This window comes from Urocampus carinirostris, chromosome 1 (assembly GCF_059441175.1).
Source record: "Urocampus carinirostris isolate Australia breed hairy pipefish chromosome 1, RoL_Ucar_1.0, whole genome shotgun sequence".
Lineage (NCBI taxonomy): Eukaryota > Metazoa > Chordata > Actinopteri > Syngnathiformes > Syngnathidae > Urocampus > Urocampus carinirostris.
This window is the reverse complement of record NC_142349.1, coordinates 54699917-54801449: the sequence shown is the minus strand read 5'-3', so window position 1 is coordinate 54801449 and position 101533 is coordinate 54699917. Positions and strand designations below refer to the sequence as shown.

General features: G+C 39.0%; 1 protein-coding gene and 1 pseudogene across 1 annotated transcript; both read left to right on the top strand.

Annotated features, from left to right (window-relative positions):
* Positions 1-27849: 27849 nt before the first annotated feature.
* Positions 27850-27990, top strand: LOC148376276 (U2 spliceosomal RNA; annotated as a pseudogene).
* Positions 27991-48162: 20172 nt separating this feature from the next.
* eif2b3 (eukaryotic translation initiation factor 2B, subunit 3 gamma) lies at positions 48163-101291 on the top strand. The gene is made up of 12 exons (XM_088356257.1): positions 48163-48461; positions 51055-51220; positions 55149-55306; positions 62025-62184; positions 62259-62370; positions 74546-74635; positions 79002-79138; positions 79736-79926; positions 81213-81278; positions 81424-81572; positions 92607-92710; positions 101157-101291. Exons 2-12 carry the CDS (start codon positions 51073-51075, stop codon positions 101207-101209), a joined length of 1368 nt encoding a protein of 455 aa, XP_088212383.1. The 5' UTR covers positions 48163-48461; positions 51055-51072; the 3' UTR covers positions 101210-101291.
* Positions 101292-101533: the final 242 nt, after the last annotated feature.

Here is a 101533-nt window from a genome sequence, read left to right as displayed (position 1 = left end):
CCCTATATGCTTGGCTTGCGTTTATGGGTGTTTACTTTTTAATTTGTGGGTTTTAATCTCAAGTGTTGCAACAGTGAACCTAAATTGTTTAATGAGCTTCCATATAAAGGAATTTCTACTGACGCACAGCCAAAACGGGGTATGTTTGTGTGACACATTGACTGTAAACTGTAGTGAAAAATGTGCCCTCTGTATCCCTGACCGTACCTTTCATTCTAGTCGTGTAGTTGGCTATGTCAGCTATGTGTGCACTAGACACGTTCCCGCGCTCATCAAAATTGAAATGCGATATATCAATTCTGCTGGTTTATGAAGTTATCTCCGAGCCATATTTACCTTTGAAAAGAGCCATATCTGGCTCGCGACATAGGTTCTGACACCTGCTGTAAGCTGTAATCAGCAATATATAAAAAAAATATATATATTTGCATTACAGCAGGACTGTCAAAGTCAAACGGATGAAGGGCCGGATAAAAGAATCAGCTACAAGCCTAGGGCCTAATTGATCGAATGTCAAAAAATATCAAATGTCGCATAACCTAGTTGAACTTACTGAAACACTAGCAAGAATATTTCAATATGATCAAATAAATAAGGCCAAATTTTCTTCAGGCTTTGTCAGTGATCCTTCTTTTTCAACAGGCACAAAAGACAAATTTCATTGATATACTGTAATATAAATCCCAATTACATGAAAATATAGTAAAATAAGCCAGTGTTATTCAGGTACTGTCAGTAGGCTATATTTCATCTTTTAGTATAATTGGCCTAAAATCACTTCAAAGAAAAAGTATTATTTTCTATCATTAACTCAAGTACCATAGATTGAAGTGCAAGGAGATGTAAGGTACAATGAAAACAAATACACAATGATTCCTGGTGTATGATGTGGTAATTAATCAAAATTATCTCTGGGGCAGAGGAAAACCTTCTTGGGGGTCAGATGTGGCCCGCGGAACTCAACTTTGACATATGTGCACATTATTTAATAGTCCTGACCCAAAATGGTCATGGAATACTGTTTTACCCCAAACTCACGTTAATTTAGGGCTTTTCTTTGAGTGAACACTTTCTAAAAATAGTATTCATAGGAAACTAAAATTATTGATGCTTTTTTTCAATTCCAACTGATTACAATGACAGCATTTCTTACTTGCTGTACTGTGTTTCAAAACAGAAGGCAGAAGAGTCGACGTTATTGAAGGATAAATGGACTGCTTTCTTCAGTCCTCTGTGAACGTCTCTGAGTGCTCGCAAACTTGCAGGAATTTAAATATTTTACGAGGAGAAAATCTGAAGCTAGCATGAGACTGGAGCTGTGTTGTCAAAAGGATCATTTTAAATTTAAGAATGCACTATTACTTTGCCGTTTCGCGGTCCGAATTTCGTGTTTTTTTTTTCTTCTATTAATTGTATCCATGGATCAACATGCACCTCGCAGAATTACTGCGTCACTTTATACCAGGGTTGGGTAGGGTTACTTTAACTGGATTACTTTCAATCATTTTTGGATTACTCCAATACCAAAGATGCAAATAAAAGACAAAAGAAACTGAACTGTCTTCTGTTTCCTAGACGCTGATTTGGAACAAGCCAAATGAATCGTTTACGTTTGTGACAAACGAATAACCCTTTATAGATTCAGTTTGGGAGGAATTCGATCAGGCAGGCAAACATGGAGGACGTAATTACACAAATAAATGTATTGTCTGCATTTATAATTTGACATTGAATTCGATTTTATCCATGTCACTCACCAAAAGTTCATTTCCCCTTGGCTCAAAAGTGGGTTCAGTTGCCTCCTTTCTGTTTACAAGCTGTACTTGTACAAGGCTTTCCGGAAGCATGGATTTACATCATATATGGATGGATTCAACTGTGACATTTTTTATGCATGGATGGAAATAACTGTCAAAGAGGTCTAACTTCTGTCCACAACCTCAAGTCATTTAAACTTCAAACTCCATAATTAGAAAAATATTTACTCTGGTTTTGGCTGTTGAAAATTCAAAATAGGTGAATATTTACAGTTGAACGGCTGAAGAAAAACCTTGTTTTTGGTGTCGAAGACGATACTAGTTTCTGACGTAAAAGAGAATACTGTACTTCGAAAGCTAAAATACATTTTTTTTATCAAGAAAAAAAAAATGTAGATACATGTTTTTCAGCAACATCAACTAGATTTCATATATTAATGCACTTATATTGTTGTAGTAAAAGAACTAGGCGCATGGTATTTAGTTTGGTGAAGAAGTTACCAAACAATAAAGTTGACGTGTGTTGGAATAATTTAGCAACAGAACAAGACTGAAAGGAGACAAAACAGACAAAGGTTGAGGGATCGCGAGGGCCGCCACCTGGACCCACAAAATCTCTGAAAACTTTATGAATATGTAAATAAGGTATAATATCCGAATCGGCGCCTGCTCTGGCGCGTGTGCTTTTGTATACATTAATGCAAATCTGCTTGTCTTTTTTAGGTTCCGAGAAACGAATGTCTGACCCTGAGATCCCCCCGACAAAGCCTCGCTCGTTTCACCTCCCCCCGTTTCTTGGACAGCTGTCAACCTGGACACTGAAAACCCCATCTGTCCCCTTCCTTCAAAGGTCAGGCCTTGGTTCTCGTGTGTGCATGTGTTTCTTTTCATATGGATAACCTCTGTTGTTTTCCTCTCGCGCTCTCCGGGAACGCTTGTGAGAGTTACGGTTACTATGCACTAGCAGGACCTGCTCATTTGTTTGTGTGCTGGGTAGTTGTTGTTTTTCTTCTGTGGGCCCAAGCAAGGCTTTGATGGAACTGAAATGGGAGGTTGCATGATTTGACTTTAATCACTTTTATTCGATCACTTACATTTCAAAACATAGTAAAGCATGTGAGGTGGTAGTCATAATGTAAAATTGCTCTATGGCGGGAGATAGAAATCTATGCTAATTAGCCATCATCGTGTTCCCAACCCTCAGTACTCCAGATAAAAACATTAAAATAACAGAATTGTGAGGACTAATTGTGTAAAATATTCATGTATATAATTGAATTATTAATATTAACAAGATGGCAGCGCCCTGTTCGGCTGCGGCTCGCTACAGTTTTTTACACTTCGGTCATAAAACCCAGTCTTCGACTCAGTTTTGATGGCGAACAAAGTCAACTCAAACCGCAGATTAATATACGATCGCAGTTTTTTTCTGGATATGCGATCATCCAGAAATCAAGCACTGGGTGCTACGACCACTCGGGAGTGTTTACTTGGCCTCGGACTGCTACGTCAACAAGACCCACGGCCTACAAAGCAGCAAAGCGGAATGGCAAGAGAGCGGTGTGACCGGAAGAGGAAGTGAGGTTGTTGGGCCTGGCTAACCGCTAGGCTAAAGGCTAAACCCTTCAAAACGCCTCTCCCATCCATTTTCCTCTCCAACGTTCGCTCTCTGGACAATAAACTGGACCATTTACAACTGGAACTAACATCGAACCGCGAGATGACGAACTGCTGTGCTATAATTCTGACGAAGACATGGTTAAACTTATCTATCCCGGCTGACGCTCAAGGAAACTGTGCGGGTCAGATGTATCGAAATTTTGTTCTGTATACACGTGTACACGAATGACAATAAAGTATATCTGAATCTGAATCAGAATAACATTATAAAAGGAAAAAATACATTTTCTTTCACCCTTAGTATTATGTGATTTAAGCTTGGTACATAGGAGTTTGTGGGTGGATGCAGAGGGAGGAGGAGAACGTGTATTTAAATAAAAATGTCCACTTGCAAGGCTTTTCATGCTCTTAGAAGACTTAGATACTTGTTTCCCAGAGTTCTAAGAGTGACCTGTGTAAACTTAGAAGTTTACAGGCTTGAGGCGTCGTTGCTGTCATGCACTTTCCAGACAAATTTCAACATGTTACCTAGTGTTCTCTTTTATTGATGTTTACTATGTTTGTGTACTGTGACCCAATGCTAAACCTATTCTACCCTGGTCATCCTGGAAGGGGGATTACCACTTGTGAGGCCCCTTCTCATGGTTTCTCTTTTCCTCACGCTGATGTTTTGAGTTTTTCATTGCCCGCATGTTGGTTTAAGATCAGGCGAGGGTGTCATTGTAATCCTGTGCAGTCCATTGAGACATTTTTGTGTTTAAGGGCTATACAAATAAATGTGACTTGACTTTATTGCTTTTTTTCTTAATAATATTCTCGATTAAAAATTGGTTACTGCCATATTCCTTACTAAGGCTAACAATGCCTGGCCTTCTTCATATTTTTTGCATTGTTATTATCTTCTTGCGTTTCCCTTAATCATCTTTGCAAGTCATGCAACCCATAGCTAAAAAATATAAATATTTTAGTGGGAGTAAAGCTAATAGATAAACATCTTCATGAAGCTGTGACACAAACCAATGGCAGATAAGCATCTTATTTGAAATCGACTAATAGCAGACAGGCATTTTAGAGAGCAATGAGGCAGATAACTCGCACTTTTATGCACAAACTCTAGATTTTTTTTAGGAATGCAAAATAATCTGTTGTATATTGTATAAGGTGGGAAAAGGATGTAAAGAGTGGCTGAAAAAACATCTTATTCAACACTGGAACTAGGGACGCTGTAACCTTGAGGTATGCTGTACTAGTAACTCTCTACAGAGGATAAAGAATATATGCCCTGGGATTGTTATACTGTCTACTTGTATTGCAAAATTAATTGATTATTATAGATCTCTTTAAAAAGACATTTACTTTAGATTTTTGGCTGACAAAAATACAAATAAATCAGTGAACATGTACGGTCAAAAGGCTAAACTATGAGTAATTTAGAATCCAAAAGGTATGCAGTTATTGATTATTTATGAATAATTGTTGAATAATTTGATAAGAACTAAGGTACCAGCCAGCAGAACACGGAGAGAAAGCCTTGACCTAGAAAACCATGTCATTAAACTGAGCCACGATTGCCTTGTTTTTGGCGCATATTGCCTTCCAGAATTATCATCCACTCGATTATGGATAGTGAAAAAAAACCTTGCATTACACCTTTTTGTTGCTGAATTATGTAGTACTTTGAAATGAGGTTTTCTATTTGCTTGTGAGCCTCCATTCCTCCTGTTTAAACCATTTATGACGTTGAAACCATTTACATAACAACAAAGCCTCTCTATGGCTTTCTTTGTTTTCGATTAACTGCTTTATTGGATTTACCACATTTGGTGTCTGACATAATACATGCTATGTGTTTTTATTGGGATCTTAATTATTCTAGAGTGCACTATAGTGCGCTTCAAGTTCTTTTACACCTTGATAGGGGCGATATGACAATATTGGATCGTGAAGGTGTCACGAAGCCGATCGGGAGTGTCTTGAAACGGGTCGGGAAGCAGGAAGTTGGAACTTATTTGCGTAGACGATCTGTCACTTTAATTGAGAAAGAAAAGTTGTCCGACACACAAACGGACCAAAACCAAAACAAAGCAGGCTCAAACGCAGGCAAAACTACAGACTAGGCATTTAACGGGATTAAACAGAACTTGCAGGAATCTCTCAGAACGTTACACCGAAGTGCAACAAAGTCCAACAAGCACAACAAGAATAAACAGGTATCAAACAGGCATGAACAGGTTTTCAACAAGGGTAAACAACGATCTGGCCAAAGGCAGTTCCAAAAGGCACGTTTAAGTACCCATAGGAGTAATCAGGAAATCAGGGCTTCATGACTTATTTTTTTCTGTTTCTGTTTCTTTCTCTTAATTTTCTGTCTGTGTTTCTCTCTTTTTCCTGCTTTCTCTCTCTCTCTCTCTCTCTCTCTCTCTCTCTCTCTCTCTCTCTCTCTCTCTCTCTCTCTCTCTCTCTCTCTCTCTCTCTCTTTCCTTTCTCTTTTTTCCTGTCATTCTCATTTTCGCTTCTGTTTAGCTCTCTCACTCTTTCCTTCTCTCTTTTTCTCGACCCAATACAAGTTCTGAATAAATGTTTATTTTAAATAAACAGTGAAGTAAATAAGAATTTGAACACCCTGCTATTTTGCTACTTGTCCCACTTAGAAATCATGTAGGGGTCTGAAATTGTCAGGACTGGTACAAGCAGTGCACCCAAATGCGTAACGTTTCACACAATGCTTTAATGAAGTATCGGGGAAGTCAGGGAGGAAAAAGCAACTGTGATCTGGTACTCGCAGGGCAGGAGGAGCAGGAAGCCCTCGCGAACAAAGCGAGATCGGAGGCAAGTCGGGCAGCCGGGACAGGAGAACGGAGCGTGGTCGGAGATCGGAAGCAAGTCGGGCAACTGGGACGGGAGACGGAGCATGGTCGGAACAAGTCAGGGATAGGAGACGGAGCGTGGTCGGAGATCAGAACAAGTCGGGCGGACGGGAGACTGAGCGTGGTCGGAGATTGGATCAAGTCGGTTAGCCGGGACGGGAGACGAAGTGTGGATCGGAGATTGGAACAAGTCAGATAATCGGAGACGATCAGGAAGCCAGGGACAGGGGATCGATACAGGATACAAGACAGCTGGGGAACAGAATGGGAGCCGGAGTCAAAAATGATTGCCGTGCAAGTTACTAGCCTGTATTTAGCGCATATTGACGCTAGTGCGGAGCTGTTCACAAGAATACCACCTCTTTGGTGGCTAGCATCACTTTAGTTGTTAGCATCATTCTAGCAGTTTGCGATAAATTATTGAGCAGTTAATGCTAATTTCGTGTATGCTGTGCAGATCCTCCACAAAAAAAGCTAATAATACTGCGAGAGATAAGCCCAAACCCATTTAATGATTGACATTTTATGCCCAAATTTCAGGTTCAAGCCCACGATCTTATCACTAGTCGATGTCATATAAGATCCTAGTCTGTTATAGGTTTGCGTCACAGCTTAATGAAGTGTCCGAACTCCCTCTCATTCAGTATTTTGTTTCACAAATTTGAAATTGTTAATCCATGGCTCCCAAGACTTTCAGCAATGCTAAAGGGAGAAGAAAGATGATAACAATGGAAATGAAGATTGTGATTGTCAAAAAAGGAAGATGAAGGAAGAAAGAAGATGCGATTAAACCAATCACGTCTTCTAAGGGCATGGTAATCCTCTCAAGTTTTCAAATATTTTTAAAATGTAAGATTTGACGTCTCGTTCCCCCTATGTATCCACCCACTGACTCCATCGTACCAGCTTAAGCCACATCACTCCAAAGGTAAATAAAATTATAATGATTTTACCTAAGGTACCGGGGGGTTCGAAAAACATCAGCTAAACACCATTGGTTTCTATGGCCCACCGTAAGACAATTTCACCTTTTTCACGGGACCGGACCGAATCGGAGGCAGGAGCCAGGAAGCAAATAAAAGTTGTCCAACACTCAGGGACAAAACAAAACAAAAACAGGCTTACAGGCAAACAGGAACTCAGACTAGGAATACTCACAAAACAGGCTTTTACTCAGAACGGGCAAACACAGGTTTCCTCAAGTCAAACAGAACAGATTAATGCAGAACAGAAAACGCAATGAACCAGCAACCGGCAATCCCCAAAACCCGCCTTTAAAAAGCACACACGCAAATTAGAAGATCTGCTACAGCCGGTGCCCAGGGGGCGGGGCCAGCCGGTCGCCACGGCGACCATGCTGGACATGACAACCTTATGGATTCATGTCGTATCTCGGGGGTTTACTGTAGTACTGCAACCAACTAGGGATTAGTGAACGAAAACAAGGAAACGTGCCGTTATTACACAAAGTAATGAGAACAAGATGTAATTCAACGTTGCACCAAAAACATACCTGACTTTTAACGATACACTAGCAAACCCCCCCATTTCCTCCAAAAACGAACAAGGCTCCTTTAGTCAGTCCAATAATACATCACAACCGCACCTCAGTCTTGAAAGGAGCCCCCCACAGAAACAGCACATGCACACATGCAATTTATTTACAGGAAGTGGCTTTGTGGAGGGATGCTCTATAATTAAAGACGGAGGGAACGCAGGAGTTGGCGAATGAAGAAAGAGGCTTTTGAGAAGTGATGTGGGTGGTTTGCAAAAATGCTGTCGGAACTTTATTGCAACGCAGTGTGCGAGGGAGAATTCGAGAGAGCGTGTGTGGTTTTGTACCGAGTGGCTTCACCTCATCCGTCTGCATCATTCTTTCATTAGATTATTACAACGTCGGATAAAGCGACCCTGTGTTCCTCGCTTTGATTGTCTTTTCTGGGCTGGAGGGGGCAATCGTGTACACCTACTTTGTTTTCGTTTAGTAACGCTAGGAAAATTACCCGACATGGCACTGCGGAGGTCGGATGACGAATACGTTTGTGCCAATGACATGTTTCCTCTGAAGTCAATACATTAAATGAAACAAAGGCTACTTTGATTTTGTAATTTATTTTGTTGACTGAGGTGGGACGGCAGCAGAGTGGTTAGCGCATCTGCGGCACAGTTCTGAGATCATGGGATCAAATTCAGTGACCAGGCTTCCTGTGTGGAGTTTGCATGTTCTCCCCATGCTTGGGTCAGTTTCCTCCAGGCGTTCCGGTTTCCTCCCACATGGCAGATTAATTAGCCGGTTAAATGAGTGAGTTGTCTGTCCCTTGTGTGCCCTGTGATTGGCTGGCAACCAGTTAAAGGTGTCCCCTGCCCACTGCCTGAAGATAGGTGGCATGGGCTCCAGCACCCCTGTGACCCTACTGAGGATGCAGATAATGGATATGTCAGGACCAGAACGGGAAAAAGGACCCAATTGCGTTACGTTTCTTACAAGTTTTATTGAAGGAAAGTGGAAGGGCTGCGCCCACAATCCAGTGTTCGCTGGAGGCGGGAAGCAAATCGCTCTCGTACTCGGATTGTGATCCGAACACAGAAGTGGATCTTCCGTAGTGAGCGATGGCGGTGTCAGGGACGGAAAAAACGATCGATTGTCGGGACAGGAGAGCAAAAACGCGGTCAGGGACAGAAACGGGTCGTAAGCCAGAACGGGAGAGCAGACGTGGTCGGGGACAAAAGAGGTAGTAAACCGGGACTAGGAGAGCAGACGTGGTCAGGATCAAAACAGGTCGTAGCCGGAGATTGACAGGAGCAAAAATGGGACAAGCGGGAGTCAGAGTCAAAAAAAGGCTTGCCTAGTATACACAGAGATTTGCAGACAGACTGACCAAAGGAGAGTGACAGGACTGGGTTTAAACAGCAGGGAAGCCAATCTGTCAATGAGCCACAGCTGGCGCCACACGGGCGGGACCAATTGGGCGCCATGGCAACCGTGACAGGATCGATGGATTTTGTCGATTGTAATTTTCTTTTTATACAAATCCTAACACCGTGATCACCAACGTTGTGTGATGTTCTAGGATGATAAATAATTGATATGATCAGTGTCTTTTAATACAGTACATGATCAATTTTTCCTCATTTTTTTAAAATGAGCCCATCATTTATATAGGTAAATCACTCAGTGCCCTGAGACAAGGTAGATGATTTAGTGGTCGATTGAGGCTATTTTAAGCCCATTTTCAATAATTACAACCTGGCACTAAAATAAGAACAACATGATACATTTTTATTTTAGAAACGCACACAAAACTGTTAGCCCTTCACGCTAATCAGTAACAAAAAATTAGCTCTCAGTTTCAGAATATTGGTGACTGAAGAAGAAAGCTCCTTTCTTCCCCTGCATCTTTTATATCATAGTTTTAGGACGATGGTTTGTCAAAATAAAGGCTGAAGAGATGACCAGTTTATTTTAGGTTTTTACAGAAATAAACCTAGTATGAAGGACTGTAGAAATTCTCCAGTGCTAAGTCAAAACGACTGACAATTACTTTTATACTGGAATTGCGGTACGTGAGTCAAAAACAAAAACCTAAATTTTGATGAAAACGAAACAAAGAACAGTGGTGATTGAAATTTCTGTCTACAACACATATGAAATAATGGAGAAGCGAATTAATAATGTCTGAATGAATGAAGAAAAGTTTCACGTTCATGCACTTTGGTTCCAGTGTCCTTGTAGGCCACCCTCTTACTCTCTCCTTGTCTTTCTCTCTTTCTCACTCTCTCTTTCTGTCCCTCTTTCTCCCCTCTAAAGGATGTCTCTCGACCTTGCCATATTTGGTCACTCACCTCCTGGTTCAATTTTCCTCTTCACAGCTGCGGTCGCTTGATTACCCTTTAATTATGACTCTCCCTCTTCACTATTCAAATACTCTGTTCCCTTGGCTCTGTGCTAGTTCGTTGTCTACCTTGTCATGTCCTTAGCCTTTCTGTTACAACTCTGTTGTACAGAACCCTTGCCTGCCTTCTGAATCATGAGCACTGTCGCCTTTGCTGATTGAGTTACCGGACCATCAACCTCTCACTTGCATCTAGGACCACGATTGTTGGCACGCCTCCTGACTTCCTGTGTACTGTACTCTGTCTAAAAAATTTCTTCTGTTACTGAAGTAATCTGTGTTTTTGCGCTTTGCTTCTGCACCACCTCTAGTGGGTCCTTGATGAGAATTTAAGTAATCAGTGTAAGGTTTCTTGAGGGATGCCAGAATTTAATTGGTCCCTGCAAGGGTTTCAAATTCATATTATAAGAAAATATTATGATGTTTGAATGTATATGGATAGGCCAAAAGATAACCGGGATGAGCTCCGGCACCCCTACGGCCCTACTGAGGATAAGCAGCGCAGAAAATGGATGGTTGGATGTATATAGTATATATGTGAAGTTAAAACAAATAACCATAAGATATCTCATTATATAAAAGATGGCAAACGCCATGGTGTGCTTTCTTGCGACCTTTTTTTTGTCCTCTCAGTCGCCTTTGTTTGATTGGTTGATTGTTTAATATGCATGTGTTTGCTGAGAAGAGGAGGAAGTGGTTGGGGCAGATTGAGGAAGAATTTGTCAAATATCGAAACCCTGAATCACGGAACAGAGCAGTTCACAAGAACAAGAGTGGCCACCAGATGCCTCAACGATAAGACTTGGAGACTATGACATGGATGGGCTCAGCTATGTGAGGTAAATTGCCCGTAAATGCTAAGAGCACCACCGGTACAAGCTAACTTCACCAAAAATCGGGCTTACATAGTTGTAAAATGGCAGCCAAACATGACAAATTCTTAAAAGTGTAATAAAATTACAAATTTCTAAACTCAAAATAAGTTTTGGGGGATAATAAGCAGAATAACCTGGTGTTGCCGGGCATTCTACTTGGCGCTCTTTCTAATTTCTCTCTCTCCTCTTTGCATCTTTTCCTCTCTCTCTCTGTCTCTCTCTCTCTCTTTGTCTCTCTCTCTCTGTCTCTCTCTCTGTGTCTCTCTCTTTCTCTCTCTCTCTTTCTCACTCTCTCTTTCTCCCTCTCTGTCTCCTTTGTCTCTTCCTCTCTATCTCTTTTGCTCTCACTTTCTTTTTCCCTCTCTACTTCTTTTGCTCTCTCTCCCTCTGTCTCCCTCTGTATCTCTTTTTCTCTCCACTATTTCTCTTTCTCTCTCTCGGTTTCTCTCTCTCTCTCTCTCTCTCTTTTGCTCTCTACATCTCCCCTCTCTCGCTCTCTCTCTCTCTCTTTTATTCTGTTTCTCTCTGTCTTTCTATGTCTCTTTCTCTTTTTCTCTCTATCTTTCCTGCTACACACACACAAACAAATCTGGATACATGAAGTTGTTTATTCATGTTTTACTTGTGTTTTACTTATTATTTGAATCAATCGTTTTTTCTTTGAACTAATTATATTATTTATACACTGCTGGGGGCTGTTATATGTCTGAAAAACAAAGCAGCCTTGAATAACTCTGAAATGAAACAATAGCACACTTGGCAACAAATCGATTACCGAAGGACAGCAAGTAGGATAGTACATTGTATTATCTGCTGGAAAAATCTTGACGCAAGAAGGAGATATTCTGTGAAAGAAAACTAAAAAAGGATGCGGAGTGTGACCACACACGTCACAGACATGAGCTTCTTGACCTTTAAACATCCTGCTTCCTCTGCCACAAATTTGAGCAAATTATATCATTACTTGAGAGGAATACGAGAATCGTTCAAGCTTTTTTTCCTAGATGATTTGAGCATATTGTAAAAAATGATAGTGAGGTCCAAGCCAAATTGAAATTGCATCTGGAGTGAGAAAAAGGTCAAAAGATAGCCAACAAAAGAGGAGAAAAGATTAAAAAAAATGATGTACTGTGCATAAGTCTGACTAATGAGTGTTGGAACAGTATGCAAGATGGAAAGTGCTTCATGTTTCATAACTCTCTGGAGGCTATTTGAGGAAAGTGGAACGGAGCTCACAAACATAAAAGCCGTTATATCATATCTTCAGATGGAAGACAATTGCTTGCTGTCGTTGAATACACCTTGACAAAAAATGGGGAACATGATATGTTTTAGCTTTTCTTCTAATGCAAATACGAACAACTTTGTGCATTTTCCATTGAAGTATGCATGTGCAGTAAACCCCCAGGTTACACTGTCCCTAGCTTACAACACAATGCGGAATAAAAAGTTTTTTTCAGCCCCTTGTTACGGCGAATACGAAAAATTATTTCACCTGACTAAAATCTTACAAAATCCAAATTTTGTGCTGCTCATGAGTATGAAGAGTTGTGTCTCTAAGATGCCTGTCTACTTTTGGTCGGTGTTATATAAGATGCTGGTCTGGTCATTAAGACGCTAATATGCCAGATTTTGGATGAACTCCCTCCCATAATGCCCCATTACTCTCTCTTTGTTAATGTCAGAATATTGTGTAACAAACTTAAATTTGTTTAGCAATGAGTAGAAAGATTTGAAGTGGTGCTAAAGGGAAACGTAAAACCATGATACCCATGGAAATGAAGCTTCGGACAAAGATCTAGGAAGAAGGCACACAAAGTTTCGCAAATAGTGGGCGTGCCCCGCTCCCTCTCTCATAAGTTTTACCTCAGGGATTTTTTGGGGTCCAAGAATAAGGTGCAATTGTGGCCTCACTGCATTAGGGGGCAGTAGCACTCTCATTGGCAGTGCAAACTCATGGTGAAGAAATTGTGTATACGCTCAGCGCTCTGCATAGAGTAGGAAGTGTTGACACGAAATGAAGCCGGCCCTCAAATTAAACTATAAAAACATAATTGAACCGGGATGAGAACTGAAACGGGCATACAGCCTCTCCCTATAGCCAAAATGATTAAATGTGACGAAGCTAGGCAATGGACAAGAAAGAGATTGGTGTGCTTCGGCAGCGGACAGCATGGAGCCAAATAAATTAAACCGCCACTTTAAGACATTACACCCCAATCACGCGGATAAGCCGGATTAGTTTGTGTTGTTTTTTCAGTGTGCTGAACAACTGCTAAGATATGGCACAAGCGTTAGGGATGTGTTATCACCTGAGAGTTGCAGTTTCATCCGTCAAACAAATATATTGTTAACATTTTCAAATATTCTTCTCTTGAGATACATTTTGGTGACCAGTTTGAATTATTTATTGATTTTATCCAAATTCCTTTTTCAGTACCATTATAGTTTGACATTTTCTGTCAAAAATGTTTAAGATTTGTATTTTATTTTCTGTTGCAGTTAAATAAAGCTACTTATAGTTGTAAAAGGATTCATATTACTTTATTATTTATTCTCTTGTACCAGCAATGTCCAAAGTCTGGTTCGGGGGCCAGTTACGGCCCAAATTTTTACTGGCCCCTGGCCTCTGTCATAAATTTAATAATATGTAGCATATGTTAACAGAGGATGGCAATAGCTCTTTGGCCACCATGCCCTTGCTTTCTGTGAGAATTTTAGCCCACTCCAATTATGACATGGCGACTGGAAAAAAAAATAGGAAAGTTAACTGTGAGGGTTGCCACTTCCAGGACAAATCGAAATATAAAGAAAAACTGCCAGAAAAAACATGCTAACTACAAAAAGCAAACTGGAAACAAACACTGTGAAAAGGTGAAGCAACTGGAAGCTGTTTTAACGGCACAGCAGTGCTTTTTCACGAAACCTTGCGAGTCAAATGACAATGCTACAAAGGTGAGCTACGGGGTTGTGACTCTGATCGCCAAGCAATGAAAATCTTTCATTGAGAGTGAATTTATTTAAGACTGTTCAAAGAATGCCAAGCTGAACAGTCAGTCCTCATATAGTTTCAGTTTACTAAAACTGTCCCGCTTTCTGAAAGGTTTGCACACTCCTGTCTTATACGGTAATAAAGATGGTGTTATGCAGAGAGGTACTTAAAACAATTAAAAATTACACTATTTTAAGTTGATGGGAGCTTGCAGTTGGCTTGGAAGGGGGCTATACGTTTTATTCCTCCTAGTGGGGGTATGAGAGAAAATAAGTGAGAAGCACTGCTCTAGGGAATATGTCCATAACCAATCAACAACCTGGACAATTAATAAGAAACAGCAACAAGTTTTCTACAGGCATGAAATTCCTCAAAAGTGGAAGTTTTAAAATGAGTTGAAATGAGTAATTTTAAATGCCGTCTCCTCCCGATCTGCATCCATCCTCTAACTCCACTGTACCAGCTAAAGGTAACACCAAAGGTAAATATTTGATTTTTCTTTATATTTTTGCTATTTAATCATTAACACTTATATTGCATTACAAATATGTTACCAATCTTTAATATGTAAGTACCATTTTAATATTTTTACCTGGCGTACAGGGTATTTAGCTCATTATAATAAGTTTCTATTCCCAGCCATGTGACAATTTCACTTTATTATCCCATCCTCAGAATGGAATAATGTATTATCTCTGAGTTCTACTGTATTTGGAGACGCAGAAATCACGTAAACATGTTCAATATTTGTGCGTAGACATGTGTTTTGAAACAGAACCTAAAGCAAAATCTAATGTTTAAAAGAGGCACTCAAAACAAAGTGTTTTTGGGCAAAGGCAGATGATGCCGCTCCCAGATTTGTACAAAAGACCCCTCTACAGCATGGTATGTTCTTCCGAGGTATATAATTTAGTTACACTATGTGCCTCGCTACATTTAGACCACACGGCTCGAACATCAGCCCTCGTAAAAACAGCAGAACGAATGTATTCAGAAGGAGAAAACGACAGCAGATGGTCAATTGTTAGGACCACTTTTGGACTGACACACTTCTAACGCACTGGCCGTCCCTCCCCCGGAGTGGGGGTAAAAGCCCCCTAATGCTATTGTCTGACAAAATGACAGTGTGCTGTGTTATATAATCACAGTTTAAAGAAAAGAGCAGTGCACATAAAGAGGATACAGGGTAAGATAAGCATGAGAGCATCGTAACTTTTTGGACTTAATGCGCTCAAAAAATTAAATAAGACAAGCTTATTTAATCAAGCCATGGATTAGGGAACAGTTGAACAGTATTTTTACTGTTAATCCGTTCCATAACCACCTGCATTAAGTCAATTTCCACGAAGTAAGCACTATATGTATACTGTATATACACAACAAATCTGTTTACTTTCGTATCATTATGATTACAATTTTGTCTGCCTTTTGTGTTAAATACATTTGCGCCGTGTAGCAGTTTTTGCTAGTGTGCTAATGATGCTTTTGGGATGCCTGTGAGTTCTTTTATGAAAGGGAGTGACAGTAAAACTACGTGTTAGCTTCTCAGATTGCTCCACTTGAATCTCTCCAATTAAAAGAAAACGGCCGTTGCAGAATTTACTTTCACGTTGTCCTTAGGTCCAGAGGAAACACAGGTTATTTGTACCAGCACCTCAAAAATGATCACGGCATGTAAAAAGGATTACAAGTAAAAGACGACGAAGCCGCATCTATCTACAAAAGGACTGAGAGGTAAACAAACCTCTATCAAAGCAGCATTTGCAACTTTCAGGCCGTATGAAAAAAGTTCGCAAAGACACAAAGAAATAGCTAAAAATGTCTGATAATGCCCAAACCCAAAACTGCATTATCGATTATTACTTTTTATTTATGCAAGTTAATAAGTGAAATGTTATAATGTCATGATTACCGATTGAGAGCACCTACAACTGCTCAATTGGCGCCAACAGCCTGGACAGCTGATTGGCTGATGCTCTCTTTTCAAACCCCCGGCTTACAAGAGCTGTCAGAGCCATCAGATCGTTATGCGAACTGTTGCCTTCAGCTCAGTAAGCCTTTTCGTCCGACTCCGTTCCTGCCCTGCTTTTTTCTGCCTGATCTTTTTTGCCAACCTGTTTCCGGACATGACGTTCTGCCTGCCTGTTACCTGACCTGTTTCGCCCCGTTACCTGCCTGCCTCGTGCTACCGACCCCGCTTACGAACTCGACACTGCCTTTGATCTCCAGTCCCGGCCAACGACTTCCTATTCCCACCTGTCTCCGATCCTCCTCACCAGACATGGAAGTGCCACTTCCGCACCGCTTGCTCCTTTTGTCCGTCAGCCATCGGATCAAGGAAGCTAGCCTTACTCTCGCTCTTTATCAATTAGAAATAACTGAGAAAACGAGCGCTATTGGGTCCAGTGTCCTTTTCTGGTCCGTGACAATAATAAGAGTAATAAATAGTTGTAGCACCAGTGTTGATAATTAAGCAGGAATTAATACACTGGGGAGCCAAGGGGCAGCCTGCAAAAGTTTGGGAAGCATTGCTCTAACTGTTAACTACAATCATAGGCATCATAGGCGCGGCCGCAAGCGGCAGGCTTTCCAACAGCCTTTCCAGCAGTTCCGTGTTATTTCGCTCTTTTTGTGATTTATTGTTTTAAGTGTCTGCTTCTATCTTCGGTGTTTTTCGTCCCGTTTGACAGCTACACTCTGGATTACTTTCTATCCTATAGTTTTGGGTTTTAATGCACAAAAATGCGTTTATTCGAGGAATCAACTCTTTGCCATGAAGAATTCTTGTGCCGGCGTGATGAGGGGGCCCTTTCGTGGATGCAGAGCTAAGGCTAAGCGGCTAGCGGCGTTATAAGCCTTTGGTACCGTCCGTAATCATGGTAAATGTGAACTCTCTACCAAATAAAACCGACGAACTGGCTGTGCTGGCGAAAAACATCGAAGCTTACAGTGCAGTTTTCTGTGTTTTACGGAAATGTGGCTCACGTCTAGCATCCCGGACGCTAACGTGGAGATACCCGGAGAGACAAAAGCCTGCGGGAAGTGAAGAGGAGGTGGACTCGCTATCTACGTGAACACGAGGTGGTGTAACCCTGAGCACATAGATTTCCATCTGCTGCAGGGACGTCGAACTTTTAGCTGTAAAACTACAACACAGCACCCCGAGGCCATCCTGTTAATCTGTTAATGAACAACAAAAGGATACTGCTAGAAGTGTGAATTTCCCTACGGGGATGTATAAAGTATCTATCTATCTATCTATCTATCTATCTATCTATCTATCTATCTATCTATCTATCTATCTATCTATCTATCTATCTATCTATCTATCTATCTATCTATCTATCTATCTATCTATCTATCTATCTATCTATCTATCTATCTATCTATCTATCTATCTATCTATCTATCTATCTATCTATCTATCTATCTATCTATCTACAAATGCAGCATAATGATCACAACATGCCTTAATGCTGAGAGGTACTTGCAGTGAAAATAAATGAATGCTCTAGATTAAAAGATATCACTTGGAAATCTACACGAAACACTTCGTAAAAAGGAAGCCACAGCACTGTTTTTTTTTACCCAATGTCACTCATAAAAGTCAAACACATGTTGTTGGTTTTTATCTTAAGTGTCACTGAGCAGCTGCCTCTGCTTCCTGTAGAGGAAGAGATTTGCACACGACCTGTGTGACACTCAATAACAGGCCAGAAAACAACCCAAGATTATTGTTTGGATAAGATTTGTTAGAATAGCTGAAATGAACAAAATAAATACACAGGTATAACCTCAATAGAGTGGTACTTTGATCCAAAAGTGACACAACTTACGAGTTCTCTGAGTAAAGGAGCTGTCTCTCGTTTTATTTTGCCTTTAATTGCAGAGTAACAAACACTAACATACTTCATAAGAAGTAACACTTTGGCTCAGAATAAACAGTTATACACAATACTTAAAACAATCTGATAAGGGCTCGTTTCAAGTTACCACTCACAGCTCATTTATTGTAAAAATAAAATGAATCTATAAACTACTGAGATGTTATCGATAGTGATGCCAGTTACCGATGCCAGAATTATATAAAATGACCTTCCCACTGCACGGCGGATGGGTGGTTAGTATGCAGCCCCAAGATGCAGAGGTTCAGGGTTCAAGTACAGCTACCGCAACCTCTCCGTGTGGAGTTTACATGTTCTCTCCGTGCCTGCATGGGTTTTTTCGGGCACTCCGGTTTCCTCCAACATTACAAAAACATGCATGTCAAGTTAATTGGCCGGTCAAAATTGTCCCTCGGGGTGTGAATGAGCGAGTGAGTTGTCTGTCTCTGTGTGCCCTGTGACTGGCTGGCAACCTGTTCAGGGTGTCCCCTGCCCACTGCCTGAAGATAGCTGGGATGGGCGCCAGCACCCCCGCGACCCTACTGAGGATAAGCAGTGCAGATAACGGATGGATGGATGGATTTTTGGAATGAATTATAGACAATTTCTAATTACATTAATTTGGTTTCTAATTTGTAACTGGCCACTCGTAGCCGATACTGAAATAAAGTACAATACCTCAAAAACGTGTTTGTATTGATAGCAAAACATACCGGTGCTCATCCACGGTTAACGAATTACAATGCATACATAAAATGCAAAATTTTAAGAAACAGACGGACTAATAAAACTACTGTTGACGTTCCAGTACTAAATCATTGGAGAATTATAGTAAAGTGTTAATGATATACGTGAAGATACAGTGATTCTCTAGAACATAGATTCTTTATCCTACCCTAAATATAACCACCTACACATAAGTTGACACTGTTTCAGAATCAACCTACCCAGGATCAATTACTTCTGTTCTTTATAACATTGTTAATTGCTATTTTCTGAAAATAAATTGTCTTGTCAAATGCAAATGTCATTGTTTTTTTTAACGACAGACCAATTCTCTAACATTTATGTCAGTATGGGAACCCTCGCCCACCGCATAACCAAAATAGAATGCTGCACGAATACAATGATGACGCGGGATGGAAATAGATTAAAGAGGTGAAAGACACAAATTCAACACACAAGAAAGACACAGCAATCCACAATACAAAGAACTGGAGGCGGCAGCGGTTAAATGACATAGAAAAGACTCAGATTAGAAATATATTGAATACAGTAGACGCCCAGGTTACAATGTTTTTACTTTACGGTGTGGATTAAGTTTTCTCGGCCCCTCGCTAAGACATTTGACCTACCATATGACATTGACAACACATTATTTCGCATGCTCAAAAACTGTGTTTGTGTCTATGATGTCTCTTAAGATGCCTGCTTGCTATTGGTTATTGCTGCATGAAATGCTTGTGTGCTATTGGTTTGTGTCACAGCATCATAAAAATGCTGTTATGCTATTGGCTGAACTGCCTCCCACAATGCTTTTCTTCATTTTTGTACAGTTCAGAATCCCGTGCAAAAAAATTTGAATTTGTTTGGCTAAAGGTTCCAAGACTTGCAGCGATGCTAAAGGGAGAAGCAAAAACTTGATAATGTAAACAAAGCTTGCGATTATTGAGAAATGCAAAGAAGGATTGCGGTACGGCGGCTGATTGGTTGGTGCGTCTGCGGCACAGTGGTCACGGGATCAGATCCAGCTAGCAGCCTTCCTGTGCGGAGTTTGCATGTTCTCCCCGTGCTTGTATGGGTTCACTCCGGCTCTCCGGTTTCCTCCCACATTCCAAAAACATGCATGTCAGGTTAAGTGGCCGGTCTAAATTGTCCCTAGGTGTGAGTAAGTGGGTGAGTTGTCTGTCCCAGTGTGCCCTGCGACTGCCTGGCAACCAGTTCAGGGCAACCCCTGCTCACTGCCTGAAGATAGGTGATGAAGATGATGGATGGACAAAGAAGGCATTGTTAAACTTATTGAAAAATACAGCTAAAACCAATGGACGATTGAGACTACTTTATGAACGAGTGGTGGAAGTTTTAAAATCAGTTTAATTTGAATATGCCCTTAGCTCCCCCTCTGCATCTACCTGCTAACACTATTGTACCAGCTCAAGTCATGTTTCATCAAAAATAAATCAAATTGATTTGTCCTTTATATGCACACTATATCATCTGATATTGTAATTTAAATTATATAGGGGGGCAGCAGTAGCTCAGGAGGTAGAGCGATCGTTTTAGGATTAAGGGATCCCAGTTCGAATCCCGGCTTGTCCATGTTACATGCCGAAGTGTCCTTGGGTAAGACACTGAACCCCCAATACCCCCAATAAGCAGGTTAGCGCCTTACATGGCTGCACAGATCACGGCCGCTATTGGGAAATGTGAAGCACAATGTAAAGCGCTTTGGGAAGTCATTGACTTGAAAAGCGCTGTATAAATGCAGATCATTTCATTTCATTTTATTTCATTTCATATATGTATACGTAACATGTGTAGACATTCTTTACTATGGGTACCTGGGCTTTAGAACGCATTTGGTACTTTCCCTAAGTTTCTTTCCACTGTCATACAACAATTTCACTTTGCATACCCCTACCTCAGAACGTATTCATGTCGTTTCCTGGGGTTTACTGAACACAACACTCAGTAGAGAGTTCATATTCAGTTGATCTTTGCTTGTTAAGTACTTTGACTTCATATTGTTAGTCGCCCTTCAGTATTGCTGACAATAAAGATAATCATAACATAATCATAACATTTTGGATCAGTAGAAAAGACTAAATGGAGAGAAAAAGGAAGCCTTTAGAGTCAGATTTATTTTTCCGCTCTATGACTAAGAAGACTTCATGGTACCATGGCTTTTCTCTTTAACTGAATTATGCAGCCATCTAGTGTAGAGTATCCGGTAGAACATTTGACAAAACATTTTTCAAGGCCATATCAAGAAAAAAAAACAGGAAACGGTTGCTCAGTAGGTCTGCTATCATAAAAGTGATTCAAAGATGACTATATATTTGGCTTCCAAATCTGTAACAAGTAAAAAAAAAAAAAAGACTACCGCTGCGGCCCACTGAGCTAAAAAGGGCCTAAGGAGGGAATCTGACAGTCAAATTTATGACTTTATGCAAGGACAGGGTCAAAGATAGAATCTCTTGCGGACACGATAAGACCCTGGTTCTTTTATTTTTCTAGGTCATCTTTTTATCTTGATTCTTCTATTTTTCTATTTTTTCCCCCGCATTTAGGCCAAAGTCCAAGTCGATGTTCCTCACGTCATGTGGAACATTCCCCTAAGTATAGCTCAGTATGTGACTCATGAGGGTTCCCCAACAGATTGAAAAGTTCATTCTCGTATGCTGTTGTTTCAATAAAGTGAAATACTTGTGTTCACGTTTACTTTCAGTGCAGCCGTTCAAATGCAAGATTGCGGCCGAGGTTAGGTTTCCGGTCGGTGGTGGCCTGAAGGGTCTTGGCAAATTTCAACTGTGACCAAACGGCATAATTTTTAAATTTTTTGGGGTTTTAAGGGAAAAACTTTACTACAAATGTAGCGCTTACCAAATTGTTAACCAAACTTTATTCTCCTAACAATGCATGCTCGTTTCTTAATGGGAACATATTGACAAGAGACAGGCATTTTCACACGGGGGCAGATTTATTTTCTTAAAGTATTTAGCTAAGTGAATTCCATCGAATTTTGCCGATTTATTGTCGAATTAGTCTAATTAGTCTTCGTCGAGCCTCCCATCTCTCGTATCTGCTCCCATCTCTTTTCTGCCGTCTCTCTTTTTCCGTCTTCCGTCTTCCGTCTTTTTGACACGTCGGGGCATCGGCGGGCCAGGAATTCCCCACCTCGTCTGACCGGTGGGTCACAAAGGCTTGGTCCTTCCATACTTAACATATTGTGATGAATTGTAGGGAAACACCTATCAAATTAAGTAAAACCGTTAGTTACAGTCTGCGGCTGCATCGACTTGCTACAACGGGTCAGATGTATCGACATTTCGTTCTGTGTACATTGTTACAAAGAATGACAATACAAAGGAAATTATTATTATTATTATTATAAAAACGAGCACTGCCAATATTTCCCAAGGTATTTGGATCATACACATAAGCTGTTTCTGCAGGTTAAGTTGTTCAAATTTCAAGACCTAGTCAAACATAATACACCTATAATGTTATTTAAAACTTTTAACAAAATGTTGACAATAGATATACAGAAAATGTTTGAGATTTAAGAAGGGGCTGATCGTTTGAGAAGGTATGGATAATTTAAGATCCTTAGAATTCGGACAACACGCAAAGGTTTTTGTGTGTCTGTATGTGATGTAAAACTCTAACGGTCTGTGTTCAAAGCTAAAACAATGCAAGAATATTCACTGGTTATAATGACTTTACAAACAGTTGGTATGGTCACAGTACTCACTGCAAGGGTCTTAGGGTCTTAGTGTGTTCTGTAATGTATGTCTCTTAACAGTGTCATCCCTCCCGCAATTATTTAATTTTGACCTTTCTTTTTTCATAAATAATGGTCTCAAAACATGGTGCAAGCAGAGTTCTTCCATAAAAATGACACAAAATACTGCAAACGAGAATACTGACGTATATACCTTCATTGCCGACAGCACTGGGCAGTCTGCATAGCTCTGCCCACCCTACGTACTTGGCTTGCGTTTCTGGGTGTTTACTTTTTCATTTTGGAGGTCTTCATTGACTTGAAAAGCGCCATATAAATGCAGACTATTTACCATTTGTGGGTTTTAATCTTTAGTGTCTCAACAGTGAACCTAAATTGTTTTTAATAAGCTTCCATATAAAGGATTCCTGACTGACGCACAGCCAAAACAGGGTATGTTAGTATGACACATTGACTGTAAACTGTAGTGAAAATGTGCCCTCCATATACCAGACCAAACCTTTCATTCTTGTAGTGTAGCTGGCTATGTCAGCTATGTGTGTGTGTGTTATATATATATATATATATATATATATATATATATATATATATATATATATATATATATATATATATATATATATATGTACATACATAATGTTTGTGTGTGTGTAATGTAGTTATTGTATATTATATATTGTACTGTATATTGTACTGTATATTGTACTGTATATACGCATACCTGTCAACCTGTACGTTTTTACCATACAAAGTACGTTTATTATTATTATGCATTTTAAGACGTGCACGACGTACAAGAAAATCTGTACGGAAAAACGCAAATTTGTCAATTATGGGTACCATCCGGTATACACCGACTATCACAAAACGGAAAATCAATCAAGTCAATTGAGTTCGCCGCGGTAGCCTCTATCTCGGTATCGTTTTTTTTTTTTGTTGCAAACGAAGCGAGCATTTGATGCTACTGTGTGCATGCGTCTGCCACTGTAGTGCCTATTTTCGACTCCCCTGCACCCCCTCCCCTCGCACGAACGCGCATTCTGCTGCGCGTCCGACATTAGCGATCGTATTCTATATAATAAGCTTATTATTATTATTACTATTATTATCATTATCATTATTATTGCCGATCACTTCACAAGGGTTATGAAAAAAATGTTTCCCAGTCACAAGGCTGCAAAAGTTTTTATTTTCTGTTTTTGGTAAATAGTTTGTTTTAATTTTAAAATACAAGCATCAATGGTTGGTACAGTATTGTGATTTGGTTTCCAAAATAGAAATGCCAACTCATTTTTTCCTCCCAAAAAATATCTTTATTTACAAATTAAAATTTAAAGTGTTATTAATGGATATTTTAGTTATGCTGATAACAATTGTTCCTGATTTTTTATTTAAAAAAAATAAATATTATTAATAATATGTACAGAATGATATAACAAAACACATGTACAATATAACATGTTAAACTACATAAATAAACACGTTGGGAAAAAATATGGTGTAAGATTATTTTGTATTTTGTAAGGGAAAATACGACAGTTTGTAAGGGCATAAGCCGTGGAGGTTGACAGATATGTATACGCTACATTATACTATATAACATTATTGGTCTGTTACCCGTAATAACACAGGTATGACTGTTTTCTTCTGTTACAAAAAATATTGTTTGCTATATGTATTTTCCCTGTGAGCTGTAAAAATTTGTTTCGCACATGCTGGGAATATCAGTTCAACAAAAGTGGCAGAGAATCTCATTTAAAATGCTTTAATGTTTGTATTTGAGAGAACATTTTCTTTGTCCCACTCCCTTTTAGGCATTCTGTTATGACTTAAGTTATATTTACATGTGTGCACAAAGAATACAACTGTCTAAAATGAATGAATAAATGAATGAATATAAGTGCAACTTTCTTGACCTACGAGTATTAAAACATGCACTTTACATATAGTGCATGTATTTTTTCTTATTTTTAAAATCAATATCCAATTTGATAGCATTTAACATCTGTGATGACCGATAAATAACTTCCAAAAGGACCCGAGCCTCCGGTAAAGTACTGTGTGCAATTATCTGCTGCTGCCCTCTCGTGGACAGAATACTTATAAACAGATTGAGCAGAAAATTACATGAGAGCGGAATAACTTAATGTCACTCTTGCCTTGGCTAAGAAATCCCTCATTCTTATCAAGTGACATTATCTTACCTGATAAATCAAAGTATTTACGAGCAGAATAAGCAGAACAATGTGAATTAGAGGTGAAAGAAAAAGTCTTCTGGCATTTATCATTTTTCTGTATGATAAAAATAAGAAAAGAAAAGAAATGTTAGGAAGAAGTTTGTCTCAAAATGGACTTAAAGACAAATCCAAGGACAAAGAGAGAATGTTTTGTTCAACAATGTCATGCTCTGTCCTTTCTGTATTGTTGTTTTCTGTGTTATGGTGCTACCGGTGGAATATCTTGTTTCAGTTGAGTTTGAGTTAACTAGTATAAACATATAATAGGTCGTTTTTCTCTCATGATTTTGTTGAGTTAAGAGTTACTGTTCCAACAATACTTTCATAAGTTTGCATTTCTAAATTGTTGTCTTTCTTTGATCAAGACTTTTTCAGGTACAGCTAGTTAGTGCCCCAACATATTCTGCTTAGTCTTTCTTGTTTTTTGTTAAGTTAAATTTAGTGTTGCAATATGTCTTCCTTTTGTGTTTTTGTCCGGTTATAGTTAGTCAGTTAGTCTTATCGCATGTCCTGTGAACATTTTCTGTTTTGTCTTATTTCCATGTTTTGCTCTGTAAAATAGAGTATCACCATATCCTGGGGTGTTTCCTCTCATGTTTTGTTCAATTAGAGTTAGTTAGTGTTCTAACATCTCATAAGTTGTCTTTCTTTTATGTTTCTGTTAGAGTTATTTTTTCTACACATTTGTGTCTTTTTTCGTGGTTTTGTTCAGTTGGAGTAAGTTATTGGTCCAACATATTCTGGGTTGTCTTTTTGAATGTTTCTGTTCATTTAAAGTGAGTACTGTTCGGCTAAAGTGTCCCGACATGTTCTGCAGTGTCTTTCTTTCTTGTTTATTTGCATAGTTATTAGTGTTGTAACATATTCCTGGTGGCCTTTTTTCATGTTTTTCTTATTAAGAGTTTGTGTTGCAACATATCCTGCATTGTGTTTGTATACTTGGGTTCAGTTACAGCTGGTTAATGTGTCTTGGTTTAATTTGGTAAATTCAGGGTAATCTGATCGAACTTTCTTGTCTTAGTTAACAGCCTCGCTGCAGTATTTTGTACCAGCTGAAGGCTCTTGATTTTGGACTTCAAGAGACCGGACAGTAGTGCATTAGAGTCATCTAGATGGGAGGTAACCAACGCATGAATTATAATCTCCACATCCGACTGAGACAGCATAGGGCGAATTTTAGATATAATTGAAACCATCCAATGCTGTACCGCTTCTCCTCACAAGCCCATCCCCAGCCACCAATGGGCAGTGAGTACAGTACACCCTCAACTGGTTGCCAGCCAGTCGCAGGGCACACCATCTATCCATTCATCCATTATCTGGGCTGCTTATCCTCAGTAGGGTCGCGGGGTTGGTGGAGCCCATTTCAGCTATCTTCAGGCAATGGGGAGGGGACACCCTGAACCGGTTGCCAGCCAGTCGCAGGGCACACAGAGACAGACAACCAATTCGTTCATTCACACCTAGGGACAATTTGGTCCATGCAATTAACCTGACATGCATGTTTTGGGAATGTGGGAGGAAACCGGAGTGCCCGAAAAAACGCACGCAGGCACGGGAGAACATACAAACACCCCACAGGAAAGCTGGTAGCTGGATTTGAACCCATGACCTCAGAACTTTTCCGCACATGCGCTAACCACTGTGTTGCCGTGCCGCCTAGGGCACACCATTCACACGCTCATTCATACATAAGGACAATTTGGAGTCAACAATGAACTTGCCATGCATGTTTTTGGAATTCGGTAGGAAACCAGAGTGCCCGAATCCAGGACCTCAGAACTGTGGGGCAGACGCACTAACCACTCATCCGCTATACCGCTTGTAAATAAAACTTTTGCTAAAAACATTTCTCTGGCCACACTGAATTTGACAAACAACTGGGCCTAAAACATAATCCTCTATCACAGGAGGGCTGATGGGGGGGTTGGCTGGGAGGGCACTGCCCCCTGAAAGCTAAATTGATACATCTTGTAGCCATAATGCCACGACTCTTCATTGTGCCGGCGAGCAATGAGAAGAAAAAGCTGGAAGGAACGAAAAAGCGCTTTCCTTCCACTTGGCAGCCACAAACGAGCGCCAGACTGATATGAGGCGGTTTGTTTTGACGCTCAACAGCCTCCCCCCTCTCCTTCAACTTCTTTCTCCTTTCTCCCCCCTCCCTGGGAAAAGGGCGACAACAAATTAGCCTTTTTTTTTCTGTCCGGGACCCGGGGAGGAGGACACTTGGACAGCCCTCTGAGTGTCCGCCTGGAGTTCCCATGCACCCCCTTGCCCCCTTCCCCTTTCACAACGCGAGGAAGCCGTCATTGTGCCAGCACCTGTCTCTCAGGAAATTGGTAAAAGTGATGGCTTTGTTAGGCATTGCTGTGGCAACCAGGCGAGAGAGAGAGAGAGAGAGAGAGAGAGAGATAGGCAAAAAAAAAGAAAGTTGGGGGCTGCTAGCAAGAATTGGGGAGAGATTGAAATGGGGAGGGTTAGGGAAAGTTGTTGAGGGGTATAAGGGGGTCGACAATAAAGCAGCAGTTGCTTTTGGCTGGGACTGAGTTTGTGGTGGTGACTTGCTGTGCGTGCGTGTGTACGCGTCAGGAGGCTGCATTGAATGCATTCATTCCGATCCATAATAAGGCCGTGTCCACACAAACAAAGGTATTAGTCAAAGAGGGACGTTTTTCTTTCATAATTTGTCCTCGTGGAAGCGTTCTTAGTTAGAGTATGTCTGTATGGGGTTGGAAATTGGGTTTTTATCTATATTTATTCAAAATATTTATGGATCTCTGTATTTTCTTAACTGTGAATTGATGCCTGGATGCTCTAAACCAAGTTTCAATGTCAATACATTTTTCTGAACTTCACTGTACACCCCCACATTTCTTCAGAGATTCAATTACAGTGGAACCTCTGTTCTCGACCATAATCCGCTCCAGAACCCTGTTCGAAAACCGATTTGGTCGATCACCAAAAATCGTTTTTCCCATTAAAAGTAATTTAAAATCGTTTTAATCCGTTCCAACACCCTGAACGCTTACCATGAACGTAAACATGAAGCTAACCCAGGCTAATCGTACGTTTGCGTTAGCGTAATCTTCCGTACGAAAGATTACACTAACATGAACGTGTAAAAATTAAAAAAAGGATTATGAATAGGATTTCTTACCTTTGTGGTGGACGGTGGGTAGAGAAAAATCATCAAAAGTTTTTCAACCTCTTCCAAAACTTGCGGCAGTTGCTTGCTTATAGCGCTAACTTCCTTAGCCGCATCACTCGATTTCACAGCCTCCTTATTCTTTACTATTCACTATCTTTGATTTTTGCATTTCGGAGATGGAATATGAGCTTGCTCTGTCCACTCCACGCATCGGCCCGGTATTGCAGAACCTCCGGGAACGGTGCATTCGCAATGATCGCAGCAAGGCTTTAGGGCTAGGACCTTAGCTTGGCCTTTTGGCTGAGAGTAAGTGTCCCGGCTCCTAGGCTTTGTAGCGTATTATGAACTGACCGATAACGGATAATGGATAATGAATAACGAAGATAGATCAATAACCCTTAAAAACCCCAACCCCCCCCCTGATAGTAGATTTAGCCATGTTGTATTCACTTGCAAGATCGGAAGTTCGTACACCTCACCACCCGTACATATTTAGTTATTATGTCTTTCTTAAAGGCAATAGTTGGACGAAAAACTTGTTTTTTTTTCACCTGTCCTGCTTGCACCGACCTTCTTCGGAGGCATAATTAGGGGCTAAAACACCCGTACGCCGCTCAGCATCGCACCCTAGAGTACCGGCGTTCAAACTCCGATTTTTTGACCGAACAGCGAAGCAAGAATTTCTCGAAATTTTTGGTCGAACTGAGAGGCGTTCGAAAACCGAGGTTCCACTGTATAATGTTTAGCAGAACAACACAGAAAAAACATAGCTTTGACACAATGAAGAGAAGTACAGCTTATATAGCAGTGTTAAATTAGTTTTGCCATCAAAAAACAAAAACAAAATATCGCTATAATAGCTAAAACCCTGGAACAAAAGTAAATAGGGAGCACGTATGTTCAATTTGTAGTACAGCGCTCACACTCTTTTACTCTGGTCACTGAAACTCCCAATATGGCAAACCATGGCAAGGAACGGTCTCGGACATAAAAAAAAAGAATTGTGGCTGGCTAAAGCTACAAGAAGGTTGCCAACACTCAAAGGTTGAGCTGCAGTAAAGTGGCAAAGATGCTCCAGCATTTAAAAATAAATAAATTTGTCATTGTTGCTATGGCGCCCAATTGGCCGCTCCAGTGTGTGTCACGGTTGCCATGGTGCCCAATTGGCCCCGCCCGTGTGGTGGCAGCTGCGGCCCGTAGAGAGATTGGCTTTCTGTCTATATTAAGCTCAGCGCTCTCTTGCCTCCGTTGTCAGCCCGTCAGACGAACTTCTGCCCCACAAGACATGGGTTCTGACTCGTCCCATTTTCCTGTTGGGATTTCCAGTCAGGTATTGTTCCCCTTTATTTTTGTCCTGTTTAATTTCAGTTTCCAGTTTTGTTTACATCTGTTTTTGTCCTGTTTGTTATTTACTCCTGTTTTTGTTCCCGTCTATTTTCTCCTGTTTATTTTTGATATCCTGATCCGTTATCTATCTTGTTTGTCCCGTCCTGTCCGGTATCGACCCCATCAATTGGAATCGATCTCGTCGGTCTCTGGCTTCCTGTCTTTCCACGCCAGACCGGCTGCCTAACGTGTATGACTCCCCATTTCCTGTAAAATAAAGGCTTGTGTGACAACGTCACGCGATTGGGTGCTGATCCTGTTCTGGTTCTTTACAAAATTAGGATGCACTCACAACAGGGCTCGTCCAAAGAACCTGAGTGAATCTGCACGCTGTCACATTCAAATACTGTCTAAGATAGATAAGCGCAGGTTGGCTGTAACAATAGAGTACGTAATAAAATGACCTAGACTTTGGCGATTCATTTAATCATGGGTTAAATTTTCAAAACGGATTTGAGTTCAAGCTTTGAAGCTTCTTCAACTTGCTTTTGTCATTGTTGAGTTACAACAAAATGTAATTTCTAACTGCCATAAGAAATCATTGACATGATCAGTGTCTTAAAATACATAATCCATCCATCCATTATCTAAATCTCTTATCCTCATTAGGGTCACAGAGGTGCTTGAGCCCATCCCTAGCTATCTTTGGAAGTGGGCAGGGGACACCCTGAAGTTCCATCCAGTTGCAGGGCACACAGAGACAGACAACTCACTCCGTCATTCACACTTAGGGACAATTTGGACTGACCAATTAACCTGACATGCATGTTTTTGGAATGTGGGTGAAAACCGGAGTGCCTGGAGGGAACCCACACAAGCACAGTGAGAACATGCAAACTCCACACAGGCAGGCTAGTCACTGGATTTGAACCCATGACCTCAGAACATAACTGCGGACGCGCTAACCACTCAGTCGCCGTGCCGTCCAAGATACATAATCAATTATTCCATAGTAATTATTTTTTTAATTAGCATATCACTCATATATGTGAATCTCTCGGTGCCCTTACACAAGACAGATGACCTAGTGGTTGAGTGAATAGTTTTGATTTTTTACTTCTTAGAATTACAACCTGGTAATGATATAATAATAACATAGTAATTACAATAATAGTATGCTTAGTTGTTCAGATCAAACTGGTAGGTGTTTGCACAAATAGCTAACAAAATAGTAGCCCTCAGCTTCAAAAAATGTCGGTGACCTTGGCTCTGAGATAGAATTTAAATTCATCCTCGAATCCAGTGCTAATATAAAATACAGAACAGTATCTAGTATTGGCCATTACCTTGTATATCCATGAGACGGCGCTCTTTCCCTGGTACTTCTGCCTGAAATCCATTTTGCAGACCCCAGTTAAAGATAAAAAAAAATCCCGAACAAAGGGCATAAACGTCAGTCATCATTCTGGGCTATTTGGTCTAATTTAGGCCAAATTATAGGTGGCACATAACCAACTACCCTTTTTATGAATACAATTCTACTTGGGAATATTCCTAAATTATAGCTGTGCCGCTTTATGTCTCTTTGCACAGGATGTAAAAACGTCTTTTCATCTTCCCCTTTGTGATTTCTTCCACCAGGGAGGTTTGTGGCTATGTTTGAAGATGTGATTGATGGCAAGTCTGCTACAGAGCCACAAAACATTGATGTAATTATTTTTTAGATGAAAGTATCAGGGGAACCCAACGTGTTTAAATGTCGAAACAAAGAAAGCATTGCTACTTTTCTGTCTATCATGAAGTGAAGATAGGACCATGATACCATTTGTATAAATGTTTAAATTTGATCTTAAAAAAATGTAAAGAACTGAAATTGGGGGCAAAAAATATCTTTTGGGGTTTGGGCCACTTGAATACATTAATTAATGGCTATTCAGCAGGGGAAAATGCACAGTATTTTAATTCACATAGTACACTGCATAATATATAAACTTCATTGACACCATATACTATACTACTTTACTATACTACTTGTGTAAATGTGTTCTGTCAGGACCAGAACGGAAACAGGACCCAATTGCGTTTACCACAAGTTTTATCGAAGGAAAGAGGTAGGGCTGTGGCCACGATCCAGTGTTCTCTGGACGCGGGAAGCAAGTCGCTCTCGTACTCGGATTGTGATCCGAACACGGAAGTGGGTCTTACATTGCAATGTCATGGACGGAAAAACGGGTTGGTAGCCGGGACTGAGAGAGCAAGGCTTGGTCGGGGTCGGAAACGAGTCGTAAGCCAGAACGGGAGAGTAGACGTAGTCGGGGGAAAAAAAGGTCGTATGCCGGGACGGGAGAGCAGATGTGGTCAGGAGCAAAACAGGTCATGGCTGGAGACAGACAGGGGCAAAAACGGGACAGGTGGGAGTCAGAGTCGAAAAAGGCTTGCCTCGTATTCACTAAGGTTCGCAGACGGACTGACAACAGGGGACAGACAGGACTGGGTTTAAGTCGGGACAGGGAGCCAATCAGAACCCGTGGCGGTTGGCTCTAAATGAGCGGACACAGGTGAGTCACATCAGTAATCATGACAGTGTTCTTCACTTTATTGTTTTGTATCGTGTTTCATTGTATAATAATTATAGAAAATTAAAGTTTACCACTTTATTTCATGTTCTATACTTTCTGTCTTGTCATATTCTTTGTTTTGGTGCTTTCAGTGGGATTTTGTTGTGGTAAATTTGGTATATTATGGTTTCACTTATATCTTTATGGTTTGATCAAAGTGTGGGCTAAGGTCTTGCGTTGTCCTTCTTTCATGATAGAGTTCGAGATATTCCTCCGACATATTTTGTGCTGTTTTACTTTCATGTTTTGGTTCGGTTAGAGCTAGTTGGTGTCGGGACACGATGAAGTTGTTGACCATGTAGTATGTTGCCTGCACCCACTTTATGTTTTGTCCAGTTAGAACTAATTGCTATGCCAAATATCCCTTCTGCTACTCTTATATAGATAATCACAATACAGTCTATTATGATAAGGAACACATGTGCTTGGAACCTTATAACAAGTCATCTGATTGACTATTCGTATGTTGCGAGAGGGAACTTATTATCGGCTCTTTTTTTCTATTCACCCAATAACTGTGACATCATATTTGTCTGTTATTGGTGTGATAAAATCGCAATGATAATTTTGTCCATCCTTAATATTTTTTGTTTGAATTTTGTTATGTTTCATTCTGTGAATTTATTTTCTCCTTCTATTTTTCTCCCTTAGGTTTTTTTATCCATCCATCCATTATCTGCACCGCTTATCCTCAGTAGGGTCGCGAGGGTGCTGGAGCCCATCCCAGCTGTCTTCGGGCAGTGGGCAGGGGACACCCTGAACTGGTTACCAGCCAATCGCAGGGCACACGGGGACAGACAATTCGCTCGCTCATTCACACTTCAGGACAATTTGGACCGGCCAATGAACCTGACATGCATGTTTTTGGAATATGGAGGAAACCGGAGAGTCTGTAGGAAACCCACGCAAGCATGGGGAGAACATGCAAACTCCACACAGGAGGTTCGATCTCATGACCTCAGAACTGTGCCGCACACGCGCTACCCACTGCTCCGCCGTGCTGCCCTAGGTTTTTTTTAATGGGTTTTAACTTTTATCTGTTCAATTAAAGAAAACGAAAAAAGCACACACCCAAGATCTTTACATTTTCATGATTTTACCTTTTACCATTGGCAAGTGCAATTTGTGTTTAAATAATGTTACTTTCAGACTCATGTAGGTTTTAGATCAGGGTGCTGGTGTAATACTAGTCTGTAGTCTGTAATCGTCGGTAGTATGTGCAACCCCTTGAGACTTCTTGTGATTAAGGGCTATACAATTAAACATGACTTGACTTGTTGCCTCACTTTTATGTTTTGTTCAGTTAGAGCAAAAGGTATTCAAACACAGATTGTCATTTTTTGTTCAGTTGTGGATGGTTTGTGTTCCATCATATCCTGTGTCGTCTTATTTCATGTTTTGTTCATGTAGCTCTAGTTCGTGTTTTCTAATTACGTAGCAGGGATGTGTAGTCGAGCCTGTCTTAGAGAAGCGTTGATGTCTTCGAATTCAGAAGATCTTGGTAAACTTCGTGGTCGTTTCTATACACTTTCCATTACTGATTCGGTGAATAAATCTATCTTTCAAATTGTATTTTGTGTCTCCAATTATGAGATCCCCTTCTCCAGCTAGCTGGAACCTTTCACATTTCGTGATTGCAACATCCATTGCAGCCTGGTCATCCTGGAAGGGGGAATACATCATGTGCAGTCCCATCTCAAGGTTTTTTCATTTTCCTCATGTTGGGGTTTTTGAGTTTTTCCTTGCCCTCGTGTAGGTTTTAGATCAGGGGATGATGTCATAGTAGTCTGTGGTTTGCAATAATCTGTGGTCTGTGCAGCCCTTTGAGACTCCTTGTGATTAAGGGCTATACTAATAAACATGACTTGACTTGACGTGAGTTATTTTTGGAAGGCAACCCCACCAAAAAAACAAACCAAAGAAAAAAAAGGAGTTACTGTACTTTATTTTGTGAGAGTCTGAAAAGTGAATATTAGGCTGTATTTTTACACCCTGCCTTGGATGGCTCCTCCACAATGATTTGTCCTATGACCAAAGATCATCAGCGGTCTCATCAAAATTCATACAATAGATAAAAAAATCAAAGCGTAAGCTTATCCAGACCATGAAGGCGTGCGTACATTCAATCTGCTTATTCTCTCATGCGGCGCAGTGCCTGCCTTTCGTCCTCAAACGGCAGATAAAATTTGATGAGCGGCAGTGAAAATAATTGGCAATGTATTGCACCGCTTCAACTGCATCCCAACACGTGTCCGTCCTTTTGTGATCAAATTGCCTCATGGGAAGGAAAGTGAATACCAGGAAGTTACAAAGACTTCTAAAAGTGTCCTTACAGAATTGATTTATCTCTTTTGCTACCTTTCCTGAAAGCAAATACTTTCACAGTACAATAGACCATTGGGATATGGCGAACCTGCTTTACGACATCTTCACTTTACGGTATGATAAGATGTTTTTTTCTGCCCCTCTTTACGGCATTTTCTCCACTACACAACACCAACAACAAATTATTTTTGCATGCCCAAATACAAAACTAGAATTTGGCCGTGTTTGCGCATGTACAGTGCATCCGGAAAGTATTCACATCGCTTCACTTTTTCCACATTTTGTTATGTTACAGCCTCATTCCAAATTGTATTAATTTAATCTCTTATGGCAAAATTCTACACAAAATACTCCATCATGACAATGTGAAAAAGTTTTTTTTTTTACTTTTTTTGAATTTATTAAAAATAGAAAACTAAGAAATCACATTTACATAAGTATTCACAGCCTTTGCCATGAAGCTCAAAATTGAGCTCAGGTGCATCTTTTTCCCACTGATCATCCTTGAGATCTTTCTACAGCTTAATTGGAGTCCACCTGCAGTAAATTCAGTTGATTGGACATGATTTGGAAAGGCACACACCTGTCTATATAAGGTCCCACATTTGAGTGTGCATGTCAGAGCACAAACACCAAGCATGAAGTCAAAAGAACTGTCTGTAGACCTGCGAGACAGGATTGTCTTGAGGCACAAATCTGGGGAAGGATACAGAAAAATGTCTGCTGCTTTGAAGGTCCCAATGAGCACAATGGCCTCCATCATTCGTAAATGAAAGACATTTTGAACCACCAGGACTCTTCCTAGAGCTGGCCGGCCTTCTAAACTGAGCGATCGGGGAAGAAGGGCCTTAGTCAGGGAGGTGACCAAGAACCCGATGGTCACTCTGTCAGAGCTCCAGCGTTCCTCTGTGGAGAGAGGAGAGCCTTCCAGAAGGGCAACCATGTCTGCAGCAATCCACCAATCAGGCCTGAATGGTAGAGTGGCCAGACGAAAGCCACTCCTTAGTAAAAGGAACATGGAAGCCCGTCTGGAATTTGCCACAAAGCACCTGAATGACTCTCAGACCATGAGAAACAAAATTCTCTGGTCTGATGAGACAAAGATTGAACTCTTTGGTGTGAATGCCAGGCGCCGTGTTTAGAGGAAACTAGGCACCGCTCATCACCAAGCCAATTCCATCCCTACAGTGAAGCATGGTGGTGGCAGCATCATGCTGTGGGGATGTTTTTCAGCAGCAGGAACTGGCAGACTAGTCAGGATAGGAGGAAAAATGAATGCAGCAATATATAGAGATATCCTGGATGAAAACCTGCTCCAGAGCGCTCTTGACATCAGGCTGGGGCGAAGGTTCATTTTTCAGCAGGACAACGACCCAAAGCACACAGCCAAGATCTCAAAATATTGGCTTCAGAACCACTCCGTGAATGTCCTAGAGTGGCCCAGCCAGAGTCCAGACTTGAATCCGATCGAACATCTCTGGAAAGATCTGAAAATGGCTGTGCACAAACGTCTCCCATCCAACCTGATTGAGCTTGAGACTTATTGCAAAGAAGAATGGGCAAAACTGCCTAAAGATAGGTGTGCTAAACTTGTGGGATCATATTCAAAAAGACTTGAGGCTGTATTTGCTGCCAAAGGTGGATCAACAAAGTATTAAGCAAAGGCTATGAATACTTATGTAAATGTGATTTCTTAGTTTTCTATTTTTTATAAATTCAAAAAAAGTAAAATAAAACCTTTTTCACCTTGTCATAATGGAGTATTTTTTGTAGAATTTTGAGATAAGAGATTAAATTAATACAATTTGGAATGAGGCTGTAACATAACAAAATGTGGAAAAAGTGAAGCGCTGTGAATACATGGCCAGAACCATTCGATGATCAGGAATATTATTAAAAAATAAGGAGGCGATAAAAGCAAATACATATTCTAAGGGTATGACAAACCTCGCAAGTGGAAAGTTTAAAATCTGTTTCATTTTTAATCCCTCGCTTACCCTCCATCCCCCTGCATCCACCCACCACTCCACTGTGCCAGATCAAGTCACATCATACAAAAAGTCAATAACATTTGATTTTTTTCCTTACATGTACATTTATTTATAATATTATTGTATACCGTTTTGATATGTTCACGTTTTTATCCGGAGTACTGGGAGTTTGAAATGTAATAGATGATTACCATGGGTTTCTATCCCCAAATATACTCCAATTTACCTTTGCGATTCCCACCTCTGAACGTTTTAAATGTTATATTCCGGGGTTCAAATACAAAACTTCACACTCTATTGTATACAATTATCTAGTTTAAGCAGATCTTGCCTCAACATTTATGGATTTTAGTCGCAAGTTTCCGGCTTTGGCTGTTTTCGGCAAATGTTTTTGCAATATTTGAATTAAGCAAACAGAATTTGTTGGAAAAGTGGAAACAGATGGAAAAAACACATGAGACCATATGTGTGAAAATTGTCAAATAAAAATGAGACTCAACCATTAATGATGCTACCGCCAAAGTGCTGTCTTTAAAGTTGGTGTTGATTTATATCATCTGCAACCCTCCTACCTAATGACCTAATGACGGGTTCTGTTCAAATACATGAAAATGAGTATGCTACCTTCTCCAACAATAATACTGGATTAAGGAGCTGGGAGTACATGAATAATCTTGTTTTAAATGTCCCTTTGTATAAAAAAAACTATATACATTGGCTCACACCCATGACTTCAAATTTAAAGCACACAAGTCTGAATGTTTCTTCCAGACAGAGGGAGTAAAGGACATTAGAAAAATGGCTTGTTATTTTTATCATTTTTTACAGTTTTCAACGTTTCAGCCATGTCTGCATTTAAGAAAATATACAGTAGATCCCCAGGATATGACAACGATCCGTTCTGAGGTAGGGATCGCAGAGTGAAATTTCTTTATAGGTAAAAACATGAAAATAAGAGAAAAGTATAGCGTAAGTACGACTTAAGTGTAATAAACGTGGATAAGACTACATCCCCTTTTCTGGCCAGCTGGAGTTGTTTTTGGAAGGTGAAAATTACGAGAAATAGAAAATTTTGTATATCCAAGGTGTGAGCTGGTCAAGTGCAGTGGCGGGTGGATGCAGAAGGACGAGGATATGGCGAAGCGGATAAAAAAATTAAACTGATTATAAAACTTCTTCTTGAGAGAATTTTCATGCACTTAGCCAGGGTCACGCCTCATGTGCCCTCTTCGAGTTTCTTGATCATCGCGAGCTTCGTTTTCATAGTTATCATGTTTTCACTTCTCCCCTTCGCATCACTGCGAATCTTGGTACACGTAGCTAATAAACACAGTACAAAAAAATGCGATATTGTATTGCCACCTTGCAAAGTCTTTACGAAACTGACGAGAGTCTGAACTAAATGAAGAGAAAGGCATTGTAGCAGGGAGTTTGGGCAAAAGCATGCCATGACACAAACAAATAGCATAACAGAATTTTATAAGACCTCAAGCAATAGCAGACAGGCATCATATGAACACTCCAAAGTTTTAATTTCATAGGTTTTTGGGCATGCAAAATAAGTTGTCGATGTCATAAAGTGGGAAAAATGCTGCAAATTGGGGCCCAGACAACCTTTAAGTGAAAATGTCGTAAGGCCAGGGTACCATATCCCGGGGGTCTACTATACTACATTTATGTGATTCTTTACCAATTCTTAAAAGGCTGATTATAAGTACTTTTATTCAAGTTTTTTCTTTCAGTGATTATGTTCGATTCCATCAAAGTATTTTTTTTTTCCATTTCAAATTGTACTTTGAGTCATATCAATAAACAAGTAACTGTTCAACTCTAGGGCACACGTGTAGACAAATACCTCAACCTCAAACCTCACACATAAGTGCAGACAGGACCACACGCGAGCCACCTCACACACTAAATGTTTTGCAATGCAATAAACATTTATTTAGGTTGAGGGGAAGATTTTTTTTCTGCATGTGGTTTGCCCGCTCAGGTGTGTACACGAACACTGTATACACGACAGAAAGGGATGGAAAGTTTATTCTACGTGTGTCATCAGTGGGCAGCTTGGGGGCATATGTGCACTAAACTATTTTGGGGGGGAGGCAGTTTTCTTTTCTGGGATGTTGCAACAAACGTCACTTCACAAAATTAACAAATCAGCAAAAGATAAAAAGGGATGACAGGTTTTCCATAAAACCTGGGAAAAATATATATTTTAAAATGTGATGTTTTGAATTGAAACGAGATGTGATACAACCAAACAGCTACAAGGGCCCGACTACACCCAGTGAGAGCCCATGCTAAGCCCAGCAACATTTTTTTCCCACTCATCATTCTCCCTACTCTCTAGCAACAATAAAATCAATAAAACTTGGGACACAAAGGCATTTTTACATGCAAAATCGGATCGCACATGATACAACCGAACGAGCGAGCCGCGAGGGCCCGTCGAGACCCCGTGAGAGCCTTTGCCGTGACCCTCGATGGTTTCTTTCATGGTTTCTTTTCTCCCTTTATCCTCCTATGAGAGTATGAGTATGGATGTTAAGAGGGGACTCTGTGAGAGTGTGATTGTGCCGACTGTGTTGTATAGTGCAGAGACTTTGAGCCTGAACACAGATTTGAGAAGGAAATTAAATGTTTTTGAGATGAAGTGTTAGATTGAGAAATTAAATTGTGAGAGACAGAACTGGAGTAGTCGTGGAACTGAGCAAGCGTGTGGATAAGAGAGTACTCAGTTGGTTTGGACACATGGAGAGGATGGATGAGGGGCGAATACTGAAGAGGATCTACAGAGCAGAAGTAAACGCAAGGAGACCAAGAGGAAGGCCGCGATTGACGTGGATGGACGGTGTCATGAGTGCACTGCAGGAAAGAGGTCTAAATGTAGTGGAAGCTAGAGCTCTTGTTTGTGATAGGAATGAGTGGAGAGGTGTTGTAAAAGGATAGTGGGATGTTTGGACGGGTTCTGAGGGATGGGCAGGGCACCTGTATGATGCGGCAGGGGTAAGCCAGTGAAAGTTGTCGGGCCCTGCTGTTGAACAGATGAACAGAAGAGTGTGTTGTGTCACCCTGACCCGAGTGACATGGCCGCTTTCTGGTGTCCCGTTTCATCTGGAGGGACGAAAGCATGACCAACTTAGGTGCCGAGGTGCCTAACTTGTTTGGGTGTTTGGGCATTTGGGTTGGCCATGGTCCAAAAACTTTTTTGTGTGTTTTTTTGCTACCTTTTCCCTTTTTTATTTTCTTTGTTTTTGTATGTGTTTGTCTTGCTGTCGGTCACCTCGCTCGAGGGATATGACCTGGGTAGATAGATAGACAGAATTAATACAGTCCATAAAACTCAAGACAATTTTCAGACCTAAATTCATAAAATGAGATCTAATGTAATACAACCTAATGAGGTAGCCACAAGGGCCTGACGAGACCCGGCAAAAGTCCGTGCCCTGCCCTCCAACATTTTTTTTCTCTTCTCTTCTTTACTGATAAGTCTCAGGGTTAGGAGACACAAAATAACATTGATGGATTTTGAACCTTCAGATTCAGATTCAGATTTACTTTATTGTCATTCGTGTACACGTGTATACAGAACGAAATGTCGATACATCTGACCCGCACAGGTTCTTTGAACGTCAGCCGGGATAGATAAGATTAACCATGTCTTCGTCAGAATTTTAGCGCAGCAGTTCGTCATCTCGCGGTTCGATGCCACTTCCAGTTGTTAAATGGTCCAGTTTATTGTCCAGAGAGCGAACGTTGGAGAGCAAAATGGATGTTAGAGGGGTTAGCCTTTAGCCTAGCTGTTAGCCCGGCCCGCTTAAGCCAAACCGCAGATATTCCAACCTGTTCTACGTGCGATCCCCCTGAGCTCTTCATTTCCAAAGGCAGATCTGCCGTAAAGGGTGTGGAAATAAAAAATCAGTAATATGCTTGGCCGATAGTGACAAAAGTGTAAACAATGCATAACAGTCAAAACAACAAACAGTGAGGTGTAATAGTCAAAACAATAGACTGGCATCCTATGCAATCTTCTTTGCAGGTGTCCAATATCAAAAACAGAATCAACTTATTACTTACTCTCCAGCAACAATACAGTCCTTTAAACCTAGAAACAGATTGGATTTTCACTTGAAAATTTTTGAAATGAGAAGACGTGATAGAACCAAACAAGCGAGCCATGGCAAGACCCAGTCAGAGCTTATACACAGGTCTTCCTTTGTTTTTTTTTGTTTTTTTTATTCCTCTCATCCTTCTTTTTCTTACTCTCTGGCAACAATACAGTCAATAAAACCTGGGACAAATTAGAATTTTCACATGATGAGTTTTGAAATAAGATTGGACGTGATACAACAAGATAAGTGAGCTACAAGAACCCAACAAGACCCCTTAAAGCCTTTGCCCAGCCACCCTATTGTTGTTTTTTCCCCTCTTTACTCTCTTGCAAAAATAAAGTCTACAAAACCTGGGAAACATAAGCATTACCAGGTGTACATTTACGAAATGGGATCGGACATGAAAAAACAAGACCCAGTAAGAGTCCATGTCCAGAACCCTTTATGTGACAAAGGTTCAACCAATTGATGAGTTAGGAATTTGATTTGTTCCAAAGAAAACATGCAAACGCTAAACTGATATGTTCTAACACAGACTCAAACTAAGAAGTCCAAATTTTAAGGCCAAAGCCTCAACCATTATTGGTCTTTTTTTAACATGTGTCTGTGCCACATTTAACAGTACTATTGCAAGTCTTCTGTAAAACGTCTTAGTCGTAAGGATAGTAAAGGTGTCAAAGTTGATTAAAGACTCCAAAGCAATACTTCCAACTGTCTGTTTTGGAAATACATAAATAAAGGTACTCACAGTTTGATTGTGCCAGGGCAGCAGCCAGAATTTTCCCTCTTCACGACGTGTGCTTGAAATTCCCGGGTTCTGACACAGGCCGGGTTTGGAACTCGTTCCTGCATGTAAAGAGAAATAACCAATTAAAAAAAAAATACGGATGCACGATAACTGTTTTTTCCAACCCATACAATTACCTGCCTCTGTTTACCGATACCTGATACCTTTTAAATGCATGCTATATTTTTAGGGATAGCAGAATGCAATTTCTTAATAGATAAAAACATTAAAATAACAGAAAAGTATAAAGTAAGTACAACTTAGGTGTAATACATCCCCTTTTCTGGCCAGCTGGAGTTGTTTTTGGAAGGTAACCTCCCGAAAAAATACGAGAAAAGTCAAATCGTATTTATCTGATGTGTGAGCTGGTCAAGTGGAGTAGCGGGTGGATAGAGATGGCAAAGCAGAGAGAATGGATATTTAGAAAAAAAATTACCCGAAAACACACGAAACACAAATTATTTCATGTGTGTCTTTACGTTAGCTTAAAAATACAACATGATAAACATTACTTTTGTTGATAATAACTATAATGACTATAATAACAAGTTATGGTTATGAGCACAATAAAACGGACATTATAGATATTGCTGAAGGTATATGATAATGAATGAGTGTGTTCATGATGTGAAAATATGTCACTCCTAAACAATATACCGTGGCTAAAAATATAGATATCACTCTCTCTTATCAAACCGCATTGTATTTGTTGTACCTATTAGGAGCTATAGCAAATCAAAATATTCTCTTGCAACATCAGGCAAATGTAATATTTGGAAAATTACAACAAAAGAGAATTCTCATAGTGGCGCACTTGAACGATATTTCTGGCAGCTAAGATTTGCTAAAGGAGTACAACACATTAAAATATGTACACTGCACTTTATCTAGATGTCTAGTGGAGAAAAGTAACACTCAGGCTTCTGTCAATCTTAATCAAAAAGTGTAGGACAGTTTTCAATCTTAAATTGCAATTCATGGAAAAAACACACACGGGGCCGGACTGCGACAAAAACAGAAAAAAAACTTTCTTGACAAAACAAAACCCAATGTCCCGGCTTTGGTTCAGAAACCCATCGAATCACAACAGCCTAAGCTATGAGACTGATTACGTCCAAATTTTCCGGTGCCTTACGTACATTATGAAGAGGTAGAGAGGACACACGACCAAGTTCAACTACCACTACTGTATAAAAATCAAATTGTTTTTGAACTAGGAACACAAACGCTTGGGATATTTCTCACAAGTAATGGCGGCTGATTGGTTATTATTGTCGGGACCAGAACGGAGACAGGACCCACTTGCGTTACGTTTCTCTCGGTTTCATTGGAAGAAAGGAAAGGGTAGCACCCACGATCCAGTGATCGCTGGACGCAGAAAGCAGGTCGCTCTGAACGTGGAAGTGGTACTTCTGTGACGAGCGATGGCGGTAACGGAAAAAACGGGTCATTAGCCAGGACAGGAGAGCAGAAAACATGGTCGGAATCGGAAACGAGTCGAAAGCCAGGAGAGGAGAGTAGACGTGGTCAGGATCAAAAAACGGGTCGAAGCCGGGGAACAGACAGGAGCAAAAACAGGTGGGAGTCAGTGTCAAAAAAGCTTGCCTAGAGTACACCGAGGTTCGCAGACAGACTGACAACAGGTGACAGATAGACGTGGGTTAAAATAGTGACAGGGAGCCAATCAGAGTCCGAGGCAGTTGGCACCAAAGGAGCGGGCACAGGTGCATCACATCGGTAATCATGATAATTTTGGCAAGGGACTAATTATAGCAGAACTGATGTTCTGACTGATTTTTGAGGTTTCTCTTCTCCAATACAGATGACTCCAATCACCTTAATGGTAAGAAGCTTGCTAACGAGCTGACAAATTGTATCGCTTGTAGTGGAGCAGACAAAACTCCAAAATCGTGCGACCCTCGAGGACCGGAGTGCCCAGGTCGGAATTTTCAGCTCTTTTTTTTTCTATCGGGCGATAATCATCGTATTTAGCTGTTAAATAACCAATTACCATCAGCCTGATAATTATAGTCCATCCCTAAAATAGACCATTTCAAGATCTGGTATTGACGACTACGTAGTCAGTCACGCCATCATATTGAACTTGTTTTTTTTAGTGACGATGAACATTTTGTAGGCGTTTTTGAAGAAGTGCCTTTGATCACAGCCCCTTTGACCTCCTTCAACAAAACGACTTTTATTGTACTCAAAAGACCGCCTGTGCAACACTGGAGTTTGTTAAACCAGCGAGAATGAGGCATTAAAGACGCGTCATTTCAAATGAACAGACCTCACGGAAGGAATGTCGTTTTACACTAAATAAACGCGCGTTAGTGCTTTTGGCTCCATAGCGTGGCGAGACATCTTTATCTTAAGATTTTATGTGCCGCTGTTGATCTCTGACATTGAATTTGAGACGGGCCTTTTTTGGTTTCCACGGCAGCGGTGTGGGGCCACATGTACCCGGGCGGACCACGACATAGGGAATATGTACGAAACACAAATGTGTGAGACCACATTTGGACGTGTCGGTGATGTTAAACCTTGCACACAAACACGCACACACTAGTCACGCTGTTGCCTCCGCACAGCAACCCGTCAGGGTGGTCCGTGCTGAAAATGTTTATGATCGTTCATGAGCTCATCCAACTGGCTTGTTTTGGTGAATTGAGAATGATTTACAGGAAGCTGGAGCAGAGGAGGAGCCCCGAGGAAAAGCTTAAACCACCATTTCAAGTCATTCTGAGTACAGGCGTGCACACTTGTCTCTGTGCCGCCCCCCACACGCCCCGTTTTTCATTGCAATGTGTTTTTGTATTTGTCTGGTGCTTGGAAAGCAGTCCGAAACGGACAAATTAGCTGCACTCTGACCGCATGCACATTTCCCTTACCGTGGAAAGAGGAAATCTTCATCATGATGTCAATCATGTCGCTTTGCACTTCCAGTAGATGAGTGTTGAAAGCAGAAGATGTAAATTACATTTACCGTATGTTTTATAGCAGACGACGCCAGTTTCCCCAATCCTGGTCCTTGAGGGCTGGATTGCTGGAGGTATTAGGACCAATGTTCCCTCTAATTTTCAACGGGTCTGAGTGTTCACACAAAGTCGGTGGGCAACGCTTGAAACAACAGTGAGCAACCATAATCTCAAGTGTGGCAAGTTACATTTTTCCGAGTTTCCAGCAATGCAAAATTATTTTTCTCTTTTGAATGAATTGACTCATGTACGATTGCAGAGGTTGTACGGCCTACAAACGTCGTTTGTTCTTACAATTCTTCCACAAGATATCCATTTCTTTTTTGTTACCCCTGATATATTTTGTCACATAATATTAACATTTTGGGGGGCTTATTTAGTCGGTTGCAAGATTCCAAACTGTACTTAGTCACATATTTTAGTGGAAGTACAATGTTGGCAACACGATTCTTTTGATACAATTGGAAATTATTTGAATGCATCACAAACTTTTTCTTCTTTTTTTCTACTTTTTTTAAATTCCTTTAAAAAAAAAGTCTCATTGTGTTTATTTTTTCCAAGCTGTTACTTTTTTCTTTTTGTTCTCCATTTACCTTTTTCCTACGTTTCTTTTTTTAATTTTTTTCTGGCTTTTTTTCTAAATTTTTCCTTCTTTTTTCTCTTCCTTTTGTTTCTTTTTTCCCAGCTTTTCACTACTTTTTCATTTTGGTATTTTTTTCTTTTTTGTTCTATTCCCCCCTTCTTTTAAGTCATTTTTTGCATAGTTTTACATAATATTTGGTAATGTTTTGGATTAAAGAAGCAAAAAACAACCTGAAGAGCCGTTTAGGACCCGAAAGAGCCGGTTCCTTTTAGTGAGCCGAGCCGAAGAAGCCGGTTCTCGACAAACTCTACTAACTTTACTTTTCAACTTTGCTCGACATTGACTTCAAAATACCGCATTTAGGACACAATGTCAGGGGAACCCATTTATTTTTACCTTCATGCACTGTAACTTTGACTTAAGTCGCTTCTTAATTAGTAATTTTGAGCCCTCATTTTTGTGTGCTGGCTAGATTTTCTTGTGCGCTGAGAATGTGCGAGCAGTGCGCAATTGCGCAAGTGCGCAGCTTAGAGGGAACACTGATTAGGACTACACCATCTATCCATCCATCTATCCATTATCCACACCGCTTATACTCAGTATAATACTAGAGCCCATCCTAGGTATATTTGGGCAGAGGGGACACCCTGAACCAGTTGCCAAGGCACACAGAGACAGAAGTCACTCGCTCGTTCACATCTAGGGACAATTTGAACCAGCCAATTAACCTGACATGCATGTTTTTAGAATGTGGGAGGAAACCGGAGTGCTGGAGGAAACCCCTGCAAGCACTGTGAGAACATGCAAACTCCGCACAGGAAGGCTAGATTTGAACCTCAGAACTGTGCTGTCTTGCAGGACTACACCAATATAACACAAAAAAATCGATACATAGATTGCAGAAGGTTGTGATGAGGTCACGACTAAAGTGAGGCGAGCCGTTGGAAGATGGCCTTCACTCGTGGGGCGAGATTGTGCTCATTGCGGCTGCTGTCAAAACTTTACTCTGACAAGCTTTTATTAACAAGACATTTTCTAAAAATTTAGTTACCCTTTACATGTCTTTTGTTAGCCACTTTTGTTAGCCACTACCGAGACTTTGGCTGACGTTAAAGTGCTAACACTACAGAGCTAAACAAAAATTGAGCCGTTTTAACTCGTAAAAATATACTTTGTGTGTGACATTCAACTCATTCTTTACGGAGGACAGCTGGCAGAAGACAATGTGGAAGTGGAATTTTATTTGCGATTTTTATTATTTTACTATGGCAAAAACACGAATGTAACTTATTAGTTGCATTAGATTTGATCGCGCTGACAACCTACCATCATCATTGTCATCATTAGATCCCTCTTTCTCAAATTTGCTTGTGACTTTTCACTTTCTTGTCCAATAAAAGCTAAAACGCCCCTGAAAAATGAGCCGAAAGCCATATCATAATTTAATTTGTTAGAATTATAACAGCTCCAATATTCACAATTTTGAAACATCTCCTTTAAAGGCCACTGTAAAATGGAGCCCATCTTAGCTATCTTGAGGCAGTCGGCAGGGAACATCTTGAAATGGTTGCCAGCCAGTCGCAGACAAATATATTATATAAGGTGAAAAAAAAAACATGGTAATTGGTGCTTACAACTACTCAATTGTGACAATAGATTATATTTGAATCTCAGTCTAAACGAGCCAAGGAGTGTCACAATTAATCGAATGATTTTGAATCACGATGCGTTGTGGGAATGTTACTATTAAAACTAGTGTAACTGATACACAACAGTTTTTATTTATTTGTTGTCATTATTTTAATGAATAGTATCAGTAGTTGAGATAAAATTCTCATGACTGCCCTCATAATTTTATTTATGACTTCTGGCCTTGGTGAGAGTCGAGTTTTTATGCGTAGGCCTAACTCATTCCTCCCTTTCGTTCTCTCGGTCAGTCAAGCTCATCTCCTGGCCAGGAAAAAAAAAAGAAAAACACAAACGAAATACACATTCCTCGAGGTCAATTTTCTGCTACGTCTTTTTCAGTTCTGCGAAATGAGAGTTGTTAAACTTAAGTCGAGGAAAAGTTGTTGGGTGGCTACGGGGCAGCCAATCTGTTCCCACTGCCGTGAATAAAAAATGGGGAAAGGATGTAAAAGTAAACATTCCATCAGATTGAAGTAACCAAAGTCATTAAAACGCATACAGAGTAAATAACAACAAACGCTTTATTCGAAATTACTTTATAACATTTCCGTACACACCAGGGGCGTTACGAGGGGGGCAAGTGTGTGTGTGTGTGTGTGTGTGTGTGTGTGTGTGTGTGTGTGTGTGTGTGTGTGTGTGTGCGTAGGGTCACACTCTGCCCACCCAAAGAAAACTGGGTGTAGTGATGGAGCAGTCTGAAAAATGCACACAAAAAAGAAGAAAAAGAAATAACAAAGGAAAAAGGAGGGAAAAAAGAAGATAAAATAATGAAGCAAGAAAAAAGAAGGAAAAAGCTGACTGAAAATAAGAAAAAGCTGAAAAAGCAAGAACATATGAAATGAAATGAAATGATCTGCATTTATATAGCGCTTTTCAAGTCAATGAAGACTTCCCAAAGCACTTTACAATGTGCTTCACATTTACCCATTCACACGCACACCCACACACCGATAGCGGCCGTGCAGCCATGCAAGGCTGCCAACCTGCTTATTGAAGGCATTAGGTGTTCAGTGTCTTACCCAACCTTACTTCGACATGTAAGAAGGAGGAGCTGGGATTCGAACTGCGATCTCTTGATCCCAAGACGAGTGCTCTACCTACTGAGCTACTGCTGCCTCACTTAACATAGAAAAGGTTCTAAAAAAGAAAAAAAAGAAGAAAAAAAAAAGAAAAAAACAGGAAAAAGAGAGCACGAAATATAATAATACAGCAAGAAATAAATAAGTAAAAAGCTAGGAAAAAAAGAAACCAAAGAAACTAAGAAAAAGGTAAAAAATTGAAAAAAAAAACCAAGCAGGAAACATAGAAAAACAAGGAAAAATAAGAAAACGAAGAAAAGACAAGGGAAAAGAAGAATAAAGCTAGGCAAAAAAGAACAAAGGAAGAAAAATACAATACAAAAGTAAAACAAGGAAAAAATAAGAAAGAAAGCAGGGCGATAGAAGTAAAAAAGTTTGGGTCAAAAGAAACAAAAGAATGAAAAGAAAAGAAAAAAAATAATGACAATTTTAGAAAGCAAGAGAAAATATGATTGGGGGTTCCTTTTTTTCAGAATAGTACCAATAATAAATGCAGTACATATTGCTGCTCAAAATAAATGAAGAAGTTTAAAAAAATATATTATTTTATTAAATTACTCAAATTTTGAAACACATCCCTAAACACATTAGAAACATGGCTGTTGAAAACTGTTTTGGGAGTAACACAAACAAACTGGATTCCTTTTTTCGGGTGGGAGTGGAGGAGGAACAAAAAACAACAACTAGTGTACATCTTTAATTGGCGTAGGAAGCATTTTCGAGGTATTGTTTTCCAGTCGGACGAGTTACGGGGCAGTCGACTACAGTCTCTCCGTGGTGATATAATCTGAGGAGATTTAAGGTTTATTGTTGGAAAAGGTTTTTTTTCTTACACACTAAAACTAATTGAGATTTTTTTTTTGTCGTTTAAAAAATATCACTCGAAATTAATTTTAGAGAGGAGAGTTTATTTCTTCTAGGAACTGTTTCATATGGTATGGGTTTCTAGTCGAACGTTTTAAGGCGGAGCTACCCCAACAACATTTTGCATATGTAGTTCATTTCGTCTCATTCTCGTTCGAATGAGCTGATTAAACTCCCTTGCTGGAAGCTTTAATCGGATACATTTTACAGCCGTTTTCAAGAGATTCCTACTTACTAGTTGTCTTTTTTTTAATCAGGAATTTACCGTAGTTTGTAGTATTTACGTGATAACTTTTAGCCGAGTGCTAATGACAGCAGCTAAACAAGTTGTGTATGCCACCGGGTGAGCGCTCAGCCGGAATTCAAAGGTAAAATGTACATTTATTAATTTTCATTTTTTCTCATTCGCCTGTTTATTATTGTTCATGTTTTTTACAATTATTTCAGGGTTTTATTAGTCGTCGTTCTATTCTAGTGTTGATATAAATCAGGTGTCAACAACGCGGTGTCAGCAGGTAACATGTAACCCCCTAAGAACAGCTGACTAGTCCAGTCACATTTATTTGTATAGCCCTTTATCACAACATGTCTCAAAGGACTGCACTGTATTATAATTACACCATACCCTGATCTTAAACTATCATGCGCGCAAGGAAAAGCTCAAAACCTCAGCACAAGGAAAACAAGAAACCTTGAGAAGGGGCCTCACAAGTGGTAATGCCCTTTCCAGGATGACCAGAGTGAAATAGATTTAGCATTGGGTCACAGTACGCAAAACATAGTGAACATCAATAAAAGAAAGCAATCGGTAATATGTTGAAATTTGTCCAGAAAGTGCATGACAGCAACGACGCCTCAAGCCTGTAAACTAGTCCTGAAAGTGCATAACGGCAACAACGCAGCTTCCCATCTCTGCCAGCTGGTCAATGCAGGCGTTGACATGCTTCAGGTCCAGATGCTGGTCTGCTGACTTATCTCAAATCGTCCTACCCCCTCGTATCACCACCAGCCAGGCAGTCGGAAAAAGACAGGAAAAGAAAAGTATGAGTCCGGTATCAATTATAAGCTATTGAATAGAAGTGGGTCTTATGTCTAGATTTAAAAACTTCCACTGAGGTTGCAGATCTTATCTCTGGAGGCAGAGCATTCCACAGCACCGGGGCCTGGATGGAGAACGCTCTCGAGCCTGCAGACTACTTTTTGGCTCTTGGAGTCACAAGTGGACCAGCATTTTCCAAGCGAAGGCTCCGTGCAGGAACATAGGGCAAAAACCAAATCGGAGAGAACATTTATATGTTTGTAAGAGACCCTTAAAGTCACATGTTAAGTGGACTGTGAGCCAGTGCAAGTTACTTAATGTAGAAGTAATTTTGCTCAAATTCTTTTGTCTTAGTCAAAAGTCTCGCTGCCACATTTTGAACCAGCTGTAAACTTTTGATGTTAGATATCGGGAGAACAAAAAGTAATACATTACAGTAATCAAGCCAAGAAGTAATAAATGCAGACTAGTACTGTAAAAATGCTCACCAGTGATGAGTCATTGTGATTTTCGAGGAAACGTGATATTTTTCTATATATAATTATCTAACTATATAACTATATGCTCATTTTAAAAACAAATTAGGAAGAATTAATCATGCATTTTAAAGACTGTTCATATTATTGATTTCTCATGCCAGTTAGAAGGAAAAAAAATCTCACACTGACCCATTTCAGGTGAGCTCTTTTCAGTTTTGGTCTGTGAGCTACTCAGGTGTTCTCAGCAGACTACCTGGTGCCCATGAGCACCAGGTTAAATATTTGTATCCATCATGCATGCTCCACCAATTTCCATACGAGTACTATCAGCTTGTATCCATCTTTCAGTTTGAAGCATTTTTTGCTCTCATCTTCACTTATTCTTTGATGCAGACACTCAAGTAACTCTTTAGTCCTGAGTTGGCAAATGTAGCCTCTGCAATGCACCCATATGTAAAAATGCATCACTAAACATTACACAAGTACAACATTACTGAATGGCACACATGCCTTGACTAAGAAAAATATATCACTCAATCTTTATCAAGTGACATTATCTTTGTTGTACGTTTGGGCAATATAACAAATTGTTATAGGGTTAAAATGTTTTTATTGGTCGATATCAATAATTATTTCAATGATTATCACATCTTTTTTCCTTTCACATTTTAAGTCCAATTTTTGTCCCTGAGTGAAAGTTTACAAAATCCAATACTGCTTTAACTAACCTTTTAATGTAAGAACAAAGACGCATGGTGACAAACTATTCCACAGCATTATCACAAATTTCTTGGACAAGTTAATACTTTCTCCAAGAGGGAACTGGTTGCAGGTAGCAACTTGCTAGCTGTCTCACTCGCAGAAAGTTTTTTTTCTCATGGGGCCCGCTGCTTGTTTAAATTCTGCTAGCACGTGCTTGGGGCTGAATTGTTTTTCCTTTACCATATTCTCGCAGGTGATAGTGTTTTAAATGGTGGAATAGATTTGTCCTGTAGCCCGTTTTGGTTGGCAAAGTGTGCAGTACATATTGCTGCTGTTTTTTTAATTAGATTCTCAGGAGCCAAAACACCCCCAAACAAGTGAAGATGAGAGGCCTCTCCTGTCTATGACTCTTTCAGCATGTTTTGAGTGTGTCTGCTTGGTGTCCTTGTTTACTTTATCTCTCATTTTGAGCGGGTTGTAGTCTTTTTGTTTTCACAGTGTCAACTGCGAAAAGATTTTCTTGTCTTTGTCACCTATTTCCTCTCCTGAATGTTGGCCAGGAACGTTTCCATTGCATTAGCTCCCCCATTTTCTCAGGTGGTATTTACGGTTTAAATTCTTCTTCTTTTATCGAACGTTGATGTTATTTATCGTGGCAAAGATTATGTGACGATAATTGTCGTGACCGTTTTATCGTCTGGACATACTTATTTGTGGACTAAATTGAAATATCTGTTGCAGCTATTCCGAGCAGACATCATGGAGCTGCAGGCGGTCATGATGGCGGCCGGCGGGGGCTCGCGAATGACCGACCTCACCTACAACACCCCGAAAGCCATGCTCCCGGTTGGAAATAGGCCTTTGATATGGTACCCGCTCAACCTGCTGGAAAGGGTCGGCTTTGACGGTGAGAACAATCATATTTCTTGATATTGTAGTATTACTGTTGTTGCTATGATTTTTTTATGGGTATATAAAATGGTTGTTGTTCAACAAAAAGGGTTTAAACAAAAAAATTGAGGCTTTAGACAAAAAATTGAATATATGTTTCAGGTTCCTATAATTCACGGGTCAGCACCCTTTTCGGTGTGGAGTTTCACTTTCAAATTCCCTTGTAAATCAGTGTGCCACACCAAGATTAATGACTCGCACAATAATTTTTTTTATATTCAACAGAGCTGTCATTTTACACCAGTCAAAATATACAACATGGATATATATTTCAATCGTATAACTCATTGTTTTTCAACCCTATTTGTACCAAGGTACACTTTTATTTATAAAGTTCAGAGGCACACCGTCTGTCGAAAAATTTTGAAAATGAAATCATGTCAAATATTTCACTGTATTGTTAAGCGGATAATTAGTATATAAAAAGAAGAAGAATATAATACTAAAAATAAAAAAGAATGATGTTTTTATTTTTTACAGTGCAATCTTAAACCGCTTTGTTAAACAAATTAAGTTATTAAATGTACTGTGCTACCTCAAGAGCAGATAATTAGTATATAAAAAGTATATAAAAATCTACTACCACCAACTGATATGGATGACTATTACAGTTCCTCGTCTGAACATTGCAAAAATACTGAATTATGGCCTGATTTTTTGGAAAGGCAAAATTGGGCAAATTCCAGCGGCACACTGGTATAACTGACCAATTTATCTTCCACTATTCTTGTTCATCAAGCAACTAAAAAATGAATGTGACAATTGGAAAGGCTTGTAGCCATCCATGACTTTTTGCCACAAGTGTTAACCAGAATCAACCATTCTGCATTAACAATGAACTACAATCAAAAAACAAGTGGTATGGACAGCTAGCATACCATTCATCAATGATATTTCCTTGCAGAAAATATCAAAACTTTAAATAACAGCAGCAATGCAGAAAGCGCACACACACACACACACACACACACACACACACACGCACTTCTTTAAATATTCGCCATCAGTAAATGGTTTTCTGTGCTTTGCTATGCAGTGAGCAATGGCGTTTTTAGCAGTGACAAAGGTTTTCAGAGTCTGTGTTTGTTTGCAGTAACTAGACTCAGCGCGATTTAATGTCTCCGCCTTGAATTCATGTTCATGTTTCGTCTCGTAATGACGTTTAACACTTGCTGTGCGAGGTACAACGCTTTAGAGGCATGATGCACAAAACAGCACGGTCATTTTTTGCACAATGCCCCAGTCACCTGTCCACGCTGGCTGGAAAGAACGAGATGTTTTCGCTCGAAGAGCTGTCATGATTCGTTCATTTATCGTGCGCGTGTGTTTCGTTGGCTGGGCGCAGCGCAGACACGCACTCACACACGAAACCGAAAAGGAGGGGCGCTAAACACGGCGTGCAACTGAGAAAAAATTTCAGGTAAATGCGCTTTTAAAAAAAATCATTATTATTTTGCCGTCCGCTCGCGTGCCACTGGTTAACCCCTCGCGTGCCATAGATTGCCGACCCCTGCTATAATTGAAACAAAATGAGTATTTTAGTTAAATCAATGCTTTTTCTAACTGCATAAAGTTGAACATTTTTATTGAAAAAGTAAAATAACGATACGGATGCACTGAATTCTCTCCACTGATTTTTTTTTTTCTGCCAGAAATCCACAAAAGCTCATTTTCGGGATTTTTATGCCATCAGAAAACTATTCTTAATAATTGTGGCAATCTGTGATTGGTTATGACCATATTCCTTCATGTGGATAACTCTGCGTGTGCCTTCTTTGTATATTTGGATATTGCAAACTTGGCTTCTATAATTGTTAATTTTTTGTTCTTGAGACCCTTGGTTATTAAAAAAAAAACTGCATTATTGTCGCGCACTGACCCGCAGTGTCGTCAACAAAGTACAGGAGATTCTGTACTGAGCAAAGAAGAACACTTCTTGCACCTTGTTTTGAAACCATTATCTTTAAAAAAAATGAAGGTCAAAGCCTCAACGATCTTAAATAATTGCGGGAGGGAAACAAGTTTTAAGTGGTATATTTGATATGGGACACAGGCTCTGGCATTACAGACGCTCCCTGACTTAGAGATCGTTCGTAAGTTGAATTTGTTCGTAAGTTGCTTCAGTGCTATAATTTGTTTAAGTTTATATAAGTATGTTTAAGTATCCTGTATTGTTTTTTTCTAAATAATAAACATTTAATAAAATAATATGCTCTAAAAAGATAAAGTGAAGTTTAACTCTTGGACGATGGGCTTCAAGAGTTAGGCTACCTCCTCCCTGTGGTGGAAAGTGCGCGAAAAAAGCGATCCAACCTTTTTCTCATGCGCATTCATATTTCATATTCCACTTTCGTTTCTAAAGAAACACCTCGCCTCTTCTTTAAGCTTTACATCAAGCATATTGAATGGATGCACGAGATATTAAACAATAAAAACGTCATAGTCTTTAGCGCGCTGGAGATACAGTACACGTAGTATGTTTACACACAAAATAGGAAGTAGAAGCCAGATTTTTTCTTTGTGGTGGGTGCTGGGTGACCTCTCAAAGCACCACACGGCAGAAATAAGCACTACAGTAATGTCCTGTACTCGAAAAAGGTGCACTCAATACAAAATCCAACTTACAGCAATGTCAGATATTTTTCGACACTACAAAAATAAAAGTTCATATCTACCGTTTTTCGTAACTTTGTTATACTTTTGTATACTGACAATAAAGAGTTTTTATTTTACTGCAATTCTGTTTGTATTTGTAGATCTATAGTTGTACATTTGTTACAGTAGTGTATTCTCGTTCAGTAATGGCATCATATTGAGGTAAGGTTGCATGTCACTCTAATTCAGTTCAAAGAAAAAATAAAACTACCACAAAAAAACTCACTTTTAACAACGAAAAAAAAAATCGAATCGAAAATGCAATAAAGTTCTGAAAATCGCAATTAGGTTTTTTCCAAAATTGTTCAGCCCTATTGGATACAGTCTTTAACTTTTGGTTCAAAACCTTGCCAATACTGCATTAGCTTTTGTCAGGTGCAGCACACAATCCGATTCCACCTGGACTGCAATGTTTTGGCCCCTTGTCCCCCAACATGTGGTCGGCCCAGAAATATTTGGCTTATAAAAAGGATTTGTTGCAGTGAGCTGTTCTTGCCTGTAAACAGGGCTGCTCATTGTAAGAAAAAAGGTCTGCTGCTCCTCATTGCCCTTAATAAAACTACATTTCAAATATAATCACCATGTGTGGCCAGCACTTTTTTTTACTGTTTGCAACCAGCCAGCCAAAGGCCTGCAATTCATTTTTACTAGGCTGACGCAGTGTGCGAGTGTGCAAATGCATTACACAAACCCATTTTATACAGATAAGGCAGTAGTTCTTAGACACATTAAACAGTTCTGGGTATGTCATCTGGTTAAACTGTTAAAGTGAAGCTTACTTTTGGTGGGTGAACGGAGCCGCCGTTGAGTGGGAATTTAATGATATGGGTATAATACAGACCTAACTGCAGCCAAGCATTGTACTCTTCTACAAACGTTGGTACAGTATTCCCTCGATTTTCACGGTTAATCTGTTCCATAACCACCCGTTTTTTAGTGAATTTATGCTAAGTAGAAACCATATGACAAAAATAATGCACCGAAGACGCAAAGTCAAACCGGGAAATGGCAAGGTAATATTGAACATAGCAAAAATGTAGATAACAACAGGTGTGGGATTTAAAATAATACATTTTTCTGGGGAAGGTGCCTGATGTTAATAATGTGAATCTTTCCAGTTAATTAGATCCACTGCTGAAAATAACTATGTTGTTTAAAAAATCTTCTGTATCTTTCCAAATGGTCAACTAATAGCCTCAGAAATATTTATCACCATCCGATGTTTTCAGAGGTGATTGTGATCACTACCAAGGACGTCCAGAAAATGATCAGCACAGACCCCAAACTTAAGATGGACATCAAGATGAAACTGGACTTTGTTTGCATCCCTGAAGATGAAGACATGGGCACGGCTGATGCGCTCCGACACATCCAGGCCAAAATCAAGGTATCACAAAAACATTTACTGTAGACCCCTGGGTATAATAATAATTCGTTTGGAGGTGCAAATCGCTAGGTAAAATTGAGGCATTGCGGGGAAGTAGTAATATGGTATTAAGCTGATGTGTTCCGAACTCTTGTACCTCAGATAAAAACATTAAAATGGTGTATACATTTTAAACATTAATAGTAAAATAGTAAAGTAGTACTACTTATGTGTTATATATGTGTATTTAATCAAAAAGAATTGTAAATATACTCATAAATGTTTTTTACCTTTTGGTGTCCAGTGACCTGAGCTGGCACAGTGAAGTTAGTGGGTGGATGCAGATGGGAGAGAACATAGAGGATTAAAATTAAAACTGATTAAAAACTTCCTCTTGTGAAGACTTTCTTGCCCTTAGATGTTGTTGCTTTGATCACATCCTTATTCTTAACTTTTGTCCCGATTGTTGATAGGTTACGCCCATATTCCTTAGTGAAGCTAACGATGCATGTTCCTTCTTCGTATTTCTTGATAATCGCATGCTTAATGTCCATGGATATTATGTTTTTGCTTCTCTCTATAGCATGAATTTCTTGGACCCATACCTAATAAATACAGTATTGTATTTCACTAACGCAAAGAGATTCTGAACCGAAACAAGTGTGAGAAAGGAATTGTGGGAGGTTGTTCTGCCAAAAGCATTTTTGCATCTCCAGGAGTCTGTCACTTAAACCAATCGTAGACCAGCGTCTTTTATGACGTTTTCTTATATGCAAGAATACCACAAACTTAACGTTTTTGGGGCTGGCAAACTGATTTGTTGTTGGATGTTTTATGGCGGGGAAAATGCCCTAATGAGGGGATGAAAAGTATCATATTCTATATTACAACATGAAAACATCATAATGTAGGGACGTTATAACCCAAGGGTCGGCTGTGGGCATCTGTCCCAAATGTGTTATACACATGTTTTCAACCATTTTGCTGGTGTACTGTGGAAAATTATCCAATTTGTGTGCCTTTGCGGTCTTGCGGAAGCTAGTTTTCATTTGTATTTACTTTTACGAATGATGCAACAGCACTAACTGGTGGTGTCCCGTTGGATTTTCTTTAATGCAAGAAATGTGCTTGGGTCAAAGAAGGTTGAAAAACCGTTATGCACTCAGATTTAGCTATTGGCAATAAAGATAATAATCAAAATATAAAACCTTCATCTTCAAAGATAACTGTGCTGGATATCTAAACAGCTAAATCTTCTGCAGCCCCACAAAATAACAGGAAATATTGTATCAACATCTGGTATTTCAGGCTATAAAAGGAGTACTGATATCCATCTGTCATCACTTATTAATATTTTAGAAGAAAGTACAGTTGTCAATGTTGAATTTGGACCTGGGCGATGTAACAATTTTTTTTTTTCACGATATAAAATTTCTGATAATTGGTTGTCAAAAATTATCACGATAATTATCACACATTGTTTTCATTTTGAATTTTAACTTTAATTTTTGCCCCTGAGTGAAAGTTGACCAAAACACTCAATAATTTGATGTCGTATGGTGGGGGAAATGCTGTAATGAGGGGACGAAAAAACAACCTGTGCTCTACTGTATTTTGTCACACAACCTAATCTAACAAACGCAAATATAACATCAATCAAAATCCGTATAACTGAAAAATTCTGTATTCAAGACTCTGCCTCGATCAGTAACCGTCTTAATGCTGTCTTCGTTTTAGCCGGTGTGTACGGATGCATTATGGCAGGTTGAATATGCCCCCCTCCCAATCTGTTATTTATATCTTATTCCAGAGATTCTTATTTACCCATGGCCTAAAAATTCTTTATTTAACCCGTAGTGTAACCACACACAACGGGACAAGTTTCCTCATGCTCCCGCCGAGGATGTTGGAGTCCGTAATCCTTTGAGCAGCCAGCTAGATTAAAGGCATTGAGTTACACACACTCTCACACTGGAGGGTGATGAGTGAGGGACTGTCACCATGGCCTGCCAAATCCCAGCAGCGGAATCATTCAAACTGTCACTCTGAATACAAAATAGACACTAAGACGCACCTTTGCAAACACTCGTCCCGTCTTTTTATACTAACAACACCTCTTTGAGGGGATTTTGTGTTATTGATCAAACAGAACAATCCATTCGCAGAGAGATGTTCTGTTCCCTGAAAAGGGAGATTACAAGCAGCGCGTTTTATTATGACTAGTGCAGCTGCCTGATTGTTGCCATCATTTTTCACATTTAAGCTCAAAGAGTGAAAGGTGTGCTTAAAGTGCAATTTTCTTTTTTAATCTTTGTATTCTGTAAGCCTCTCTGACATTTTTAGGACTGCTCACTTTTAATCACCTGGCAGGCAAGAGTGTGTATCCAGGCTGACTCAGCCTCTGCAAATGTTTGTCGACTTCCAAACCACACTCAGAAAAAGATAGACTTTGGGCCAAAATGGAAAAAAGTTTTTGGAAGTCTGATTGATAAATAAACCAGTGTGTGATATACAGTATAGTGACCCCCTAGTGATACTTGACTCATTTGAATAACACACTTTTGAGTCAAATTATAGGCCAAAGCATGTGTATTACAACATAAACGTGAATTTAGTTGTCAAAATTGGTAATTATATCACACAACTTGCGACGCTTTTGAAGAAGCGGACATGTTTGGCTGCTGTCTTACTACTACAGAAGCCCAAATGACGATTTTGCCAAGATAGCTGATTCCGATGGCGGTATTAGCACTCAACAGCCATTTACTGCAAACAGCTGAGCCCTGCCTGTAATGGTAACCTAGTCCTATTATTCAGGCATCATTCACATTTTTTTTACTTTTTCCTTACCTAGCCAATCATGTTAGCCATTTGGCCCACAGAAAAAACTGTTAACACCCCAAAATGCCGGCAAAGCACCCAGAGTAATTTGATTAGGTGAGCGGTAGGGATGGGCATAGCTATCCACAGAGGGCAAGCATTCCCTTCTGTCTCTTGCCCAGTGCTGTCTGCGCTGAAGGTAAATACGTCTGTATCCTCGTTTGCAGAATTGTTATTTTTTACAAAAGGACTTTGCTCTCGCCTTCAAACCATTATTTATGACAAAAATGACGGTCAAAATGACACTCTTAAGTAATTTCAGGAGGGGGACACATTTTTAAGTGAAATATTTCCAGTATATGGGACTCTGGCATTATTATGATTATTTTATAGATTTTATCAAATTAATTAAACGTCACACAGTAAAATAAAATACCCTGAGGAATAAGCTCTTCTCTGGGGAGCGGGTTTAGCGGTTTTGTTGAATTTTGCCTTAAAAAATGTATGGTGTGGCTCTCTCCCCCCCAAAAAAATCAAAATATTTTGCTTTTATGGCTCTTTGAGTCAAAAAGGTTCATGAACCCTGCACTAGGTCTTCACAAATGGTTCTTAGAAAGGAACATAAAAAAATGAAATTAAAATAAGCTAGTGTGGCTGCGTGTGTGGCATCGTGTGTGTGTGGTCCTGACCTGTCCAGAGATGGTGGCTGTTGAAAGGCCAGAGTGTCTCTCTCTCCAGCTGACTCCACTCTACCGTCGCCTGGGATGGTCTGTGTGTGTGTGTATGTGTGTGGGTGTGTGTCTGTGTTATGTGTTGTGTCTTAAAGCATGTGGACCAGCATGGTTGTGTGTATTAAGACGGAGCATAGACTTGAAAGGTCTCCGGGTCGCCGTGTCAGTAGATCTTCTGCAGACGGCCACAGCCTTGCAGCCTCGCAGCGGCAACTTCCTGTCGCCGAGTCCAGACTCTGTGGTGCTATGAGTTGCCAACGGGTCAACTACGTGACCCTCAAACTCATCAGATGCTCTACTCGTTGAGATGCCGATCCTAATTAATGCATTCCCTACTGATAACCAATAAAAATCCTGCTCCTGGAGACCGATACCCATGCCGCTAACTTTTTTGTAAACTGCATGCTACATTTAGAAAAGATATAAACCTGCAAAATCAATTCATGTGTTTCTTTATTTTTGTTGACAATTGAGAACGTTATACAGCTTCAATAAACATGTCTCCTTGACTTTATTAATCAATCAATGGATACTTACTTGGTTTGTATGGATTAGCTTTAATGACTAGATATTATGAGCACCATAACATTTACGTAAATATTGCAGAAATTGCATAAGATTGTGGATGTGTTCATAATGCAGAGATTCGCCACTTCTAAACATATAAGTGTTATAATGTCGAAGTGTCCTTGGGCAAGACACTGAATCCCTAATGCCCCCAATAAGCATGTAGGCGCCGTGTGTGTGTGTGTGTGTGTGTGTGTGTGTGTGTGTGTGTGTGTGTGTGTGTGTGTGTGTGTGTGTGTGTGTGTGTGTGTGTGTGTGTGTGTGTGTGTGTGTGTGTGTGTGTGTGTGTGTGTGTGAATGGGTAAGTGTGAAGCACATTGTTAAGCGCTTTGGGAGGTCTTCATTGACTTGAAAAGCGCTATATAAATGCAGACCATTTACCATTGATAATACACGCATGTCAGGGCTTAGAGAATATGCCACTCATTATGATAGCTGTACACATTAGCAGCTTTATCAAATCAAAATCAAAACAATGACACACACCTTAGCCAAGAAAGAAACTGGGCATCAAATGATTTTATGATGTATTGTGAATGCCTTTTATAAAAGAAAAGTTACTTTAATGGAAACAATCCCCACCAGGAAGGAAGACACCATATTCACAAAGTTGCTTTTCGAACGCACTCAATCTGACATTTTGATTATTCAAAAATATATATATTTCTGGTCTGAATCTTATTACTTTCTTTTATTTTTTTCTCTTTTATGCCAGATGTTTGTCAAATCGGTCAAATAAGCTTTACTTAACAAATGCTAATTGTATAATTTATCACAACCATGGTTGATAAAACAAACTAAAAAGAGGAATGTATCCTAAAAAAGACAGATGAATAATACTAAAAGGATTTAAACTTTTATTAAGATGTGTATTTATGAAAATGCTGACTTTCTATACAGTGGAGATATAGTGGGCCTAAAAAAATTCGGCCCAGTCCAAGCCTAAAAAAATAACTTGATTTGAGAGTCTGGAGCAAACCCCGAATTTTCATATTTTATTTGTGAGGACTCAAGAGGAGAAAAAGTGTGATTTGGGCCGACGTATGTGCGCCGCCACTAGTGTTACAGAGCAGACTAGCATGCGGGGATGCTCCAACGAGTGTGTATGTTGCGCTGTGCGAAACCTTCACAAATAAAAGGAAACACGTTACACCTGACGAGTGAATGATTTAAAAGATTAAAAAAAAGGCTGCGAGAGAAGCTCGGCTGAGGCTCGACCCGAATTTCGGGTCTGGTTCGGGGCCGGGCCTAAGATCTTACCATACTAGTAAACGTTTGATGATCATAATTTCAAGTGTCATTGTAGTAATAATTTAGCCTTTTACATTTCATCCTTGTTATAGCACAGTCAAGGTATCCCTGTCAGTTCCTAATGGAAGGATTAGTCGTCATGCTGACAGCTTGCATCACTAAGTAGACAAATGGCGCAAGTGAACTTATATGCACACTTGCTTTGAGGTTAAAATAAATGCTCCCTCTATTGCACTTCTAAAGATGTGTAGCACATTTCTCAATAGCTTTAATAAAATACTCAGAAATTGAATTTCCTCACATCATCTTTTGCACCCAGTTTATTTTTAAACAAAAAATTTAGTTGTAGTTTTAAATATTTCTTTTCAGGTGTAGATTTAGACCTCCATAGAAGTGAACTGAGTTTTATTTGAATTTATGTAGGTGGCCATGTTTATTATCATTTAGAGGCCTTGCTTGATTTTCCCCACATCCAATCACCGTCCAACTGTCGTTTCTGATATTTGATTTTGGGTCTCTTTTAAAAAAAGGAAGAAAAAACGAAATAATTCACGGTAAAAATACGTACCTTGTCTTCGTCCCGTATGAATAATGAAACTGATAATAACAGGGTATGAGGAGAAAGGGGAGAAGGGCAGGGAAATCACATTATGAAAAAACAACAACATTATACATAAAAAAAAATCCCATTTTAATTTTTTCAATCCTAAAATTCCTTCAAATAAACAAAGAAAGAATGGAGAAACTGTTAAGTCAAATAAGAAAATTTGAAATAAATCAAATGTAAAATAAATCGCAAACTTGGAAAAATAGATTTTTTCTGAGTGAAAGAATAAAAGGAGCACTACAACGCTGACCACTTGATGAGGATCACTGTGACTTAGTAATGACTAAAAAGTTAAACTTTTGTTCCATGGGACCGTATACCGAATGGTAGTTTGAAAAAAAAAAACCTTAATTATGATAGGAACTACAATAGTGAATTTTTATTTGTTTATCTTACAAATCTATTGAGGGCATGGTCCTGATGCTTTGGAGCAGTCCATTTCTTTTCCTCACACTTATATACTGTCTGGTTTAGTGACATGTAGCAAGTTTTGCTTTGAGGGATTTAATCTCCTCATCAAATCATTACACAGTGATTTTAATTAAATAATTTGTATTTATTAATTTTTACATAACTAACAGAAGTGTAGCAAAACATCACAACTAATTTCCTCACTAAAAACATTTTTGAGCAATTGTATTATGGCTTATTTCTCTTTGGTGAGCCTAAAAGGTAAAGTATTTTACCTAAAATACGTATGATATATACACCCATCTCTTCATTAATGTTATGAATCTCTCATCTGCAATTTTTCTGCCCTAAGACGGACATCCTGGTGTTGAGTTGTGACGTGATCACAGACGCGGCTCTTCACGAGGTGGTCGATCTATTCAGGGCCCACGATGCTACGTTGGCAATGCTGATGGGCAAAGCTCATGAATTTACAGAGACTGTCCCTGGCCAAAAGGGCAAAAAGAAAGCAGGTAAATGAATGGCACACACTTTTGTATGTGAGATTTTTCTAAACTAATTATGAATACATTTCCTTTTTCTCCAGCTGAGCAACGGGATTTTGTTGGTGTGGATCAATCAGGAAAGAGGGTCTTGTTTATGGCCAATGAGGTGGACTTGGAGGACGGCCTATCAATAAGGAAGTCCATTTTAAACAAGTAAGCTGATACACTTAAAAAGCTTTATTGCACAGACATACATTTTGATGTGGGGATTACGAGGTGAATTTGTCATATGGAAGGGTTTTAAGACCTATGGTAATTGGTTCCAAATCCCTCGAACATTGGGTAAAAAAGAAAAAAAGAAAATAGTAAACTGTAGGTACTACTTAAATGTAATGTGTGTGAGTATGATTAGATAACATTATAAATAAATATACATAAAATGAAAAAAATAAAATTAGATTTAGCTCTGGTATGACGTGACTTGAGCTGGTATAGTGGAGTATTGGATGGATGTAGAGTGGGAAGTAATATATTTATGATAAGAGCCACATGAGCTGCATGTTTTTGGAGTTGCTCTGCTCAATTACAGGTGAGTCCAATCACCTGGGTCATTATCAAGCTCCCACTCAACTTGCTAAAAAGCTTAAAATTTGCATCACCTGAGTTGGGGACGAGCAACCTCCAAAACATGCAGGAGGACTGGGTTGGCCCTTAAAGAATATTGTTGCTTTGATTGCTTCCTTATTCATATTCCATGTCATGATCTTTCGTTATGGCCGTATTCCAAGAATAACAACGCGTTTGCCTTCTTCATATTTCTTGGTAACCATAAGCTTTGGTTCCATGGTTATTATGTCTTTGCTTCTCCCTTTAGCATCACTAAACATCTTTGGACCCATAACTAATAAATACCACACACTGAATACAGTATTTTATTGCACTTACAAAGAACACTAGATTCTGAACTGAACGAAGAGAGAGAAAAGCATTTTGGGAGGGTGTTTAGCCAATAGCGTATCAGCATTTTCATGCCTGATGCAAACAAGAGCAGACTAGCTTCTTATAGAATGTTAACCGAGAGTATGAGGCATGCAACTCGCACAGTCATACCCAGGAACACTGAAAGGTCTAAATTTTGTAGGTTTTTGTGCAGGAAAAAGTTTTGTTTGCTGGTGATGTTGTATCGTGAGAAAAATGCCATAATCATGGGCTGAAAAACATCGTATTTCACATCATAACGTGAAAACATAATAAGGTAGGGACACAGTAAAACGGGGGTCTACCATACTGGGATATTTTATTGGGATCAATAAATAACCCGACTTCCCCGGTATATAAAACGAAATGAAAACCTATAGGACACCCTTTCTGCTTCATTAGAGGACCAGATGTCCGTTTCTAATCACTGTTTCTGTAGCTAGTGTGTGGGATATTTGTTACAGGAAGGGAACGTGAGGTAGATTTTCATTTCCACGTTCTAAAATGCATGTATGCATGAGAGCAGCGTTTTGGGAGCTCGTAAATACTTCAGGGAGCCAAAGCCACTGTAAATTCTGGAAAATTAGAGCAGGGTCCAGAGCAGCTGCTTGCTAGCGGCCTTGCACAGAGACCCATTCATCCATTACCTTACAAACATGGACATCTTGATATTGTATGCAAGTATTTTTCACAGAATCCCTCCAGACCACATGTAAATGCATCCAAGACGTCACGATGCTTGCAACTGATGGACACATTTTTGGTGATGTTATCTTGATGTGGCTTTCATAGGCTTTTAAACAAGAGCTAGTTGATGAGGCTCAACATAAAATGTTATCACTGAGTCTAAATAGTTACGATCTTAATCTATTTTTACACAAACCCCCCCACAGCACACATTTAATTAGTTTTATTGATAGAATTGCATCCTTTGCAAAGAATGCCTTTAGACCTGGTCCAAGAAAAGCTAGTGTATTTTCCTGTGCCACTGTAATTAACACATACACATGGTGCACTTGATAATAGAGCACAGGTTTTACATACAAGCACCAACACTTCACTCTTTACCGTTATCATGGTGTCCTCTACTACCTCCAAAGTGTCTGGCTGTCAAGAATTTTAATATCCGGAGTTTGGGATTTTTTTCCAAGCTGCTCATAAGTAGTTTGTGTAGCAGGACTGTTTTATGCATCTGTTTGCCTGTAGCTTGAGCCTTTGCTGATTTTTAAGTTTTTTTTGTTTTTTTTTGCCTACAATTTGTTTTTTAAGTTAGCCTCTCAGTTAACTTTGTTGAGTGATTATTGGATTGTTTTTTACCCTGACATCCATCTTAATATTCTTGCAGTTTTTGAATAAGTATCTGTAAGAATATCAAAAATCTTACTAACAACAGACTCTATTTTTAAAATTACTTTTCTCTATGATGTCAAATATTTGGTTTCACTTTTTTGTCCGCATTCTTGTTGGAATCATCTACATCTGCATCGACAAAATTGTTGTTTGGTTGGATCTTTTAACCATTACCGTAGTGCAGTGGTTAGCACTTTTGCCTAGAGTGGACAAAATACAGTTAATAAAAGATCCCAGAATTTTTTTTTCCTAAATTGTTTGATAGGCCCTTTGAAAGTATTCCCTCAATATTGTACCCATTAGTCGAGCTGCAACAACAAATTATTAAAATCGATGTTTAAAAGCGGTGGCAACGTATTAGTTCATTATTTCGTTATGCCGCGCTATTTATGCATCACTCAGCACATCGCGAAGCCAGGCTACACTCAATTCAACTTATGAAACATGATGGACACGAAGAAACCAGTTCGACCAAAGTCTGCAAAAGTGTAAGAGAACTTCACACTACACAAAACAAAAACAATAATTTGCCACTGGAGAACCACGATGGTGAGCCAGAAATCAAAACCAAGACATAGAGTCACCAAAGAGGATAAAGGGAGCTCAGAGTAGCCACTTCATTATTTGTTTTTATTCGTTTTGTATTTGCGTTTTTAAGTGTGGAAACGTAACCTTTGTCTCTGGTAGGTAGCTGTTTGCTTTTTAGCTGATTCATAACTGCACGTGTGTGTGTTAGATACTTTTTATTTCAGTTAAATAATCTTAAGCAGTGTTTAATTGTGCTTCATTAAAAAATCTCCACTTTCAAAAAATGGTGGGAAGATTGAGCATCAATATTTATTTTTTTAATTTTAATGACAAAGTCTGTGTAATTGAGGAAACGTAACATTAGTCTCTGGTCGCTCGCTTGATGTGCGACTGTGTGTGAGTGAGCGAGATACTTTTTATTTCAGTTAAATGAAAGAATGAAGTTTATTTGGGCACAGCATAAAAAACACCAGTTAACTAAAGAGAACAACACATTATTTGCACCAGACACACACACAAAAATCAGCTGAACAATACAATATTATCATAAACATGTGCCCAAAGGGGGTAGGCTTAAGAGTGTGCAATTCTGCTATATAAAAAAGCTCAAGTTGCATACAATTGTGCTAATAACTTTAAGATTAAGCATCAAGGTTTACTTTTCTGGCAAAGTCTGACTGATTCCTCGTAAATTTTGCCATAATAATACTCATTCGTTCTAATCTTAATAGAAGACTGCAAACAATGACAAGCTTCATGATGAAAAAGACACATAATGCATGCCACAGCAAGCAGCTGTCACTATTGAGATCCTCATTGACATGCTGGCATTGCACTGCAAAGTTCTAAAAGAAGAAAGTGAGTAAGTTGGTGATCAAAGGTGATAATGGTTACTTTTTGCTCGTAAGGGTTTTCAATTTGCATTTGTTCATTTTTCCAAAAGCTCGTCCCTTTAAACGACAAGCATACATATTTTTTTGCACTTTGTAAAAGACTTATACATTTGCAGGCGTATACCATTGATTTCTATGTATTTTTGTTTATTGAGATATTTGACAAACACTTGGAATGTAATTGTTCATACGTGTCATTGGGTTTCCAGATTTGCAATGATTTTTTGTTCCAAAACCTCATGTCCTTTAAGCAACACTTTATATTAAAAAAGTATATATTTGCAGGTGTATAGCATACGTTTTGTATGGATTTTGTTTGTTATTTGAGAAACACGTATTTGTTATTGTTTATTATTGTAGAATATTCTGTTTTGTGCACTATTTTCTTAGTTGTCCACAACATTTCAATATTTGAATGAAGAAGAGGAAATTAATAACGGTGTGATTCATTGATTAATCGAAAAAATCGTCAGATTAATCTATTATTAAAATAATTGGTAGTTGCAGCCCTACTCAGGTTAAGAATACTGTAATTCTTCTCCTTTGATATGCGAAAATAGGCAAAGTAATCCCCCACATTTTAACCATGCCTCTGCACTGAGGCCGCAGACTATTAAGTGAGAAGCAGCGAGGGAATACAGTAATAATAATTGTAGCGATTATTAAATTAAAATATATGTATATTTTTTTAAATTATTTAAATTCGATATATATTTCAAATTAAATAATACAATATTCCTGAAAACAATGTAATTGTATTAATTGATTGCAAAACAATTAAACTATTCAATTATAAATTAATGAAGAAGCTTTTTTGAATCTGTTTCTAATTATTGCACAACCTCTGTCTTTCAGGCTGCATCTCCCAATAAAGACTCTGGTAATTCACCCATATCAAAAATGAGATTTGAGTCAAATTTGTTCTATATAATGTCTCATTTCATTAAATAAAAGAAGAATTTGTGATGACATAGTATTTAGGAGGTTTGATTGCAAAATGTTAGATTTGGCAGTCACATCAGGGCAGCTGCCTTTTCTAATTTCCAGTTGGCTTTGAACCTTTTTATACATGTTTATTTCATTATGTGACACAGCAAGGATTGAGCTCACTTTCCAGATCGTAAGTATGCCAGACTATCTTTGTTCCACCAGCAGTGGACCATGTGTGGGTTTCAATTGTATTAAAAAAAATGTATTGGAAAATCTCGGTATTAAGGGAATCGCAAAACCTGCACAAGTCTTTTTACTTTGCGGGCTAGAACCCAAGATCCAAAATAAGTCCCTCGGTCATGGCGGCTCAGCTGAGGAAATTCGACAAATAAGGGTAAGCTTTTTGTAACGTCCGACCCAACTGCTTCCAACTAAACTTTAACATATATTCTGAATCATGCCTTGTGTTTTATAGCAAGTCGTCTGATTGTATAATGCAAGGGATAAAAAAAAAAACTACCTGCTTCTTCCCTAGAACAATTTATGTTCAGGCCACAAACATACGGCTTAGATTGAAGTATTCCCTTGCCATTTTGCGATTGGACTTTCGTGTTGGTGCATTGTGGATTTTTATTATTATTATTATATTACTCTAGTCTCTCGTTGCTGCAGTTATTGGAGACCAGAACCTCACATCATATGCAAAAATCTGCGAGGTACATTTACACCATGCATTCTGCCAGCCCCACTCACGGCTATAGTTGACTGGGTATAATGAATTGCGGCAGCAGGGTGCTTTTTATCTTAGAATGGAAAGAAAGCTGCCAGGCATGACACAAATTTGCTCTTGGCCCCCGCTCAGCAGTAGTCGACTGGGGATAATGGATCGAGGCAGAAACCGCTGTTCATTTTAGGCTGGCCAATACGATCGCCATTGCTCTCAGTAACAGTTGACTGGGGAATAATGGATTACAGCCACATGTGTGCAATTTATTACATGTAATACAGAGCAATCAAATACTAAGAATCGTTCTCAGTTCAATACGCCAGATAACAGCAAATCACTACATACTGATATACTATGAAAACTACGAAGATTTAAATGATTTAGCGAGTGCCATCTAGGGATCAATCAATATCACAAGTGCTTTATGAAGCATTAGCTGTCCATCACTATTTACATTTGAATCACTAAACATTAAACTAAAAGCACAACACGCTTTACATTTAAAACCATTTGCAGTTTTCGTAAATTCATAATGGATTGGTTGCCATAAGTCAATTGCAGTATTTTACTCATGGTGCCATTTTTTTCATTTATAAAACAAAAATAAATCCCATTTCACTTCTTACCTACATTTTTTTTGTATAATTAGTCAATAAAGCTGACTGGAAAACTCAATTAGTGGAACATTGCTAACCATTTGGGATTAAGGTTTAATCATCTTGAAATAATACATAATAATAATAATAACAATACTAATCACAATAAAACAGTTGAAGATTATTACCAGTGTCTGAAATAACGTCTGCCCAGACACCCGGGGCGTGCAACTTTTGCGTCGGGCGTACAACTTACAAAACGTCTCCGCCCGGGTGACTGACAACTTTTTCAAGGAATATATATATATATATATATATATTTTTCAAATCAAACGTTTGCTTAATTTCGAAATCTTCGTTCAGTTTGGAAATTTCGGTTCGTTTTGCAATTTGCTTACTCGGCGGAAGCCTGCATCGAATAACTTTGTGCTTCCGGACTTTCCCAAACGTTTTAAGGCTTTTAATTTGCATATCATTTTCCAAAGTAGACGCACAGAGAACACAAATGAAATGGAGAAGTGGTTAGGAATCAAGCCAATACCTCAGCCCCAGAAGAAAGATTCAAAAGAAGCTAACAAAATTGATGACGCTACAAAACATAAACGTACTTTAAAAGCATCGTGGAAAGAGGAGTTCACGTGGCTTGTAGCAGATGACGCAACCTAAACATTGCCTGAATTAAGACAAGTAAATACAGGTACATACTGATGGCAGATGGAAAACAGCGATTTCATATACATGCAATGAATGTTAGAAGTAGATTTATAATGAACTTAATTTTAAAGCGTTGTTCTGTTATATATGCTGATTATCAATCCTTAATACTTTACAATTCGTCCTCTAATTGTGTTTCAAGTTTTGAAAAATGGGGCAGGCAACTTTTCAGAGTTGTGCTGTCCGGGAACTTTTTGTCATGAATTTCAGACACTTATTGCCTCAATTTTCATGGTTATTTTGTTTGAATTCTATCAAGTGAATTTACACAAAGTATAAACCATATGCAAATACTTAGAATTTTCTGTAGTTTACTGGGCCAGTTTATAGCAAAATACGAAACATGTATTTTCTATGAAAACTCTAACAATTAAAAAAAAAATCAAGCGCTGATCATTTTTTTAAATGAAAATGTCATTCTTTCAAATCTGTTGATTAAATGGATTAAACAGTTATTTATACCAAATTCGGACAATCAAGTAATTATTGATAGCATTGTAAGGAACCACTTTCAAGCTAAACATAGCGCTCTTAAATGCTACTAGAAATGTTTTCCTAATCTGAAAATTCTCTGTATTCTGAACCACGAGTGTCGATATTTTGCAGCTATGTCACTAACCCAGTGCTTCACTGGAGAGTATTTCTCTTTTTTATTTCCACATCCAAATAAGGAGACTACAGTAACATTTGTACATTTAGCTTTTGAAAACACCTGCTCTTGGTATCATTCTCCCACTCTGTGATGAACAGCAATGTCACAGATCCGGAGTCTGATTTCCAAGATAAACCTACAAGCATGCCATGTGAAAAAAAAATACTGTACATTGAAAACATGCACCGAGGAAGTCTTACCGTGTGTGTGGGTGCACATGTGGTTTTCAGCTTTTGAAAACTGAGGAACACACGCAGTATGATTGATGGCATTTGTTTGTAAAATACGTGTGACCGAGCAGTCCTCTCGAGTCACACTTGTCAGCCCAGCTAGGAGGTTTTGTTTTAATAATCGCTGCAAATTTCACCAGGCAGGGTTTGATGAAGTCGTTCTTGTTGTAGCCAACCAATTTCACTTCCTCACTGATGGTATTCCCTTTAGAAATTTGCATGAATGATGGGTGTTTTCACTGAACCAGAGTCCCAAAGAAAGAATTAACTGACTGTAAAGATGGTTACTACATTAGAGCATGTCCTAGTAACCGTCACTCGAAATCCCTAGCATATAATCGTTCCTGGGTGTGAGAAGAATTATGACCTCAGTTTAGTGAACCCGAGCTAGCGGAACATTTTGTTAAAACTTGTTGAGTGATGTTCTCTATTTAGCGCAATCAAAACATGCATAAAAACGACAAGGGAAAGTGACTGCCTGCTATTAATATTCAAGTAATTACCGTTTGACTTCTGATCCAAAACATTGGCAAAACAAAATGGCAAAAAATGGGAATCAATTTAGTAGCACTTCTTTGTTTGCTGTCTTTTGCATTTTGGAAAACAGATAAACCCAAGTGTGTCTGATATCAGTAACCATTACAATAGGAAATAAAGAGTTCTTATTATTTTATAGCGACTCCAAGTGGTGTAAAAATATTTCATTAAAATTTTCAAATAATAAGCAATAACACATATACTATCTCATTAACATTATTTTTTTTGGGGAGAGTTGTAGGTTTAGAAATGAATAACAAGCCACCCTGAATTTTAAGTCACAAGGTTAAAAAGCTCTAAAAATGAACTCATCTTTTTCCTACATTTAAAAAATAAAATCTGCAGGGAAATGTCTAGTAACCATGAAGACTGTGGACTGTGTCTGCAGCTGTCAGTCTTAATCAACTAGGAAAGCAGTCAATATTAATTAAATTGGCATTAGCATATACATTCAAGTGGCATTGCGGCTGAGTGATTAGCGGGTCAGCCCAACGGTGCAGACGTCCATGTTTCAGTTCCCTTGGCAACCGGGGAGCCCACTGCCCAAAGACTGATGGGATGGGCCCTAGCACCCTCACAACCCGCTGTGCAGAAAATGGATGGCTAGAACTAAAAAAGCTCACATATTTGACAGGGATCTTACTACTACGGAAGCCTGAATGATCATTTTGTAAAGGTAGCTTGTCCGGGTGGTGCTTTTAGCACTTTAGAGCCATGTGATGGTCGCCGAGTATCGTCAACTAGGCATCTTTTTGTCAACTATTTCCTTCTTTTTCCACTCAGTCAGCCACTTAGCTGCAGGCTATGACTTCACTAGCTTATATTGTTATTGTTAGCTGCTTCTGCTTAGTCCATCAGTGTCATTCGCCTTTCCACAACTGGTCGTTCAAACTAACGTCGTTGATTTCTGTGATTCAGCATCCCAACGCTTGACAAATGCAATCATTTACTGTCCTTTTTGGTATCTTCTTCCGCTAGCTGCTAAAGTTAGCCACTTACACCAGCTCTGACAAACTCAGATATTGGGTCTTTTCACCCGCTCTGGCTGTATCCAACTTGCTTTGTCTTTTGCTGTCGCTCACAAGAATTCACACACTCATGTCCTGTCGTTAGCTAAAATTCCTCCTTGCTCACGCTAAAAAAATATTGATTTCTTTCTAATTGTGCTTTTGTAGTAGCCTCTTTTCCAGATGCACTTACTTAAACTCCATTCTAAGTAAGAGTAAACTGATTGTGATTTATAACACACTGTCACTTTAAAGAAGCTGTGCGAATAGCCCAGTTTTGCATTTCTTATCCTTTTATAACCTATCAAAGGATTAAATACCACAGCTCCATATAAAAAAACAATCATTGAAAAATAATTAACTTGTGAAGCTCTAACAACAAATAAACAGTAATGGTCGTTGTCATGTGAATAAAACTTTTTGATTGTTATCTAAAGGATATCTAAAGACTTTCCTAAATCTGTCAAAATCACATGTATCTTGTAAAATATATATATTTCATTATTTCTTATCAGATTAATAACTGAAGATGTAAAACTGATGTCTGGAATTAATATTTTACATTTAAAAAGAAAAAAATATGCCTAGTGTTTTATTTTCTGCAACACTTTGTGCTAGATTTTTATTCTGTTAATTATAATGTATGTTCTCTTTGGATGATTGTTTGTTCGTTTGATATCAATGATTGAAACACAGCCATTAGTTTGTGTACTTTTTTCATTTTTCCTTTGTCTGCACAAATAGTTACAGACTGTCTGTCATAATTGTTTGTAATGCTCAGATCTTAGCCAAGCAGTCAGGCCTGCAGACATGATGCATCCGTCATTTTAAAGTGTCGGGACTTGCCAGACATTCTTTGGGTCTGTTTTGGAAATGAAAATCAAGGTTTTTGTGTTAAAGCTTCATGGCCTGCCATGCCTGCTTTTCATTTTGTGAAAACTTCATGATTGCTGTGTGGTAATGAGACACAGTCCTTTCAAATCGATAGCTTTCTACCAAGAAGAATTTCAAGAATCAAACCAAATGGAAAATGTTTAGCAACTGGTTTTGCCTTTTAGTATTATATTGCAAAAGAATTGGTGTCGAATGTTGTAGGAGGACAGACATCCCTTTTATTTTTATTTTTTTGAAACACACTAATAATTAAACAAGCTTTCAAAGAGAGGTATGCACACGACATAAAAGGGTGTGGGTGGATTTGTTTACTCAAGCCTGAAGCATGACTTGGTTTTCTTTGCCTGTCACTTTATAAATGTCATGTGTGTTTGTGTACAACCCTCTACTGACATAAACCTGTCTCCCCCGGTCATTGTCTTTGGGAAGGGGGCTTACCTTTAAAATAGTTAAACATTTGGGACCGGACAAATATGATCACAGTTTGGTTTTAAGTATACAGTTGGGAAACTCTTTGTGGTGTGTCTTGGGCAAGTACAGCCTGGCGGCACCCATCCCTCTCCATGCCGTTTTTTTAGATTTGCTCTCCTATGTAAAACAGATGGTATCAGTTTCCAATATTACCAGTAGCAGTAATTCTTTATTATCTCAAGCTTTGTGTCCATGGTTATTATTTTCTGGTTTCACCCTCTAGCATCCCTGCAAGCCTAGGGACCTGTAACGAAACCTTTTTTTATTTTCTTTATTTGTGAGACCAGACTGAACCAAGAGCGAGAAAGGGGAACATTGTGGGAGGAAGTTCAGCCAATAGCTTTTTTGTATTTTCATGATGCCGTGGCACAAACCAGCGTTTTATATAAGTTTGACGAATAGCAGACATGCATTTTAGATATATTACTTTCACAATCATACGCCCAAAAAAAGGTTGGTTTTTGGGCATTTGATAAATAGTGTTGTTGTTGATGTCGTATTGGGGGGAATGCTGTAACGAGGGGCCGAAAAAACAATATTTCATGACGGAACGTGAAAATAGCTGAAAGGTAGGGACGCTGGAATTCGGTACTCTACTATATTTATAGTTGTCTAGATTTTGTCATCTAAGTCATTCCCCAACATTTGACACTAAAATGCATCCAGAGGCCTTAAATAAAACTTTAAAAACAATTACAGGTCTTTAAAAGTCCTCAGGAGGGGAATAATTATAACTATAACTGTAAGAATTTTTGACACATCTTTTTGTTTTTTTTAAATTAAGGAATTTTTACCAAGTGTATGACAGAATCAGCAGGTTTTTTTCCTGATGCATTTCATTGGTAAAAATACTAATTTAAAGGAAAAAACGTAAAAAATACACATGCGTTCCCGTTTTAGAAATTTGCCACGGTGCTTGTGGAAGAAGAGTAAGGAGTACTTGTTCTAAATGGGTTAATTCTTTCCTTTACCACTTGAAAGTTTGCATTTATTTTCAGTCCATAATTTAGGAGGCTCCATCCTATTTCAAGCTGACTGCTACTTTTTGTTATTAATTAATGCCATAAACACACAATTTGTTGGGCATTTCTAAAATCTATCCATCTACCTTGGTCATATCCCTCAAGAGGGGTGACCGACAGTAAGACAAACACATACAATAACAAAGAAACTAAAAGGGAAAAAAATGGCAAAAATACACACAAACATTTTTGGACCTTCCTCTTTGTCTCCTTCCATTTACTTCTGCTCTGTAGATCCTCTTCAACATTCGCTCCTCATCCATCCTCTCCATGTGTCCGAACCAACCGAGTACTCTCTTATCCACACGTTTGCTCAGTTCCACTACTACTCCAGTTCTGTCTCTCACAATTTCTATTTATAAAACAACTTATGTTATTCCCATGTTGTTATTATGGTATTAACAAGTTGATTATTGGAAGTAGGGTTAAATAGACTCAGTCAACAACTAAAAAAAATGCTTTACTAAAAAATCACAATGACCCAGCACTGATGATCTACTTTCAAATTCTGAGCAGGTTCATGGACAACTTGGCTGTCCTGAGTGGGCACCCTGGTGCCTGTGGGCACCACGTTAGAGAACCCTGCCCTAAAATATCTACTATTATACATTCCATTTTTTTTAATACAATAGGAGTTATGCCGCATGGGTATATTGTTTTCATGGAAACAAGCAGCTCTTTGTTCGTGGAATCTCCTTACCATTTGAATAGCTTTATTTCGTCTTTATTTACTCAATTTCACTCACTTGCTACAAGATGCATTCATTTTCAAATAATCAACATAATCCCAAAAAGTCCATACTTCTGTTTAAGTTGTTTCTATTTGTAACACTTCCTATCTAATGTTTTATTTCTGCAGACATCCAAGGATGCTCATCAAAACAGGACTTGTGGACGCTCACATTTACTGCATGAAAAAGGCAGTGGTGGACTTTCTTGTGGAGAACAAGTAAGTTCTACCATACCAGCAGGTTAAAAACCGTCCGGATGTGATTACGCATACACTGCTTAATGTGTGGCAAACAGGGTTGGGTAGGGTTACTTTAACTGGATTACTTTCAATTACTTTTGGATTACTCCAATACTAAATATGCTAATAGAAGACAAAATAAACTAAATATGAATAAAATTACTAAATTTTGTGCAGGCTTGGGGAGTAAAGGAATACATAGAACAGCAAAAATGATGTTGGCAAGCTGTTTGGATTTATTTTAATTTTGTTTCTGTCACATTTTATGTTAGTTTTGCCAGAGATCAAAGCCAGGAGAGAACGCTTACCACGTGTTGTGAGTCATAGTTTTATTCATATTTAGTTTCTTTTGTCTTTTATCAGCATATTTGGTATTGGAGTAATCCAAAAGTAATTGAAAGTAATCCAGTTAAAGTAACCCTACCCAACCCTGGTGGCAAATGTGAAGTAGGTTTACATAGTGTGCAGGGCTTTGAAAGGTCCAGCTTGCAGGCTACTCTAGCAAGGTGTTAATTTGTTTTACAACGTGTCAGGGAGGCAGGCTATAAGGCCTTTAGCCTGTGAACGCTGTCACCTGGCTGCCCACTGCTCCACACCAGTGGCCAGACTGCTCTGAAATTGGTAAAGTGTTTGGGCCACTGTAGCTGAATTTACAAGGTTATTTTACTCCTAGATATCAAGTGTTATAATGATCTTTTCTTGCCTCTTTTTTTTTGAAGCTTTTTAAATTATTTTTCCTACAAATAACCGATAGAGTTCTGCTTCAGGAGACAGACACTGATAACGTTTTATTTTTTTTTTCTTCAACCCCTTAATGTTCCTGTAAAATTTGCCTAAATTACCAATCCAATTCGTACCCAAAGTAAATCGAATGCTGTTCTTGAGCCGTTTGAAGAATATGAACGGTTTTGTTTTTAAGGGTAACACTTTTTTCCCAAACTGAAATTATAATTGCAAGTGGTACTCAAATTGAGTAATCTGCGTTGGAACACACAGAAATAGAAGGTTTTCATTCTCACCTGAATTTCTTTTTGCAATTAAATGCCTGCACATGAGTGTAGCATGGGCTTCTTAGCTGGAATACAGGTGAGACAATAGCTTGAAGCCTTACCTGGTACCTTGTCTAATGTGATCAAAATCTAAACATTTTTTACAATTTTTTTATAAAATTATGTCAAAGCGTTTCCAATTTGGAGACGATCAGTTCGCAGCCCTAAAAAGTTGGCAACTGTGTATTTTACTTTGGCCAATTTCTAAACATTGTGAAATATTTGTAAATGTTTGACTTGTCTTTGCAGAAGTCAATCCACAATTGTGCACACTTGTGCGTGATAATCGCAATTACGCACGTTTATTTATGGATCTGATTTCAATGCAGCCTGTAAGATTGCATAAAAGTACGTTGGTAATTTCATTGGCTAACCAATGTGTCGATCAGCACTATTGGTTAAAGATTTTTGAAGCTGATGCAGGTCATGACTTTTTTAAATATAGACCCTCATGGGTAGTCACAGGCTGAGGACCGTGAAAAAAAGCTTGCAATTGGTTGAGGGTGGTGTCAATCAAAATTTCAGAAGCTAACAGCCATATTGGAAATCATGTTTGTTTTTAAAGGGTAGTTATGGAACGAAACGGACTGATTACAACAAGGATCATCAAACGATGCAGGAATGCTTTTCTTTCCTCTGTCGGCATTTTTGTGTGTTTTCGAATGAATAACTTCCAGGTTTTGAATTTACTGAACTCTCGTGAATGTAAGCAGACCATGTTTGTGTATAATTGTTTCATTAGTGGAATTTCACCACATTTGGTGAGTTATACCGGCTTTATAGTTTTTGGGTGTCTTGTTTCAGACAGACGTGAAGAGTATAATTTCAAATCATCATATCTTGAATCCCAAGAGTTTAAGCTTTCCAATGATATGCGGCATGACCTATTTCAGAGACCGGCGACATCGGGAAGACATGACTTTGTTTATTAACAGTCTGACGGCCCACCGGCGGAACGTTAAGGGGTTAACTGCATGTTATCTTAAAAAAAGAAAGAAAACACATGCAAAATCCTTTTTTTTAAATTCTTTCTACTTTTGTTTACAAAAACATTATACAGCTTTAGTAAACATGTCTCCAAAAAGTAGTTTTGGAGAAACGAAAGCTTGATCAATAATTACTTTGTTTGTCAGTAATGACTAAAATGACAAGCTATTGTTATGGCCAGGGCTCGCACGGGTGCCTGAAACCCTTGAAAATGCTTCTCATGTCAAGTGACATGACAGAGAGGTAGAGAGAACACAAGCAAGTTGAGGTACTGCTTCTATATAAAATCAAAATATATTCTCTTGAGGAACATAAATGCTTATAATATTTATAACAAGGAGTTTCTGCTAATGGAATATTATAGCGTGGCCTCAAGTGACCAATTATCGGGTATTTTTTTTCTATCGGGCGAATAACTCTGATGTCATGTTTGGCTCTTAGTAGTAAGATAATTATCGTGTATTACTTTTAAATAACCTCCCTGATTATTTTGGAATGATCTTCAAAGTCCAAAATTGCTTGTTCAATTTGCTGATTTCCAAACTGAACATGCTGATTGTTGATGTTCAATTGAAAGTTTTAAAAAAATAAACAGCAATGTACTTTTACCAGGAACTGGTAAGCCGCTACTCGTCACAGAAAACGTCACTCGAGGAATTTCATCCTTTTGACCGCTTGCCAAAAGACACAAGTGCAATAAAATTTCCAAAGCCAAACCCTTTTCGTACTGCCTTCTCAAAACAAAATCTGCTTCTTTCTGTCCATTGCCTTTCCAACAGTAATCTCACACGGCCAAGTCATTTGAATAAATGCAAAAATAAGCCACGTATCACAGCTTTATATGCACAAACTATAAATATCTACCTAGAGTTCATGTTATTTTAGTCTCAGAGTTTTCATTTTTTCCTTACCCCACTTTGCACTTCCCTCGCCTCCTGAAATAACTGTTGTTTTTGCTCCTGTCATTCTAATGGAAATTATAATCTCCCTCTCAAAAATAAAGTAAAAGAGAGGGTAAAATGGGGGTGCAGGGTATTGGATAGGAAAGCTGAGCACAGCAGTTGTGTGCAGAGAGCAGGATAGTCATAATAGTCAAGGTAATATTAACAATTGCTGCAATATTACAAATCTTAATTATAATGATACAAAGGAAATGAGAAGGGGTAGAGACGAACAGAGAGAGAGAGAGAAATAAAAAACAGTTGTGATAAATCTCTAGTCAATCTATTATCTGCAATGTCATTGGAAATGTTTATCCAAGCTTAAAACACTTCTATCCAATAGCATATGAATAACCTATATTTTATGTTGACAATATTATTTGCCCTCATGTCGGTTTTAGATCAGGGGATTGTGTCATAATAGTGGTTTGCAATAATCTGTGGTCTGTGCAGCCCTTTGAGACTCTTCGTGATTAGGGCGTCACAAACTTGACTTGACCAGTGATTACTGGTATGTTGAATCTGACAGAGTGATGTGAAACTTGTTTCTCTTTCACTTAAGGTATTTGTTATTATTATTGTTTATCTGAAAAAACTAATGTGAAAAGTGTGTAGACATTAGATGGCAAGGATAAAGGTGAGCTACAGTTTTTTCCGTCATTTCTTATTTTTCCCCCGTTTTCATTTTGATTGTAACCTTGCTTGTGGAATGAAAAGAGAAAAAAAAACAGTAACCTATTGAGAGCACAATAACCGTAATAATAATAATAATAATAATGATACCTTAACTATTCATCAGGTATTTATTTAAGCTAGTTTTTTTCAACAGCACCCCTGTTTAATTTGAAATTTGGGTTTGTTGATTAATGTTACATAGCAACAATAGTAAGCATTTTTAAGGCAGAGTGCGTCGTTTGAGGTGTCCTTAAAAAATTTGAAAGTTACATAGTTTCTCTTCTAAATATGATAGAAAAAGGGGGGGGTGCATGCAGCGTGACGTCATTTTCGTGTTTTTTGTTTTGTTTTTATTGTTTAGTGTTGCATGAAAATGATAAAAGGCGTTCCTTTTTCTTAGAGTCTAAACCCCAAGAAAGATGAAACAAGAAGAGGTTATTTGAGTGTGTCTAAGAAATGCATGTACTTGCATGCGCATCATGAATGAGCTGACTTGAGCTACAATGATAACACTAGCCACGAGATTGCGGCAGCAATTAAAAAACGTTCCAAATTCCATACAGCTCCTTTTAGTACTTTTAACATGAGGTTTGAGAACAAAAATCCCATTTTCCACAGGCTTAGCTTTTTTTCAAAATGTCAAATGTTTTGCTAGCCTGATTGCTAAGATAGGAAATTTCCTCTCGACCGCAGATCCATTTCATCAGTTCGTGGCGAGCTAGTCCCATATTTGGTACGCAAGCAGTTTTCCAGACCGAAAAGCAGTTCGAAACCCCAAGATGACAATGATGAGCAGAGCCAGAAGAAGAGCGACAATTCTACAAATCATGGTGAGCTACGCGCTAACATCCAGGAAGCTGTTTGCAATTTGCACACCTGTGTGAAGCTATGTACCTACCAACTTTCCAAAGAGCTTCATGAGGTTTCCTTTGGAAATGTAATAGATTTACATCTCATGGTGATCTCCGAATCCGTGTTTCATGTTATTTTTTTAGGTTAGGGCTTGGCATTATGCCTCCTCCCAAAGCCCTTCCCGCCAGCATCCACTGAAGATAATAATTTTTTATCAGTTTGCACCTAAAAACATCAGCCGTTAGTTAAAAAAAGGAAACAAAAACATTTGCACACAAAGAGCTGTACAATACAATAATACAGTACCTCAAGATAATAATAATAAGATGTGCCCAAAGGGAGTAGGCTGAAGCCAAAGCTTTTATGTGCCTACTCCTGTTACATACATAATTCTAAAGATTTTCTTCTTTAATCAAATGGGAGAGTCTATATTACTCTCATATGAATTCTTATAAAAACGATTATGGTGCATCACTAATTTTGTCTAAACATGGAAACATTTGATCCAGCAAACATCTTTGCAAAGCATTTGAAGTCTGATCAATGACGGCTGCATTTCTTGTCCGTCCTCTCAGAGCTTCTCATCTCATCACGCGACGATCGCCTCCTCCAGCTGGCGCAGGAGCGTTCCTGCTGGAACGACCATCACGGAGACATGAGCGAGGCCTATCATGGGCACAAGCTCCGCTGCTACGTGCACATCATGGAGGAGGGCATTTGCTACCGGATCAACACCATCGCCGCCTACATTGAGGCTAACCGGCTGGTAAGTAAGCGTCAGGCCCTCTGATACAGTAGACCCCTGGGATATGGCGATCCCACTTTATTACGTCTGCTCTTTATGATGGTTTTTGTCCTTCTGTTATGCATTTTCCCTTCCATACGACATTAACAGCAAATTATTTTGCATGCCCAAAAATTGTTTTCCCATTTCGTCTACTGACCGCCAGCATGCACAAAGTGAATATTTAGTGCATAGAGCTCTGCTTTTGGCAGTTGTATGGGACCCCAAGTTGTAACTTTCGTCCGTGCGTATGACGAGCTAGAGCTTATGCCATTTTTCCACTACTCAGTTCGGGCCTTCCTTGCCTTTATTGTTGTTTTATTATGAAAAAGTAACCGGTTCTTAGTTTCTGGGAGCCCGGCCTTAGGTGTCCTCTCGGTTAAGTTTCTACACCCCGCACCCGGGGACTTAAAACGGCACGTGCCTCACTGCCGATCACTAGTTGGCGCACTGCCGACCACTGATTGGTGCGCTACGTTGGGACACTGCTTAGCAAGGATTATTTAGTGTGGGTGTTAGAGAAAAAAAGTTCAGCTCGTCCTCTCCGCCATTTTTAAAATAACAACTGGTATGAAATGATGGCTCTTATGTCTCTTTACAAACAGCCACTCACAGACTACCAAGTACATTAATAGCTCTGCTGTCAGTTCATCCTTTGCCGCTTGTCTGAGTGTGAGTGTGCTTCTGGTTCAAGCCAAATATGACGCTAAAATGACGTCAAGACGCAGCACCAACCTATAATGAAAAAGGTACCCGAGGAGAGGCCGGGCGAGGCGAGGATGGCCAGAATCATGTAGTGGAAAAGGGGCCTATGATGCCTGTTTGCTATTTGTCTAAGTGATATATAATGCTGCTATTGGTTTTGCTTATCGTTATCATGAAAATGCCGATATTTTATTGGCTTAACTCCGTCTCACAATCCCTTTATCTTCATTGAGTTCAACTTTGCTCATCAGCAATACAATACTGTGATTTGTGCAGAGCTCTGCCACCCTGTCCATCTTCCATTCCAGACTCAAAACCCACCTTTTTAGACTTGCCTATCCACCATAAACTATCTCACATGGTAAAAAAAAGTACAGTTAAAAGGGGGTGGGGGTGGGGGTTTTAACTGTACTTTTTTTAATGTATTGTTTTTATTTCACACTGTTTTATATTCTGTATACGACAATTTAAGATCCCCACCTTCAAACTGATTCATTTCTTATCCTGGGGTCTACAGTTCATATAAATATTTCTTCAGAATTTTTTTTCTGTCCATGTGCAAGGTTCCCAAGCTTTTGTTCGAAGAGCCAGCAGTCCACCCTTCTGCCTTCATTTCGGAGAGATGTCAGGTCTGTGTCAATGTTTTTTCCCGGTCATTTAAGGTTGTGCTAATTGTCCTCAGATGCTTCGATGATCTCAAAGTTTGTGTTAGACTTTGATGAGGATTACACGTGTACGTCTGACGATGAGTCATGTTTGTGTGCACATGCTCAGATGGGATCGGACAGCATGATCGGGGCTCTGTGTCAGATCGCCGATAAGACTTCCATAAAAAGGTCAACCATTGGAAGCTCCACCACGGTGAAGGAGAAGGTCAGGGTGACCAATTCTATTGTCATGCACGGGGTTACCATTGAAGAGGGGTGAGAATGTACACACACAAACACATATGTTTGCTCTCTCTCGGACATTCTCTTTCTTTCCCTCTCTCTCCCGTAATCTATTTCTCTCTCTCTCTTTCCCTCTCTGTGAAACTGTATATTTTGCATGAAACTGTGAAATTTTATACCTTTGGCCTTTTTTTTTTTGCTATTAAATGTTATCACACTTTTTATTGCACGATTGTTACGATGCACTAGTCTTTCTCATTGATGAATATTGCACTATTACAACTTAGGTTAGACTCTAAGTCAGGGGTTAGGATCCTTTATGACCCAAAGAGCCATACTAACATAATTTTTTTTAATTTTTTTATTTTTTTTCCAGAGAAAGCCATACCATATATTTTAGACAAAATTCAGCAAAACCGCCAAACTTGCTCTCCTGATAAAACTTAACTTTACAGGGAATTTTATTTCACTGTGTGAGGTAAGCTGATTTGATCAAATTTATAAAATGATAACAATGCCAGAGCCTGTGTCCCATATCAACAAGTATGCCACTTGTTGATATGGGACACTTTTTTTTTGTCTCCTTTCCATAGTCATTTACGATCGTTAAGGCTCACTTTGACCATCATTTTTCTCCTGTAAATAATGGTTTCAAAATGAAGTGCTAGCAAAGTTCTTTTGTTGAAATGTTACAAAAAATTGGAAAAGAAAAGCGCACAGATGTATTTCCAATTAGTACGTGTTAGCACGCTCTCCTCTATGTGTGCAGAGATCCGCCCGACTTTACCTCTCACCCAATCAAATTGCTTTGTGCTTGGCTGGCGTTTTGGGGGTGTTTACAGTTTGTTCTGTGGGTGTTTTATCACACGGTGAACATAAATTATTTAATTAGCTTCCAAATAAAGGATTCCTTGGCGACGTACAGCCAAAATGGGGTCTGTTTGTGTGGCACCTTGACTGTAAACTGTAATTGAGATTGTGCCCTATGTATACTGTCATTGGCTTGTCAAAATAGGAAAACTTAATGGAAAATTTGTACAAGTAACATTTTATCTCAGAGCGATATGTGCGCTCGCGAGCCATATATGGCGAGCCATAGGTTCCTGACCCTGCTCTAAGAACTACATTGTAAATTCTTTTTTCCTGCCTTTTATCCTGATAGTCCTTATCTTTTTCTCTCTTTTAGATCTTTATTACAAGTTACCCTGGAATTTTATGTCCAGTTGTTGCATATCATGTTTCACAACATTGATATCAATGACAAGACTATTCAATTTAATTCTCTGTCTCTCTGTGTCTCTCTCTGTGTCTCTCTCTGTTTCTGTCTCTCTTTCTGTTTCTGTCTCTCTCTCTCTGCCTCTCTCTCTCTCTCTCTGCCTCTCTGCCTCCCTCTCTGCCTCTGCCTGCCTCTCTGCCTGCCTCTATCTATCTGCCTCTCTTTGTCCCTACCACCCTTCTTTCTCTTTCTATCTCTCCTGCTTTCTTTGTTTTTCTTTCTTTTCCCCTTATTCTTTCTGTCCTTCTCTCTCTCATGCTTCACCCTTTGCTTTAACAAGCTGAGAAATACAGTGAGAAAAAAAAATCTGCCCTCAAGGAATGTTTATGTTTTAGGTCTTAATTGTAACCTTAAAGTTCCAGTCTGTACACGTTTACTATACTTTGCTAAAAAAATCATTTTTCCCCCTCTTGCTAAAATACTGTTAACACCCAAACCTTTTAATTATAGTTATTTATGGGTGGTTCCTGAATGGCCCTGAATCAACCGCTTCCACTGTTTATAGTCGTGATATAACTGCATACCATTATTTAGAGTAGGAAAGTTGATGTTCAGGCCATGTAAAGTTGTTTTCTTCTCATTACCATCTTTTTATATGTATTTTTTATTAGTTTCAAGTTTTTTTACTTTTACCAACACAACTTGAAAGAAGTGTACGGAATTTGGAACTTTTACTCGCAACTGCCATCTCCTGGCTGAAGTCATAATTACAGCTTCTGTCAAGCTCCTTATGAAGCATGTGTAAGTAAGTGCATTAGACACGCTAGAACACAGGTGTCAAACAGGCGGCCGCTAAGGGATTGAATCCGGCCCGCGAGACAACACTCAGAAGCGCAAGAGAAAAACAAGCTGCAGGTTGAAATATGTCAACTTGATGTTGCCAAAGAAAGGTGCCTCGAACAAAGACACTGTACTTGTATTTCTTTTTCTCTCCCTCTCTTTCTCTCTCTCTCTTCCACCCCTTTTATTCCACTCTCTGTCTCTGTCTCTTTCACTTTTTGTCTCTTTTTCTCTTCCTTTGTTGCTCTTTGTCTCTTTCTCTCTTGTGTCTTTTTAACTGCTTTTGTTCTAACTTTCCTTTTTCTTTTTCTATCTTTTCTCTGTCTCTCTTCCTACCCTTTGCGCTTTCTTTTCTCTTTTCTCTCCTTCTGTCTTTCTATTTCTCTTTGGATTTCTTTCTTCCGCTCCCCTTCTTTCCCCCTCTCTCACGACTTCTCTTTTTATCTCTTTTCTTTCTCACGCTTTCTCCCTCTCTCTGTGTCCCGCCCTCTGTCCTTTTGCCTCCCTCATTCTCTTATTTCTTAATCACTCTTTTTCTTTCTCTTTAATCTACTAGTCCGGCCCCCGACAGAATGTTTGTTCTATCGTGTGGCCCCCGAGTTAAAATGAGTTTGACACCCCTGCGCTAGAAGAACCTTTTTCTAGCATTTTATTTCATACGCTGACCATTTTTATGCTACAATAACAAATGGAAGCAAAACAAGCGGAAACAAACATTAAGTCACCCCAAGACCCTATTCCTCCAACTTAATGTGTTCCAACCTGAACATCTTTGCTAAAAGTATGACACAATTTAACTTTTCCTCATTTAAAGTCCTTCTCAGGCCAAACTGATTGGATTCACTTGTCACCTCTATCATTTCAATTGGTGCAATGTTAAAGGGACGGTGGGTGTTATTGCTGTATTGCAGGGGTCTTCAATGTCGTGCCCATGGGAACCAGGGTGTCCCCTATTTACAGCTGAGGTGCCCGTGGACCTCTTCTGAAAAGTGCTCAACAGTGCTGGATCATTGTGATTTTCTAATAAAATTGATTTTCTTAGTGGTTGACTAAGTTTCTATAACCCCACTTCCATTAATTAACCTGGTAATAACTTAATAACACAGTAATGACATTCGTTGTTATTTTTGAACTGAATATCAAACTGGGTGCCTTTTGTGCTAAATAGTAACAAAAAGCATCTCTCAGCTTGTAAAACGTGGGAGACCCCTGCTGTATTGTCGTGCATACAAAAACAAGTGCTAAAAGTCACAAAGAGGAATGTATGCTCCGAAGACTTAAAGTAAAAAAACTGCACCTTTTTTTTCTTTTATTTTTCAAGCCTTTCGCAAGGATTTCAGTTTTTAGATGCTGTTAGCAGCAAGATGGCGAATAATTGACTCCTCCCTCCCTGTGAGGTTCATGTTGTGTGCAATAAATACAGGTTTATCATACAGGTTTATATGATAAGTGCATTTTTACTTATTATTCAAATCAATGTATTTTTTTTTCTTAAATAAATTATGGGTTTATTTACTTCTTGGAGGTGCTCAATAATACACACTGTTCCTTTAAGAATTCAACTATTTTGAATTCTAACAGTGCAAATAAGGAATGCTATGTGTGTTCATGCGTCCACATCTTGGTTTCTGTTAAGTCAGATAGCATGTAAATGGGAGGTGTCACTGGTTTTGTTTTCCAAGCTCGGCAGGGTCGCCCGAGGTGCGCCGGGCCCACAATGTGCCTATTGGTGTGCGACCAGCCAGAGGCCAGCTCCAAACAAACACGGGCCTGCTCAAGCGAACCACACAACAGCCCGATATCTCATTTGACCGCTAATTTACTTGGCCACACCAGGATTCCCACTGCTTACGGAATTCACAGAACACTATGAAGCCTTGTTACGCCGCACAGTAAAACCTGGCGCTATTTAGGAAAGGAGGGTTTGGCGGTCTGCCGAGCGCATCAGAAAAACATGTTGAGTTTAGCGATATAGCGTTATACATCGGCATATATACCGGGAAAGGACATGTTTGCATTCTAAGGGTGGAATCACAAAGTGAAATTGCCATATAGTGAGGGGATAAACAGCTACGATACCGCAAAGCTAATGCGTTCCAAACATCCCTGAGATAAAAATATTATGATAAAAAATAGTGCATAGTAAGAAAAACTTAGATGCGATTAAATATCATAAATTAATCGGGTAAATATTTGGTGTGACTTGAGCTGGTCAAGTGCAGTTACTGTGTAAATGTATTGTGTAATACATCCAAAAACAAAAATAAATGCTTCATTTGTGCCCTCCAAATCACGGGTGTAAGTTTTTTAATACTGTGATAAAAATAGTCTTGATTAGGGGTGGGCAAACTAAAGCACGCTGGCCACCTGCGCATCAGGCTTCTTCATCCGCCCCGCCAACTAAAATGCCAAAAATATAATGACAGTTTTATATAATAGTAAATAAAGTACTACTAATATAAAAAATGTTTTCGGTGCCAAGTTTGTTCCCATTGTCCCCTTGTTCAAGATTCAAAGTGTTTATTGTCATATGCACAGTAAAGAACCACGATTCCCTGCGTGATTAAATTCTTACTTTGCTGTCCACACGGTTGTCAGTGTAATAAAACTTAATCTATATACATGTGTACATAAAAGAATATTACAAATATTAAAAAGATAAAAGTACAAGATTAACTTGAGATGAGTTAAGACAATAAGAAAAAAATGAAATAAGTTTCTAAAAAAAAAGTACTACGACAGAAATCTACAGAACTACGTATCAAATTAAGTCCATAAAACTGGGACCTTTTGTATTATTTGGTTTCATACTAAAAAGAAAAAAATACTTACTACAACTACAATTATAATATAATACAAAAATACTACTTCAGAAATATCAAAACAGAAATACTACAATAATGCAACCGGAGTAATATTACAAAAATACTAGATAAATACTACAAAATATTCCTATAGGAATACTTCAAGAATACTACTATGGAAATACCTCTTCAGAAATACTACAAAAATACCACGGCAGTAATACTATAATACAAAAATATGACTAGAAAACTTATGACAGAAAAACTACAAAAATGCAACTACAGTAATACTAAAAAAATACTATAGGTATACCACAAAAATGTATTATGGAAAATACTACAGAAATACTACATACATACTGAAGACATGTTACAAAAATGCCACTACAATGATACTTTAATACAAAAATACTACTACGGAAATACTACAACAGTAATCCTACAAGAATACAACTACAGTAATACTTCAATATACTACTGAAATACTACAAAAATCTGATATAGAAATACTACAAAATACTACAGGAATACAAAAAACCTACTATATAAATAATCCAAAATAAGAATACAGTAAGACTACAAAAATTCGAGTGCAGAGACACTGCAAAAATACTAGAAAAATACAATAAGTTATACTACAAAACTTTAAATGAGGTGCTTAAAACAGGGGTCTAATATATGTATTTTTTCCTTTTAATTGTGAGTGTTTTACAAACATTTTTAAAACTAATCTATTTAAAAACAAATCTAAAGAAATATAACATGTAGCTGTCTGCATTTCTATTCTTTCGTCAATGAAAAGAATGAATAGGTCCACAGGATTGGCCCCTTGGTCACATTTTCTAGATAAATCCTCAGGTATGACAACATTAATACTTCTGTAAAAGAAAAACAATCCAACTCCAGAAAATAAAATGAAAAGGGGTTTTTTTTTGTTTTGTTTTTATTTTTTGCATAATCTTTATCTCAAACGAGCAAGCACAACAAAACCTCCTTTGGCGAGGTTAATGAGTGAAACGAATCACGCTGGGCTGAACCGAGATGCTGCGCATTTTTCACCGATGTCATCATGACGCCGAGTCACTCATTTGTGCAGCTGCAACAAAAAAGCGCTTGTGCTACTGTCGAATTAACACGTAGATTAATCAGCCCGCCTCTCTGCCGGGAAACGGGGGTTGCCAACGTTGTGCCCCCGGGCACCAGGTAGCCCCATAAGTACACTTGAGTATCCCCATAAGTACACTTGTTTATCCCCGGACTGGTTCCGAAAATCGCTCAGGGGTCATTGTGATTTTCTAGGCAATTTGAGTTCAAATTTGCATAATGTTTTAGTAGTTGCCTGAGACTATTTTAACCCTCTTTGTAATAATTACAACCTTGTAATAACATAATATAGCAACTACATTTTAATGGCATAAGTTATTTTTTAAATGCGTATGAAACTTGTTACCCTTCACGCTAATCATTAACACAAAGATATCTCTCACCTTCAAAAAGGTTGGTAAATTAATTTGTTAGCCAATATTAGTGATGTTTGATGCCACATTTTTTCCAAGTGGCAGATATATTTGAATGCAAAAATGTTTTTATCAATATTTTGTTCAAATATAGCAGTCTATTTACTCTTGAAATTATTCTTATTTTCGCACAATGTTGCTGCTGATGCCATTTTTTAGTGACCAAACGATACTATTTTACCCGTATTCTATTAAAAAGAACCTATGTATAAAAAAACACATAGAAGCAACATGATGAATTGATATTCAATACTTAAAAATACTTGAAATGATCTGTCTGTTAGACAGAGCACTTTTGCTTCTTTTGAGGGTACAATTTCTCATTTTGCTAGACGAACAAGTATCACAAAATAAGAACAATTTGAATTGAAATTGGCAAATCTTTCCAACATTGAGGAAAGATCTAATTTATTTGTGAAAAATATATTTGACTTGATATGGCGAATAATTCTTTTTTAATTCTTTTTTTCCTCTAAACCCATCCAAGTTAAAAAACGTTCATCAATTTCCCTGGTATTGTTTGTATTTGTTGAGCATGTACAAAAAGGGACAGAAACCTGAAGTCGTGCTGACAGTCTATCATAGGGCTCACTTTAAGACAAGGGATTGTTGTGATTTTCTATTAAATTTGATCTCTTACTGGCATTAGAAATGTGTCTTTGAATAATCGATCATCCATCCATCCAATATCTGCACCACTTATCCTTAGTAGGTTGCGGGGGTGCTGCAGCCCATCCTTGGGTAGTGGGCAGGGGACACCCTGAACTGGTTGCCAGCCTGGGGACAATTTTTAATTTGACCAGCCATGTATGTCTTGGAAACCGGGGTGCCTGGAGAAAACCCACAAAGACACAGGGAGAACATGCAAACTCTGCACAGGGAGGCCAGTAGTGGGATTTTAACCCAAGACCTCTAAACTGTGGGGCTGATGCGCTAAGCGCTCATCCGCCATTATGCCCCAATCTGACTTCTAATAATTACAATCTGATGACAAATTAATAACTTAGTAACATGATAAGTTGTTTTCGAAATGCATATCTAACTCCGTGCTGATCGTTAACAAAAAAATAGCTCTCAACTTAAAAATTGTTGGCGAGCCCTGCTCTAGAACCTTTAGCACATTTATCCAAAGGATCCGCTTGTTTCCCTCAGTCTCTATGCGGCGCTTCTGAAAACCACAAAGCCATGAAAGAGGGAGAGTGGGCAAAGCAAGCTCGACTCCAGGAAGAAAATTGCAATTCTTTCTTTTCTTTGGGAAGCATAAGAAGGGAAGGAGAAAGAGCACAAGAAAGAATGAGAGGCAGTATGAGCGGATTAGCAGACCCTGGCCATGTCGGCAAAACCCCTCGCATTTCTGCTTTCTTTGTTTGGAGCTGACCAGAGCTTGTTGACAAAGCGCTGCGTGTTTGGGAAGGGGGGGATACGAAGGGTCAACTTTACGGGGGGAGGTTGGGGAGAGGATGGGGTGGTCATGCCAAGGAGGAGCCCCGGTGTTAGTAATTAGTGGTGTTTCAGCTTTGAAACTTCTTTGGTGGTCTTCTCGCTCGCTAATGTTACAAAACTGGGATTCTTGTAATCTCCCGGCAGCAGCGGCAGCCTTCTGTGGCAGTGGCTTAAACACACACATGGCCTTCCACTCTTTCCTGGCTTTACCACCTGAATAAAAGCAGCCAATACAAACCTGTCTGTTTGGAAGCTACAGAGGGCCAAGTGTTCAACATGTGTTCGCCACCGGTCTCCTCGAGCGCATACACAAGACCGTCTGTGTGTTCTGTCCCAAAAAATTTTATGGCTACGGTTTGGCTAGAGGTGGGTTGTGTGGCTGGTCAGCGGTTGTCAACGGCACAAGCTAGCACACGATGTTGATTAATATATAGTGGTACCTCTCTATCCAAGCACCTCGAAACGCGAGAATTTCGGTATATGGGATTTTTTTGCAATCAGAATCTGGTTCGCTGAAAGAAAGGAAATCCAGTTCACAAGCAGTCCCAGAGGCTACCACTCAAGACACCCCACATGAGTGCTAACTGCCAGTTTATGCTCGTCCAGTCTGCACATGCAAACTACTACAAGAAAATCATAAAAAAGGTGTTTTAAATTTTTTAGGTGTGTACTTTAATTTAAAGTTACAATAACTTTGCTTTTAAGTGTAAATTAGGTGTTCATGTAGCATCAACATTTGATATCATTACTATCAACCTCCCCTTATTAATATTTGCACATCGTCCTTGTCAAATGGTAATATCCGTTACAAACACACCGCGGCACCTATTTACTCACGGACTATACCGTATTTTCCCGACTATAAATCGTTTTTTTTCATAGTTCGACTTATACTTCGGTGCGACTTATGTGTGAAATTTTTAACACAGTATATCCTTTTACATGGGATTTTCACACTAAACTAAGCAATTGGGTGCTCTGGGCCTGTGTTGATAATTTCAACTTGGCCAGTAAATTATTAAAATCACTGAGAAGAGCTAAACAAAAATGGCACCAAAAAGAAAATCATAACCTTCAGATGACAAGCTGCAAATATGTAGTGAAAATGGTAATCGAGCTCCCTTTCTTCCACACCACACTCAAACCTCTGTAAGTGCTCATAATAAGTTCACATTTTATTTAGTAAATCTAATCTCATTTATATTATTAGTAAAACATTTTACGTGTAATTGCTATCTGAATGGGTTTTTAGTGATGAGGAAGATGTGTTTTATACCTATTTAAGGTTCAATTGTATGTTTTTGGGAGGATGGGAATGGGCCAATTATTCATTCATTCATTATCTGCACCGCTTATCCTCAATTGGGTTGTGGGATGGGCCAATTATTTCTTAATTATTTCATATTAGAGAAATTTACTCTTAACACAAGCAATTTGGGCTACAAGCATGATCCTTGAACGAATTAAGCTTCTATGAAGAGGTACCACTGTAAAATAACTTAGCTGGGTGCTTCATTTGGTAGCAGGTGAGCGGCGCAAACATGGCCTGGCCACCCCACATCAATGGCAGCAATGGGTGGAAAGCTGTGGTCGCCCTGGGCTGCTCCCAGTATGAATGCTTGGAGCTGAAAGTATACAGTATTTCAAATGTATGTTTTTGCTCTCAGTCAGCATTAGAGCCTTGCTGACTGAGAGCGGGCAAACTAGCAAGAGATAGGGATGCATCATTTAGGCGGAATGACAAAAGGGACACTAACTCCTCCCACTGAGATGTAGAAGAACGCAGAGCAGGTGTCTGGTCATACAGTATGGAAAGACGCTATGATATAAAATAGTAATTCAGCATCGGAGATCTCAAGTCAAGAAGTGCTGGCCAATCGGCGTGAATCTTGGCTCTGAGACACCTTCCTTAGTGTTGCAGAAAGCAATTGTTGTTTTTTTCTCTTTATTTTCTAAATTGAATGGCCAATCGGCTTGAATCATGGCTGAGTGGTGCAAGAAACCTCTGTTGTTTTTTTTTCTTTTGATAAATATTTTTTTCCGCAGAGGACTGAATCAGCGATAACTGAAGCGTAAGGTAGCGAGGGTTGTCTGTACTGTATTTATTCTTGTATAATGCGAACCCATAATTTTTGATGGGAAATCTGTATATAATTTTGTGTTCCCGGGCTCACAATGGGCTTCCTATGTCATAAAGATTATGTCGAAATACCACAACAGGATTTGAACCCAGATCTTGGTGGTACAAAAAATTGTGTTTTGTACACAAAGAAATACAGTATATATTAATGTTACTTCTTGCAAGATAATTACTTTGAAGTAATTATTTTGATGTAACAAAAATAATCACAAATAATAATTTACGGTATATTTTTTCTTATTTTGCTCAAATATGTTTGAATTGGAAAATGAAAAGTTTTCTTGAAGTGAAATATTTTTTGTAACTTCTATTTTGAAGTCAGATTCATATTTTACTGAAAATATTGCAATCGGAAAATAAAGGAATCATCTAAATATTGTTCTCACTTTGTAAAAATTATTTCAATTGTAACATATATTAGAAAATGCTAAAATAATTTCACCATTGAAATATTCTTGATAATTTATCTAATTTGAAATTGTCGTACTTTCTTCAAATTTTACAAAAAGTATTTAAAGAAAAAATAAGTAAAATAAAATTCATTTAAAAGTTGTATTAGACAAAGAATATTTATTTTTCATTAAATATATTTCAACCAACATTTACATTATTCATTTTAAATGTCTTTCTTATTTTACAAAAAAAAATTCTAAAATAAGAAAATCATTTTACTAAATATCTTGTTAAGAAAAATACTTCAGTCATTAAGTAAGAATGATGGAATATTCACGCATGTTTTCTATACAACAACACAAATTGTTTTAATTTTAATCTGGTCTGTTTTTATGACATCAGGAAAAATAATACTTTGAGCTATGAAATAAGTTTGTTTATTTTTTTGTTTACATGAACAGAATTGTAAATTCCAAATTGTATAGTGATACAAATTACACTTTTAATGGTCAAAATTATCTGATGGTTAAAACTTATTTGTTCATTTATGTTGCATTAACTTCTGAGGCACAGTGGGAACACTATACAACTTTCAGTTTTTATCAGTTTTATTTCTTATGCAATTGGTTAATAATCGCCTCCTAAAATGACCGAATGGTATGACTGAAACGCTTAAATAGGGTTAAAAATAATATTAATTTCTGGATTTTACAGGTGCAACATCCAAGGCAGCGTTATCTGCAACAACGCCGTCATAGGCCGAGGCTCGGACCTCAAATACTGCCTGGTCGGAAGCGGACAACGGATTGAACCAGGAGGTGAGCATCCCACCAAAAAAGAAACTCAGAAAATGCCACAACATTAGACTCCTGAGATCCGACATTAATCTGTTCTGAAGTATGGATCCTAGGGTGAAATTGTTGTATAGATCTGTAGTAGTTAGCTAATGCATTCCAAACCCGCCAGTCCCCGGTTAAAAAACATTAAAATAGTATATTGTAAAATAATGCTTTTGTGCACGATATGTGCATATGAATTAATGAAATCCTAATTAGTGATGTACAGGAAAATTTGATATACCTTTGTTGGAATCACACTTCACAGCCTCCCTGATAAGCTCTAGTTGGGGGTACTGAATAGCAGGGTCTGTCAGGTAGTCGAATCTCTGATTTAAGAGGAGCAATGTGGTTTTCGTCCAGGCAGTGGAACAGTGGACCAGTTCTACACTCTGCAGTGTCCGCGAGGGTGAATGGGAGTTTGCCTATCCGGTAAACATGTGGTTTGTGGACTTGGAGAAGGAATTCGACCCTGTTCCTCGGGGAGCCCTGTGGTGGGTTCCTCGGGAGTATGGGGTACCTGCATGCCCAGTGCCAGATTTTGGTCCACATAGAGGGCAGTAAGTCGGATTTGTTTCCAGTGGGAGTCGGACTCCAAGGCTGCCCCTTGTCACTGATTCTGTTCGTAACCTTTATAGACAGAATTTCCAGGCGCAGGCTTTGCGGGTCCGGTTTGGAGGCCTCTTCATTGCATTTCTGCTTTTGGTAGATGATGTGGTTCTGTTGGCTTCCTTCAAATCATGATCTTCAGCTATCACTGGAGCGGTTCGCAGCCGGTTCCCAAGAGCATGGTTCTCAGCCAGAAACAGGTGGCATGCTGCTTCCGGGTTGGGGAAGAGATCCTGCCCTAAGTGGAAGAGTTCAAGTAAAATGTCTTGTTAACAAGTGAGAGTCGGATGGAACAGGAGATCAATGTACAGATCGGTGCAGCATCTGCCGTCATGCGGACCCTGTACTGGACCGTCGTGGTGAAGAAGGAGATTTGCCGAAAGACAAAGCTCTCGATTTACCAGTCCATCGCCGTTCCTACCCTCACTTATGGTCATGAATTGTGGGTCATGACCAAAAGGATGAGATCCCGATACAAGCGGCTGAAATGAGTTTCCTCCACAGGGTGGCTGGGCTCTCCCTTAGAGATGAGGTGAGAAGCTCGATCATCCGGCAGGGACTCGGTGTAAAGCTGCTACTCCTGCGCATTGATGGATTCTTTTGCTGTGATTTGTGCTGGTACGGTGGAGTTAGTGGATGGATGCATGGGAGGGGGGGGTGACTTCTACATGTAAGGATTGCCATGCTCTTAAAAGACTTTCCTTTATGCTTCCTTATTCTTAATGATACTCCTGATTGTTTATTGGTTATGGCCATACACCTTAGTGAGGATAACGATACATGTGCCTTATACGTATTTCTGAAAACAGCAAACTTTATATCTGTTTTTGTCATCTCCTTCCTGCTCCCTTTATCAGCACTGCATTTCTTGGGTCTCATTGTATAGCGTTTACTTGTAAAGTCTTTACAAAACACAGCAGATTCTGTACTGAACAAAGAGCGAAAAAGGCATTATGGGAGGGGGGTCAGCAAATTGCATATCAGCAGCTTTGTGATACTGCGACGCAAGCCAATTGTAGATTAGAATCTTGTATGACGTCAACCAATGGAAAACAGGTTTCTTAGAGACGCGTGAAGTTTTAATATTTTAAATTTCGGACACTTGGAATAATTTGTTCTTGATGTGTTGTGATAGTATTTAAAATCGGAACGTAAAAAAATTGAAATAGGACCCCCTTAGTTGAATATAATCTTGATGTGTTAGGTTTGAAAATATTAACAGTCAGCCCATAAAACAATTTTTATTCACCTGTCCTCCGTTTTTTGATCCTCTTGTAGCCAAACGTATATGTGGGTATGCGTCAGTAAATGTGCGTTTGTGTGTCTGTGTCACATTGATGGAGAGGTTAGAGAGCAGGGCCAGGACGGGACCACCCGGAATTCAACAGCAGCGCCCTCCAGCCACGTCCAGCACACACACACACGTTCAGAAAAAAAGACGCACACTTGGGGCCACCTAATTGCCAGCACAATGGAGGGCTACAAGAAACGCTTTTTGACTCTTGATTTAGATCTGTCTTCATCAGAATCAAATCTACCTACAGGAAACAAGAATCAAGTTAATATTTAACTTCATGAGTCGCATCTGTCTTTTATCTACATTGTTTGACTATCAAATAAGCATATTTTCAGTACATGAAATTTTTGACTGTGTCCAAAGAGAATATTGTTTTTAGGATGATGACAAACACCCTAAAACATAATATTTTATCTCCTTTTTCAATTTTAACCATTTTCACATTGAAGCCACCGTCAAAGTCAGGTTAAAAAACGGCTCGACTTCAATATCTTATTAGGAAGATGCAAAACACTTATTCCCCCAAAAGGATTTTTTTTTACATGAAAGCAAAGATACATTAATATAGACAAGTTTAGAAAACAATTACCCTAGGCTTTCTTTAACTTTTTAACAAACCATTTGGACAATGTAGGTGATGAACCAACAAAAACAAAATTCAGAGATGCGTCCTTTACTCATTCTTTGACAGATTGCTTTTGTCTGTGATGTCATAAATACATTCTCTACTGTGAAGACTGCATATTACTTTGCACATTACTGGCCACTTTACCCAATTTTGCACACTCGCCATTGGAAATATTCTGTTTTTTACATTTTTTAAAAATAATTATTTTTTTATATTTTCGATAATCTTTAGCTGTTATTCATTGGCTTTTACTGCTGTAACAAAATAAATTTCCCCATTGTGGGACGAATAATCTCATCTTATTAGCTGTGGCGGAAGCCATTTAAAACGGGGAATGAAGCAAAATTTGAAACTTGAACAAGCTTAACATGTCTGAATATCTTGCGATCACACCTGATCAAGACTTATTTTATTATTACAGGGATTTGTTTGTCATAAAATATATTTATATAAAGTGATAGTGTGTAATAATTCACCAAGGTGAGTGTACATTAGAATGGAACTTAAGCATGTCTATTGGAAGCCCGAAGGATACCCCTTGGCAAAATCCTACTCCCAGATTTTTATGTATAAAATAAGGACAGTGACCGGACATGAAAGGTGGTGTTCATCCCTGCAAGCGACAACAAAAGCAGAGTGAGCGCCACACCAGGAGCGTCTGAAAAGAGCAAACATCTAAAGTTGGTCAGAGCTGAGGTAAGAGTCTAACTTTAGCAGCTAGCAGGAGAAGCGGCTAAATAGGTAAAGGTTTTATTTGTCAAGCGTCTGGACCCTGAATCCCGGAACTCAGCTCAGAAAGGCTAGTGACACTGAAGGATGAAGCAGGAGCAGCTAACAATAACAATAATGGCTAGCAGAGAGGCATAGCCTGCATCTAAGTGGCTAACGTAAGTGGCTAGAGAAGAAGACAGTGGGGAAAAAGTTGAAAATGACAGAAAACAGATGCTAAATCATGACACACTGCAACGTTTGCTTTCACGAGCAGCTAATAATAACCAATAACTGCTAGCGGAGAGCCATCGCATGCAGCCAAGTAGCTAGAGAAGGACACGGTGGAGAAAAAAGTGGAAAATGTTGGAATCAGCAGTGTGCAGGAAGTGTCCATTAATTGCTAAAAGCCGTGAAGGGCTAGCATTGTAGAGTCATTTGGGCTTCCATAGTAGTATGATGGCCGCCAAACATGTAAGCTTCTTCGCTCCTTGTCACAAAATTACTAATTGCGAAACCTTTTAGTCTTTAAAGTTCATGCGTATAAGACAGTACACGTGCTTTTACATAATTTGAATTAATAGTTGTGTTTTTCTAATTATTTAGGTATTTCTACACCACTCCCGGTCACTGAATAATACACGCTGGGCTTTTAAGCTTGTATCCCGCTTATTTTCTATTCAGTTAACAACTTTTTGTGTCGAAAACTGTAAGAAGTCATCATGCTAAAAAGATGGGTGTTTTTTGTTTTCAAAACGTCTGCAGAGTGTGTCTTTTGGCAGAGCTGCAACTTGTGGTCAAGCGCACACTAGCTAACATGATATCATCCAATGCTAAAAACCCGCTAGCATAATTGTGGCGCGTACGCAGCAGCCAAAGTTCTGTCAGACAAAGACAAAGTTTCATCCTTTGTCAATTTAATGGCCCCAACTGTAGTTTAGTTCGTGAAATAGTTGTTTTTGTTGTATGAAGGCAGGCACACCGGTGTAAATCTGTTTTTTGTTGCATGTGGAATTCCTTAGGTGATGTCTTTGGTTGGTCAGGTTTTATAAGAAAACAAATAATAATATACAATTTGGGATTCGGGAATTCCAAAGCCAGCTGTATTGTTCACACTTTTTTTGAAGGGGCCACATACACAATTGTAAAGGGCCACTTTTATTTGTTAACTTTAATTACCCAGGCACTCCAAAAATTGTGACTTTAGAAATTGAAAATGATTATTGTCATTATTGGTAAACTACAGACTAAGGATGAAGGCATATGTCTACCAGGTCGGAGAGTGGCTTTGGCCCCTCCCACAAAAATCCAATAAAACATACAAAAAATGATTGAATAATCGACGTTATCCCATATTTTCTTGTATAATGATTATATTGTGGTAATTGTATGTGTTTTTATTTTTATGTCTGGCAATTTAATAACATTCAATTTTAATTACTTTATTCAAAAAATTATACATTTGTACTTTTCGATAATGTATATAATATATATAAATTGTAAAAATGAAAATAGTCTAAAAATTTATAGCTAAATGAATATTAAAAACTTTTAATTTAATTAAATATATAGAATCATAAAATCCACAAAATGTATTTCACAACTGAAATATTTTGAGGAATGTATCTATTAAATGTATTTTAAGCAAAAAAAATGCATAATTAATTTTAAATATTTCTTTTTACATAAGTTATATGATAAAAATAGGAACAGTAATTAATGAAATGAACTGTATTAAAAAAAATTACTTTAGCCCTAATGTAAGAACAATGGAAAATTGTATCGTGTACAGCCAACAATCTCAGATTGTTTTAATCCTTTTAATTTGTTCAAAACAATGTTTGTTTTTAAACACTTTAGGCTTTTTTATCGAGTAATCTAGAGTTTGGGTGCATCCTTCGTCTCTGTAATACAAGTCCCACAGTGCTTTGCAGCTCGAAAATATCCTAAGATATAGGTTCCTACTTTGCGGAAAAATGCGTAATACTAATAGTTATAAAACAAATCAACCTAAAGCGGAATACTTTATTAAGTACCGTACACTTTTGCTCCAAAGTGGGCTCAATTCCTGCGCTGTGCTTTTATGTGGCTTGCCAGGAATATGGACTTACTCTACATAGGGATGGATGCAACTGATATTTTCACTGAGGGGCCAGAAAATAAAATGGAAATGTCCCGGAAAAATCAACCAATACACATGAGGCCTTTTTTATTGAGTAAATCGGAGGTTTTGTGTATCATTCGCCTCTGTATTAAAAGTCCCATGATCCTTTGTGGCATAAAAGTATCCCGGGTAAGGGAAAAAGTACGTGCGGAGTAATGTGCACACTAAATTTCATTGTGTTAGGCATCTTATATATACTACATCTCAGCGGTCCATTTTTTTACAGGTGGTTATAGAACAGTTTAACTGTAAAATTTGTGAGGATGTTGTAGATCAACACAGATTATAAAAATGCTCCTCCAGAGTAAGGCTGTAGCTCACTACATTCAAATACATAATAGAAAAAGTAACTTTAGCGTAGCAAGAGAATCAATGTGGGCGGATCACTGTAGGCTGCAGAAGACATTACATTACGGTTCTTGCGAAGCTGCGAGGACCACCCACACTGTCGGAGCGCCACACACATGCAACACTGTCAGGTGTTGATATTAGAGCATACACACTGTACTTCTGTGCTGCCTGCTTTGAAAACGCACACAGAGGGCAACGTGTTTTGTATAATTTCACCTCGCCAGTAAAGTTCGTCATTTTTGCCGTCACACACTGACTGCCTTTTGTGTCTGACGTCCACCTGCCATGGGTTTATGAAACAATGATAAAATCACATTAAGCCTTAAGATGGCCGTGATTTGGCTTGGATTGAACTCACAAGGGGGCGGGGGGTATTGTGAATGTGAGCGGGCTAACTTCAAAGCTATGAGCAATGTTCGCAAAAGTGTAGCTCAAAATATTTAAGTTGGATCAGAGGTCACGAACCTTTTTGAAGCTGAAGGCTACTTATTGCTGCAGATTATCCCCAAGAGCTACCCGTTTGACACGTATTTCTAAAATAAAAAATTGTTATTAGTATGTTGTTACTATATAATATTGCTAATACCATGTTGGTATTAGAAGTAGGCTTTGCATAAGGCTCAGTCAACCACATTCAAGCTTAATTTAAGGGCACCGAATGATTTATATACAATACATTATAAGTTAATATACATAACAGAGAAATAAATTGCAATATACTTTTGGTGTGACATGACTTGAGCTGGTAAAGTGAAGGTACCAGGTGAATACAGGGGGGGTGAGAAGGCGATAGCCAAATTAAAATGTAATCGATCTTAAACTTCCACTTGAAAGGATGTCAAGTCGTGTTTATTTGTATAGCCCTTAATCACAAGGAGTCTCAAAGGACTGCACAGGCCACAGATTTTTGCAAACTACAGACTATTAATACACCATCCCTTGATCTAAAACCTGCATGAGGGCAGGGGAAAAAGTCAAAAACCTCAACATGAGGAAAATGAAGAAACCTTGAGAAGGGACCGCACATGAGTTTGGCCCCCTACCAGGATGACCAGGCTGCAATGGATGTTGTATTAACAATTAATACACAGATATCATCAACAGGAAATATAGATAAATCATACGCTACAGAATATAAGTGTGTTTTACGCCTAGATTTAAACAATTTCACAGAGGTTGCAGATAGGTAGATATCTTAAGGGGAAGAGCATTCCACAACATCGGGGCCCGAATTGAGAATGCTCACAAACCTGCGGTTCTCTCTATGGCAGACGGGCATCTTAGCGTTGTAACGCTTCACATACATCTATCTACCTTAGACATATCCTTCAAGAGGGGTGACCGACAGCAAGACAAACACATACAATAACAAAGAAAATAAAATGGGAAAAAAAGGGCAAAAACACACACAAGTTTTGGGACCATGGCCAACCCAATTGCCCAAACACCCAAACAAGTTAGGCACCTCGGCACCTAAGTTGGTCATGCTTTCGTCCCGCCAGATGAAATGGGACACCAGAAAGCAGCCATGTCACTCGGGTCAGGGTGACACAACACACTCTTTTGTTCAACAGCAGGGCCCGACAGCTTTCACTGGTTTACCCCTGCCGCATCATACGGGTGCCCAGCCCATCATTAAGAACGCGTCCACAATCCCACTACATAAACAATGTAATGTTTACATTTTTACTTTTTTTTGCATGCAAAATATTTTGTTGTTGATACATTATTGTGGGGAAAATGCCTTAATGAAGGGCCCAAAAAATATTATTTTCGCACTGTTAGTGAAAATATTGAAGGCGGGGACGCCGCATCCTGTCTACTGTCCCGCAGTGTGGTCGAGACAATAGATGTCAATGGAGCCCTCATCCTTTATAATGTAGGGCCTATGATAACTAAACTCGCCTAATTTTACTGCAAAAAACATTATTTTTGACAAACATCTAACTTCCACTAATAGATAAAGATTTCTCTGCATATGGGTTACAGACAAGTCATAGCAATAAATCCAGCAGCCCCCAGTCTCAGTGTCCAACGCCCCATTTGTCCTCCCATCTACGCAAGCTGAGGAAAAAGCCATTTGAGAAAGAGATTCCTTCACACTAGAAGGCGCTTGGCGTGAAGGGAACATTATTCTGCTCCAGCGTTTACTTTGGATGGCTCCAGATGTTGGGGCTTGGAGGTTTTGGAGGCCTTCTTGGACAACTGTTTCCTTTGTGAGGTTCAGGTAGCAGGCAGCATGAGCTAAGACTTGCCAGCCTGGAATCGGCTAGCATATGTTCAAAAGCGTCGGAAACTATGAATTTGGATTTGTTTTCCCTTGTCAGCGTGATCTGAAATGGGTTAAGGCGAAAAGAGATTTTGTTTTGTTAGCATTAGCTTCCTATTGTGTTCGTAGAGAAGAAGCCATGTTTTAAAAGGATTTCTATTTAATACGTTTACGGGTTATGAACTATGCAGCGAAAGCTTAGCAGTAGCTATTTAGGCTTTTCCTGGTGACTGAAGGACAACTTGGTGCCTTGTTGGGAAGTGGGCAAATTTTCTTGAGTCGCGGGCCACATCGGCAATTCTAGTTATACGGTATATGCTTTTGCAACATGCTGTTGAATTATTCCTTTTATGTACCTTCTGGTTTACTCATTATCTTTTTTTTTTTTCACCTTGACCTCAGCGGAGAGAACCAACGAGGTCATCGTAGGAACCGACCAGCTGATGGAGATCTAAGTGACCTCACCTGACCGAGAAACCGGTGACACACTTCTCACAGTGCTCGCAAAACAATAAAATCTTAATTCCACTCATGTCACGCCGCATTTATGATTCTTCTTCTTCACTTCTAATCATCGAGTTCCGCAGATGGGAGTGCGCGGTGCTCCTCCCCTTCTTAGCGTTCCCATTGTGTGTGCGCGCCGCGCAGCTGCAAAAACCAACCATGTCGATCAATAGCGGTGGGAGCGGTTACCACAACGTAGCGTGGAGGGGGTTCTCGGTTTATTTGTACACAAAAATGGTGTACGTGTCAGTGGGGGACCACCCAGTTCGGTATCA

What these genes read in the sequence shown, in the direction of transcription:
- eif2b3 (XM_088356257.1), top strand. Translation starts at nt 51,073, where the DNA reads ATGGAGCTGCAGGCGGTCATGATGGCGGCCGGCGGGGGCTCGCGAATG. An exon ending in ACATCCAGGCCAAAATCAAG is followed by an intron (nt 55,307 to 62,024) that starts GTATCACAAAAA and finishes TTCTGCCCTAAG; the next exon opens with ACGGACATCCTGGTGTTGAG. An exon ending in AAAGGGCAAAAAGAAAGCAG is followed by an intron (nt 62,185 to 62,258) that starts GTAAATGAATGG and finishes CTTTTTCTCCAG; the next exon opens with CTGAGCAACGGGATTTTGTT.